At 33.9% G+C, this 144,179-nt stretch overlaps 3 protein-coding genes, 1 long non-coding RNA gene and 1 pseudogene across 13 annotated transcripts; 3 read left to right on the top strand and 2 right to left on the bottom strand.

Annotated features, from left to right (window-relative positions):
* Positions 1–8,689: 8,689 nt before the first annotated feature.
* On the bottom strand, positions 8,690–16,918 carry LOC147079978 (cell cycle checkpoint protein RAD1-like; annotated as a pseudogene). The gene is made up of 4 exons (XR_015070554.1): positions 16,811–16,918; positions 14,291–14,599; positions 10,339–10,536; positions 8,690–8,836 (listed from the first exon to the last, which is right to left on the bottom strand). The product of XR_015070554.1 is annotated as a cell cycle checkpoint protein RAD1-like (transcript).
* Positions 16,919–53,585: 36,667 nt separating this feature from the next.
* Positions 53,586–83,892, top strand: LOC147079977 (tudor domain-containing 6-like). The gene is made up of 12 exons (XM_085946043.1): positions 53,586–53,649; positions 62,138–62,255; positions 65,008–65,134; positions 68,422–68,548; positions 68,670–68,820; positions 71,295–71,429; positions 74,036–74,133; positions 75,079–75,251; positions 76,129–76,237; positions 80,372–80,522; positions 83,129–83,263; positions 83,884–83,892. The coding sequence occupies exons 2-12, from the start codon at positions 62,166–62,168 to the stop codon at positions 83,890–83,892; spliced, it is 1,305 nt and encodes a 434-aa protein (XP_085802169.1). The 5' UTR covers positions 53,586–53,649; positions 62,138–62,165.
* Positions 83,893–85,783: 1,891 nt separating this feature from the next.
* Positions 85,784–89,714, top strand: LOC147079976 (uncharacterized). The gene is made up of 3 exons (XR_015071402.1): positions 85,784–85,890; positions 87,909–88,037; positions 89,196–89,714. It is a non-coding gene; the product is annotated as an uncharacterized LOC147079976 (long non-coding RNA).
* A 5,424-nt stretch (positions 89,715–95,138) lies between these two features.
* On the bottom strand, positions 95,139–134,639 carry LOC147079975 (trypsin-like). Of its 5 annotated transcripts, XM_085953011.1 has the most exons (6): positions 134,521–134,618; positions 121,598–122,241; positions 116,259–116,409; positions 111,220–111,336; positions 98,593–98,736; positions 95,140–96,991 (listed from the first exon to the last, which is right to left on the bottom strand). In XM_085953011.1, exons 4-6 carry the CDS (start codon positions 111,253–111,255, stop codon positions 96,848–96,850), a joined length of 324 nt encoding a protein of 107 aa, XP_085809137.1. In that variant the 5' UTR covers positions 111,256–111,336; positions 116,259–116,409; positions 121,598–122,241; positions 134,521–134,618; the 3' UTR covers positions 95,140–96,847. The 5 variants fall into 5 exon arrangements, 4 of the variants coding, with proteins under 4 accessions (XP_085809069.1, XP_085809137.1, XP_085809230.1 ...); XM_085952943.1 differs by lacking the exon at positions 121,598–122,241 and having other exon boundaries at positions 95,139–96,991; positions 134,429–134,628; XM_085953104.1 differs by lacking the exon at positions 121,598–122,241 and having other exon boundaries at positions 134,521–134,639.
* A 1,456-nt stretch (positions 134,640–136,095) lies between these two features.
* LOC147079974 (uncharacterized) lies at positions 136,096–139,601 on the top strand. 5 transcript variants are annotated; one of them, XM_085947427.1, is made up of 14 exons: positions 136,096–136,221; positions 136,309–136,507; positions 136,614–136,791; positions 136,881–136,982; positions 137,077–137,145; positions 137,240–137,308; positions 137,403–137,471; positions 137,594–137,668; positions 137,762–137,833; positions 137,977–138,059; positions 138,196–138,237; positions 138,389–138,463; positions 138,673–138,714; positions 139,393–139,601. In XM_085947427.1, exons 1-14 carry the CDS (start codon positions 136,190–136,192, stop codon positions 139,435–139,437), a joined length of 1,152 nt encoding a protein of 383 aa, XP_085803553.1. In that variant the 5' UTR covers positions 136,096–136,189; the 3' UTR covers positions 139,438–139,601. The 5 variants fall into 5 exon arrangements, with proteins under 5 accessions (XP_085803553.1, XP_085803543.1, XP_085803518.1 ...); XM_085947417.1 differs by having other exon boundaries at positions 136,098–136,221; positions 138,196–138,463; XM_085947392.1 differs by lacking the exons at positions 138,673–138,714; positions 139,393–139,601 and having other exon boundaries at positions 136,098–136,221; positions 138,196–138,647.
* Positions 139,602–144,179: the final 4,578 nt, after the last annotated feature.

Here is a 144,179-nt window from a genome sequence, read left to right as displayed (position 1 = left end):
AACATTCAATGGGGCGCATGGCATTTTAGGGTTACCATTATCGCATATAAAGTATATTAGTCTATGCATTCATGAATATCTGTAAGAATAAACTATTTATGATTACATTATTATTAAAAGAAGATCAACTAAGAAGTCTCACAGGTGCAGAAAAAAGAGCTATACAAGAAATGCGAATAACCTCAAAGATTAAATTAATAATTGATCAAAAATATAGCTAATCTAGGTAGGTACTACAAATATTACAGAAATCTTAAGATGTTTTAAGTGAATGTGATCGCCACTAATGTGTTGTCTTCCACTCTCTTTTGTCGTTATCCCATTAACTGAAGGAATGTAGCACGTATGTGCCGTTTATAATGCAGTTATTGCACCTAATTCAATTTTATACAGAGAAGGGAATATTCATAATGGTATAGGGAAGTACAAATAATATACGAGGGTGGGTCAATAAGTCCTTAGAAAAGCCGACAGGTGGCGCGACTAGTACTGTAAGCGGTTTGTTTTCATGCAGCGGCACTACCGATTCAGTATGCTGCGAAGTTTCAATCAGATTGGTCGGGTTGTTGTTTTTTATTTTCGTACATTTAAAAAAAAAATTTGCTTGTTTACAAAAATGGAGAAAATTGAGTTTAGAGCTGTTATTAAACATTTTAATATAAAAGGGTTAACAGCAAAGGAAATAAAAAATGAGTTGGATTTAGTTCACGGCATATCTGCTCCTTCACTTGCAACTATTTATAACTGGTTAAATGAATTTAAACGTGGTCGTACATCAACAAAGGATGAACCACGCTCAGGACGTCCTGTAGAGGTGACTACACCAGAAATGATCAATAAAAGCCACGATATGGTGTTAAGTGACCGAAGATTAAAGTTGAGTGAGATAATTGAGGTTACAGGGATCTCAAAAGGTAGCGTCATTTCTATTTTACATGACAAATTGGGCATGAAAAAAGTTTGCTCACAGTCGACAATAAACGCAATAGGGTGGTGGCCTCTAAAGCCCTGTTGTCGCTCATGCAACGCAATCCGGATGAATTTTTTCGTCGCTTTGTGACTGTAGATGAAACATGGATACACCACTATACTCCCGAGACGAAAGAACAGTCAAAGCAGTGGTTTGCGAAAGGCGAACCATGTCCAAAGAAGGCGAAAACCGTAAAATCAGCTGGTAAGGTTATGGCTACTGTATTTTGGGATGCACGTGGAATTATTTTCGTTGACTATTTGGAAAAAGGAAAAACAATAACAGGGGATTATTATGCATCTTTATTGGACCAGCTAAAAAACGAAATTGAAGAAAAACGGCCTCATTTAAACAGGAAAAAAATCCTCTTTCATCAGGACAATGCCCGTGTTCACACATGTTTACGATCAATGGCTAAAATTGAAGAATTGAAGTTCGAATTGGTCGACCACCCACCGTATTCGCCAGATTTAGCCCCCAGTGACTTTTTCCTTTTCCCAAACTTAAAAAAATGGCTAAGTGGACAACGTTTTTTTTCAAATGAAGAAGTCATCGATCGGACAAATGCTTATTTTGAGGACCTTCCGAAAACTTATTTTTCTGACGGTTTAAAAAAAATTGAGAAACGTCTAACCAAGTGTATTGAGCTCCAAGGAGATTATGTTGAGAAATAAAAAAAAAATACAAAAATAAAAACTGTTTTAATGCTTTTTTCTAAGGAATTATTGACCCACCCTCGTACATACACTTAACAAAACCAAGTAATCTTTGTAGGTTGGGTTTGTTTGTTTTAAATGCCTTTTGATGAGACCTGACAGCTGATTACAAAAATTTTGTGGCGGCCTACCTCTAAAATGTGTTAAAATCAAACACCTACTACTTGATGTATAGAATTTCTCATAGTAAACTGTTTTCGTAATGATACAAACATTACAATGCACACCCATATGGTAATTTTAGCCATGTAAATACCCGCCATGTTTACATGTCAATACGCCAGAAACATACATATCATATCACGTGAGCTCAAGCGATGGCAGGAAAGCTCGTGGATGACATTTAATAAAAAAAATTGAGTGTTGCTTTACTTGGTGGGTATTTAAAAGTCTCAGAACCAAACTATCGCCACATCACCATCGTCACATATGATAGTAATGTTTTTTTTAATTTATTTATCTTTAGTTTCTGACATATTCATTAAAATTTGATACATTGAGACATACCTAATATTATTATTTTTTTTATTTTATTTTCAGTTTGTACACCTTCAAGAATGGAAGCGTAGTTGGAGATGCATGTGTCTGATGACTCGGAAGATGTCACCCTGAATCCGGCATTCAACAATGTCAATCGAAGAACGAAAAGGGAGAGAACTTGGGAGATGACGACGGTATACAAATCAAAGGAAGATGCAGAGAACGCAGTAAAAGTATAGAGTATTTGGAGCTTCCACTACAGGAATAAAACGAACCAAGGCACTAAAATATATCCCCATTCACATGGTAATGCAGAAGAGTAGGACCCTGTAAGGTTGTCGAATGACGTTAAATTAGAAGTCAAAGCTCTATTTGATTTAAAAGTAAAGCCGAAACAAATGATGCGGATACTTATGGAAAAAGGATTCCATCTAAAGAAAGCACAATTAGCTAATTACCTGGTACGATTAAAAAAGGATGTGTATGGACCAAGTCAAATCAATCTTAGAGAACTAGAGCAGTGGTGTTTGGACCATGCAACAATACTGAATGCGAGGATTCTAGCAAAAAATATCCATGCGACGCCACGTATAAATTAGTGTGGGAAGGCATGCCTATCTTGATAGTAGGGTGCACGGATTCTGATCGGCACTTTAATGTCACTGGCATGGCAGTCTGCTCTCATGAGCAAACGGCGGATTTTAAATTTATTTTCCAAGCCCCCGGTCACTGGTGTGAGTAATGTTAATGAAGTGATTGACCCGGATTATCGCACCCAGACCGGCAACGTAGAGTCAGCAGCCAAATACCTTTGCAAAACAACACTCAAGATATACAATGAATATCAACAATTTACCAACAGAAATGTTACTTGAAATATTCACCTTTCTCCCGTTTGACTGTATTGTTCAAGTAGAGCAAGTATGTATCCGATGGAAAGAACTCGCCCGATGTCCTCAAATTTAGGATCAGATATATATTAGTTACTCGTGTTCAACTGATATGCTCGTATTTATAAGTACATATCAGAAGTACTTTGATTATTGTATCAGATGTATTGAATTCGATGATTCTTACGTATTATCTAAAGATGTCGAATGGATATTATCCAAATGTCCTAAAATTGTTGAACTTTATTAAGACACATTGAGTCCCTTATGTATTTGAAAGAATTAACTATTATTATCTTTTTTTTTTAACTATAAGTTCAAGTTTAATGTCGATGTTAGTTGTCATCCTTTTTTGAAATACTTGTCATGTAATGTCGGTTTGAGTGACCGAAATTTTGATAAGCTTCATACGTGCCAAAATCTTGCACATTTAATAATTAGGGGTCCTGTATCCCAAGGAAATATCAAAAAATTATTAATTCAGCAAAACACAAATTAAAAACATTGGTTTTGCGCGGTGATGATTTATACGATGATACCGTATTGCAGTATATTTCGGAATGTGACAATATCTCCGAAATCGGATTACAAAGCTGCAGAAAGATGACAAATGTTGGAGTTAAATTTTTATGTAAATTACAAATGATTACAGTCTTTGCAACTTTGTAATAACAACGTATTTACAGCTGAAGGGTTCATAGAATTGTTTTCAAACATGATCAAATTAAGTAATCTTTACTTGGAAATGATTGACGGTGTCGACATGGAAGTATTGGATGTGGTCGCCAAAAAGTTTCCTCATATTAAAAATCTAACGCTTCTATCTTGTTCATTGAAACTTGATAAAAATTCAATGGACATGTTAGTAAAAAAAAATTCAGATGAAGTTTGTGTTGATGTAATGTAGTAAAATTTCTGATTATTATAATGGTTTTAATGATGACGAGGATCATTCTGATGATGATTTTTAGGATATCTTGGCATACTTATGAAACATCAGGATGATTTACAGTAGGTCGAAGAGACAGAAGTTCTGCCTAAGAACTGCCACTCGGATTGATCGAATTTCTTTTGATGCCACCTCGCTTCATGCTCGAGAATAATACCATGCATCGATTTCGATTGATATCGATATCGCAGATAATGTGTTGGGCCCACATGCGCCGAAATACTCTAAAAAAAGTTTGAGTCCTTGATTGATACACGATATAGGGTGGAGGTGATGGCAGATATAGACACGCTGCAGTTGGCGCCTTCGAAGAAAGTATTTGAAAGTGCAGTGCCGCTCTTCACAAAGAAGTGGAATGATAAGGGTCAAATAAATTTTGTTACCTATATTAATTCGCAATGGCTGACAATGCACCAGAATTGGTACGAAGCCGTTGCTGAGCGAACTCCATCCACCAACAATGCACTGGAGGCAATCAATTTAAATATCAAACTAGAAGAAACTTTCCGAGAAAGGTTGCCTGTAGCGCGATTTCTTGAATTGAGCCTTCAGACAACCGAAAAATGGTCAAAAGACTATTTTCTGGGAACAAAAATATACCACTCCAGCACAACAATTGGGCTAAAACACTAGACAGACGCATACCAATGGGCAAAATCGGACATTAGAGTCACAATAAAATCTTCATCGCAGGATATTGTCCAATATTCTAGCGACATATTTAGGTGTGGTCTTATTATGACCACACCTAAAAGTAAATATTCTTTACTTTGAGGAAATATTTCTGACGAACAGCGTAAAAAAATATTTAAATTCTTTTGGGCTATTAAATCATGGGCCCGAGAAGAAGTCGTATGTCCAAGGTCTTGTATGCACTCGAAATATAAGAAAACGAAGGGTTACGTCATCATCTTTATGCAAAAAAAACAGGATGGGCACGACAATTACCTTCTAAACGAAAAAGGAGAAAAATACAAAGAGTGTCGGATTTTTTTCCTTAACGCATTTGGCATAAAAGAAGATATTTATAAACGATGGACAAAACAAACGGACAATTTGGACACTTCCAAATAACTATATAGAAAACAGCACTCCAAGCAGTGTGCATGAAGTATCATTTACCAAGGGACATCGACAAGATAAAATCAAGGACGTCAGGAAATGGCTCAATCCAATACCTTTAGTACCCAGCCACTATTGTAAAGCTTCCTCCAATAGAAAGTATGGTGTTCGGATTCAAGCTCGACAATGTAAACGAAGAAGATTATGAATTACACATAAATAAAAAGGAAGAAGGTCGTATTGCCAAGGGTGAAGCCAAAGAAAGTGCCAACAGCAAAAGAATGGTCATCACCATGGATTTGCTATGTCCGAAGATATTAGCATCATCCGCATATTACAAACAAAAACTTCAACTTCACAACTTTACCATCCATCAGTTAAATGATGCAGATGTAATTCTTTATGCTTGGCATGAAGCGGATGGTAATATAACGGCCAATGAATTCACATCTTGCATTATTAACTATTTAAGAAAATTGTAAAAAGTTGTAGTAAAGTAATTGTAATGATATCGGACGGTTGTAACTATCAAAATAGGAACAAGGTTCTCGGGAATGCATTGAGCGATTTCGCAAAATCCTACAATAAAGTGATAAAACAGTTGTATTAAACAGGTGTTTGGGCATAACCTGATAACTGCTTTTTTGGTCATTTTATGTTAAGAGTAAAAATTGGGTCACTATAGTATTATCTTCCATTTGGTAATAACCCGATATCTATATTTCACTTAAAATGCTCAAAACGCTATTGTAATAATATAATGATATGTGAACAAACACAGTGGTTAGTTTAGTCAAAACATGACCAAAGACCTTATCATAGTTTGATCACTGATAAGTGACCTTATTTTCCAAATTAGTGAAATAATTGACAATCTAAGCATTGTCATATTCTTCTTCAGTTATTTATTTTAACATGTTTTTTTCAATTTTAAATAAAAAAACCAACTGAAATTTATGTGAGCAATTCAAAGCTTAAAATGGCTCTCCTGTAAATTCAACATTTTGCAGTTAACAGGTTATGCCCAAACAAAACAGAGTTGTTTCTAGAAAAATGGCACACAGTGATGGAGGCAGACGCTGTGCATTCAACTTTAGAACATTATTTTAAGCCGCCGATTTTCTCACCTTCCGATTACATTGCGAGAATGCATTTAACTCGGCCTAGACAGCCATACAAAGTCGAACTTGGTTATTACGAAGAAGATGGGACTGACTGAATTCGCTTGTTATAAGCGTTACTCGTTATATCAGAGAATAGGTATTAGGGAATAGGTAAATGAAGATTATTGATACCAGATGAAGGTCTCCCACAGGAGACCACCTCAAACGGCAGACCGAACCATCATATTTCCCAAAATACCACAGCCTACGTCCACTCTACGCGGTTCTCGCAACCCTCTGCCGAGCGAAGCCCACCTCAAAGAATCGTAAATTCAAATTCTTCAGAATCCCGCCAAACACAGACGCGGCCTGTCAAAAATGGTCACTCGCACCGCCACTAGTCGATTCGTCGGTAAAACAGAGAGCGCGTTACATCGCCCGCAAAAGCTCTCTCTCGTATCAGACGTCGACCAACCAGGATCTCTGCTCGCCTCGGACGCGAAGCCAAGCCAGCATCCCCTATTCTCCAGCCAAAAGGACCGTGTCGGCGCCAAGCAAGATACCAAGCTAAAGCATTCCGGACAGCCAGCCAAAAAGACTGCATCGCCAGGACCAACCCACCGCCACGACAATAACCTGTACCCACTTAAAATATACCAGCCTTGACAAAATACCACGTGCGTTTCTGTCTCCCACCCCCGCTTTGGCCTTGACGTTATCACGGCCTGCCATCTCCGCTTAAGAGCGCGCGGAAGGCCGGTGATATTATGAATTATACATAAATAAAAAGCAAGAAGTTCGTATTGCCAAGGGTGAAGCCAAAGAAAGTGCCAACAGCAAATGAATGGTTATCACCATGGATTTTCAAAGTGTTTTGCTATGTCCGAAGATATTAGCGTCATCCGCATTTTACAAACAAAAACTTTAACTTCACAACTTTACCATCTATCAGTTAAATGATGCAGATGTAATTCTTTATGCTTGGCATGAAGCAGAATCTGATTCATGCCGAGCATAAAGTTATATTACCATCTGATGGTAATATAACGGCCAATGAATTCACATCTTACAATTATTGACTATTTAAGAAAATTGTCCCACGAATACAAAGAAATTGTAATGATATCGGATGGTTGCAACTATCAAAATAGGAACAAGGTTCTTGGGAGTGCATTGAGCGATTTCGCAAAATCCTACAATAAAGTGATAAAACAGTTGTATCTAGAAAAATGGCACACAATGATAGAGGCAGACGCTGTGCATTCAACTTGACTTGGACTTGACCAAATAATGAATATATTGTTTAAGGAGACTTATTATTGTTCTAACTAATGTTGCCGTTGTAAATGAGGCAACTTCCTTAACTTGTAATTTCCCCAATAATAAAAAATAAAAAACTTTAGAACATTATTTTAAGCCGCCGATTTTCTCACCTTCCGATTACATTGCGAGAATGCATTTAGCTCGGCCTAGACAGCCATACAAAGTAAATTCTATACATTACGATTTCTTTTACATACTGATAATGATATCTTTTACATACTGGCACAATTCAACTCACCAGATTACAGGATTACTGAAAAACTTATCGATTGTTCAGTATTCCAATATTCATTTGACAAATAATGTCAAGGAATCGATTTTTGTTGATAATGCGATGCCTTCATTTTTCGGATAATAATGAAAACAGAGATTGATGGTACATTATCGGTAGGCTTGACTTACTTAAAAAAAGTATGTCTTTCTGAATGTAAAACAACCTGTAAATACGACAACGCAAATTATCCATTAGAGCTGAACACACAATTATTAAAACATTTGTCAACCCTTGGTTTACATAAATATATATATATATATATATATAACATAAGAAAATATGACAAAAACATATATTATAAACATGTTAGGCACACAAGGTGTTAATTAACTTTAGACTAGTTTCACTGCAAGGAATATATCAGAAGATTGTATGAACCAATTCTCATTAGTGACCTCCCATTTTTCTTGGCGTTATCATATGAACATAAATGAAAGGATCTAGTCATTAAAAATAATATGGACTCTCAGTAAACAAGAAGTCCAGACACTTGAGATGACACACCACGGTATGGAGAGGTGCATGGTGGGCATAGCCCGTAGAGGACAAAAAAACTAAATAAGTGGACAAGGCGACAAACAAGAATGTTTGATGTAAATTTACTAATAATCATAAATGCAGGACAGGAAGAAGAAACATTAGACAAATCTACTTCTTCGAAAGCTAGACATAACAATCAACAAGATAGTTTGCTTAAATAAGCGCCAGTCCAACGCACACAACCGAGATGAATGCGATCAGCTTGTATCATTGTAATGAGCAATATTACTAATCTTATCGCCTAAAGATCCTAACATAACCTTTTGAACCAACATGACATGAGTAGGTACTATACAACCTTGTGATTCCAAAGCAGTGACACAATATCGTCAGTCAGACATTAAATCCACATTTATTTCACAAACTTGCATGAATAGATGCATTAGTCTGCTTCTGCTTCCTCTGTGTCGTCATCGCCGTCCAGAACGAGTGGAATTATGTGGTACTCGATGAACATCTGATGCTGCCCTTCCTTTTCAATCATCTCCTGCACCAGCAACACTCCTCGAGAGTCACACTTCATTGCCACCTGAAAGTAAACAAAAAGCTCAAAGACTAGGATACATTCTAAGATATAATGTACCAAGATATTTCTAAGAAAGAACTCATAATTCCAGGGAAATACCAAAAGTAGAGTAGAATAATGATGAATGTCACAAATACATGACCTATTTTCTTTGACTAATATTTTTAGTCGATTAATCATGCACAAGAACAATGCTGTACGGCACATGCTGTTCATCGTTATTCTCGTATAAAAATTTTATTCGCAAGAAAAACGCTATAAGGCGCATACATGCTACGCTGTTTGTCATTATTCTCCTACAGGAATTATTGCTTATTGATTTTTTAATTAAGGATTATTTTTATAATAAATTATTATTCAATTGTGTACCCTGTATGAATAACTACATCTTTGAAATAAAATAATAATTTTATTTGTTCTATTTATTCCTTAACATTTTGCAAATGTGCCATTCATCGTTGTTCGTTCACACTCTACAATTAACCAAACCGTAACAATTTGGATACGCTATGGATACCTGTTCGTGATAAATTATTTATATTTTATTATATATTTTAATATCAGTGACCTAGTGTTTCTTTAAAATAACTTAAATTATGGATATCTTTATCTAATGGTTGCATTTTGACCGCTTAAAAATACTATACCTTAAAAAAATAGAAAATTATATTTTAATTCCGAGCGTCTAGTGCGAGCGTCTAGTGCGAGCACTAGCGAAATGGTCTATGGTCTCGAACATTGTAGACGAATGCGTTTGCTCGCCCACAATCCAAACGCAAGGCACGCGGCTTCATTTAGCAATGCAATGGGTGGTGTCTAGATGTATCTATAGTCTAAGACCAACACTATTTGCAATTTGTAGTAATGAAAACATACATATGACTGACAAAATTTAGTGTGCACTATTTATGTCAGATTTTAACAGCCTACCTCCACCCTTCGCCACTGAAGTAGATTGAAGTACAATTGCAAACCTGGGAAGCCATCGAGGGCCCTCATGATGACCTGGAGGTGAGAGAACTTATAACGAAGGTTGACGACTTCGCCGACCTCGCAGAAAAAACTGTGGAACGTGTCCGATATCAAGGAAACGAGACAAAATTATCATCAATGTTAATACTAATATATTCTATAGGGCGTCATCAATTTTTCACAAAACTAGATATTATAAACTCCAGAAACATCTCACTCCAGGCTTTTGAAGAATAGTGTTTGATAAAAACTACATTGATACAGTAATATTAATATATAGTTTTTGGTTTTTATGTGTTGCAACTCGGATGCTGTCTTCGAGATCTAGCGATTTCTGTTCTTTGTTTTCAAAGGGAAAAGATATTGTACACAGAGGTAGGTAGATTATTTGCAAAAGGCAGCAGCATCTCAGTCATTTTCACATGACAGATACAACTTTAAAAGTTGGACAGATACATATTTCCAATATATAGTAGACAAATTTTTACCTCATTCCCCGGTTCCTGAATTAGATGAATTAAAATATCTCTTACCTGAGGCCCAACTGTGGTAAAGGTGAAATGCGGATAGTCAGAAGATATTCGCATCTGGATGACCTCGGAAGACTTCTCCAGGTCGCTGAGCACAGCCAGCAGCTGTGGTCCTTTCACCAGCTGAGTGGCTTGCTCTGACACATCCTCGTCCCATTTGAAGTACATCAACTCATTCGCTTCTTGCGTTTTTATTTCAGTCTGTCACCACATCGTCACCGGTCAGAGGTTCCAACCTAAACAAACAAGATTTACTTAGCATGTAGATTGGCATTTATATTCTTTTTTTTGAAAAGGGACTTTCGACTATTTATGCAAAATTTAAAATAAACATTGCTTGCGCCAATATTGTCATAAAACTTTTACCAAACATTCCCGACCATATACCCCTCCAATTGTTAATGTCAAAAGACACATCACCAATAATTGTTTAGTTACAATTCAACCGCCGCCGCGTTTACAGTTTTCAATCATAAACTCATTGCATGTTTTTTCCAGAAAAAACTTTATGGCGACATCTATACCATTGACTGTCCCACCCATGGCCCCCACATCCTAAAGCGGGCCCTCAGGCTAGGATCTTTGGCGGCCCCCCTACCTATCGGTTAAGTCAAAAGCAGTGTCACGCACTATATTAACGTTTTTCAAATTGTGTTTCAGGTCAAATTAAAGGTACTTATACAGTGTATTATTAGCGATTTTTATTACATCTACTTTAATCGTGGAGTTGTCGAGTATCGACACACACTATTAAAAATTACATCGCACAATTATATAAATTAAAATGTTAATGTCCATGAACAGTTGGACTTGAGTATTTGAGTAGAACGTCCGTGTCGAATAGAAAGTAAAATTGTTGTTACCAGAATTTAATATAAATAAGTGAAGTCTGAAAGAAAGATTATTAGGTGAAAATAGACAGCCGAGATTTACAGTGTATAAATTATTTAGTGTATACATACTGCACAAATTAATATATTATTAATATTAACAGATCGCAAGAGTGAATAATAATTTTTATTGTTGCACGGGACCAACTAGTGCGCCAAACGTGGTGAGCGAGGGGTTGTCCACACTGTTATTTGTTCACACTGTTACGCGATTTCAAAGTCCGCGTGAAAGGCAAAAATATTAAAATGGTAAACACTACTGAGGACGTGAATGAAACCAAAAAAACCAAGAAGAAAAGAAACGATGATGAAGAGGAAGTGATTGGAGAAAAGAAGAAAAATGGCAGACTGTGACCTCTGGAAAAAAACCCAGAAGAGACTCTGGGGTCGCTTCAAAGAGAAACGAAAACATCGTCATGATAGCGACGGGAAGTAAAATACCATTAAAGTTGAAAATAGCGCAGATGCTCCATAAGGCAGGAGTTAAAATACAGAAAATTTACAACAAAAATTTAAAGACGTACAACTAAGTAGAAGACGAAAAAGAAGCAGATAAAGTAAAACAAGCTAGAGATCTCGGTTTTGTGATTAAAGAGAATGACTCCTGCTCTTATGGAGTAATAAGAAAAGTCAACATTGATATGGACCTCCAAGAAATGCAAATGGAAATCAAAAGTGATGCAAAAGTGACCAACCTTAAGAGGTTGACAAGAAAAAGTGACACAGGAGAGCTTACGAAGACCTCGTCAGTCAGTATTAAATTTGAGGAGAAAATATTGCCGAGAATAATTCACATATATGGCGTCTCTTTTGCTGTAGAACCGTATGTATTCAGGGTAATGCAATGCTACAAATGCTGGCGATATGGGCATATTGCAGCAGTAAAGTAGAAACGTGCCCCAAGTGCGGTGAAAACCATAAAACTTGCGAAAAAAAATGAGGAAATTACGTGCATCAATTGCAAAGGTAAACCACGCGGCAAACACCCAAAAATGCCCAAAGTGGCAAGAAGAAAAGAATTGCAAAGAAGCAATAATAAAAATGAACATACCTTTCAAGGAAGCAAAAAAAAATATGTTAAGGCCATGCATTAGTTGAGGCACGGTCTAAAAAGATCGTTGCTAGACGATGTGCGGATTGCGGGTCGCGGGTGCAGATGACACCTGTCAAACGAAATATTATTTCTCATATAAATCCAACATATGTCCATTTTATGTTCTGTTTATTATTCTATTAGTAACAATAATAATATATTCATTGACATGTTTTCTTTTTAAAGTAAATGGGTAACGTTTTTAGTCATCTTTACACGATTTTAGAATTAATTGGCCCGTCGCCATCACGCAGCAAAGTGACGTATGTCTAACTCGACGTTTTCTCAATGAATGCGAAGCAAGTACAAAATTTCGTTGCGTGTACAGTTGAAAATTTTTTGGCGTTTCACTGATGCGTCACCTTAAGTAACAGCTATGCTGACATATTAAAACAAAAAAAAAATCGTGGGAAGAGATGAAAGCGAAATAATTCAAAAAATAAAGGAAAACAAAAAAAAAGAAGTGGTGGTAGAAGCTTCAGGCTCAACAATAACAGCTACAGGTAGTAGCGTAAAGCCTACAAAAAATAAGGAAAATTCAAAGGGGAAGACAGAGGTTAATGCGATGGGAGAAATTATGAAAGTCTTGCTGAAAGGGGTAGACTGGCAGCATATCATTAAACAACTAATAATTAAAGCAAATTTAAAAGGAAATTTAGGAGAAATTCTAGGGGAGGTTCTGCAACAAAATGGATAGTAAAAAACAAATTAGGATTTTACAATGGAATGCCAGAAGTGTGAAGCAAAAAAAGAATGATATAGAACTTTACTCGAAAAGACAAAAAATAACAATAGCATTAATCTCAGAGACTTGACTGAGGTCTGAATTAGACTATCTGAAATTCAATGATTACACGATGTATCGAAAATACAGAGGGGGTGGATATGGAGGAGAGCGATTCTGGTGCATAAAACACTGGCGTCTAAAGAAGAAAGAAAGAAAGACGGAAGAGCTAGGCAAAATATAAAGCAATTTAACAGAATAGGAGTGAGGACCTGATCGACGGATCACCTTCTAGAAGAGAAGAGGCGATATGACAGCGAGTCGCAGTCAAAGCCTCGGTAAAATCACAAAAAAAAAATGTCCATGAACGATAATGGCGACTTTTTTTTAAAACTATTAACTCTAATTTATAATGTTTATTAATCTCACTTATTTGATCAATCCACCAGACCGGGCCCTCTCAAAGCCCGGGCCCCCGGGCTAGAGCCTTGTCAGTCCCCCCTTTATGGGGGCTATGGTCCCACCCGTAGATGATAGACTATCCGCATGGGAGGCGAACCTAGCATCTGAGGGCCTCGAAAATTGGGTAAAGCCAGAAGAGCATCATATCCCACCTGGAGCCAGTCTCAGAACAGACTGAGAACCATGGTATGGCGCACCCGAGACATGGTGAAATGGGGGTTCTTTGATGACCAAACCAGCGAGTGAGGTGAAATGCAAAGCATGGAGCACCTATTTTCATGCAAGGCTTGCCCGGTAAGCTACAACTTCGACGACAAGATCCTACAAGCCGAGGAAAATGGTGTTGCCTTTGGTAACTTCTGGAGCGACACATTGTAGCTAGTGAATACCCGACATGACGAAGAAGATAAACTCAATAACAATTGGCAGAAACAAGTGCAGGGTGACTCGTCGCGAAAGCGATAAACATAACAAAAATCAAACCAAGTCTACGAGTGCGTGATCCGGTATCCAGCGGGAGCGCTCCTGTAACCCAGCAGTCAATCATGAAAATTTTAGTGCCTAGAATACATCCCTGTGTTCTCTATTCTCCACAAAACTACAGCTTCCTCAAATAGTTCAATCAAAAATATTGCCAAACATGATTCATTTTTGCCCAAATTTTGGATTGTATACTTTCCGTATAACCTTAATAATTGCACCAATGTAAGATAACTTATTTTCAGTTAAGTATATTGTTTCATATAATGTCGAATGTTTAAAACTTCTATCTTAATAAATGTTCACACATGTAAATAAATTGAAATCTTTCTTGGTTAAATCATATGCCAAAGAATCGGTGAAGAAGACTTACAAAAGGAAGAGAGGTCCCCAATTGCCCTTGTAGTACATCTCGATACTGCAGTCCTCGGACGATCCGAAGATGTTGAGACATTCCGTTAGCACTGTCAGGTTGACTTTGAAATCCACATTGTGCTTCTCGGGCACTCGGTACTGGCTGAAGTTGGCCACAGAGATGTACGCGGAGGCCTGCACGCACTTGCTCTACTCGACCGTGAACTTGAGGCCTTGTTACGAAGCACAGAACGTGGCCCACTGTAGAGGATTAAAAAAAATAATTATTGTAGTGTTAATGGCATAAACCAGCGATTTCCAAACAGGGAGGCGCAAAAAGTATAACACAATTAATGTAGCCACAGGCTTGCAGTTTGCAAATACATAGTTTATAAAACAGCCGCTAGTTATAAACTACATAAAAAACAGTCCTGTAAAAGGTTGTTTGCAAACCTGTCTGAAAATATGGAGACTAATTTTATAATACCTCACTTCAATACTATTGTGAAGCACGCTGGCTATCTCGTGATAAAATGAAATAAAAGGATCAAATCGTAATGTTGAAATTTGAGGCAAATTTGTTATAAATATAAATCAATACAAGGACCACTAATTCTTTCACTGAATTAAAAAGACAAAGTGAAAGTATTCATAAAAAAATGGAGCTTTGGAAAAAATAAGTTCGCCATGTTTCCACTTTTAAATGATTTCTGCACCAGATATATTGAAGCAAACAAAAATCTATTTACCGAGTTCTTGGTTAATTTTCTAATGCACTTTTCACATTATCTCATTAATAGTAAAAATGATATACTTAAATGATAACTCCCGTATATAATTTAGGTACACATTAGTGCACCACACTGCCCTTAACCTCAGCGATAGGTAGGTGGGCCCGCCAAAGATCCTGGCCTGGCTGCCTGCTTCAGGATGTGGGGCCCATGATAGAATCCATTTGTCAACGAAGATGAATTTGGATTGAAATTGATTGTGCTAATGAACAAGCACATTCATCGCATGAAAAACAAATTAATTTAAAAATTCATATAATATAGGTAGTTAGTAAAACATTGTTTATTTTTATAATTATCTTTTTACGTTTTTATTAAGTCGTATTCTTATTTGTCTGGTGGTTTTTTATTTAGTACAAATTTTGCGATCGAGTTTTAACTAACTTCCCGACTAGCTAGACATTTGAAACTTTTAGAATATATCAGAAAACGATGCCAATGCATTCTTTTAATACTTTTAGCCATCTTTAAGTAGAATTGAATTCATTTTCAGTTAATTCTGTTTTGTATGAAAAGTTATTTCGGAAGAAATCCGTAATCCAATCCACTATTATTGGTTGCTAGGGGTCTGGGGCCCTAGCAACTAAATTATTAATATATACGTGCGTTACTATGGAAATCAATATGAAATATCAAAATGACATTTCAGTATTATTTCTATCAAGTACATTTTTTTGATCGTTTAAGATAGTCAAGTCAAGTTTATATGAGTCAACAGAAAATTTAAAAACGTTGTTTATAAAAAGTTCTTTTTATCTTGTAATTATTTCATTTTTGTATAAGTACATTCTTGACTATTTAAAAAGGTGTCTGTATTATTAAGGGGGGAGGTGCGAGATTAGTTTTTTTTTAAAGGGAGGCGTAGTAACATAAAGGGTTGGAAACCATTGAAAAGTATTCTGGCATCAGAGAAATAAATTTATTTTTGTAATGGGATGTAATGGAAAAATGTCTAAAAATATAACCGAATATTTCAAAGCAATGAACATCCTACTTAAAATTGATCCTGATGAAAAATGGATGTAATTTTATTAGTATTTCTTATCTTCTAAAATTGGAATCAAGGCCTGAACAAAAACGAACGATAAGTGCGAGTGAGTAAGCATTCAGCATGCTTATAACTCCGCATAATGCGTTAGAGTAAGGTAGAATTTCTAAAGCTGAATTATATTCTTTGTAAACGTCGCCAGTAAATATGGATTTAACTGATTACATTCATTTAAAAACTGCGAGCTTGTGTTGCTGAAATTTATTGTTTTTGTGTTAAAAATAAAGTTGGTGGTATACATTTTTAGTTATTTTAGTAGAAAATATGGTTAACTATGATGTGTTTAAATTTGGTAGTCGTACTGAGAAGCAACACGATGGTATAATGTTACATAGTTAAGTTCATAATAATAAAATCGAGGTTCTAGTGCATTTTGCTGAACGGCCAACCTTCCATGATAGTCCTAATTCTTCACTAAATACCAAATTTATCTTTAAAATGAGTGTTGAAAACGATGGTTTTCAGATTTTTTATTTTCGACTTTTTTTTACTTTTTGTGTAATGTGACCCCTCATTTAAAAATAACTATTCTCTGATATAACGAGTAACGCTTACAATGGGCAAATTCAGTCAGTCCCATCTTCCTCGTAATAACCAAGTTCGACTGTAATATAATATTGAATATTTACTGACCTCTTGAAAATTGATGGCCTTCAGAACAGAGCAGAGCATCTTCACATTGTCGAGAAGCGCAGTAAAAATGTATTCAGGACCTCCCAGAAATTCATCTTGCGTATCAAACACCATCTCGATGTTTTATAAATTAATTGTCTATTATTATTATCAGTGTTTTATTTAATTCTGAAGCAAATCATCAATTGCACATATAGAATTCGTTACGGTACCGTACTGGCCGTGAAATACTCTAGGCGAGTACAGACGTCAACACTTTGTAATGAAGCGCGGGACACGGACAGTTGTTTTTCTTCGGAACAAGTCGGTAGATTTGGTCTGAGTGTCCTTTGATTTCGGCAGCGATACGCAGGCTATTTTCTAGCGAAGTGATTGCGTCGGGTCTATCGATGATCTCGCACGCGCGTTCAAATATGCTTGCGAATGTTGAATAGAACAGAAGGACAACGTCATCAGATACTGAAAAAAAATGAAACAAATCCAAATTACTTGATAAGTTTTATAAAAAATTTGACAAGATTTTATTTTTAAATTAGCTTCTACACACCTACACACCATTGGGTAATGTATATGTATGCAGTTGGCCGTATCACAATTCACTCCGATATAATATATCGGAAATAGATGACTGCATAGTAAAGATCAAAACTGTAATAAAATGGAAAAACAGAAGAAAATAGGTAGATAAGTAGAGGTCGAATTACAGTACACTCTCAGTAATCCGCTGCTCGATTATCCGACAACTGCTGTAATCAGCCGTTATTTTTACTAGTTGAAAGCAAAATTCAAACTCTATAATTCGCCGGTATTCGATTGTCAAATTCAGTAGTCCGCCACGTACAAGTATACAACGCAGATGAGACGGGTTTATTTTGGAAACTTCTCCTTAGTAAAATGTACGTTCATCGCGAAGAAAGTAATATACCAAGTTGGAAAGTGTCCAAGGACCGCATTACAATAATTATGCCGTGCTCCAATGCAAACTGGACACACAAAATGAAGCTTTTGGTCATAAGGAAAGCTAGGAATCCAAAGTCATTCAAGAATATCTGCCTCACTGAATAACTGGTTGTGTGAAGTGATTTACTGTTTAATATTTAGTTAATAAACTTAGTTTATAAATATGTATAATTTAGTAAATACTTGATTTTGATAATAAATAAAACCGTAATTTGCTAGTAGAAATTTCTCAAAAAAAATCATTTTTACGAAATACCTACCTGTTTTAATTTTTAGCATATTTTGTATGTATGCACTATAATCCGCTGCTTTCACTAATTGGACACTTGTCTGGTTTTTGAGGTGGCGGATTACTGAGAGAGTACTGTACAATAATTTATATAAAATTCTGGTAGGTGCTCATAAGTATCAAGATGTACTTGAGTATCAAATATCTGATAACGACAGTGTATCAGAATATATTTGCTACCTACCTACAAATCAATAATAAATTAATGTTCTTATTGAATCTAATAAAATCGAAACTGTGCAATACTCATAAGAAGAATGCATAAAAATCTCAATTACATCACTTTCTGATAAGACAGCTCACAGTGAACTGTGCTCTGGCGAAATGTAATGTATACAATTTACATGTACCTAATCCTGAACTCTAGAATTTGTAAACAGTGGAATAATTTTGATTGTGGTATTTGCATTAGAAATTCTTATAGAGTCCGTCTTCTTTAAGCTGGCGTGCGGTTCTCCCCCCCCCCCCCCCCGCTTCAGCATCCATCTCGTTCCCTCCCATTGAAAACTTGCAACAGTTGAAGATGATGGCACAATGCTTACCGTGTGATGCCAGTTTATAATATAATACAGATTAGGTACTAGAATTATTTTAAAAACCCAATAGCAATGACATATTAAATGGACAACTCACTTCATACCCGGCGCGCACGAGAAATTGTGTATGAAAGTCATTCACAGATGTATAGGTAGATGTCACGTGACCATATGACGTATCCGTTTCCATTATGCGATACAAGCTTCGAGAATTTATACTAATATAACCTTTATTGTAATGGCGTATTAGTGTCATGACTCATTGCGTTAGAAACAGATTCTCGGTTACTTATGACTTCTCGGAGATTAGACGCAAGTGAGCCCAGCGAATCACAGGCGACTGACTGTCCAATGGTTTCTATCATTCAATTGCATTGAATAAACATTCATCAATATCTTAAAATGGCATTTTATAAATAATAAATAATATTAACACATGAAAAGTGATATCCCATCTTTCTTGGGAGTGTTTAGTAGATTTTTTTACAATTTTTAACTAGGCACATTGGCATTTTGTAACACAACAATAACGGTGGAGTCGAAACCTGACAGTCAGAAATTTTGTATGGGCAGACACAGCAGTGTCGCCAGGCCGCTTGCAAGCAGAATGTTCATTTGAGCGTAGGATACCGATATTAAAATATGAATTTCGCCATCTGGCAGACCAGATCGACACAAAGTGAGTGTCATTTTATTTTCTAGATGCTTTGTCCATATTAATGTCATTGCCCAATAGGCACCTATATTGTATTGAAACAAATTCATTTTAAACAATGGCATGACATCATTGAAATGAATTCCAAACAATATGCTCTATTTATAGATGTGATGCAGCTCAGACTAAAGTTTGCTGTTTTTTTTTACTTATACCCATTGGAATGGTCTCAGCAGAGAAAAGCATTATTTGTACAAAATAAAATAAGAACATTCTCGAAAAAGAGTGACAGAACATGTACCTACATACCTAAACATATTAATTTGCTCCAAACCAATTTGAATGATTTTTGAATAAAAAATATACAAGCAGTCCTACCTACATAGTACATAATTTGTTTCCAGAAAATATGAAAGAATGTTGAATATACAAAAGTAGATAAGAGACTGAAAAAATGAATTCAATTGCATCATCTTTATCTGCACTGGCAGTTTACTCTGAATTTAATATTACTTATACCTATAAAGAATGCCGCAGTTTAAATTTGTCAAACCAGTCTTCGCTTGTTTGAAATTTCATGATATAGGTACCTACCTAAGTGACCATACGTCGCATTTTTGGGTAGCCCATCCCGTTGTCCCCAAGCACAGCTTTGGGAATCCAAAATGTCCTGTTTTCAGAAAGAGAGCAACCCACAGAAACAGTTAGACATATTTGAATGGGCGAATTTAACCAATGGATGTCTTGATTGAAAAAGGATTTATAAATTAAATTATTGTAACCAAGATACAAGAAATAATTAACGCTTATTCACTTATTTCTAACTACTGGGAATGTTTCAACTGAAAGTCGTTGGGTGTAATTGCTCAAACACTTTCCCACCAATAATTTGAATCATAAGAACTTTCATATAATTATTAATACATTCTATGTCCGCCCAGCACTACTGCACTGGTAGAAAGGGTATTTTGTCTTATAAATAACTTGTGGATGATTCAAAAAACACAATTGCAAGTCGCAGTTCTTAAAGCAATGTTAATTACCAGAGTAGGTAGATTTTAAGAAGTTCTGCAAAGAATTTCATTCTTATTTGAAATCAAAACCAGATAAATACTTTTATTTCTCACAAAAATATAAAATCACACAAATTATTAATTTTCACATGTTCATTCCTGTTCTTTTCATTATAATAAATAAAAATTATGAATGCGTGTTTTCTTGAATACACATAGGTATTACCAAAAAATTGCCAAAAAACGATTTGGGTTGGGTAACCCTGGTTCAGACGGCTAACTTATTCTAACAATTATAATACTTCGATATACCTAACACAAACATGATAAACTACCCACGATAGCAGTCTTGTGTATAGATAGATGTGCTGGTTTTAATGGCACCTGTACACGTGCATGGATTTATTGGCACTAATAACTGTTTACAGTGTTATGGAACGGCGGGATCATTCTCATATTTACATTTAAACTGGCTTTATTAGACGATAATATACCTATATATCTGTGTGCGAAAGGAAGAGGGCGATAAGTCTGAAATTTCTTAAAATGAGTTGAGTATGCAAAACTAACCATATTACATATATGCGTAAAGCAGAAAAGGGACCAGTCGAATTAACGCCGCTATGTAAGTAAATTTTGTATATTAACAATATGCGATGATTTATTTTTCGTAATATTTCGAAAGAATAAATGCGTTGAATGTAATCATCTCGCAGGGAATTTTAGTTTTTGTCACGCGCTGAAAGGAAGACAGCGTTGAGTCGCGCCATCACCGTATTGCTTTTGACCATTGGCTATGTTCACACCAGTTCGAATTAAACGTCATTGAGTCATCGCTATTTGCTGTTCCCGTGTTTAGGATGTCAAACGTTATTGTTCTATCTACAGTTCATTTTTGATAGTAATAATATACTTATCTACTTTATAAGCTATAATTCAATTTATTATTACTATGTCTCCTGAAAGAATCGAATTAATCATGAGGCGTGCGAAGGAAATGTCTCAAAATAATACAAGCAAGTAAATGTCATAACATAACCTCAATATTATTGCAATCATTAAAGTGATGATAATTCTTTAAACCAACAATTTCAAGGAATATTTCAATTTACTCATCAGTGCTGCACATATTATCATTAGCATTATTTTATAGTTTCAAATTACATTATCATCTTCCATTAGTACAGTAGTAATGAATTGATATTTGAAGTGATAGTATTACAAGGATGTTTGTGTTATTGCAGGTACTGAATTGGCTACTTAATTATTATGATATTATAATGAATGCTTCTCGGAGAGAAGAACAGTGGAAAGTAGCCCAAGAAATTGAAGCCAAGATGCCATTGAAGGCACCGGGGGGAGACGGGATGCATCCTGAATTCCTCAAGTACAGCTTGAGCGCAATCCTGCACCCTATGTTTCATCTGATGACAAAGGTGTGGGAAGAAGAGCGCTGCACAAGGGACTGGGTGAATGGTGAAATCATCACACTTCTTTAAAAAGGTGACCCTCTAAGCTGCGAAAATTACCGAGGCATTACGCTACTCAGTGTTCCGGTAAAGATTTTGGCAAACATCATTTTGATGAGATTAAGAGACCCAATAATGCACGTCCTCAGGAAATACCATGGTGCTTTTTTATTTGGCAGATATTTTCAAATGATTTAATGAAATCAACCTCCAGCTTCATGGTGCCACTAAAACACTTATTAGTTGTAAAAATACTGTGCCCTTATTTATCGGAAAACTTGATCTTCTTCATAGTAACCTTCTGAAGAGAGAATTGTATCAATTTCCCGAATTATTATCTATAAAAGAAGATATAACACCAGAAGAAATCGAAAGGCTTTAAATTGATGTGAAAATGAAATTTAAAGACATTTAATATAATTGGATGATAAATCCTTTCACTGTAAATTTGGATGAGGTCAATATAATTTATCAATAAGAGTTGTTGGAACTGAAATATGAGAGCAAAAATATTTTCAATATTTCTGGAAGCCAAAAAAGCTTTGGCAAAATAAAAAAAATGCCTGGTTTGTATCCAAAAATGTGGGAAACAATGAAAAATATTTTAATACCCTCTCCCACATCTTATCTTGTTAAATCAGGTTTCAGTGTGGTGAATAACATTATCATGACATAACAAATAAATCACTGAAAGAGACCAATGTTTGTTTTTAACAAAAATTGAACCAGACATAAAATATGTAGTCACACAACATCAGGCTCAAGTTCTCTTCTTTCACCCATATACTGGAATGAAATATTGTGATGTTGGTGGGCGGTAAGGAAATTTTAACCATGAAAAATAAGCAAAAGTGGGCGGTAAGCATAAAAAGGTTGACGACCCCTGCAGTAGAACTTCGATAAATGTAGTGGACTTGGATATAGCAGACAAAATATCTGGTAAAATGTGAAAATTGTTAAAAAAAACGTTGTGTTATACGTGTTTAAATCCAAGTGCCACCTCTTCTAAAAAATGTTCTGCGTATGATAATCATGTCATACCCTCACACTCGAATTTGAGTCATAATGCTGTCCTGCTCGTAGACTGAACGCAGTAATGTACTAAGGTTTGCAACGCTGGTCGCTAATAAGCCAAATCTACACTCGGGACTTTTTCGTACGTCTCACGAATTGAGCACAGGGCATGCACCGTCGGCCCTCAAATCGGTTTGAAAATGGCCGCCATTTTGTAATGAAAGTATTAGCGCACTGCATTCGGACCGGCTTGGATTTCTGTTCAACACCAGCTTCGTATTTTTTCGGTAAGATTCGGGTGGTTCGCGCAGTTGCTTGTCAATAAATATATTTATTTGAGTCTATTGGTAGTCGATGTTAAGAATAGCTGTTGATCATATTGGATGCATATTAGTATTGAAATATTACGATTTTTTGCTAAATGTCGACTGAAATGATGACAATGAATTTTATTGAGGAGTATAAGGCATATTGCGCATTATGGGATATAACCCATAAAGAGTATACGAACAAACTGAAGCGCAGGAATATTATCTATGACTTCACGAAGTGAAAGCTGTGATGAACGAATGCAGGGCTCGAAATGGAACGGAACGCACCGGAGCGCCGTTCCAGCTCGTGAAATTTGTAAAATTATCGCTCTATATCGTGGAAAAAATATGATGACCGTCAGAGCTAGATAGGCCATAGAATAGAAAATCTGACACTTATTTTTATAAAATACACATACGATTTGATGACTATGTAAATATCTTCAGAAAATGTGTCGAGCGTTCCGGTTCGTAAACTTTTCCATTTTGAGCGCTGAAAAACGGTTTCATCTCCTCTGCACATGCACAAAACTTCTCGGTGTAAAACCAGAATTTAAATAGGGTAAATTCACTGGTATCCCGGACAGTTAACTATTTTCTCACCTTATTTTCGATTATCTTTTCCATTTTTAGAAGAAAACAAAATATGTTATGATTTATAAATGTTTACATATATATTCTTTTGGTTTATAAATATTTTAAAAATCTACATTTAGGTAAATTACTATCATATTTCTCATGTTAAGAAAAATGGTTGGTTTTTTTAGTCTCCGGACTAGAGGTGGGAAAACTGGTCGATTTTGAAGACTAAGTATACTTACTACCAGTATAAAAAAATACTTGGTATCTAAACTTGTTCCAAAATACTTACTAGTATTTGAAATATCAGCTTTAATAGAATCGTTAAAAATACGTCGGCTTTTTGAAATGTCCCATTTTCGAGACAGGTACAGCTAGAACTGTGGCGCTAGTCACTCATGTTTCAGTAGTTATCCATTTATACAATCACGCATATAATTTGAATTCAGTTTATGTTTACAAATTACAATTATAACACTAAAAAATCGAGAAACTTGACGTGACGAAACCAGATAAACGCGTAGTCAGTTAACGTTATCAGAACTCCGTTATTCCGGCTTACGACTGACGTCAATTCGATGTAAATGTCTTACTCAACTAAAACTAAAATTAAAACCCGTCGCATACTAAGCATACGCGAGTCGCGACGCCGAAGCGATGATTTCATACGTGGCAAAACTACGAACTAGCTAGCGGTCGGCGAGATCTCATACCATGTGTCGAACCCCTGGACTCGATAAAGTTTCATACTCAACTAAAACCAAAAACCAAAAACTCTTTTAAACCTAAAACCCTAAGGCGAACTCAAAAGTATCCTATAAAACGAACACGTGACCATTTCTGTCCTTCACTATACCAACTTTACAACAGAGGAGAAAGGGAGAACAATGACAGTTGAGTATAATATCACGGCTAGACATACGTGTATCATGATATCTCGCTCGCGCGCATTTAATATCAATAGCGCTGAATAGTGAGTCACGGCGCATATATTAGCGAATGCGTTCGAATTCGAACATCTAATGCGTTTCAAGTTTCTCGAAACAAGTTTATTGGGCAACAAATACTTAGTATGGGTATTTTCATCCGAAACTTAAGTACACAAACTTGTGACAGTATTTCCAACTCACCTCTACTCCGGACACATAATCTTAGTTTCCGGATGTACTATTTTTAGCGGTCGACAGATTATTTCTTATAGAAAAAACATATTTTTTCACGTTTAAACAATTTTAGTTAATACAGTGATGCAATAAAAGCAGAAATAGTTCACAATGAGCACTCAAGCAACTGCTAACTTGAAAAAAAAACATTTTTATTTATTCAATGTGTTTCTTTCATATAGTTTTGTCGAAGTAATTTAGAGTGCAGATTGAACAAAGCAAAATGAAATAAAAAACTGAACTTCATAAATCAAATGGTAAAACTAATAAACATCTCCAGTGAGTTGACCAAATTTTGACATTAATTTTTATTACATCCAAAAAATCTCAAACTGTGTAACTTTTGTTTGTGTTCTATAATATGCAAAGCAGGCTTACAAAAAAAAACATACTTGAGAACTGCTGGCAACTAAATGATTACCATTGATAATTTTAAAAAGGTTCAACACTTCAGTAACCATAATTATATTTCCAAACACACTAAAATAAATTTCAATACTAATCCTAATCCCTTCTCTGACGAAAAATAAATGCTTTCAAGTGCTATTTTCAATCATAAATATAAAAGAGAATTAAGTGTAAAAAATCCATGCTTGAATCAAGCACTCTTCAGTAGTTTTACAGAGAAAAAAATGCTTCAGTGCTATACCCCCAACCCAATAGCCTGGATATGTGACTTAATGTCTAATTTTACAGAGAAAAAAATGCTTCAGTACTATACCCCCAACCCAATAGCCCGGATATGTGACTTAATGTCTAAACACCTACAAACCCGGAACCGGGGTTCAACGTAATACGGGTGTCTGAGTGATTATACGGGTGATAAACATATTTATTTAGGTCTAAGTTTAAACAAAAATTGCATACAAAATCTTTTAGTGATGCTTCACTATAAGATAACATAGACATTGTTCTGCATTTAAGGTGAAACCAACGAACACAGCCAATGTTCTTTAATAAACCATCCTCAACATCACTTTCTAATTCATCAGAACAATTTTGGCAAATCGCCTTTTTCGCTTTCCTTTTTTTTATTTGTCTTCTCTTTTCTAAGGAAGACCTTTCATCTTTTATGAATTGCTGTACTTTTGTCATCCTTCACTTTTTCTTCTATGATCTTCCTCCACGCTTCCGAAGAAATGGCGCTTGGTGCTTTGACAGTGTCTTATTATTCTATTTTTACTCCCAAATTGAGTAGGTTTGGGGTAAAAAAGATGAGATTTTAATGTTAAATTGCTCACACTTGATGAACTGATGCTTGCATTTGACGTACTCGTACCAGCTATTGGAGATATTTGTGTAAATACATAATAATTAATTAGAAAATAGCTTTGTCCGGTCATTCAATATTGAATTTTAGTCGCCGGACAGCAGGATCAAAATTATAAAATCGTGTCCGAAAACTAAAAATATTTACAATTCTATGTTTGTCCTTTTCTAACTTGTATAAAACCAAGCAAGCCTCGATGTGATACTGTACACACACAAATACTCAATGTCTCTTATAAATTCAGTGCCCGGACGCTGCGTCCGACAACTAAAAAAAGATAAAATTTTGTACTTTAGTTGCCGGACATCAAATATTTAACTAAATTTAAAAAAATACATTATTTTTATCATTGAATAATATACAAGAACATATTACTGAATAATATGAAACATCTTTGAAGCGAATAAATGAAATAATCATAGTTTTAACGTACTTTTTGTATCCTTCGTTCACTAATTATTTTTTAAGAAATCGAATATTTTTTTTGTTGAGTCAGCATGTGCACCACAACTAATGTAATACTATAGAATGAATTCCTTTGTGCGTGACAAATATAATTTTATTGGTCAAGGAACAATACAGGCACAATATGTGAGTCATCCTTCGTATGAAACTCTCATACTTTGCTTATTTTCGTTATATTTGTACAAAACTGTCCGTATACTGAAGCTGTCCGGGGACTAATGCAGTTACCCTATATAAGGATTTTGTTTGCGTTTTTATATAACTGACACCGCCGCATTAATCCATTAAAAGATTCTACAGTACCTACTGTTAGGATTTATTAGTTGAGATAATTTTCATACTGCATACTAGTTTTTAATCGGACTATATTTTTTTTTTACCAATATTACCTAATACCAACCGTGTGCTCCGTTTAAATTTCAAAGATTATTTAAAGCAAATTATTTTATTTTATATACTAATAAGTAAATTAAAAAATATATTGCCAATACAAATTCTACCTCCAAAGCTGCATTTAATGTTTAAAAAATTTGGTTCCATTTTACAAAATGATTTTATAAATTATTGTATTACATTCTGCAGGTTGGCTTATTTATGATATTCAATGACTTTTTAGGTTCATCGAAGTCGCCTTTATTTATAGAAACGCTAACCTACTTATGAATCATATAATTACATAATATATGCCGTCAGTTTGTGGATCCATGGATACTGAGATCTTTTATGGATTTTCATCGCGATTTTTAAATTAAAATATCTCAAATTGTCACTATTTAAAAATTAAAATATCTACCTATCACGATAATTTTTGATTTACCCAAAAGTAAGTAAATCCTGGATATTGAAAACGTTAGTTTGAATAGAGATATTTCTGAGATGGAGTTTTATGACAAAATATAGCCATTTTATTCTCAGTGTAGTTAAGTATTATTTTCATAGCAACCGTAGGTAACTTGAATGTTTTGACTTGCCCCAGTCACTAAATACATTAATGTTACACACAGAAATATCAATATTTAATACATATTATTATATAATACCTAATACAGATTATCTAAAAATGAGGCTTCGTTTAGTTTAGAGCTTGTCCAGATGACGCGTGTCTCGCTTAAAGTGGACGTGGACAGCTCAATGAGGTCACATGTACCTCAACCACGCGCGAAAAGTGACACACTGTGATTACATATTATGGACGGCTCAATGAGGTCACATATAATACTAATGTGCGCGAGTTTTTACGTGTGAGTCCAAAAGCCTTACAGATATATATATAAGTACTTAGGTACTCAATGTTGAAAACAGTTATTAATAAAATGCAGAATTTACAATCGTATATTATTATTGAAGTAGATTTATACAATTTCGTATCAGTGTAATTGTATTACTTCAGTCCACCAATATTGCATTTCTATTAAGGACACCTAGCGACATCAAACATTCAAAAGAATAATAAATAATGTACTTTTTACATAATTCGATTGAATTTTAATTTACGGTAAGTATAATCTTAAACATGTGCGTTCGTTGAATTCTCTTTTATTTACATAGGTACTTATCAGAATCAGACAATAAAATTTTATTTTCTACGTGGTCATTCAACACTTTTACTCGTATACCTACTAATGCAAACTTGGAATATTACAATATGTGTTTCTGGTTAGAGTCCAACTGAACCTGTTGTTTTATTTTTCGTATAGGCAGGCACTACGCAGGAATGTCGAGATGCAATATGAGAAATAAACTAGGTAAAAAACCATGAATGATTGTTTCCAGTCAGGAGTGACGCCAACAATCGCTGACTCATATTTGTGCAAGTTTGCACAGGAGTTACGTTGGATAGGTACGTTAAAATATTCTGAAAGAAATCTGAAACTAAGAATACTCCGACAAGTGAACACGACAGACGTGAAATATAAATAGAGAACATAATATAAACATACAAACGCAGTGAAAATACTATTATATATCTATAGTACACCGAGTTTGCTAAGGAGACCCCATTTTAAGAATTTATAAAACAGCGCCCAACTAAACTCACCATCACGCAAGTGGAATATATCAACACCCGAAGCAATTTGGTTGATCAAAGTTATCGCCCTCCCAATTGGCATTACCAGTGGCAGGTTGCTTCTGCACCTTGGGAGAATAAACAACTGATGATCACAACAGGGACACACAGGTCAACACTGCCCAGAATGGCAGAGTTCCCATCTATACCTCGTATCTATAAGTAAGTCGAAAAAAATACGTAGCTTAATAAAAAATCTCTTCTAAATTGCAGACTCCAGTATGTAAGCATACCTAAGAGAAAGTCAGTTGGACAAAGCCACGGATAGTAATAAGGGAGGCATAGTAAAGTTTGGAAAACAAACAAAATGGCATCCATTTTGTATGAAAACAAGTCGAAATGGCGACTGAACCAATCTCAATATTGACGGTTGAATTTACCAATTTCACCATGCTTCATGAGATAATTCCAAATACGGTATTAAGGCCCCTTCTATGTATAGTCCAAATCGTACAAAACCAACATACCCAGACAGTGAATAGGTAGTAAGAAAAATGTAGGAATATGTGACAATCAACAAAAGTAAGAAAATCTACTTACACAAAATAGCGGATCAGTTCTTTGCCGAACCAATTTCTAGACAGCCGTCTAACGATGATTTCTGAACCATTTTTGGGGTTGGCCGACCTATTAAATTGATATGATTAGGGAATAAATCGTCTGCTCGTTCACTAGGCAAGTATTGCTTTTATGGTAGAAAAGATAATTTGTTGTTAACACGACTAACTAATTCGAGGCGCACAGAAAGACTGATTTTTCAGGACACCACTAGTCCTTTTCCACTGCAAACATGGCATTCTGTGTGGAGGGGATAGACTGCGTTGCGTGCGAATAGGGTGACCATTTTAAAATGTTTTGTGTACTAGGAGTTCTTTTAGCGTTAGTAAAAAACTATTATACAGTTAAGTATTTGACTTCCTTAATATTGATTAAATATTATGGTATAAAAAATATCGTATCCGGAAACTTGTACGTATGCAGTTTGACGTATCACACGCACTTCACCGTGCAATGTTGTATCGGAAATATATGACCGTCCAAACTCTTTTGGTCGTATAGTACTTACATAAAATTCATGTCTAAATAAAACAAGCTTCTTGTCGGCTTACACTTCAGTTTACAGGAAGCCAGCAGCAAACAAATTTTGAAAATAGCCGATATACTGGATTATTTGTTAGGTTGGGTTTTCGTCATTCATGAATTTTGCCAAAATCAACTATGAAAATTAAATTAATATTAAATTAATATAGATGTAGGCTTGGTATAGACTAGCAAATAGACTTGCTTTCGTAGTCCAAAAGGCGATGGGCTTCCGGGGGCTCCAGGTTCGACTCGGTGAGGTCACAACATATTTATGTGATTCTCTCAAAGCCTGAGTGTTTGTGATTGTTTTTTTTTATTACTAATAATTACACTGTCATTGGGCCGCATAGCCTCTTGTAGTGTTAAAAAGAATTATAAAGAATATTATTTTCAAAAAATTCCGGTCAACATGAGAGTCAATAGCTTTTTTTAGCTATTCCGGCCAAAATATATTTTATAGGGTGTTTAAATGTTTACATCTACGATGAGAATTGATTTTTTCATTGGAAATTAAATAAAGAGTTTCCGTTTATCGGTGTTTTATTCTAAAAATCCGTGTTAGTGTGTCGGAATTTTGGACAAGATCATCAAATCCGCAACGTTCCTGGCCAAACCGAGACAGTAGTTGACAAACTTACTAGAAAATCTCCATCGAGATTAATATATTCCCAAATAACAATACGTAATGGTCACCATAGTTTTCAAAAATATTAATTATACTAGTGTGAGTTTGTAAGTAATCTGTGTGCAGCGAAAAATTAATGCATGGCAACACGTTAATTTTTCCTAGAAGTTCAACAGAAAAATAACTTGCAATCACTCCTATGCATCTGTTATTTTATTTCATTGCCAATAGAATGTTCCAGTATATAACTGTTAAAATAATAAGCTCTGTTCTGTTACCAGGCTACCTAGTTGTTCACCAGGGGTGGAGATATACTATTAGATGAAATGAAAGCTTTGAATATTTAAATATTTTTTATAATATTTAGCTATTATTGACTTTTATAAATAATACTAATAGGTACCTACCAGATATATTGGAGAGACCCTTCATACAGATAAATGAGTAAACCTATCGTCACCTCAATACTACGGTTACATGTAAATTGTACGTAAAACATTTCACCGTGGCACAGTTCGCTGTGTGCTTACTTATCGGAAAGAGATGACCGTATACAATACGGTCTCCAATTTTATTAGATTCAATATGAACATTAATTCAATTTTCATAGTTGATTGGCAAAATTCATGAATTCAATAATGAAAATCTAACTTAACAAATAATTCAGTATATCGGCTATTTTGAAAATTTGTTTGCTGCCTGCTTCCTGTAAACTGCAAAGTGTAAACCGACATGAACCGTGTTTTATTTAGACATGCATATTATCTCAGTTCTATACGACCCAAAGAGGTTGGACGGTCTTTAATATATGGCCATATAATATTTCCGATACCATTAAAAATAATGGTTGCAAAAGAAATAATGAGCCCGTACGATCGAACGTCATTAACGTAGAATATTAAATTGGCTACTAGTTTTTCATTCGGATATACATACACTTGTAACTGTAATAGTTCTTTTCGTACGGTATGACATCTTATGGTGAAGTGTGATACGACGAACTGCATGTGTACAAGTTTCCGGACACGCAGTAGTACTAGGTACTAGATAACTCTGATTTTGGTCGCTGGTAAAATGATTTTTAAACTTTATTACGTAAAATAAATCTGTGCTATAATTATTATTTAAAATAAAAAAAGAAAAGTGTGCTAATTGGGAACAATTAAATAATGCTCAATTGTATAAATAAATACTGTATATACTTAAGTATATTAATTTATTTATTTAATGCATTTATGGTTTTAAAGTTATCTAATAGTTTCAAACACAAAATTAATATAGTTCCCATTAACTTTCGACTTAAGTACTTACCTAGCTTTATTATTTTGTAGAGAAGGAAATGTAGAATCATATTATTCATTAAACATCTCAAAAACAGTGAAAACCAGGTTATCTAGTTGTAGTAGGTATTTGGTGACGATAGTATGAAGATGAGCCCCAACGAATGGCAAAGAACCGAGTATTTCTTCGTAGTAGGTAGGTACTTATTATAGCGCCTGCAGTTGGCTGTTTTGTGTGAAGACCACGATTGTCGATTAGGCATTTTTACATAGGTACATAGGTACATACGCAATAATATAAAATTTCCATTCCGTTGTACTCAAATTACGCCACTCCAAGTGAGTCAACGATATTTTTGGCGTCGATGCTGACTGGAAACAATCATTTACTGTTTTTTACCTAGGTACGTTATTTCTCATGTTCAATCCTGTTTAATTTTAGTTTCTTGCATTTCAATATTCGTATACTTACAGAAAAATAAAAAAAACACTCGACGGGTTCAGTTGGACTTCTAACCAAAAACACATTTTGCAATATTCGAAGTTTATATTAGTCGGTATTCGAGTTGTTGTTGAATGACTAACGTAGAAAATAAAATTGTATTCTCTGATTCAGATAAGTACATATGTAAATAAAAGAAAATTCAACGAACGCACATGTTTAAGATTATACTTACCGTAAATTAAAATTCAATCGAATTATGTAAAAATATATTATTTATTATTCTTTTGAATGTTTGATGTCGCTAGGTGTCCTCAATAGAAATGTAATATTGGAGGACTGAAGTAATACAATTAGACTGATACGAAATTGTATAAATCTACTTCAATAATTCAGACTCGGATTCAGATTCATACTCAGATTCATACTCAGACACAGACTCAGAGATAAAAGAAGACACATAAAATCAATCAACAGAGAAGCCAGAGCCATAGTCAATGCCACACCTAGTCCACCAATGGTATCCGTCACAACAGACGAAACCGAATTCTTAATTAAGCGACTTAGAAATCGCAAAGCTCCTGGCATAGACGGGATAAGTAACCTTACCCTCAAAAAGCTCACAGACACTGGCGTAGAGTACCTAACCAACATACTCAACGCCTGCTTAGAACAGCAGTACTTCCCTGACTCATGGAAAAATGCTGATATTATCCTCCTGCCAAAACCTGGCAAGAATTTAAAACTCCTCCAAAACTACAGGCCAAATAGCTTACTCCCCACAATGAGTAAAATACTAGAAAGAGCCATAAAATCAAGACTTCAAATCACCATTGATGAGAAAAAACTCATACCAGACGAACAGCATGGTTTTAGAAAAGGCCACTCCACGAACCACCAGCTGCTACATACCACAGAGTACATCAAAGATGCACTCAATCGTCGACTATTCACCACAGGGCTGTTCCTGGAGATAGCGAAGGCCTTCGACAAGGTATGGATCGAGGGACTGATCGTCAAACTCTCCAGAGCAGAAATAGAACTGCCGATGATCAAGATCCTAAACTCCTTCCTAACCAGAAGATAATTTGCAGTCAAATACCACGGAATTAAATCTTCCATCAGACCCACCAAAGCTGGAGTCCCCCAAGGATCGGTACTAGCCCCCATCCTATATAATCTAAACACCAACGACATACCTATCCCAACCAACACCTACGCAAGATCCTGCATAGTCGCACAATACGCAGACGACACCGCCATACTAGCCAGATCTATTCAACTCAACCAGGCCACTAAATTAGTTCAACTAGCAGCCAATGAAATAGTTAAATGGTGCGACAAGTGGCGCATCAAATTAAATGCTGGCAAAAGCGAGGCAATCATTTTCAGACATAGAAGCGATAATCTTAGCAAGCATAGAAATCAACTCGTCATGGGCAAAAAACTAATTCCGTGGTCAGACACGGTTAAATACCTAGGGCTATATTTAGATAAGAATCTTACATTCTTCAACCACGCCAACGCAAAAGACAGAGAAGCTAGAATAGCAAAAGCAAGGCTAAACCCAAAGCTATGCAGACGCAGTAAAGTCTCAATGAGAGGCAAACTGCTATTACATACAGCTATAATCAGACCGATCATGACATACGCGTGTCCCATATGGGCCCACGGTAGCCGAAATCTCATCAAGAAACTTCAAACGGTACAAAACGTAGTCTTAAGATCAATCACAGGCGCTCCGAGATACGTCTGTAACACAATACTGCACAGAGACCTAGAAATAGAAATGCTAGAAGAGCACATCGGAAAGCTAGCCACAAAATTCTACGCGTCAATGGATAACCATCCAAACGCACTAATTAAAAATCTTAATGACTACGACGAAAATACCATCATGGACCATGACAGACCCAGGTCCTTCCTTAGGAGAATAAAGGCAGGATCCAACAAACTCAAACAGCCACGACCAAAATAACAAATCTAACTGCCATCTTTGATTACAGATCCAAAGCTGCCCCTCTCTGTTCACAGTCCCAAACTGCCGCAACCCATCTACCAAAATCCGCCCTCAAAACCCAGAGCAGAGCGTTAGAGGGTTCCCGCAACACACATAGACGGAAGACCTGAGGGGAGCAGCCAAAGACCCTGGACGGATGGCAATCCTAGACCCCTAATAAACACTAACCTGTTCATTTTGAAAATAAAGCTTACAGATACAAATCACAGCGGCAGGGTTTTTGGCCGGGAGTGTCTCACAAACACTCCCGGAGTTTTTCACCCCACCGCGGCTCAAATTTTGATGCGCAAATGGGCTTAATATGTCCCGATACGTATGGTTATCGTTTCTTCTTCATTCATCGGACTGCTTGGACTGGTGTGGTGGACGCTTTGCAACTAGTATGACAGGCCTCTCGAAATGGCGTGCCGGCGAGCCTGCTAAAATTGGCATGGACGATGAGCTGACACGGCGGACTCTCAATGATGAACTCCGCCCCGTGCATGATTCCTAGATGTCCGAAACATCACCCTGAAGCTACACTCAAACTCCTCCTCCTCCGACGTCCTCAAAACAAGATGGCAAATTGCCGGATTTCAACGGATGGTGATCGGCGGGTGTGCGGATGGTGATGGCGGTGGTCCTCCACTCCTGGCATCGAGCTAGCTGAGGATTCGGAGGCCTACACCCCCCTACCTATCGCTAAGGATAAAGGCAGTGTGACGCTCCACAGTAGCGTTTTCCAAATGGTGTACGCGCTAAAATTAATTAACTGGTATATTTTTAGTGTTGTTTTTATATTGTAATACATACATTTGAAATATGGAATTGTCGAATATCGGATACAGAAATAAAAATTGTATCGTACAAAGAAATAATTTTAAATAATAACATTATTGAAGGATAATAGCGCGTTTTTTTACTATTGGAGAGAATTTTTGATGTGTATTCATATCACTTATCTGGTCGACTCGCCACGTCGGGCCCACAGGCAAGAGCCCTGTCAGCCCCCCTTTGTGGGGGCCATGAGGTAGGTACTTACTCAAAACTACAATATTTGGAATTGTGTTAGTGTTAGTTTTATCTTTCCACGATCTCATCTAAAATTAAAAACAACTGTGGTGTGTAAATTATGATAGAGCGTGTAAAAAACGTTAAATACAATGACGTGAGAGACAGACTTCCCTAGTATACACGTAGCCTTAAATTATATGAAAATAATTACAAGATAAAAAGGACTTTTAGTATTACTTATTGTATTAATAAAAACTTTTTATTGTACTTGATAGAAATAGGTACTGAATAAATATAGAATACTGAAATGTCATTTTTATATTTCATATTGATTTCCATAGTAACGCTAACGCATGTATATATTAATAATTTAGTTGCTAGGACCCCCTTTTGCAACCGCCAATGAACAGACGAGTTATCATACAAAACAGAATTAACTGAAAATGAATTCAATTCTGCTTAAAAATAGCTAAAAGAATGCATTGTCGTCGTGTTCCGATATATGCACTGATATAATATGAGCTGCACTATTATGTAAATATCAACATTACGATGATCAGCTGCTAACTCGTTCGATTCAAACATCTCCTGTTTTCCTAGTACGACTCAGCAGTTAAGACATATCTACAAACAGACCTACAAACTTATCTGGAGAATGAGATGAGGGAGCCACTGTCGAAAACTACCCAATCACGACTCGTAACTGGCAAAATCTGACATTCGGATTACGTTTTTCAATATGGCGTCATATGGTAGGTAGTTCGTAGTTGTTTATCACAGGGATAATATTCACAGGGGGGCCTCCAAACCTGTCAGGGTTTCAGACATACGTGTACCTAAAAACACTGCTGTTTTTGAGAACGTGTTTCGTGGAAATGCTATAATTTTCAGTAGATGTTGACTAATAAAATAGGTTGGTAGCTGCCCAACAAATTTGCATTCAATTTGAGACTAAAAATAAAGAGTGATGGCATTCTTAGTCTGCTTAAGGGCGGCACTTTGCCTAGGGACAATACTGGCTGAAGTGCGTGGATGGAAGTGGTATTTAAGTGTATTTTAATCCTAATAGTTTTTTTCTAGTATATTTTTCTAATCTATAACCAAATTTTCATGGGCTTTTCCAAAGTACTCTTATATAAGTACCTACAGCGTGAGCCAACCTGGCGATTTTGTGAACGACACTATAATTAATTAAAAAATATACTTATTTTCAATTATACAGATATATAAATGCCATTTTTATCTATGGAAAATAGTACCTATCACTTATGTGGGATCTCGTTCTAGAATCGCAGCAATTTATAATATATTATAGTTACGTGCATAGCCCCCACAAAGGGGAGGGCTGACAGGGCTCCAGCCTGGAGGCCCGGGCTCAGGAAGGGCCCGGCGTGGCGAGTCGACCAGATAAGTGATAAAAATACACATCACAAATTCTCTCTAATAGTAAATAATTTCAAGATAAAAATAACTTTTTATATACCACGTTTTAAAATTTTCTGTTGAATCATATAAACTTGACAATTCTATGTATTAATAATTTAGTACAAATAAGGCAATTGTCAACAAATCATTTGATTTTTGCTATTTTGCAACAAACAAATATAGAATACTGAAATGTCATTTTGATTTCCATAGTAACGCAAGTATATATTAATGATTTCGTTTCTATGACCCCGGACCTAGCAACCAATAATAGTGGATTAGATTACGGATTTCTTCCGAAATAACTTTTCATACAAAACAGAATTAACTGAAAATGAATTCAATTATACTTCAAGATGGCTAAAAGTATTAAAAGAATGCATCGGCATCGTGTTCTAATATATTCTAAAAGTTTCAAATGTCTAGATAGTCGGGAAGTTAGTTAAAAATCGATTGCAAGATTAATATTGGATATACAACCACCGGACAAACAAGAATACGAGCTAAGAAAAACGTGGTAAAAGGGCGCTATTTTCGTTCAGTAATGTTATTATTTAAAATTATGTGGTCGTACGATATAATTTTTAATTGTGTATCGATACCCGACAATTACATAATTCAAATTGGTGCATTAAAATGTAAAAAAAAACAATGCTCATTAATTTTACCGAGTATACCATTTGGAAAATGCTACTATAGAGCTTCACACTGCCTTTATCTTTAGCTATAGGTAGGGGGACCCGCCAAAGATCCTAGCCTGGGGGACCGCTTCAGGATGTGGGATCATGGGTACGTGCATTGGTTTATTTTGTCAATGTTCTGCAGTCTGTAAGTCCGGAGAAAGTACAGTCAATTTTAAGAACATTGCTTTCATTACAATTAAACGATTTTACAAAAAATCAAAACTGTACCTACAAAAACTTAGTTTTAACTATTTATATTTCATTAAATATCATACTTTAATTTAAATATTAAATTAAATAATATTATTTTACATTTACATTGTTTTTTCGCCCAAGTCAGTTTCTAATAAGATCATAATACCTATGGGCCTCCACAGAGTGAAGGTTTGTGCTAACAGATTTTCTTTTTACGAGAAATGGATGTCAGCCACTTGCTCAACCTATTAGGACCATCATACTCTGACTTGTACACAGATTGAAAAACAATATGACGTGTGATTGCCAAACCCAGGATTCGAGCCTGGGATCCGCGACGCTTCAGCCGCGCGGCCATCGTGGGCATTTACATTTACCAGAAATTTAAGCCCATATAAACACTACCAGGTGACACCATGATTTTTCATAGCTACTATCGTCTCGGATAAACAAATCACAAAATAAGCTGTGTAGATAATAAATATCCTATTATACCTACAAACGAATTCTAGCGGTGCTCACCTAGTATCAAGTTATGAAGGCGAAGAGTGGGAGCCACGACACCTAGCTTGCCTAGCACCAAAACTTTTCATATATGCTAAGTATCGTCTCATGTTGACCAATCACTGAAGAAGCTGCGTTTATCACATTATATTATGTAGCTTGTAGATTAATCCTAGGCGAGCACGGTGCGCATCAAGTACCAAGTTACGGAGATGAAGACGACTACTTTCTGGCCTAGCATCATGCTTGATTGCTGTATGTATATAATATCGTTTCAAGTACTTAAATGAATCATGAAATAAACTGCGTCTATCATATTATGCAAACAAGTTCGAGGTGCGCGCGAGGTGTAATCCAATACCAAGTTAAGGAGGTGAGGAGTGGTACCACAACCACTTCCCAGTACTACCATGACTATTAGGTATAATTTATTGTTTATTACCGTCTCATGTAGACGAATGTCAAAAGAGACTACGTCTCTCATATTATGTACCTATACGACAAAAATCTCAGCACCTTGACTCGTGACGTTCGTACACAAAATTCTGCCCCTAGGCAGCGCCAAAATGCCGCCCCATTTTTTTATATCGTATTTTTTACCATCTTTTCATGACTCAAATATCTGAGAAATGTGTTGAATGGGATACATTACTAACAAAATATATACCACTCTATGCTAATTTACAATATTGCGAGTCCACGGTTTCAGATAAGTACCTACATTTAAAAATGAGTAACTGGCAAATATATTTGAATAAATTAATTAGGTGGGTACATACTTACCTATAATTCAGATATAATTCGCAAATCTGCACGTGTCATTGCTGGTAATCAAGGACGTGACGTCCAAAGACAACGGAAGTAAACTCTACATCGCGAAACCGACATTAAAATTACAGTCCTGTTTAAACCTTTTATGTTAATTAATACATTCCGTTTCCAACCAGTCAGCTGATTTTTTTAATGGATAGAATATATTTCAGTTATAACTAAGTTTAGGTACATATTTTTATATAATATACATAATGATTCTTCTCGATTTGCCGCCCTTCGAGTAACTACCGCCCCAAGCGACGCTCAATCTACCTACCCACATGGGACATCACTTCTAATAATGTAGAATGTTTTGTAATATTTATGTACCTACTTGATTTCCGAGAATTGCTACACTTCGGTAACACGAGTAACTCAAAGTACATACTGCATAGCAACGGCTCGTTGAAAATATAAAGGTATGATCAGGATAACAGAAAACGTGAAGAGGTAAATTTATTTAACTTTTACTCTGTCACATGTTACAATGAAATTGCCAGATATGCATAATAGCAATGATTTATAATATTCACAATATTAATGAGTATTTAGTGAATTTCATCCATCATTCATGAATCATCGAATGATTTCAAAGAATAGGTATTAGATATTTCTTTGGGCTTGAAAGCTCAATTGTTATTTTAACGATTTGAGTCGGATGAATCTTGTCATAAATGATAGGTATTAAGAATATTTGTACGACCTCTTTTTCGCCACTCAATAGAGTAGGTACCTACCTACACCCGTTCAATTAAAAATCCTATTTTATAATATGAATCATTTTAGCATTTATTATTGAACATTAGGATAACCATTTACGCAGTGACGTCCCGTGGGGGTAGGCAGATTGAGCGTCGCTTGGGGGCGGCAGTCACTCGAAGGGCGGCAAATCGTGAAGAATAACATGGTTTAATATATAGAAATAGGCACCTAAACTTTGCAATAACGAAAATATCTTTCCACTAAAAACATTAGCTCAGTGCAACAAAATGTATTAATTTAACGTAAAAGGTTCAACAGTTGTCAGGTGTATCTTTTAAGGACCTCAGACTCTGATGATTTGTGTAAGTGTCTAACTTAGTTATATTATATTTATGCCAGGGCTCGAAATGGAACGGAACGCACCGGAGCGCCGTTCCGGCTCGTGAAATTTGAAAAATTATCGCTCTGTCTCGTGGAAAAAATATGTTGACTCGTTATACACATTTATATTTTTATAAAAATCGATGTTTTTTAAAATATATATAAAAATAATAAAACGATGAATTAGTCAAAAATCTACACCACGTAAAATCTAAAACTTGATAAACTAAATTTTAATGATAATTATGACCATAAAATATAATGCAATAATAAGATTTGACCCTGCAATGAATTCACATTTTATTACATTTTTTTACAATTGCCAGTTTATCTTTAAGTTTAAAAAAAATAAAAAATCTTTTTAATGTTTTCCTTTTCGGATACATATTTATTAAATAATTCAGTTGAAATTGTAAATTATCAAAAAAAAATCTCAAATTTCAAGCTTCGTATATTTCCGCTAGGTTCTCTGCTGGCATGCGTCTCCCCCTTAAAAGACGCATTGCCATCGTGTTCTGATATATTCTAAAAGTTTCAAATGTCTAGCTAGTCGGGAAGTTGGTTAAAAATCGATTGCAAGATTTGTACTGGACAAGCAAGAAAACGAGATAATAAAAACGTGGTAATAAGTAGAATTAGATAAACTGTAGAATTTATAAAGTGCAAGTATGCCGAATGACCTAACTAGAGTTTATAAAATAGTATCTATCTAAACTCAATTTCACGCAAGTGTATCAATATCCGAAGCGATTAAATACTAAATAATAGCGACCATTTAAATACAATAAAATCACTTTCGACACCAATGTATTATTATGACACTTTTTATAAGGACGCCTTCATTTATTTGTTTGTATCTAACTGTCCTTATGTAACGCAAACATACCGCAGCGCACACAGACACACACATACATAACATTCCAATGAGATTATTCTAATTCAAGTACCTAAGTACTTGTTATAATATTATGAAAAAAATTGTATTTGGGTCCGATTAATAAAATTTCCAAACATGTGTACCCGAGAGCATTCTTTGCAGTTTGAGTGCATGGATGTAGGTCTAAGGCTGCAGACACACGGCATTGCAGTGGACGTGCGTCGACGCAGGTCTTATTTGATTCCAATTAGGTACATCCGATTACAATCACCAGTTGGATTTGTTTTATTTTATTGGTGATTCTAATCGGATGTAATTGGAATCAAATAAGACCTGCGTTGATGCACGTCCACTGCAATGCCGTGTGTCTGCAAGTGCAGCCTTACTTGTTTCCAAATGCATCTAATTAGAATGTCCAATAGGATAAATAAATACATTATCTTATCTATGGGGTATTGTTATTTCAAACCCAGCGTAGAACAAAAATAAAAAAGTTTCACAATCCTTGGATATAATAATTATGTCACGTCATCTGTAATTTGATAGTTCAACAGTTTACCTACTTTCTAAAATGATTTTACAAGCAAAGCTAACCTAGTATTTTGGATTGCAAGGGTTTCTTATGTAAAATGATATTGTTTATTACTGTTCCAAAAGCTATGCATACCTATTAATAGTTAATGTGCACTCACTTGATATTGATGCTCACGTTTGATTTTGTATCCCAAAATCACTGCTCTTATGTAGGATTTGTTCGTGGGTTTGAAACGAACAATAGTATCATTCGCCAGTTTCCTGGAACAGATAATAACACAATTAACTTTATATTTGGGTTTAGTCATATCTAGTTAGGACAGCTAAAGGTTATTTTTCTGTAGGTTGAATTAGGTTTTGGCTCGATCAGAAAAACGATATGGAGTACTTATAGCTTTACCATAAATATATAATTTATGTATATTCTAAAATATAGCTCCCTAAATAGTCATTACATTAAAAAATATAAAAACAATTCGATACCAATAAGAAAGGTTTCTTTTATTATAAGATTTCTTCACAATTATCTCCTATATAATATCTCCTATATATTATTATCCTAAGAGATTTTGGAAAATACACCAAGAGCTCATTTAAGCGACATTTTATTATTATTTTTACATCTTCACTTCGAAATGTGCGCTACCGATTCATTTACCGATTGAATTGAACACATTTCAGAAATTTTCCATGATTTTACATGTACGTGACGTTTATATCCGATATTTTCTTACACATCGTATGCACATGACAAACGTATTCGATTATTTTTATTCAAATATCGTAATGTAGGCATTGGCGCACTTTTTTCCGGTGAAAAAACCATAATCCTGGTACAATTCACTACGTATAATATCTGTTGACAGGAGCGTGCGCCACTGTCCGCCATTTCATAGATAACATGATATTCCAAATTTGATTTTTTTAAATACTTCTTTGTGGCTGTTACGCACTATTTTTTTATTGAATAATTACCTAGGCTACTAATTTCCATAGATCACAATATAGTCATATTAAACTAACAAAGTTGCCATCGCAAACAATGAAAGAAATTAATACGAATTGTTATAGTTATCAAAATGAGTCATCTTGTATAATATCTACCTATTTTTATCGTCCCTATCATCATCAATCTTGACCTATTCACTGCTGGATGAAGGCCTCCTCAGCCTTATTCGACTCCTTACTTACACGTGAATTGTTATATTTATCAAAATCAGTGATATTATATTATTATCTACCTATCTATATATAATGCCATTATTATCACGAGCCTCAATAAATCCACCGCTGGATGAAGGCCTCTCTACGTTGATTGTATTCTTGACAGTATTGAATTTCTAATGTTATTTATCTACATATTCATATCGTCATCATAATCATCATCATCATTAACCAGGATCAATCCACTGCTGGATGAAGATTCCGCTACCTGATTCTACTACTATTAGTTCAACGAATTTGTGATATTATACATATTTCTATCCATCTTATCAACATCGACTTGAACCAATCCACTGTTGGATAATGGCGTCCCTAGCCCGAATCTACTCCTTTCTGTCATATGAATTGCTTTATTTATCAAAATCGGTGATACTATATTTATCTACATATTCATAATGTCATCATCATCATCATCATCAACCAGGATCAATCATCTGCCTAATAAAGACCTCCATAGACTGATTCTACTCCTTTTTGTCATATGAATTTCTGTATTTATCAAAATCGGTTATATTATATTTATCTACATATTCATATCATCATCATCATCATCACATCGACCTGAACCAATCCACTGCTTAATAAAGACCTCCCTAGCCGGATTCTACTCCTTTCTGTCATATGAATTGCTGTATTTATCAAAATCGGTGATATTATATTTATCTACATATTCATATCGTCATCATCATCATCATCGACCTGAACCAATCCACTGCTTAATAAAGACCTCCCTAGCCGGATTCTACTCCTTTCTGTCATATGAATTGCTGTATTTATCAAAATCGGTGATATTATATTTATTTACATATTCATATCGTCATCATCATCATCATCATCGACCTGAACCAATCCACTACTTAAAGACCTCCTTAGCCTGATTCTACTCCTTTCTGTGATATGAATTTCTGTATTTATCAAAATCGGTGATATTACATTTATCTACATATTCATATCGTCATCATCATCAACCAGGATCAATTCACTGCTGGATGAAGAGTTCCGCAACCTGATTCTACTACTATATTATACCTATTTCTATCGTCCTTATCATCATTGACCTGAACCCATCTACTGCTGGATAAAGGCCTCCCATGCCTGATACTACTCCTTTCTGTCATTTGAATTGCTGTATTTATCAATATCGGTGATATTATATTATATCTATTTATATTTCCATTATCATTATGAGCCTGAATCAATCCACCGGTGGATAAAGGCCTCTCTAAGTTGTTTGAATTTCTGTCGGTCATATGAATTGCTATATTTATCAAAATTGCTGATATTATATTTACCCATTCATAATATCGTCATTATCATCATCAACCAAGATTAATACACTGCTGGATGAAGGTTATCCCAACCTAATTCTACTCTTCTTGGTCATATAAACTGCAATATTTTTTTAAATTTGTGATTTTATATACCTACCCATTTATATCGTCATTATCGTCATCAACCTGTATCAATCCACTGCTGGATGAAGGCCTTTTTAAGCTGATTCCACATCTTTAGGTCTTATAAATTCCTATTCTTATCAGATATAATATGTATTGCTTCATTATTTATCAACATTTGTCTCGATATGAATGTCCTGCACCGGGAAACTATATTGTTTAAGGTTAATTTTTAAAACAAAATATGATTTTTAAAATATTATTCTATGGCTCCAAGCATTTATTTTTTATAGACAATGAATCAAAATAATTTTTAAATTTATTTTTTATGCTGCTAACCTTTTTCTATTATGTAAATGGGACCCGAAAGAGATTAATATTCGCGTTATATTGGATCGCTATTTATGATAATCACGATTGAGATGTATAATTTTTTATCATATTTAAATGCACATACCTACACATATATTGTATTAAAATTAAAATGACAGTGGTAGCAATCGGCGATTGCCAGCTGTTCTTCTAGGCCTAGCAGCCTGAAATGGTGTCAGACGATATTGAGAAGGCCAGACTTCAGAAAAGACTACGCACATGACTCCAAATTTGTATTGGCAGTGACGACATGCAAATCGTAAAACTGACAAATCAACTAAATTTTTAACTATCTGACGTGAATGAAAATCCATCCCGAAGGGAAAACTATGGCGCCGTCTATAGACACTTTACAATTATTATAATAAAATCCAACACCAAGTCATTATGACGAAAAGCTGTCTGCAAGACCTAGCGAGACAGACTGGCGAGAGCCAGCTGGCTCAGCTAGTAATTTATAATATTGCAGGCAAAATCTGTCAGTCAAACAAAGAACCAAAATGGTGTCGAATATGGCGTGTCGAGCAGCTGAAATGGTGGATTGCTTTGAGAGAAAGATCCTTAGGCGGATATACGGACCCATGAATGATGGTGGGTAGTGGAGAATTAGGTACAACACGGAACTATACCGCTTATACCAAGATTCAAAACTCTCCAACTTCATAAAACTCCAGAGGCTAAACTGGGCAGGCCATGTCCAGCGCATGCCTGAGTCACGGATACCGAAGAAGATCCTCAAAGGAAACCCAAGGGGAAAAGGCCAGATGGAAAGCTACGCACACGATGGAGTGACAACATTACAAAAGATGCCAACCAGCTGCTAAAAATCATGAACTGGAAAAGACGTGCGGAGGACCGTTCCGGCTGGAGGACGGCGGTGGAGGAGGCCACGGCTCGACTTGAGCTGTAGCGCCATCGAAGAAGAAGAATATGACATGTCGTGATCCTAATAAAAAATATTTTTAAATAAAAAATACTTACACTAAAATTTCTCTAGTCTATTTATTAACTATTGTTCTCATAAAGTAGATAGGTACACCAGAAAGAGTTATAATAGGAAAACTAATTTAAAGTATTTTATTTCTCGCCTTTTTAGCGAGTACCTACCTACCGTTGCGAGGCGGAAACCTCCAAGATAGCAAAGTTCGAAAATTCGAAAAGAGCACCCCAAAATACATAAAAGTGCAAAATATCAAAATAACCACAAAACTTTCTTGATAATACTACATTAATAAAATATAGTTTTAACCCTTACCACCATGATCAAGTCTGAACTATTATATTTTGTTAACTGTCAATTCATGGTGAAACTGCATTGTATTGTTGTTTAATATACTTAATCAATAAATTAGGACCGGTTTCGTCCGCCTCAGAGGGACATTTTCAACTGTATACATTTTTTTAAAACAAAAACTAAATTTTTTTCAGCAATACAATTAATAGGTGCGACGTAATTTCGCATGCGTTGCCAGTCGGAGAGCTCAATTATTCTTAACGGCCCACGTGCTCGTCGTAGGTCAAACTTGAGTTTTTATTGTATTTTCAAACCATGATCCTGGACACTCCTTAAACGTTGTAGACAATCTATTTATATAATTTTGAAGCCTTATTATCCCTCATATTTATTTTAAACATTTGATGACTGCATAAAGTATTTTTGTTACATAAAATAGTATTCTTTTAAACCTCTCGCTCTAATGTTTTAGAATATAGTCATATTTCGGTACATAACTGTGCAGTGGTGTTAAGATTTTTTACGTTTATTAATTTTTAAACGCATTTATGAAACTATTAGTATAATTTATTACGAGATAATTTTAGTAAAATATTCACGATAAAAAATTATATTGATAATCTCTGTGATCCCAAATTTGACAAGAATTAGGCATTTTATTATTCAAAAAATCGACAAGATTAACACTTTAATTATAGTTTGTCAATTTATGGCTACGGCCGTATGTTGTAGCTTAACCACTAGGGAATGATAAAAGAAATGGCGTATTTCAAAAAAATACTACCTTATTCTTAGGTCAATAATTATTATAAAGCAATCATTATTCATAAGATGTTTATCACACTTGAATGGTCAAAGACATAGCTTATAATAAATATCTTTAGAATCATCTTCAAATGTGTTAATAATAAAATGCCTAATTCTTGTCAAATTTGGGATCACAGAGATTATCAATATAATTTTTTATCGTGAATATTTTACTAAAATTATCCCGTAATAAATTATACTTATGGTTTCATAAATGCGTTTAAAAATTAATAAACGTAAAAAATCTTAACACCACTGCACAGTTATGTACCGAAATATGACTATATTCTAAAACATTAGAGCGAGAGGTTTAAAAGAATACTATTTTATGTAACAAAAATACTTTACGCAGCCATCAAATGTTTAAAATAACTATAAAGGATAATAAGGCTTCAAAATTATATAAATACATTATCTACAACGTTTAAGGAGTGTCCAGGATCATGGTTTGAAAATACAATAAAAACTCAATTTTGACCTTCGACGAGCATGTCCCCCCTTAAATCGTGTAAAGATGACTAAAAAACTTTACGTATGTACTTAAAAAAGAAAACATGTCAATGAATATACTATTATTATTAGTAATATAACAATAACCATACCATTAAATGGACGCATGTTGGATTTTTATGACAAATTATGGTACTGTTCGGTTATGAGGAATACAGCGGAAAATACATTTTTAAAATAGCCGATATACTGGATTATTTGTTAGGTTAACCTAACCAAACCTAACCTAACCTAACCCAAACCAACAAACATAACCGAACAGTACCCAAATTATATTTCGTTCAGCACGCGTCATTTGCACAATCCGCGCATCGCCTAGCCACGATCTTTTTAGATTTAGAGATCATGCCTCAACTGAAGTATAGCCTTGATAGAATCCTTATCAGGTCTATATTTTGATGGCGTAAGTAAATATAATAATCGGTAAGACAGCAGAGCATTAAGACTGCGCCCCTGGTGAACTCCATGCAGTGTTGCCAACTAGAATTTTCAAAATTCAGTAGATTTTTTGATTTTTTCTTCAAAATATCAGTAGATCCACAAAAATGTATGAAATTTAACGACTGTGTTTGGTGAAAGCGTGCATATTGACACAATCTCACAAGTGTCTTTTAAAAATCATGTAAAAAGTTCATCACAATTATCATAATTTCTTCTTTTCCTGACCAAAATTTCAGTAGATATGGCAACACTGACTCCATGTCTGCCGACTGCATAGCGACAAACAACATAACACATAAGTGCTGTGCATAACAATCCAACGTGAAGAAAGGTTTGATTTTTGCTTATCGGTGTGATTTATTGCTAATTTTTGATCCCTACACACTAATACCGTTAGAGAATGTCTATTTTTAGCTCGTCTCGGCGTGGTCGACGGCGAGCATGAAACAATATAATTATTCTCTTCACATCGCCCCACTCTTCATTCCAATAAAGTAATAAATGAAACTAAAATAATTACTTAGGTAGGTAGGTAGGTGTTCGATTTTGAAAATAATGAACATTAATAGGTACAATGCAAGTTACGTACTAGTAGCTAATGCAGTAGGTAATAAATAATTTTTGGGCATTGTTTTGTATATTATAGATAAACTTATAAAATGAATACTTAAGTATTAGGTAAGTATACCTAATTCGTACTTATGCTATTTTTTAATAAGTAAGTAAGTATGAACAAATGATGTTTTTATACAATAAATACTATGTACTTACTTATAATAATATAGGTAGGGAAGTAGGTAGGTACCTATACAAATAATCAAAAGGAGTTGAGGTGGGCTGTTAACATTCGACATTAAAATAGTGCAAGCTAAACTTACGTGGCTTGGACCATATTGTGATCTGGATGCCGCCAAAGAGTGCGACACTTCGTACTCTTGTGGCACAGCCTCAAGGGTTCCGTAGTATTGGCCAGCCCTCCCTAACCTGCAGCGGTGCTACAAAAGCGATCTACGTACTACAGGTCTATAATGGCGGGAGGCGCAGGAGTTGGCGATGGATCGAGGGAAGTGGCGCGAACTTGTGCTTGTCCTATGCCCAAATGCTGGGTCGTGACAGGGTGAAAGAAAGAAAGAAGAAACTTTGTCAGTCTAACCTATTTGTTTTCATTGAATTCAAAATCAAATTAAATTTATTTAGTACCTACCTACCTATACTTAATGAACAAATTATAAATTTAAAGCGTTCAAGACACGGCATTATGTGTTAACAATTCTTCAAATTAAAATACAGGGTAGGTAATGTGAGTAAGTATCTAAATAATACAATAATAAAATAAGTGAAATAAAAGTACATGGAAACACACAGAGTGAACTAGGTTGATAGACCCTATCTTAAAAACTTATTAAATAACGTCCACCTAAATTCACCTCACATAAGTGGAGTAAGTACCTAGATACCTATATCAATATTCGGAGCGATTTGATTAAACATAGTTATTGCCCTCCCAATCGGCATTACTTTCTATTAGGTATGCTTACATACTGTAGTTTAAAATATAGAAGGGATCTTTATTTAGCTACATATTTTCTCCGACTTATACGCGGCGTAAAAGTGAACTCTTCCTTTCTTGGTGGTGTTGGCTCTGATAATTACCTTAGGAATCGAGGGGATCCGTTGTTTGTTCTCCCAAGATGCAGAACTAACCTGCCATTAGTGATGCGAATTGGGAGGACAATAACCATGTTTAATAAAATCGCTTCGGATATTGATATATTCCACCTGCGTGAAGATGAGTATAGGACTATAGGTGGACGTTGTTTTATATATTCTTAAAATAGGGTCTGCTTAACTCATCCGGTGTACTTCCACGTACTTATCTAATTAATATTTTTTGTATTTAAGTACACCTTTCAACTGTTTAATAACTTAACACTGGTCTATCTCTTTTTTATGTAATATTGTTTTAATAATATTTCTTTGTTTCTAAATGTCATGTTGAGAACGTCTTAAATTAATAATATGTAATATTGTTCACTTTATGTAAAAAATAAATAAAATTTGAATTTGAAATTACTAATGGCAGGTTAGTTCTGCACATTGGGAGAACAAACAACAGATGCTGTCGATTCTTATACCTATATTATTTATTACCATTCAATAATATCTATAATATTACATATACATATTACCAATCCGAACATATTGATTTCCACAGTAACGCACGCATGGACCCCACATCCTGAAGCGGGCCCCCGGGCTAGGATGTTTGGCGCCCCCCCTACCTATCGCTAAGGGTAAAGGCAGTGTGTTTTCAGTGGCAGCGTTTTCCAAATGGCGTACCTACGCGGTAAAATTAAAGTGTATTTTTAGCGATTTTTTGTAGTTTTAATATGTAAGTACCTATATCATATCCATTAGAATTATGGAGTTGTCATGTATTGGCAAACAGTTAAAAATTGCATCGTAAAACCAGTTTTTTTTAATTATTAACAACATTGAAGCAAAATAGCACCGCAGGCGACTTTTTTACTATTAGAGCAAATTTGTGAGCTGTGTTTATTTCACTTATCTGGCCGACTTGTCACGCCGGGCCCTTCTGATCCCGAGCCCTTACAAACAAGAATAGGAGCTAATAAAAACATGGTAATAATGATCGTTCCTACTACGTGTACCTACATAGAGGTAGCTACTTACATAATATTTAAATAATTACAAGATAAAAAGAACTTTTTATAAATACTTACAACGGTTTTAAATTTTCTGTTGAATCATATAAACTTGACTTGACTAGCTTAAACGATCAAAAAAATTGTAAGTACTTACTTGATAGAAATAATAATGAAATGTGATTTTGACATGTCATATTGATTTCCATAGTAACGTACGTATATCTATATTAATAATTTAGTTGCTAGGACCCCAGACCCCTAGCAACCAATAATGGTGTCAAATAACTTTTCATACAAAGGAGAATTATCTGAAAATGAATTAATTCTAGTTAAAGATGGCTAAAAGTTTTTTAAAAAATGCATTGGCACCGTGTTCTGATATATTCTAAAAGTTTCAAATGTCTAGCTAGTCGGGAAGTTAGTTAAAAATCGATTGCAAGATTTGTACCGGACAATGAACCACCGGACAAATAAGAATAGGTACGAGCTAAGAAAAACGTCGTAAAATAAGGAAACTGCCTAAGTAATACAAATTCGACATGAAAATTAATTTAAAAACAGATCATTAATAATTATTAAAAACACGGAATTCAAATTTTCATTCCATATTTTAATGTAGGTACCTACTTACCTACGTAAGAATTCAAAATAGCAAAATTGTGACGTCATCAAACATGCAAAAATATTGAAAATCATGTCTTCAGTGTTCGATTTTTGAATTATTATTATTGTTATGTTTTTGTCCGTTGCGATTTAAAAAAAAATGGTACCTGCGTTGTGTCATTGCGTCTCGACCCAACTTTGACCTCGGTGAGACGCCAAAAATTCCGTTATAACGACGCGAATGCAATTTTATTGAAGGGTGACCATGCGATGTCTTCAGACAGACATAATATTACAATCAATTTAATACGTCGTATCATTCGATATTATTATATTATATACACATTAAAGATATTTATTATTTATTATCTGTATTACGTATATTGTTTTCTATTCTGTGTCATGATTTCACAATAATTACAAGCAGTATAATTCGGTTCGCTGTTGATGACAAAATTTGTGTTGGTGTCTGGTGTCGCTGTTTTTGATACTAGTAATAATTTTGTTTTCTTGAGGTTCATTTTTAAACCATAAGAATTACTGACGTCATTAACCTTTTCTACCAGTTGATGTAAACTCTTTAAACTATCAGCAATCAGTACAGTATCATCGGCATATCGTATATTGTTAATATGTTTGCCATTAACCATAATACCCACCGATTCACCTTCTAAGGCTTCCTTGGATTGTTTGTTAAAGGGACGCTCTAAGGAATTGCCCTTGAGAATTGAAAATATGATTTTTTTACATGTGGTCTGGAATTGTTGCTCTACTGGTAATATTCAAAGGTCGCCGACAATGCTTTGGTCTAAAGTAAATAATGATCTCTTAATTAAATTTAAATCATAACACTATATTGGAACCAATATGATGGATAGCCACAATATAAACTTAATAATAATATATTAATAACGTTTTAACCTGAAATTGTCCGAGAGCTAAACATACGAAGGATGTTGAAATACATATCTACCTACATTTTTATTTCATGTGCTATCCAAAAAACATTGTTAATGAATAGTATTTATTTTGAATGTGTAAGACTTATTACATAATTATTAAAAAAAATAGGTACATATTGTTTAATTCTAATGCATATTTAAAAAAGAAGTGGAATATAGTGATGTCTGTTTATTATAAAAAGAAAGTGACTTTTTATTAACAGAAATGAAAATATAATTAGTTATATTTTCATTTCTTTTAAAATGGAATTCTACCAAGTAAATGCTAACTCAATTAATGACTTTTTATTACTTACCCGATTAGTTTAATTAATTTAGTCTGACACTTTTACTAACAAGTAACGTAACTTTACTTTCAGTTGGTAGGTACAATAATTATTGTATTTTGTTGGTAAGTAAAGCCAATGCAAGAAATAATTTATACTTATAAAAAATGATTATTAACGTGGTCACCTACAGATTATATTTTTTATTCAAAGCTAGCGGATCGCTGAGAACAAGACAAAAGGTGCAGACAGTATCGAATCACCCAGGGCTGTCGAAGACGTCTTACTTGTTTTTATGATAAATTGTTTTTAATTGTGTGCAATTTGGCGGAAAAATATAATATATACAGTTGCTTAGCATTCGGTTATCCCATGAGCTGGGTTTTGTTTACTCTTCTGCCGACATCCTACAGTTTTATCTGATATTATAAAAGTCACATAGTACAACAGTGTTTAAATCTAATATGTAATTGCACCGGTTTAATTAAAAACTATAACGAAATTAACATTTTAATGATTTACAGATTTTCTTATGTTATAATAGCAATTTTAATGAGACAAGATACATATTACGATATATCCAAAATACACATCGTCAGATAATATGTGAAATATTTTGATAAGCAAAAAAATAAGAACAATACAAAAATAACATACTCGTAACATAATCAGCTAGTCTTTTCATAATTATTTTAGATGAATGTTGTATGCCGTTTGACGCTTGGAAGCATGTAATTATTCCATCTTTACAGTAAGTTATTTTTAACTTTCAATTTGTAACTCTTTAAAACGTACCATTAGATTAATATTATTTTGACAGCCCTGTATTATATTTCGGCAGGCATCAGGTTACGTCGCATACATGTTATGTTTGAAGGCAATAATAATAATAATGATAATGTTTATTCATTCGACCGAGAATTGTAATTAATAATTATTGCGTTTCTTAAAATAAATCCCCGATGGTTAGAGATTTTTGAGGTTAGACTGAATTAAAATGACGTCCTTTCAACGCTGAGATTACTCTCTGAATGAACTATGAATGACCTTGTCCTGTTCAGCTCAGTCTTAACCCTTTATTTAAGAACTAACAAGAAGGACTGAATGAGAGAATTTATTAAAAAATAATTATAATTTAGTATAATAAATATTTAGTCATAGATTGAGACAACCAGATTGATTGACAAAATAACAAACTCCGGAAAGCGATTGTAACAATACCATAATACAAATGTACCTACCTACAAAATGTGTTTGCGGGTGTATGATCAAATTCAATCTCACCTTAGTAATTAACCACCTCCAAATTAAGTTTGGAAAGAGATATTTTTAATAAGAAACTGTTATTAATTGTTAATTAATTTTAAAAGAAATTAAGTAATTAAACACGTATTGAAAAAACGACATTTGAATTTTCGAGGCGCAGGATTCGAACCCACTACTCAAGGTTTTAGAAGAAAATATTCCTCCACTTAGCGTGTCCACATTGTCAACTGATACATATAAGTATATATACTTATATATATATAAGAAAGCATTCTTTTGAGAGATGAATGAAACAAAATATTGAGTAGATCGGTATTAAGGGTTAGTAATAAAACATTAGTAAACATAATGAAGTGTTTTAGAATAAATATCATGTGTCAAGTATAAAAAGTGACATTATTAACAATTTGGATATCAACGCTTGGTTACCCCTCTGAAATATGTAAAAAAGTTGTACCAACCTAATTATTGACATCAACTAAAAAACTATAATGTACAATAATAATAACATTAAATAAAATCTATGCATTGTTTTAATTAGATTTAATTTAATATTTTTTAGAATAAATTTATTTTAGGTTAACTGTTGTTTTTATAAAAAAAAGGATCATTTTTGACACCGGAAGTATTACATTTTCTCCCATCATGAGAGATTAGAAGTCAATTAGTGTGTTTGAGGTTTTCAGATGGAAGGTAGTGTTGTGACATATTTACAATCTGATGATAACCAAAGACAAAACCGGTGAGTAACTATTTATATTTTATTATTTACAATTATTACATATATTGTCGAGTTTTTTTCAGTACAGTAATCAATTGATGATGAAATAAATTAGGTGAACATATTCAGTTCCAAAGAAAAACCATCATAAAAGTTTTAGATACCTACACAGATTGACTGCGTTACATTATTATTGAGGTTAGGTTAAATGCAGAATACGCATTGAGGGGGATCAAATTATATGGCAGGGTTTTCCAAACTATGTACCGCGGAACACCAGTGTTCCGCCGAACCTGAATATGTGTTCCGCGACCATTTGGAAAGGTTTTATACACTGCAACACATTTAAAGATCTTCTACTAAGTAGAACTACACTAAGTATAACTAAAATAATTAAAGAATTTACTTCATATTGAAAGGCGAGTGATGATCATGAGTGTGAATCTCCACTGATGTTTATGATATCGAGTATCTAGATAGGTCATGGCGTAGCTGACAGGCCTCTAGCCTGAGGGCCTGGGCTTTTACGGGCTTTGCGTGAGAGATCGATCAGCCAAGTGAGATAAACACACATCACAAACATGCATTAATAGTAAAAAAATGTCGCCTGCGGCGTTGTTTCACTTCAAGCATACTAACATTTAATAATATGTGGTTTTGCCATACTTTCAATTTTTTATTATTGTCGATATTTGACATGCCCATAATTGTGCATATCAACATAAAAGTACCCGGGTGTATTAAAAATCGCCAAAAACACCCTCAATTTTACCTCGAACGCCATTTGGAATATGCAACTGTAGATCGTTACATTGCCTTTAACGTTAGAGGGCCCGCCAAGGTCCTAGCCTGGGGGCCCGCTTCGGGATGTGGGGGCCATGGTCTAGGTACAGACGGAGGACCATCTTTTCTCACACCGTGCGCATGAAAAAGATGTGGTATATTGTTTTTAACTGACCGGCTGACATGTCTTGTCAGTTTAACGACAGTTGCCAAAATTGGCAGAATGGTTAGCTGCGCTAATAAATAGACTACAAAATAAACTGAGTGTTCCGTTAAAATTTCCAGGTTCGCTAAGTGTTCCATTGCAAAAAAGTTTAGGAAACCCTGCTATATAGTCTATGCCAACATAGAACCTAGCTGAAAAATACGAAGCTTGCAATTCGAGAATTTTTTTTTGATAATTTACAATTTCAACTGTATTAATTTATAAATATGTATCTGAAAACGTTAAAAAGATTTTTGAGTCAAAGAAAACTTACAATTATTGTAAAGAAAATATGAATCTGTCACATATTTGGTACATAGGTTACATTGTTACTTAGACTATAGATACATCTAGACGCCACCCATTGTATTGCTAAATGTAGCTGCGTGCCGTGCGTTTGGTTTGTGGGCGAGCGAACGCATTTGTACACAAATGCTTGAGACCATAGACCGTTTCGCTAGTGCTCATCCAAAGTGCTCGCACTACACGGTCGCAATTAAAATATGATTTTCTATTTTTTTTACGTCATATAGTATTTTTAAGCGGTCAAAATGCAACAATTAAGTAAAGATATCCATAATTTAAGTTATTTTAAAGAAACACTAGGTCACTGATATTAAAATATATAATAATATACAAATAAATAATCACGAACATGTATCAACTTACCTATGAAACGTAATACCATCTTCTTGCTTATCAGTATGACCACCACATTTTAATACAACACACAGAACCATCTTTTCTACTTAATTAACTAAAAATATTGACCACTGACTTTATGTTTAACACAAAAAATATCAATTTTAGCAACACGCGCCCGCAGGTTATCTTTCTAATCTACGGCCTGGTCTAAAATTGAGAAACAGAAATCTACTGATGTTTTGTCGAATCTATTGAAAATTTTTCCACATTCTACTGAAATTTCAAATTTTGACTTGTCAATACTGTTTCTAGTTAATTCTCCGAAATGTGTGCCTTATATTACACTGTAGAACACACTGGCATTAATTAAAAATGAAATTAGTTGAAAATAGTCAATTTCAATATATGAGGCATTAGAAAAAGCGACAAGTCCACAATTCAATATTTTCGGGAAACAACGTTTTTATGTTTCAAGCTTCAATTATTTGTTTTAACGTGAGATTATTTTTTCCGTTGAATTCTATGTCGAAATTATTAGTTTCAGACGATAAACTCTTAAATGTAATAAATATAGGCAGAATAAAATTGGACGTAGCGCTATTTGGACCCCACTTTTTAATTTACTCCGCATAAGGCACATATTTCCGTGGCAGTATCATGAGTTTACCAGATGCTACAGCATGGGAGACGCCCTTTACAATATTGAACGATCCCTTATTGGTTGACTTAAACACAAGGGAAATCAACCAAGCTTTAAATAATATGAAACAGGGACTTGGCGCTTTTTGTAATAAATCGAGACTTAAAATATTTTTTTTTGTAGGGTTATGTCGCGTTTTGGAATTTATAGATCAATACATATTGTGTAAAATTATAGAAAGAATACGTGCATATTTTTTTCTCGACTTTGACCGAATGTGGACTTATCGTTTTTTGGAATTAGACGCCTCATATAATTTTCTCACAGAATGTATTCTTGTTAGTTTATATTTTGTTGGTTTTGTCACTCAAACATCATCATCATCATCAGGGGCGCGACAATCAGGTGTGGGTCCTGGCCTCCTCCAACAGCTCTCTCCACCTGTCCCTATCCAGTGTGGCCGCTTTCCAATTTGGTACCCCCAGAATACGGCAGTCACTGGCAGCTTCATCTAACCAGCGAATCTTTGGCCTCCCTCTTCTTCTACGTCCTATTGGATTGCTGGACATCACTCTCTTTGCCGGTTCATTGTCATTCATACGGTGCACATGACCTAGCCATCGCAATCTCCCAATCTTAATTGATTGAACTGCGCTGCAATCTTCGTACAGCCCGTAGAGCTCAGCATTATATCTTCTTCTCCAATTGTTGCCAACCCTGATCGATCCATATATATCTACGGCGGAGAATTTTTCTTTCAAAGATGTTCAGGGCTCGTTCATTTCGCAGAGTTAATGTCCAGGTTTCCGATGCGTAGGTGAGCACTGGCTTTACAAGTGTCTTGTAAAGAGTGCTTTTAGTTCGACGAGATAGTAAGCGGGACTTAAAATGTCTTAACAGACCAAAGTAGCATTTATTCGCAGACATGATTCTCTTGTTGATTTCTTCTGTAATATCATTATGTCGAGTTACAAGAGATCCAAGGTATATGAAACTGTCGACCGTATCAAACTTGTATGCACTAATATCTAACTTTGGTGCGACTTCTCGTGGTGTGACATAGACAGGCATGTATTTAGTTTTTGCCTCGTTTATTTGTAAACCCATGCTTTTGGCAGAGGCTTCTAGTGCTGTAAATGCCTTTTTCAGCGCCAATTCTGATATGGCAATGATGTCGATATCATCGGCATACGCCAGCAGCTGCACAGGCTTAGTAAATATCGTGCCGCTGCCATGGGCATCAATCTTTGCATCCCGTATCGCCTTTTCTAGCGCAATATTGACAAGAAGGCATGCCAGAGTGTCACCTTGCCTTAGGCCATTCAGCGATACAAATGGCTCAGATATTTCCGCTTGAAGCTTTTCCCGGCATTGTACTGGTGTCATTGTCATCTCTACAAGTTTAATTATTTTCGTCGGAATTTCAAATTCTCGCATTGCTTCGTATAGCCGGTATCGATTAATGCTATCATAAGCTGCCTAAAAATCGATGAACAGGTGATACGTGTTAATATTGAATTCAGTGGTCTTTTCTAGAATCTGCCTTAGAGTGAATATTTGAGTTACACATGATCTCCCTCGTCGAAAGCCTCCTTGGTAGTGCCCGAGTATTCCTTCTACAATGGGTTCCAGCCGCTGGAATATCAGAATCGACAACAGTTTATATGTAGAGTTAAGGAGTGTCACTCCTCTGTAGTTACTACATTCTAGTTGGTCTCCTTTCTTGTGCAGGGGACAAATCAGCCCATCCTTCCACTCAAACAAGTAATTATTATTTCTGCGATGTCCAGATGGAATTTGTGGAAATGATAAGTGTAAATTTGATATACAAACAATTGAGGACTTTACACATAAAGAGGCCTATACACACCTGAAATTTTTGAATCTCAATGGCAAAGTAATGATACACAAATCAAAGGGGTTTTAGAGAGAAATTTGATTTACCTACCAATTTAACTTGAAAGTCAATCTAAACGCTGGTAACAAAGCGAACGCAATACATACTTTAACCAGCGACCCCGGCAAGTGTGAATTTGTTTTATCGCGATTGATTTTTAATAATATATTTTTGTTTCGTACTTATTTTGACATGTGCCACGAAACATAATGAGTGGAATCACGCCCATACATTTAGATTATTTGACAATTATCGAGAAATTTTACATATCAATCAATTTACCAATCAAAATTTATTTGTTTTTTTCAGTTTCATAATACAGTCGAACATGGTTATTACGAGGAAAATGGGACCGACTCAATTTGTTCATTATAAGCGTCACTTGATATATCAGAGAATAGGTATTTTTAAATGAGCGGTCACATAACACAAAAAGTCACAATTCAAACAAAAATACACAATTAGAATTTTTCCCCGAACAAGCATGGCATTCATAAACTGGCTTCACAAACCTTGGATTTTTACATTCAATTTGAACCATATGTGTGGATACTTTTTCAATATTGTCAGCGAAAACATCAATTAGGTAGGTAATTAGACACTTAACTGGTGTCATAAACGTAATCCGATACCGGCGGCATCCTGTCTGGTCGGATTTTATTGCTTAGGGTCGAAATGTTTTTAAACGATTGATACATTAACAGTTTTAAGAAAATTTTTGACGATATTTTAGCTCGGTATACCCGATACGAAGCTCATTATAAAAGTGAATAAATGTATGGAGAAAATCATAAACTAAAATGTCTATGAATGTTTCCTCGTTACATCCGAGATCTCGCTATATCCATGATTGTAATAACCGAGTTCGACTGTATGTCCAAATCGTATCCTCCGTAATTAACGAGAGGGTTACCGAGGTATAAGGTGCAAAGCTCACAAAAAGCAAACGGCATGTGCATTAATTTTCTGACCAGTGACCACTCTATCAAAATGCACTGTAGGTAATCAAATACTGTAAAACCCACTATAGTAAAATTTTTACAGTATGTCACTTGCCGAAACGAATGTTATACCTCTCGTTCACGATGAGAGCATCTATAAGTAATACAAAAAGTGACAATGACATTCATATTTGCAAAGTGACAAAGCTATGTTGTGGGTAGGTTAAGTAGTACGGGGCGAAATGTGGATGAACGATAACACCATCCAAATTGTTTGTTTATATTTTTTCTTATTGGTCCTATCTTTCAGCCAGTGGCGGTTCTACGACTTTCTAGGTAGTGGGGTTTAGCTGTTAATTAAATATACATACCTACCTATCTACTTTCTCATATTATACATTATGTACCTAGCAGTGGCGCTCCCAGGATTTATTATTGGGGGGGGGGGGGGGGGGGGCCAAGGAGGAGAATGTAAGTTAGTCCCATAGGCTCTTTTTCTTCTTCATATAAATATTTTTACATATTTTCACAATACACGGCTATATATTTGTACAGTTTCTCCTGGTTTTTATTAAATTGGAGGCATAGTGGCGGTAACCGTTGAGCGTGTCATCAGCGACTGGCGAATTGGATGTGAACAGTGACCATGCTGGACATGTGTACCTAGTATGCTAAAAGATTACTTAAACAATATTGGCTGTGCTACCCGCTTGGTCTAGAGCAGTGTTTCCCAAAGTGTGGTACGCGTACCACCTGGGGTACGGGAAGAGTTTGGTGGGGGTATGCGCTGCACCGGGTTATGGCTATGCCTGGTGCAACAAGCGTTAATACAATATCCATGCTAGAAGGTTTATTGCATGCGGAAGAAGAGCAATTGTTGGAATTATTAGCTTCAGACGGATTCTTGCAAAATAAATATAAGGAGTGTACTTAATCATCATTTAGGTTGCAAATGCAACATGTGTATCCAGTTTTAACAGAGACATTCCTTAAATACATCTTGCCTTTTCTAACTTCATATCTATGTGAAGTAGCTTTTTCAGCATTTGTAGACATTACGTAAAAAAAGGAACAGTCTTTTGGGTGTGGAACCGCACCTCAGGTTAAAATTAATAACCAATGAATGTTATTTTTTATAATATAACTTTTATTTGTATTTTATTATGAATGAATTTTATTTTTCGTTTATTATTATTTTGTTTATGTACTACAAAAGGAATATATAAATATATTTTGATTGTTATTAAAGTACTTATATGCATTTTTCTTTGACGAGGAGTACTCAGTGTTACGAAAATTATAGAAGGGGTACACAGATGTCGAAAGTTTGGGGAACACTGGTCTAGAGAGCTACAATATTTATGCCGAATTCCACCGAAAAAAATGTTCTTTTGATTTACACCACCACCGTAGTGGGTGTAGTCGTTATTTTTGCCGAATGTTTATCGTAGATTTTTGGTTTTTCAATATTGAGGTTCCAACATATTAATCGAAAATGGACAAAAAAGTATTATTGCATTTAAATTATACACAACCTACTCAATACAACACAGCCTAATATCTCGTTTATCGGTCTTTTGTCTATTGCACTCGGTGTACCTACACCATGGCCCCCACATCCTGAAACGGGCCCTCAGGCTAGGGCAGTGGTCGGCAAACTGCGGCTCTTTGGCCCCTTGAGTGCGCCTCTGCCACAGATGCTCTCTGCCATATTTGACATGGCTACACAAAGAAAATGGAAGAGGATAACCATAAATGTAATGTTGAATAGACCGAGACTTTGCGTTTATTCAAAATTTAAATGGCTTACCGACCTGTATTTATGTGTCGGGAAAAATTGGCGCATTGAAATTTAGAAAGATACAACTAAAAACTCATAATTTTGCGCTAAATATTCTGTCGATGATGCGAGGAAAAGCAGCTGAGGAGAAGAGTCAATAAAAATAAAGTTCTGTATTTAATTAGGTACTGAATAAAATCTGTCAACAATGTTAATATTGCAAGTTTTGTGGTTAGTAAAAAGATTTCCAAGAGAGGAAATCAAGAGTAAATTAAGAAATCGATTTATTGATGAGAACCTGGAATCGTGCTTAAATTTAAATCAACAACATACGAACCTGACTTACTATATGAAGTATAATAGCGCCGCAGGCGACTTTTTTTACTATTAAAGCTAATTTATGATGTGTGTTTATCTCACTTATCTGGTCAGCCCGACACGCCAGGCCCCCCACAGCCCAGGTTAGAGCCCTGTCAACCCTCCCCAGCCATGACCTATACCACTCCGGAATTCGGGTGGACACCGAGAATTTCATTAGGGAACGGGTTTCTAAAAAAACTTGACATTAGTGTTTCGAAATTTTTGTGTTAGAAATTAAAATCTAAGAAATTTTACTAAAAAGGGTGCTGGAGGATTACAAAACATTTTTTGCCGTGTTGTTTGTCTAAGCCCAAGGTTGGCTTGGCTTCAATGTGTAAAATCATTCTGATGATTTTCATATTTTGGGGGGGGCCAAGGCCCCCTGGCCCCCCCCTGGGTGCGCCACTGTACCTAGCTACTAATGATAATATGATTTTATTAATGAGGAAATGAGTAATAATAATATGAATACATAGGTCGTTACTTAATCACATCTAAAAAGCATGGTTAAAAATAAACTGAAATTATAAAAATAATTATTATAGACTTACCATTATCAGTTTTGAACAACGACATTTTTACTCACCTAGGGGTCATTTGATTCGCTCCCCAGTATGCGTATATTAACGCTAATGCATTCACATCATTTGTAGAATGAGATTTTTACCCCAGCGACGGGATGGGACTGAGTCAGCCAAAAATAGACACTATAGCTTTCTTAATTTCTACATAGGTGTCACCGTGATAGGGTGTATTTAATTTAATTAATCATTTTAATACCGCGTAATAATCGTTATGTCATTACATAATTTACAATAATTGCTTTATTTATTTGTATAATAATAATAAATATCTCTATAAAATTGAGACGGGCTTAGAAATAATATAAATTAAAATAAATGAAATAGTTTATTTAATCAAGTAATTCCTAAGTAGATATATTACGACAATAATAAAAATATCGGTCGAGTATTTTTGACATGATAACGATGTGGGGATGGTCCCTACAAACCCTCAAGGTAGAGCCGCCCCTGCTTTCAGCAATCCGTTCTTAGAGCTGTTTCACACGAGACACCTGTCTCAAGATGCTGCATTTACACATAAATGAATGGGCGCCTTTATATATGCAGCGTTTCGAGACACTGATGTCTTTACACCTGTGTCTCGTGTGAAACGGTTCTTAGTGATCGGTTTCCAGAATGAAATGTGAAAAAAATGCTTATATAATTCAAATTGTTATACCTATATTATTTTTCAGGAAATAGCTCAGATAAGACAAAATCAAAATGTCTCTCCGGCATTTTAATGACAGGATTGGAAAACTCAAAACAACATGCGACAGAGCAAAAGCTTCGCTGGCGTTGCTTTTGGAAAACGTAAGATTAATTTTGTTTTTAATTTATTATTACTAGACAATCCTAGCAAACTCGCAAAGTTCACATTGAATTTACACTCACCATGACTAGTAAACAGTGTGAGTGTCTGGGTGTTGTCCCGGTGGGAGGCAAATTCGCTGAAGATGGAGATATTGAACTCTGAATAGAACTTTAACTTCATGGAAAGTTCAACTTTTTCATGTGAGACGCCCATTTCCAATTGCCGATATATATCGACAATTCAATATTTAGATAACACTCAAACAATCACTACAAACCACCTACAGGATATCCTTGACTTCTGTACAAAATTGGTTCTTGAAAATGTGTGCGAATGTTCAATGTTCGAAAGTAGCGCAATAAAAAAAGTTCAAAAAGTGTATTTTAAAATGATTTTGACAATGAGGAAATAAATTCATTTGCAGCATCTCTATCTGTACTGGCAGGTTCTCCAGTAAATTTAAAATTATGTAAAGAATTACTCAGTTTAAATTTGTCGAACCAGCCTTTACTTGATTGAAATTCCATGTCTTTGAATATATACTTTTTATAATCTTGTTTTTCAACATTGATCATATTGTCGATCGGCTCGAGTCGTACTCGATTGAAGCAAAAGATTCACCTTATAGAACGCCTAATTATCTCCATCTTTGTCTTCGTCGTAGGAAATCTATGAGTCCCTAATCTGTTTTTGTCAATATCAACACTTTCTTCGTTTCTTTTTCATGTTTATAAATTTACAACGCATCGGTACGCATCCTAATAGATTTACTTGCACCAATAGTGTGTATTTTAAACTATCGTGAAAATAACTGTTTAGACTGGCTGTCTCTCCTATCTCATACTTGCTATGTTGTCATCGAATGGTGCTATTTGACAGATTCAGGACAGGTTCGGACAAGTTTGTAAATAATCGATAGACGTCAAAATATTCTGTGCGGTGTAGTTCATATTTTTTTTGGCAGGTCCGCCACTATCGTTTTACTGCGCATGCTCACCGCCATGCAAGTACCAATTATTACTTGAAAATTCAAAAGCTTCAGAACTTTTTTGATACATGCATGCGATCTAGCAACTTGTACGATAATACGTGTTTACGTCAGCAGTAAATCCATGCACGTGTAAATGGGGTATTATTCAAGATTATCGACAAAAATCAAAATTTTTAATAAATGTACGAAAGTAGAATGTACAAAAGTCGAGGACTGCCTTTACTTTATGGTACAGATTGAATTTGCACGTCCCACTGGGGCCCTGGGATGGAAATTCGCCCCAAAGGCGGAGACTGAATCTTGATTCCATGTGAACTTTTCCGTATGAGTCACCCGTTAATTATATATTGAGATATCAAATATTTGTAATAAACCGCGTTTTTGTGTTTCAAACACAAGATGTAATAGCCACAAATATTAGCAAAATTAAAATGTACAAATCGACATATTAAGATTGGGTGGAGTTAATAAATGTTAAAATATCCAGCACTATGTCAATAAATTGTAGCATTGAGGCGTACATGCACACCTCTATTAACCTCTTTTGTGAATCAAAAATTCATATTTTAAATTATTCAAGATTTTCTAAGCTACAACATACGGCCGTAGCTATACATTGACAAACGATAAATGAAGTAGGGAGTAAGATCATGGTAACGCGCGTGTTTAAACATGTACCGTTTTTAAAAAAAAATATTTTTTTCCGGTTAGGTATATGTTCAAACACGCGCGTTAACATGATCTTACTCCTTACTTCAATTTTAGTTTGTCAGTTTATGGCTACGGCCGTATATTGTAGCTTAACCACTGGGGAATGACAAAAGAAATGGCGTATTTCAAAAAAACACTACCTTATTTTTAGGTCAATAATTATTATAAAGCAATCATTATTCGTAGGATGTTTATCACATTTGAATGGTCAAAGACATAGCTTATAATCAGTGTCTTTAGAATTATCTTCAAATGTGTTAATCGTGCCCATTTTTTGATTTTTCATTCCATTTTCCCATTTTCATTCATTTCTTGTCAAATTTGAGATCACAAAGATTATAAAATATAATTTTCTATCGTAAATATGTCACTATATTATAATGTTAATATTAATTTTACTAATGCTTTTGCAAATGCATTTAAAAATTAATAAACCTAAAAAATCTTAACACCACTGCATATGGATGTACTGAAATATGACTATATTCTAAAACATTAGAGCGAGAGGTTTAAAAGAATACTATTTTATGTAATAAAAATACTTTATGCAGTCATCAACTGTTTAAAATCTTATCCTCAAATCTTAATGAATAATCATAAGAAAAGTTGCAACATTATTTGGAACACCCGAACGTTGCAGCACAAAATTAATTATGTTGCATCGCAGGCAAAACTTCCGTCCCACATTCCACGCCAAATTAATGCGTTAAATTTGCGTGCGTCACACGCCAAAAATACACTGATCTGTTTTCCCAAATGCGCCTGAAGAAGTATAACTAAATATTGAACATACGTAATTTGGAATAACTCGAAAAAAGGAATCAAATGGGATATGAACCTACATTCATTGCAATACGGAAGATCACATTTACTGAATAAGCTACTGGCTCAAACTATCCAAGCAGATATTCCATACATATACATCTGAGGGTTATTTCAAATTCATTTTTGGCCCAAACATTTAAACATTTTCTATGATTTTTTTATAGATGTTTTTTATATTTCTGAGTTTAGTCGGAATTATTAATTTTGTTAAATTTTTTTTTCAGGCCGATAAGTTGGTTGACTCAATAAATCTAAATGGAGATGCTCCCAAGACAAGAATGGAGTTGCTCCAAGTACTTGACAGGTTAACGTATCCAGTCATCGAGTTAAATATCTGCATAGATATGTTAGGTAACACCAAACGAATTAAAAAAAAACAATATTTAATAAAGTTATCTGTGTTCATGATGTTAGGGAGTATTATGTAAGCACGTTTCGGGATGGGAATTACGGTTTTATTAATTTTTACTGACTAAAGACTTTGCTGGTCTATTGTTTGGGCCCTGCATCAGTTGAGGTACGGTCTTGTGTTAGAGAAGGTTCAAAGGAAATTTTTGAGACTCCTTTACTTGAGGCTGTATAAATACTATCCGTCTTTCTCGTAGGTATGCTTAACTATATATCTTGGAAATAAGAGCATCAGTTGCTTGTTCTTCCAAAGTGCAGAATTAAACCGATATTGGAAATGCTGATTGAGATCGTAATAACTGTATTCGGCGATTATTTTCATGTATTTTCTTTGCTTTTTCATGTCATGTTTTGAATTTCTTGAATTTATAATTTGTAATATTTACTATATTTAAAATATATAAATTTGAATTGAATGGAAATCTATACTATAAAATGGTGTTCAATTTCATCACTCACTATACAATTTTAGAGAGACTGTTCCCTGTTGATGCTCATATGCGTGATAACTGTCGCTTTATTACGTCTTTATACGAGGGTTGTCCAAGAATTCAAGACCTTTATTCATTTTTGGTGATGCGGATGTTAGTTCTCAAAAGATGGTAGCACTGCCGTATAGCGTAGACTTCCCTCTCCAGAACGAGTGATGAGCAGGGTCGGTAGCTGCTATAGTATGACCTTTGTGTCCGTTTGAGATGGACGCTCTGCTGTCGAATCCCGCCGCCTGCGTTCAATCATTTGGTTTCTCACCCAAGAGGGAGTCCACCCTGTTGAAATCCGTCGTCGTCACATCCAATTATGGTAGTGTGATGAATCAGCGGAATGTTACGAAGTGGTATACTGAGTTTTTGACTGGTAGAACGATGTGTTGCTGATGAGGAGGAGAGAGGAAGGAGGTCCTGGAATTGATGACGTTCTGTTGAAGAAAATCAATGATTAAGTTCATGAAGATTGCCGTCTGACAGTCCGTGAGCTCGCAATTTTGATCTCAGACGTCAGTAAGTCTACCATACAAACGATTTTGAGGGGAAACTTGGGTTTTGTAAAGGTGTGCTCGTTGGGTACCCAAAGTGCTAATGGAAGCTCACAAACAAAATCGTGTGAAAAGCGGTTAGGTCTTTTTGAACCTTTTGGACTCATTCAAATGAGATGTCCTCCGTCATCCTGCTCAGACACCCGACCTGGCGCCGAATTATTTCCATATTTTTCTTCACCTGAAGCAACATTTGGCCGGAAAACGCTTCGAGATCTACGATGACGTGGAGGAAGAGGTGAAAACATTTTTGAGGACGGCTGCGGCGGAGTTCTACGACAAGGGAATTAAGGTCCTGTGCCACGACTCACCAAGTGCATCGATCGCAACGGGGTCGATGTCGAAAATAGTGGGGATGTGTAGTTAAAATTCTTCTTCCTCATTATATCTTCTTTTATTCGTATGGTCCCTATACCATTCATCCGATTGCGATGAAACTTTCGTCAGTGGTTGTGCCAACATCCACGAAGTGGAACTTTGGATAATTTATGGTTTATAGATTATAGAATAATATTTGTTTATATATTATAGTTTGGTTTAGACAGGGCTTAATGAATTTATAAAGATATACTAACAATATGTGTAATATATTCTTAATCCAATTAAAACAAATAAGTATGAATGAGAAAGTATCAGTGTTGCCATCTTTTTCTATGGTGATTATAGTACAAAGACGTAAAAATTATAGTATTTCTGAAAAAAATATAGTACAGGAACATTTTTCATCTTGAATCCCTTAAAATTATAGTATTTTGGCATATTTGGTGTAAAATTATAGTATTTTACATTTTTCGCCAAATCAAAATTATAGTATTGTACTATAACTATAGTACGGTTGGCATCACTGACACCTAGTAAAAAAATTTGACTATACAGACCTACAAACTTATCTGTAGAATGTCCAAAAATGGAACTATGAACTAAAATTTCATTCGAATGTCAGATTTTGTCCAGTTATGAGTCTTGATTGGGTAGTTTTTGACATTGGCTCCCCCATCCCATTCTTCAGATAAGTTTGTAGGTCTGTACATAAGTAATGTCTCAACCTAGAATTAAAACAAAAAAACTCACTCAATATAATATACAAGCGGCCCTCGACTTTCGCACGTAATTGGTTCCTAAAAATGTGTTCGAATATTGAATGTTCAATCGATTGAGTGAACAATCAGGTGTTTTCTTTATATACTTGTCAAGAGATTGATACCACACTTTTACGTATTCGAGACGGTGACGGGGAGCGGAAGAGAGAGGATCGACTGCATGGGAGCGCACAGTTTTTGCATTATAAACAAAAACGAAATGTATGAGATAGCGAATTGTGCGAAAGTAGAACGGTCGAAAGTCGAGAACCGCTTGTATCACGTGCATACTTTTGAGGACTCTTCATTACCGGTTATTAATGCAACTTCTTATGGGTTTCGGAATTTACTACACCAGCGCATCTATTCTATACACAAGGCTGCTTTCGGCCGCTATCTAGGGTAGGAAAGTATCCAAGTATTACACTAAAACCTCGTCAGTAAGAACACTGGTAATTCGAAATTTTCGCGTAAAAAATGTCACTTGAACATTATTTTCATATAAAAGCCATCGACACACAGAGCAGTATGTCATCAGAGGCACAACTGCACTCCACTCAAAGGAAAAACAACAACTCACATGTTTCAGGGCTGTAGATATTTAATTGTTGATTGTTTATTGGATTTTCACATATTCTTACTAGAAAACCAATGATGTCAAACAATTGTGTTGACAAATTGAGAAAATAAAAAATATTTCGTATTTTTCTATAATTCTAACTATTTGGTAACTGGGAATTTTTTCCTACCCTACATAGCTGCCGTAAAGGTCGAAAGCAGTCTTGTATATAGAATAGATGCGCAGATGAGTTTATATATAAACCTTGGACAATAATGTGAACCCAATATTACAATATAATATGGAACGCTGTTCCAAAACTATCGAATTGTTTACGACACAATTCAATGCTTGCACGTCGATTATCCACACCCACACATATACCTTTCCCATGTGGATGCAGTTAACCTACCCTCTGCTATACAATCCACTTGCTCACTTTATAACAATTGTAACCATATAATTTATCTCTCAAAATAAAAACGTTGGCAAATTTTTCTGTAGGTACAAGAGTTTCATGTCGTACCCGCTCATGTGAAATACTTTTATCTGTTTGCAGATACACCAGACTGTAAAATACCCCACCAGCCTTCGCTAGGCCTCCATAAACAAATTATCGCATTCATTAAATACGTCAAAAGTCCTTCTCATTTCTACGTGACCCGTGAATGTTCAGAGTTTCAAACGTAAGCATATATTTTACGACATTTATTATCGCAGTTAAATTTTTTAATTAAATTATTGACATCACTGAACAATTCCCACATAAGAAGGTCTCTACATGACATTAAATTGTTTTATTTTCAGGTTACAACTGGATATGTCGACGCATTATAATGCTTACACAAACAGAATACTATATTGCACTAAGGAAAGGATAACGTCAAACCACTTGATATACATTGCGTGTAATCATGCAGGCTTGTGGCAGAGAGGAAAGCTGATGGACATGTTAAAGGTGAGACTTCATTTTTAATCTTCTTCTTTTAATATGCTTGCCTCTTATTTCAATTTATTTCAAGTATTTATTTTAAAAATCAATGATAGATTGCAAATATAACTAGGTTTGTTAATTCGATCTCTGCTATTTTGAACTCTTTCTTATCTTTGACAATCACAGTAATGATTTATGTTACATATTAATGTTTTGAGAAAATCAAATAAAACAATTGTCATGTGCTAAATAATTTTTTTTTTTAGTAAGTTTTTATTAACATTTGAATTCCTATTTTCCATATGAATTTTGAGTTGTCGGTCTTTGTTCATCTGGAAGGAACTGACAATTGCACCGATATCGTCGGCCGTTTTAATTTTACAATAATATATGGGTGGGAATTAATCGCACATTGCAATAATCAAAATTCACAAAAAAAATAACTTTAACTCTTGGAAAATAGTTTTCACATATTACATTAAATGATTTCACAAATAAATAGATGAAATCACATAAAATAGTTTGTTTCACAAAACAAAAATCGTACATCACTCATTGTAAATATAGATTCAATCAATTTTGACAACTGCACATATTGGTAAAATTGTTTTCACCGATAAATAATATATCGCACAAAGAAAAGATAGAAACTCACAAATGTCAAAGTAATAATTGTGGCGGCAATACAATTTATCAGTAGGCAATCGCAAAAATGATGCTTACGTGTCAATATAATTAATGTTTAACGCAGTAATATAAATAGGTATATATTCGTGCTGCTATCGTTCATATATTATTTCATGTAAATCTACAACCAAATAACACCACCTAGGTATATCTTTTTCGGTTCATCAATATAAGTTTTGGTAAATGTGCCGCAGATGCCGTCATGAGATTTTATAACTTTCTTTTTTGAACCAAACCTAATCTAACTTACCCGACCGTCCCTAACCTATACCAACCTAATATTACCTAATATAATCTTAGTTTGTGATAATGATGCATCAAAATGTATGAGCATTTCAAATTTTAAACAATTATCGAAAAACCTATGCGCCGACAGAAGAATATATTTATTATAATTGTCTACATGGAATAAACTGTTTTCGTAAAAAAGAATCATAAAAGCTCATGACGGCACCTGCTGCACAATTACCTAAGTTTTAATTAAGGTGATTCATCAGTTAAATGGCAAATAATTTTCAACCATAGGCGCGACGAAATTTTGCACTCGCTCCCATTCGGAGAGAGAATGTAGAGCTGGAAACACGTCATTTTGCTTCGTGATGGCGACGGCCTTAATAATTCTTAAATCGTGTAAAGATGACTTAAAACGTTATCCATTTACTTAAATGGACACAAGTTGGATTTATAAGACAAATTATATTTGGTTTGACATGCCTCATTTTCACCCGCAATCCGCGCATCGTCTAGCGACGATCTTTTTAGATTGTGTCTCAACTGAGGTATGGCCTTAACGTCACTTTTTAAATAGGTACTTATAGCATTATTTGAATCTGAAAGTAGGTACCTAATACATACTTGTGTTTTGCCAAAATATTGTTTAAAATCATTAAACCTATTAGTATTCGTTTACGGTTAATTAGTTACAATAGTATATTGATACATGAAGACTACTTTTTCCTTAGTGCGAATCGATCATTTGAGAGTTGCAGTTGATTTTTGAATATCATCCATTTCCCATGTGACGAACATCTTTTTAAATGTTGTCAGCACTTTGTGAAAACAGTCTATTCAATTGTGTGAATATATATTCCCCATAATATATTACCGATGCAGGGAAACTGCACAAAAATATTAAATTAAAATATACAGTCTTGCCATAGAAAAAAAAATATTTGTCTCAAACATAGGGAATTTTACGAAGATCCTCACTGTATTCACAACTTGAAACTGCCCAAATATAACGTAATATGTATATGGTTACGGTGGTGAGGCTTCAATTTTAGAATTGTTTTTGATACAAAAGGTTTGTTACAAATTGAAATATTCAATATTAATATTGCATGCATGTATTATACATAAATTGAAATTTAAATTTCTAAATTCGGCGTACTTATTTCAATTTTTTTCTAAATTTAAGACCCTGAGATTTATTTTTGATACAAAAAAGTTAATAATAAATGGAATTATTCGTTATTCCGTAATACAAAATGAATTTTATTCGTCTCGAGCAAGAAGACGGCATTTGTATCCACTTAAATCGAAATTTGAATTTTATAAACTTTCACTGAATTGGTAAAACACCTGCAAACTTTCTAGCACCAAAACCATTGATGCACATATCAACTAGGTGCAATATCTTGGAAGTTCAGCGTGGTTCCAGCCGGATAGCTGGTGTCCATTGCACGGACTGTTCAACACAGAATTTGAAAATTTAGATTTCGAATGAATTGTCTCTGTAACCAAAATAATGTTTCTTAATAATGGTGGGTGATTGGATGTAAAAGTCACTAGTTCTTTTATAAATTTTTCAGTTTGACGATACCCATATTGAAGTCTTTCTCATAGATACAGGATACACTGTGAGGCTGCACTTAGGAGATATTCAACCGCTGAAAGAGATATACTACACCCTGCCGCCTCAGGCCTACCGTTGTCAATTGAATTTGGTAATCATCCTTTTTTTTACTGTAACAATCGACTTAAGAATATCGTCGTTTTCAGGGAGTATCATTGGAGCAGGATATCGCTGATCTATCTTGTAAAACTCACACATAAATCCCATTTTGTTTTTATCATGTTATTATCGAATATCTACAACTGTGTAAAGCAATGGTTTCCTAACAAAGCGGTGCCGTTATGTGGCGGCCGTAACATGATGTGTTGCGGCAGATGTAAGAAAACGGCTGTAAGAACGATAAACAAAGATGTAAACTTAAAAAAGACGGACAACTGTCAGTGAGCGTATTGCGGTGGAGAATGGTCGATCTAGACATAACATTATTACTATATTTGGAAGATGAGGAGTCATCAGATGACGAAAACTGTCGTTTGGAGGAGGACGAGATATTTATAGATCGTGCTACAGAGGGTGCATTTCAAATTTTATTGCGTCGCCGTCTGCACTTCAACAGGAAAAATTCTTAAGACCAGTATTTTTTGATTATGTACTGAATCACATAAACGATGGCTTTTCTATATAGTGTTTGCTATTCAAATTATATAAAGCATCATTATTTCTTCATCATTGTTTACATTCATTTTTTATTTTAAAATGGTCACTATTACATGGGAAAAAACGTTTCACTGATAACGGCCTTTCTCCGTCGAGGAGAATGGTGAAGGCCGTATCACTAGCAGGCCAGAAGCGGGATGGAATGAGAGAAACGCACATTGTATGCTGTTGAGGCTGGTGTATTTTATCGTTGATACAGGGTATTGTCGTCGGCGGTGGGTTGGTAAGTAATGGCGATTTGGCGGGCTGCAGATGTGGTGTCGGGGGCTGGGCTGCTAATGCTTGGCATCCGAGGCGAGAGTCAGTGCTTACGGCTTGGCGATCTGCCGATGTGGTCTTTTTGGCGGGAGATTCTGGCTTGGCTTCGCGTCCGAGGCGAGCAGAGGCGATGCTCGCTGTCCGGCGTCCGATGTGAGAGAGATTTAACGGTCGATGCTGTTCGTTTGGCGTCTTTTCGCGGCCATCCAACTGTCAGGCGGCGTCATCGTGCTCTCTGTTTTACCGACGGATTCTAGTGGCGGTGCGAGCGGCCGTTTTCGGCAGTCTGCGTTTTGGCGGGAGCGTGGACGAATTCGAATTTTTAGGAGGCGGGCTCCGCTCGGCCGAGGGTTGCGAGAACCGCGAGGAGTGGACGTAGGCTGTGGTGTTATGGGAAAGATGATGGTTCGGTCCGCCCTTTGAGGTGGTTTCCTGTGGGAGATCTTCATCCGGTATCACCACAACTTTGTTCCGCTATGACGGCCGTCATTCAAATGGCGGCACCATGATTTCACATTATGCTCACAACCAATGCTCTCTGAGAAACCAATGCTATCTGATTTGCACAGACAACGTTTTAGTGACGTCAACCACCACTACATAACGGCACCGCTTTCTTAGGAAACCCTAGCTTAAGATTCTTGTATCCGTAATAAGTCTAATCGTTTCAAAAATCAATCACTAAAACCTCATAAATACCAGGAATCATTGTAGTTTTGTATGGAGTTTATTTTTTTCCAGTTTTTATTTATAAATTCCATATAAAGTGAAAGTTTGACGGTTTTTAAAAGTCAAATCACTCAATATTTTCAATATTCACCGGATGCTGGGCGTGCGATAGTATGACCAGTGCTCGAAATGGAAAATTTCACGAACAGGAACGCTGTATAATTTTCCAAAACTAAGTACTTATGCTAATCCTTTCTTTACGTACGTACGTACTTTTGATATAAAAATGCAACAATAAACTTTAAACTTCTTACGTGGATCTATATTGGGCAGGTTGGTAAGGATTGTCAGCGCCGCAGGCGAAATAATCTTGTTTTAACAAAGTATACCGTCAAAAATTGTATTATTCTTTATTCTTACTTTATCTACCACTATAACCAGTGCATGATACCTCTACCACCACTCGTCACTGATTATAACTTATATTACTGTCTCATTTGGGATAGATAAGTTTGTAATTAATTAGTCATAACAAACAACATATCCACATAAGTACCTTATAGATTCAAATTAAAAAATTATTTACGTACTTATAGAAAATTTTACAAATTCCATTTCAATACGAGCACAGAATATCAAACATCAAGAAATAGTATTAAAATAGTGTTTAAAAAATAAAGAAATAGTATTAGAAAAAACAGTAAGTGCCTACCTATACCAAGAATTTATAAAATAACGTTCACATAAACTCGTTCTCACGCAGGTGGAATATACGATTATCCGAAACGATTTGGTTGAACATAGTTATTTCCTGCCCAATTATCATTAGCAATTATTGCACCTTGGCAGAACAAACAACTTAGATTATCAAGAAAGTTATAAAATAATATATAATAAAATCAATACTAAGTACCAATAATGGCAGAGTTCTCATTTGTACTGGGTAGATATAAGTTGGAAAAAGTACGTAGCCTAAATACCTAGTTCTTTTTTTAACTTTCAGAATACAGTATGTAAGCATACAAAAAAATGCACCATAATAATATGTCAAATTAGAACTGAGTTGATGATATGTAAGCATTTAATTTATTCATTAAAAAATAATCATTTCAGGTCCAGCCTTTACCAAAAGACAATGGAGAATGGTCAAAGAAGGCCATTGAATATATGAAGAATATCAGCTCTTCATGCAAAATTATCGTTACTAATTAGTAAGTAAATCATTATATTATGTAAGTAATCATTATATTATGATCGACATTCTACCTTGCGGTGTCCATAATACTCGCCATTCACTTCTTGGTTACATGTAAATTGTACGTAAAACATTTCACCGTTGCGCAGTTTGCTGTGAGCTTTCATTTTGGTGTGTACTAAACGGTCATCAATTTTATTTGATTTAATATGAACACTAATTTAATTTTCATAGCTGATTTTGGCAAAATTCAAGAATGAAAACCTAACCTAACAAATAATGCAGTATATCGGCTATTTTCAAATTTTTTTTGCCGCTGACTTCCTGTAAACCGACAAGAACCGTGTTTAAGCAAAGATGGTCGAAATAGCGGTTTGCTAAATTTTTCAAACAGAGATTTTGAGATTTTCTTGTTCTTAAAGTAGGTACATTCTGCAGTAATATTTTGTTTTGTTACACCAAAGAAGTATAGCTTCTAACGCGTGTACATAAGTACACACACCGATTTTTTTATCACTGATCATTGGGATTCACTCTACATGGAAATTTGGTGCACCACCAATGACATTATTAATGGATAACGCACTCAGTACAGTAGCTAGCAAGTAAACTCGCTCATAGCGACATTCGCACGTGCATAGGTAGACGTCACGCAATATCCATTATGCGATATCACGCATCGGGAATTTATAGCAATATCACCTTTATTGTAATGGCGTTAGAACAGATCATGCCATTCGGCAGACCCGACAAAAAAGTGAGCGTCATTTTTTTTTCCAGATGCTTTGTCCATATTAATGTCATTGTGCACCGCTCATAAAGAAGTTTAACTTTAATACATGCTTCATTCAGTTTTTTGGCTCTCCTGTCTGTGAAGGTAGTAATTTTGTAGATAGGTTGTATTGCAAGAATGCCCCTGATAACGTAACAAGTGTGAATAATTGATTCATGTTTATTTCAGTGAGAAGGACTCTTATGAAGTATTATTACTAATTGATTTTACATCAGTCAATGTTCAACTGCTCAAGCATGATCTGGCCGTTATGAAGGAGATCTGTGACCGGGATGAACACATGACTATAGAAATGACCGGAGAATGCAGTAAAGCGACACGTAACCAATCGGAACCATATAGTATGTACAATAAACACATCGTCGCTATGGAATTGGTTTGTCGAATATCCGTTTTTGTCGAAATCGACCTTTCAATGCAAAATAATTTTTTGTATCTAAATGGACCAGAACTATCATTTTCTTTAAATTGCTTTGTAATGAAAACAGCACTCTTATACTGTAAAACCGACAATTTAAATGCCTCTTTGTATTTAAATATAGGATAATGATATTTGTTTTTCGTCTCCTGAACATTTGACTTTTGGTCTATTCGACAAACCAATCCTACAGCGACGACATGTTTAATAATAAAAAAACTTTTCTCAATGAATTTTGACTGTTTCATATAATGAACTATTTTGTATTATTTCATTATCATTGAATGGTGATTCCAAAACAATTTTTTCTACTGGTAACTGTATAAAAATCAATATCCTCTGCATTGATAGCATGGTTTTGTACATAAAGAAAATAGCGATTTGTTTTGACATTTTGCTTAATTAAATAAATAAAAAGCTAAATTACTTGCAAATTATTTTTTTTTGAGTGATTGTTCACCGTGTCATGACCGTGAATGACTATTTTTCCAATGAACAAATATTACACGATTTAAATACAATATCTTTTAGAACAACCTCAGAAACATAATACATATTCATTAGAATTTTTTATTGGGAAAATATCTGTATGGGACTTGAACACCAATCGCAGCCTGGGCAGTGTGCTTTACCAATTAGACTAACACTGCAATCACTAATAATGTAAAAATTTACAATACATCCACCAGTATAAGTTGTCCGTTTTGTGAGGGCGCCACATGCTAATGTTTGACATATCATTCAATACTTACTATGCTGTGATGAGTTTAGTTTAAAATGATTTCTTTATATTTTTTTAGTTATGCCGAAATTCACCTGTAAGATAGGAGAAGCCTATGATTGCGTAATCCTGTATGTGGACAGCCCGTCGAAGTTTTACATTGCATTAAAAAAGAATCATCATAAAATGTAAGACATTTTAAAACACTATGCCATGTATACGGTCACCTGTATTACGGACTAATTATATGGGGGAGTTTATTGTTGATAGTTCATAAGGATGTTGTTTTGATTTAATTTTGATTGTAATGTGATTTTGATACAGATGTAACAATGTGCCTACTAATTATCCACTCAATATGCCAATCGATCCAATTTTGCATGACAACCAATAAAATAAAAACCCTTGCAGGGTTTATTTCAGTGGTGGCGAACCTATGGCACATGAATGTTTTATTTTGAAGAGAAAAATATACCGATAATAATAATCTCCTATATATTATTATCCTACAGCTGTGCCCGCTTTTGCGAACGATTGTGTGCCTTATTCGTCATGTCCAATAGGTTTAAATGAAAAATGCAGTAGAGAAATGTTCTTTATTCAAGTAAAAAAGTATAGAATTTGATAAATTTTGTTGCGTTTTAGGGTAAAATACATTCGCACAAATGAGGTAGGTAGATATCTATCGATGATCTGACTGCAGTAATCATTATTATTTAATTTACAACATTCTGCTCTGTTTATGAGAATGTTATTTATTATGTAATTTTGCATTGAACTACCTACATACAATCTTTCATATTTTTTTGTTTTTTCGTTTATGGATTCGAATTGTTAGGTTTTACTTTACAGGAATCTACATTATCATCCGCCAGAGTCTATAGTCACAGGTATGTTATCTACGGTCACACCAGTACGATACTAATACGCTACCTATATTTTTTTGACTATTTCCGATTGGAGTGGAGTTTGTATTAACAGATTTTTTTGTTTTTACGATAAATGGATGTTAGCCACTCGCTTAACCTATTAGGTCCATACTGTGACTCCAAACACAAATTCAAAAATAATATAATATCGTGGCTCGGCATGTAATACCGCGTTAGCGACCATTTTACCCAAATGTATGACGTGTTGACGCCATTCGATTCAAAATATAAGTCTCCACGTATGTGCATTCATAGAAAGCTCGATATTTGTTTAAATTAAAGTTTTAATAGACATTTTGTAACACCGCGTATGTGATTTGCAAGGCTTTCTCCTGCACAATTTTCTGAGAATCTCCTTCAAAATGTGGATAATGTTGACATGATAATTGCTTTGACTAGCAGAATCTTATTAATTGCATTTTTCGAAATTTATCTGATCCGTAATCAGCTGTCACATGTCATTGGCTGTCACAATAACAACCATAGACTAAAATACTTTTATTAGAACTTTTATATTCAAAGACAACGTAAACATAATTATTTTTAGGGAGGTAAATTATTAAAAATTACATTTACTATAGGTAACAATTACACAACGTTTATATTATTTTATTTTATATTGTAAATATTTTATTATATAATATAAGTAAAATGCATGCGTGCGTATAAGCAAATAAAATAGTGAATTTCATATCCTAATCACACTATGAGTCGTCTACGTCGTATTATCCATTATTTCCACTCGCGTGGTTATATAGAATAATTAATATGTGTCACTATGCTTATTAGGATTTCACTACTGGATGAAGGTTATAAATCAATAATCCTCTAGGTCATATGAACTGCTATAATATCTGTCAAAATTGATGCTATTAATAACTACCCATTTATATCGTCATTATCATAATGAACCAGGATCAATCCACTGCTCGATGAAGGCCTCTCAAAACTAATTCCATTCCTATTTTATATATACATTGCAGCATTTATCAAATATTTTAATATAATATTTTCATTTCATCGTTATCATCATTAGACCAGATCAATCCACTGCTAGATGAAGGCCACTCTAAGCTAATTCCACTCTTTTTGGTCCTATGAACAATTGCCATATTACATAATCTACCTATTTATAATGCCATTATCATAATCAGTTTGGATCAATACACTGCTAGACGAAGCCTTTCCATCCTAATTACTTCCTCTCAGATCTATGTGTTTCCTCTTTTATAAACATTTGTTTCGATATGAACGTCCCGCAGCGGGAAGCATTATATTATCATTAATTATTAACATATATTATCATAAATTTTAATTCAAATTTTGATTTTTTAAATATTATTCTATGGCTGCAAGCATTTTTTTAGACATTGAAACAAAATAATTTAATTGTTTAAATTTATTTTTTATATGGTTAACCCTCTTCTATTACCTCAAAGGGATATGCGCGAGATTAGTATTTACATTATATTGAATTGCAATCAAATTGTCAGCTATTCTGCTAGGTCTAGCAGCCTGGGATGGTGTCAGATGACATCCTGAAGGCCAAAATCCAGAATTATGCATATGACGCCAAATTTATATCGACAGTAATGACTTGCAAATTGCAAAAGTGACAAATCAGCGACATGTCAAACGGCACCGTCTCTGCATATTTCACAATTTTATTAAAATCCAACATCATGTCATTAGGACGCCAAGCTGTCTGCAAGACCTAGCGAGACAGACTGGCGAGAGCCAGTCTGTCACAGCTAGTGATAATAAATGATAAATCGCATTGTATAAAGAATAGCAGGCAAATACTCTCCCAGAATAAGCATTACGTTTAATGTAAATATGATTGCATATGTCCTTAAGCTTTATACTTCACATACATATTATCGCACTAACCTCATCAGGCAGCGCCACGAATATCAGATTTTGATCGATTTACAATGCTTGAGATCACTGTAACGAGAGAATGCCTGATCTGATCGGAGTAATTCTGGTGTCAATTTGTGTGTACCGAGTGTGTAAATAACCAAACTAAGTAATACAGTTACAAACAATTTCATTTCTACCCACAAAAATGGCTGTACCAAATAAGAAACAAAAACTTGGTGGAGCTTGTATTGGTAGGTACTTCTGACAGTTTGAAAATTGGTGGACCGAAATTTATGGCGTAATTGAAAAACGTGCTAACGCTATATTATGTATGCTATGTTTTGTGATTGATATCTAGAATATAATCATTTTTTAATAGAATTCTGAAAAACTATTTTTTCTCCACGGCAAACTGCTCGGCACGACAGACAGTCGAAAAATAATATTTGGGAAATTTTGGCACGCATACGTAAAAAGGTTTGCCAACCCTGGTCTATTCCAACATAACTCAGAGAAATCACAAAAAATTGTTATAAAAATTCCATTATGTATTCTATGTGTTGAGTATGAAACGTTAAAAATAACATTTTTAACATGGATCTCACCGGGCACTTAATCAGATAACCTGTTGAGCTGTCATTCATTATGGCAACGTCAAACAGAGCACGCACGAGTTTGAACGAAGGGTGGAACACAGGTACAAAGATTTGCTTTTTAGATATCCACCGTTTTGTGGACAGACTACATCCGTAACACATTGGGGCTATCTCGGATGTCGGAAATATAACAAAACAGTGTTATTGGGTGTCATGGATTTATAGAGTTGCATAGTTGGAATATATCTCCAGAATTAAAAGACTGAAATGTAAATTGTCAGTAAGATGTGTGCTTCATATTTTGTAGCTAGATGTCTCTAGTAGAACTACAGTAGCCCTCTGCTTTGCCTTAATAACACGGATTTGAGTGTTATTTAAAATTTGAAATAGTTCGAGTTAACAGCCAATTAAATAAGGTATACCAGTGATTCATTCATTTTATCCACTCCTGAATAATGCAGCAAACAAGGAACATCAAAATAATGGGTAGTGCGTTATATTCTGGGTGTTGTTGTAAGAAGGTATGATTCTTGGGTGTGGAGAAATATGGGATAAACTTAAACACATGTTAAAGAATTTGCTATTTTTATATTTACGTGCCTTTCATAATATGCATTAAGCTTGTCACTTAAAGACGCAACGTGCAATACATAGAATTGTCAAGTTTATATGATTCAACAAAAAATTTAGAAATGTGGCATATAAAAAGTTCTTTTTATCTTGCAATTATTATCTTAGTAATTTGTTAAAATGTGCTAAAATAAGCAACATGTCAGTAAGAAATTTCTGTAAATTGCTTGGGACAGGAAGACGTATTATAATGTGCTGGTCACCAATTTTTTTATGGAATACAACAACGGCAATGAAATGTAAACAAAATATAAAGTGATGGTGAATATCCTGTACATTTAATTAAATTTCTCTCATTTTTTAGGTTATCAATGATAAAAAATTTGGAGACCGTTTGCACCACGGACAACAGAAACTATTTATCAAAGAGAGAGGTACTCGATTGTGAAGGCAGTTACTATGCATGTTATGTCAACGATGTATGGATGCGGGGGATCATTTCTAATCCACTAAATGTGAGTGCAGTTCCTAACAAATTTATTTTTAATTGATTAACAATATCGTATATTATTTTAAGTGAAAATTGGTGTAAGTGTATATAATGGAAATGGACGAATATGTTTTTCCTGTGTTTCCTAATCAAGCTGATTGCTTAGCGCTGAGTAGCGTCTATGCTGACTGTACGCAATGCGCGTCGGCCTTCTATGCCAACGCACCTTCACTGCTTCATTGCCAATGAGCGTTGCTGTGTCACGTTGAGCGTTCGTTACGATGAGTACAGTCAAAATGAGCCGTTGTCGTTTTTTTCCATAAATAATACACGGCAACAATTTTGAAAAGCATTTTGCCAACAGTACTTTGTGGCGATCCGCACGAGACTATGACGAGTCTGAGCTGAGCAGCTACACATCGTCGTCAGCGCCGACAGTCAGCGTGACTGGAAAATCAGCCTGATGTTAGCATATTTTTCATTATAATAATATTATTACTGTGTTTAGTTAAAATTTGTGATTTCATTTTTGTTTACTTAAATGATTTATTTTAGATAAAATTCCTATGCTTATGAGTGGCGATTTCAATGTCAATCTTGATTCTGCAGAAGCTTAGTCACTGATTGAATGTTTACACAATTTTTAATTGAAACTTATTGACAGTCCAGCAGCATCAACCGACCATGAAATCTGTGATTACTATTAACACCAAATCTACTCCTCCATACAGAATGCCCCAATTTCTCATTGTGAAACCTAAAATAACCAAATATTTTTTTACAAAACATCAGCTATATCATAAAGTCACAACGTTTAACCCCGAAAATACAAATTACAAAGGTAAGCGAACACGACAAGTTGCGATATATCTTCAATAATAATTATACCTGAAGCATTTGGGTAGCAAACACCAAACAATGCTACGCGCCAAATTTTTTGAAAGAACAGTAAAGAAGGGCAGTCTCTCGCTCTCTCCCGCATCTTCCTACATTTTCCTACCCTTGCGTTATGTTAGTTTTTGAATACTCTAAAATCAGTTTGAAATTCCCCATCGATCTGTGAAGGCTACTCGCCCACCGTGCAGCATGGTCTATGCTATACAATGTATATAGTTCTTGCATTTTTATATAACGGCATGCCAATCAGTTAAGACGATGAATTATTCGTTCCTTACGAACGTATACCTAGTGTTACGGTGTTAATAATACATAATTTGTAACCCCAACCACGTGATAGTGAAATGAAAAGTGCAGTCCAAGCTGTGCCCAAGGTTAATCAACTTCCCTTTGACGTTGAATATCTCACAACAATCGAATACTTCTTAGAGCTAAATGTTGGCTATAATAGTCAGAACTTACCACCCATGTTTAATTCTGTATTTCAAATAAATAAACGAGTCTGCGCGGACCACTTGTCAACCTAATTACTGTATTCTAAATATCATATGCTGACATATAAATACAAAATTAATTCACCTAAGACTCTCTCTCGCACAAACTTAAACAAAAACAATGGCTCCATTCTACAGGACCCTTAAATCTTCGTCCTCTACAATCCTCGGAGTTACACTATTTACACAGCACTTATTAGAAGGGCCTTATGTTATGTCATACTTATATAGATACGTGGGTATACACATTATGTAGCTGATTTACGTGCATATAACATATGAAGAAATATAAATATGTGGTTTATTCAACATACATAATTTTGAAAAACACTTCTGAGAAAATACGTTAGAACCAATAGAAAAAATCTTTTTGAAAAAAGTAAGATACCCACCCCGGCAGGGAATCAAACCCTACATCTCCTGGGTTTACAGCGCGTCCGTGCATTACCTCTATGCTACAAGGTTACATACTAATTGTGACAAATTTTAACTATTGGCCTTTTTAATACCTACTCATTAGCGCTCTTCTAAATCAAGCTAATTTGGCAATCGGTTTTTGTTTATTAAATCAAAGTAGATACCCATTACTTCAATAAGTAACCGATGTCGTGGATTTCTCCAATATCATTTCGGATACGCCAAAATTTTATTGAGTGTGAATTATATGCAAATGCTAATCAAAATGAATAATTTGCATGCATTTAGTATGTATAGATTAGATTTGTTAATAATGAACACAGAGAATGTCTTGCCTTATAAATAATAAATTAAGAAAAATGCGAGTGACTGTATCCGTGGTGCGTGGATTTATTCAAATAAACCACAGAAAGCAACCATTAAATAATCTTAAGTTTTTTATTACAATATATTGTGCAGTCAATTGAAAAAATACATGGAAAATTGGTATTTTAAAAATGACTGCACTTTCGATCGTGAATAGCGATTGCGTTGTCATGTTATTTATTGTTTTGCTATATTGTCAACTATGCAACGAGTTCATAATTTATAAAATGGGTTATCACTCGGTGTTCACCGCATATAGATATTGTGTCTACGACACGTGTTTCGTTATACTATGAGTACCGAAAATTACATTCGCGTTTGTCTGGGTTATAATAATTAGGTACTGTTAATATTGGGTATAACGAGAGTATAAAATTCGTAATTCGAAACTTTTGTTGTTCGTAATTCGAATTTATCACAAATAATCATGAGTATGATTGATTTGTTCTATTTACAGGGTGGACCAGACTATATTGAAATGTTCCTTATTGATGTGGGCTGCAATATCCGGATGCATTTCAGCAAAATAAAATTCTTAAATAAGCAGTTCTACGACTTGGAACCTCAAGCATATGCTTGTCACCTATATCAGGTAAATGTTAATTTTTATATCACTATTTTCTTCCACCATAATATCATAAAATGGGATGAAATGAAATAATTATTATAGTTTTGAGGTTTATATAATATCGAGCCTGTTTTAGCAAAAAGGCAATAAAAGCCTTTCTTGGTGAGACTGCTCATTGTTGTGTAAGAATTCCACATGTAGGCTCTTACTATGCCGCCATCACAGTAGCCAAGGTGTGATTGGCAAGACTTTTGGCGCATCTCTCGCAGAGACACAGCAAAAGAACAGACTTTTTAGTTTTTTTATAGGCTATATTTATGTAAATTTTATTGAAGTTATACTTCTTTTGGCGCATTTGGGAAAAGAGATCAGAGTGTATTTTTGGCGTGTGACAAGGTTGCGCGCGCCGATGTAACGGATTTTGCGTATGACAGAAGTTGCAACACAATTATTTATCATGATTATTTGGCGCGTTTCTTGAAATTATTCATTCTTATAACTATTATAACATTCTACACTGTTAACTTATATTCATAAAACTTTATTTATATTGTAGTGTATATTTATTTTTTATTGTAAAGATCGTGTATCAAGATTTGAGGCTATAATTATGTATGTATTATTGAAGTTATACTTCTTTTTAGATCTTTTAGATCAGTGTATTTTTAGCGTGTGACAAAGTTGCACGCGCGGATGTAACGCATTTGGCGTGTGATGGAAGTTGCAACACAATTTATTATGATGATTATTTTGCGCGTTTGTTGAAGTTATTCATTCTTATAACTATTATAACATTCTACACTGTTAATTTATATTCATAAAACTTTATTTATACTGTAGTGTTATACTGTAGTGGATACTTTTTCATTATTGTCGGCGAAAACACCAATTAGGTAGGTTAGACACTTAACTAGTGTCATAGATGTAATCCGACCCCGGCGGCATTCTGTCCGATCGGATTTTATTGCTTAGGGTCGAAATGTTTTTAAATGATCGACACATTTAACATCGAACAGTTTTAAGAAAATTTTTGATGACTAAAATGTCAACGAATGTTTCCTCATTACATCCGAGATCTTGTTATGTCCGAGATCGTAATAACCGAGTTCGACTGTATTAGCATTATCTGGAATTTGTGTTGATGGATGATTAGTGCAACATGTGAGGGCACTTTTGATATTAGATTTATTTCAGTCGATTGTATAAAGATGTTAATTTAGTTGTGCGTGACTGCGTAATGTGCGTGTGCTCTCTCCCGAGGCTTTCGATAGACTGGTTGAAAAAGTGCCGCTACAGGACTTCCCTCATAGTGGAATACCTAATGAAATGGGATTATTGTGTTTATATGTAATATAATAACCCTTAGCTTATTCAATGAGCATAGTAAATTGATGGTAAAATTATAAATAAAGCCCATACCATGAATAAATCCTGCGCTGGTGACATTACCAATGAGGAGGTTTTAAGACAAGAGAATTTATAGCTATTATATTTTCTGCAATGCGAAGTATGATTTACCCTAATGCATGCAAAGATATAGGGCAACAGAAGGGTAGGTGGGCGATTGTCTCGTGTGCGCAGCTTCCGTGAGTGGCTCAATCTCCAAGGCGTTGGGGATCTAATTCGAATGGTCCAGTACATTTAGTCGTGCTGCAAGTCGGTTAGTTAAGCTACAATTATATTATGATCACGTCACATACTGTCATATGGCTGATACGGTGACAAATTTAGTCTATGGTTTTGCCATCCCGCAGAATATTTTAAATGATCACTATATCTATAAATTCAATGATGGAGAGTGTCAACTCTAATGTATTAGTATTTTGAATTATTATTCATTGTTCATGCTAATTTCAATTAATTTTAACAGTTTTTACGTGTGCGTACATTCAAATTACTTGCGATATCGCATCGATAGATAATATTTTGAACAGAACCCAACCTGTAGACCATAGATAATAGATAGTAACTTAATAGAAAACCACTAAAATTAAAGAACACACGATTTTGGCATGAGTCGAAAGTGCATAGGCATTTAGAAAATGATAAATCAACGTTCTTTGAGTCAGTCATATGGGTGTCGATGGAGCGCGGTACACGTGAGGTAACCTCGTTGTTGATTTTGGCAAATTTTGCTAATTGAGTTCAAAATGTGCTATGGGTTGGAGCACCAAGAAAATGCAAAGAAAATTGACATTACACACTTTTTTTCTATAGTGGCAGCTTACTGTGATACATATCACGTGACTGCACATAACTTGATGATAATGTATTTGAACCTTTGGTAGCCAACCTTCGATAGAAGACAGCACCAAAAAAAAGAACAATATAAATGCATTGTGCATAATGTACATATAGATAGATATATATAATGATAAATTAAACATTTTTATCTTACTTAATGGTATGAATTAGTGAAAATTATTAGAGTTGAGTAAATTTATTATATCTTTTTTATGGCTATATCGCTATACAAGAATCACGTCTTTTTGCCAAAATATGGAATATATTATGTTAACACACTGTACATCGAATTTAAACAAACAGGTACAACCGCCGGCATTGACTGTAACAGAGAAGTGGCCCCTAGAAAGCAAGATCTTCATGCGTCGAGCCGAAAATAAAATTGGCAGCATAACTGTCGCCTCAATGTAAGGATGGTCATACACTAATTATTTGTAATTTTTATATTGATGCAATCAGTTCGGCAATAATTATATTTTATTCTTAATGTAAAACAAAATTTTATGAATATTTGTAGATATTGATACCGAGAAGAATGGTGGAACTCACATGTGGACTGGCAGATTCTTCTTGAGCATCGCTTCGATTGGGAGTGTGACATCATGGGGCTTAATTTATTTAAAACACATCTTTTCGATTTAACAATTTCCCTGCGCAGGGACGTTTAATTACATTAATTTTTCAGACATCGGTTGGATTACATCATTAATTACACTTACACAGGAGTCTTAGATTTAGTCATTATATGGGAGCACGTGTTTGGACACATAAGCCAAATTGACGCGAAAGCGTTTTATCGAGGACGCGACGCGTGGTTTTGAGGTGGTTATAGGGATTATTATTGAGCCGATTACACAAAAGGGATTCACTGATTTATAATAATGAAACGAGCGCGACTTTACAGTTTACATCGTAAAGAATCCGGGCCGCACCAATGGTGCCGCCCTAGATGCCAGCTTCCACTTTGGCGGGAGAATAGGTACTGTCTTACAATTATCTAAAATCACAGATTTTGGGGATCGGTGCACTTTTTTGCTCGGAAGGTGCGGTACGCGCGGGGTGCCGGCGGGTTATTTGTCACGGCTGTGAACTGTAAATTTTTGGACGCGCCTCGGCTGGAGGGGTCTTTCTTAGAAGTTATCGGTCAAGCCAGGACACCATCTCGCACGGCAGAAGAACCAAACTTTCGGTCGGGGCCCTCCTCACTTTGATTAAATTGTGGATTTGGAATTTGAAATTGTCGCGCTGGGGTCTTTTTTTCGTCTGGTAACAATATCTACAGTATATTTGTTTCATATTCAGATATTTTATAATAAAAAAAAAATATGTTTTACATAATTATATTATATAGATATATATATATAGAAATTTTGTTTTTTATTCATTTCAAAAAAAGAAAAATTATATATAAATTATTACAATGTTCTGAAACTATTTACTATTGAGTATAGAAATGGTATAGAATCAATAGGGGGTATTCTGGGGGTACCAAATTGGAAAGCGGCCACACTGGATAGGGACAGGTGGAGGGAGCTGTTGGAGGAGGCCAGGACCCACACCGGGTTGTCGCGCCCCTGATGATGATGATAGAATCATTAGGTGCATATTATTTTCGCCAGTATCCGTGGTGACGCATAGTGATGCTATGCGCATTAATTTTTTTCTTTGTGACTGTAATAAGTAAAATTACAAAAATGTGATTTACGCTTGCTCTCGTGAGTGAAGCATTAATGAATATTGATTATCCCAGCAAGAGATTAATTGTGATCATTTTAAATTTAGTACACAAAAATTAGTGTTTTAAGAAACCATATTATATTGTGTATTTGACAGGGTACGTTTTAGTCACCACGGAGGATTCCAGATCACGTAGGTTCTCAAGTTTGGCCTTGATCTTTTCTATGCCTCATGATATTACTATGGCAGTATTTGACAGGCCGCAGATTTTAACGATACGTTGAATGTGGGGCAAGCTCTTAACTACAATCGCTGTAATACCGATAATTTGTAGCTTAATATTTCATAATTATACAAACAGATGTCAGTGTACTTAACCGGATGTATGCCATAAGTGCGTTTACGCGCTCTACAAATCTGTACTTGCAAGTCCGGCCGTAGAAAATGAGCGTGTATACATGCTGCACTTTACACTCACTACATTAGCCCCGGCAGTTGTTTTAAATATATTATACACAATGTACTCCCATCTCTAGTAATTATGGTGACATTCTTAACCGGTTTTCATGTCTACTTTCAATATATTTCTAAGGTTTTATTTTTTCATAGAAATTCGTGGCCCGCCGTGTACCGTCATTCTAATACTCCCGGCATTTAAAGGGTTTTTAGATTATGCAAACCAATTGACAGTGGTTAATAATTGTACGTTAAAGTTGTACGAGATAACTCACTTTTTCACCTTTTTTAGGGATGACCAGTCTCTTGGAGTATACCTTATGAGTGACGGTATATATTTTAACATTGGAATTGTTCGAGAACACTTGGCAGCACTAATATATTAATTTTGATGATCCTTACGACTTGCAGTCACCAATAGGTGAGTAATTATCAAAATACTGTATTGACCGAAATACTCAGTCTCATTAGTATCGCTTGAATTATTACTCTATGTATTATCATGTTATATTCTTCTAGTGTCGTGGGTCCCTGGTTCGAATCCTGGGTCTGGCAAGTACACATATTGTTTTTCAATTTGTGCATGAATCAGAGTATGGATCCAATAGGTTGAGCAAGTGGCTGATATACATTTCTCGTAAAAACTAAATCTGTTAATACAAACCTCCATTCTGATCATATTAGGATTGGACATGGTCAGAAAAAAAATATTCTTGTTCCCATAAAATGTCATCCTACTATACAGATTATTATCAATACTACTTACTACATTTCTTAAACCTTTTTTAATAAACACTGGACTAATTTTCTTCCACTCGGTCACGATCCATTCACTTGTACGTATGCAGTTCGCCGTATCACACTTCACCATGAAATATTGTCTCGGAAATATATGGCCATATGTTAAAGACCGTCCAACCTCTTTAGGTCGTATAGTACTGACATAAAATTCATGTCTAAATAAAACACGGTTCTTGTCGATTTACACTTTACAGGAAGCCAGCAGCAAACGAATTTTGAAAATGGCCGATATACTGGATTATTTGTTAGGTTAGGTTAGGTTTTCATTCTTGAATTCATGAATTTTGCCAAAATCAGCTAAAAAATTGAATTAATATTCATATTGAATCTAATAAAATTGGAGACCGTATAGTATACGGTCTTCTCTTTCTAATTTGAAAGCTCACGGCGAACTGTGCTACAGTAAAATGTTTTACGTACAATTTACATGTAACCAAAACAAGGATTTATAGTTAATTTATATTTCCCGTAAGTGGTCAATGGACGATTTCCAGGTAAAAGCCCAATGTATTTTTGGTCACCGTGTACTTTTGAATAAAAACGAAACATGCTGTCACCTCGAAGGTCGAAGCCGTACTAATTACCTGGCAGCCGATGTGCGCGTATTCGTAAAATACTTAAAATGAACCAAAATTCAACCTAGTCTCATAATATTGTGAGTGACCATGACGTGTCTATCCATTTTTACCCCTCTCCAACAGGCTTTGTTTGGCAGTGTACTACTTTATTTTCAAATCATAGGAAATTGATTTTCCAGCTATACTATTTATTATTCCAGGGTGACTCCGGTGGACCACTCTTATTCCAGGGCTAAGACTAGATTCAGATCAGTGAAGATGTCAACAAGATTTTTTCCAAATACAGGACGCGCAAGTCTCTGACACAAGGACAGATTTTGTATTGTGCTAAAAAATTGTATTGTGCTAAGTAATTTGTTGTCGCTTTTGTTGGAGTTGACTTTGGGGATATATTATGTAAGCAAGGCCCTCTATTGTCAGGATTCCTTTATATTCCTTTATATTTCAAATGCAATGTGGTAAAATGTTTGTAGTAGTGCAGGATCCCATAGACTTTTCGTATACATAATATGCGGAACGCATTCTGACAATTGGAATAAGTTCTAGGGATCATCAAGATATATAATGTCGACGTTGCCAGGCGATATTAGTGGTAAATTTTTTTTTATTGAGGTTTTAGTTTTTTTCTTATAACCCACCAAAAATTGTTCTGAGTTCTTCAATAAAACCAAGACCGAATCAGGGATTGATTGAAAATGCAATTATTGTACCACGCCATATTTGGTGGGTTATAAGAAAAAAATTAAAACCTCAATAAAAATGGACCACTAATATCGCCTGGCAACGTCGACATTATATATCTTGGTGATCCCTAGAACATATTCCAATTGTCGGAATGCGTTCCGCATATTATGTATACGAAAAGTCTATGGGCTCCTGCACTATAGTGAATGATGATTGTTCCATATTCAAAAACGGTAATATGAGGCGAGGCTATTAGTTTCAAAGTCAGTGACTCTTTGTTTTTTTGATATTTTTCTAGTTTCTGAAGTATTTTTCCATCATATGGTATATTCATAGAATATCCTACTCCGTTTTTTAATAAAATAGAATTAAACGGGAGGTTGATTGCAATGTCGTGTATATTCATTGAATAGTTTTTTTTTAAATTAAGTTAACTGCAAACTGACTTTGAAATTAATAGTCTTATATTGTGTAATTACTGTTACAGTTGATTATTATTTAATTACAGTACGTTAATATTAATATTACTATTATTATAATAAATTGCTATATTATATCATAAAACCATTATTTGTCTTTTAATAATTCTCCCCTCAAGCTTTTAGTGAAATTTGTGTAAATAGAGTTTTAATGAAAACAACTCGTTTATGTATGTAGCCACCGAGTTTGACATTATTATACATTCTGTCCTTTCACAAACAGTAATTAATAGCTACTTTGTACATATTGTAATAATATGTATGTTTTAGTACCAGTACTGATCAATGAAAGCAGTAATTCAGAACACCTCCTAAACATTATAATATATTAGAAAAAATATCGGTGACGCCGAACTACGAATGCTACATTCTCAAATCTTGTGTTAATTATTGAATAAAAAAAATAGTTTAAGTAAGCACCTGATTATAAACACTGACGTATATCTGAAATTGAAGAAAATCTGATAGATGTAGCCTACATATCGTCACCGTTCAGGCAAAAGTCACCAACCCTAAAAACATAGTTTTGAGATATCGCAATTTGAAATTTTGAAAATGCAGGAAAAATCAGATTTTAATGTTTTTAAGGTTTTATCTACATTAAATTATTTTCTCATGTCTTCTTAATAATTTCTTTAATGTAATTTTACTTTTTGATGGTAATTAAAACATCTGGAAGGTTTTGAAGGAGGCAAGGTAGCTCAATTATGGTTTGGTGACTTTTGCTTGTTAATAATCTGAACAATGTTAGCCAAAAGAATGATCAGTAAAACTCACCATCCATAGTATAGTGACTTTTGCTTGTATATTTATAACGAAGGATTTATTTTTTTATATAGTCAATAATGTCTATTCACCTATAATGACTTTTGCTTGTTAAGATTTTATCGAAAGTCATTTAGTGAAAAACAAATAATTCGGATTTAAGCAAAATTTTACTAACTAATGTACCGTGGTGAGTTTTGCATCTTAAAGAACATAATTTTACGCTTCGGGTGACATACTCAACTCAAAACTGCCATTTTCAGGGTTGGTGACTTTTGCCTGAACGGTGACGATATTATATACTATACTACGTTAAGCTCACAGAGATGAGGCGCCCGGTTCCAAAAATCGTTATTTACATTTTTTTGAAAAAATCATATGATCAAAATCGAATGTGTTGCTTCCGAAGAATCGATCCATATATTTATATCATTCCTTAAACTGCTATTTACCTCCATTTGTACTGTTCAAAAACGTATCCAGTTCCGAAATCCGTCGTATGCTTGACAATCATGGTTCCAAAAACCGTTATTTGATCGTCCATTTCCGAAAACCGTTTTATTATATACAAGTTGTGAAGCGTTAAGATGATACAGTTCCAGAATCTGCCATATTCATCTTGTTCTTACAAAACAAGACGTAATGACTTAATAATAATAAATTTGTATTGTATATCGTCGTTGAAACTAGAAAATTGTGTAACTCCGTTTTAATCGAAAATTGACTTTGAATGCCATCTAGTGGCCGTTGATAATATCTATCCGTCTTGCAAATTTTGTAATTCCAGAAAAATTGTATCATTGTTAAATCATGGATGATTTCACTCCAAAACCATACATTTGTATAGGAAACCATAATGTTTTTTGTCTCTCCTGTAAAGTAGTGTTTTTGGAGTTACACAATTTTCTAGTTTCAACGACGATATACGGTTGTATCCTACAGCTGAATACTTGTTAACTTATATGTTACTGTTATTGCACTATCTTTATAGTTATAACACTCATAACAAATAGTTTTAATGGTTTAAGTTCGAGATTGTTGCAGACGTCGGTAGATTCCATTCATACGTTAAACATTTTTAAGTGTTTTTGTGTGAATCACTTGTTATTTTACTACGTTTTTATTAGCCCGTATTCTTGTTTGTCCAAGATTTGTATTGAACGATTGAAGATTTTTAACTAACTTCCCGACTAGCTAGACATTTAAACTTTTAGAATATATCAGAACATGATTACACTGCATTCTTTTAATACTCTTAGAATTGAATTCATTTTCAGTTAATTCTGTTTTGCATGGAAAAATATTATTGTTGGTTGCTAAAGGGGTCCTAGCAACGAAAATTTTAATAAACACGTGCGTTACTATGGAAATCAATATGAAATGTTAAAATGACATTTCAGTATTCTATATTTATTCAGTATTTCTATCAAGTACAAAAATAAATAAATACATAGGCCAAGTTTGTATGATTGAATAGAATTTAAAAACGTGGTGTATAAGAAGTTCTTTTTATCTTGTAATTATTTTTACTTATGATTTATAGAGCTAACAGTTTCATTTTGATCAATAAAAGGAAATATAAAAAGTTCTTTTTATCTTATAATTATTTGTATAATGAACACAGAGATTGAAACAATGCGTCCCATTGATTCCCATTACTGTAGAAATAAGTCTACCAAATTGTGCCTGTCTTGTGATCTAAGTATTGTGAAACTTTGGAATGAGTATAATAAATTAGCAATTTCTGCCAATTTAAAAGTCAAATACAAATATTTTAGAAACATTTTCATTATTGATTATAATATAGCATTTAAGTCACCGGGAACCGACATGTGCTCTGAATGTAGGTAGGTATATCATCAAAAGAACGCGCGAAGGGGCTGTCAACAACAAAACAGAAAAGGTAATAAAGACTCATTTATAACCACATCTCTGCGAGCAGAAGCTAAACAAAGGGTATGCGAGAGGGGCAAATAAGAAATCAGCTTGTTTCTTATATTACACATATTTATTTTTTATTTACATTTGGGCTATTATAAATATTTAGCTACCGTATCTATTTTATTTGATAACAGTCCCACAAACTTGTTGTTAGAGCGAAGACAGTGGAAACAACGACAGCATATTGAATAGGTGCCTATGTTATTCAGTTGCGAGTTTAGGTAAGGCAGCTTGTGGCTCCCATCAATATAGGTATGTAGAGGTAAGTTTGTGCCACTGCGCCTGTGCTCAATTATTGGCAAAGCATTTACAACCGCAGAAATTATCTTTTCTGTGAGCATATTTTCAGACCCCAACGAATGCACAAAATTTTTAAATTATGTTTGTAAAAAAACGACGCGGCATGGGTTCTGCCCACAGATGAAATAATTAATAAATATAATTCAGATAGGCAATACCTCAATACACCACATTTTGTTGTGCGGGGCTTTGAATGTTTGAGTGTCCTTCGAAAATGAAACACATTAAAATGTTTAGGACTTTCACGGTTGTTTTTTATCGTAATAGATTTTTGGTCACTTCCTCAACGTCAAGAAAACCATCACGCGGTGCCCAATCTACTGATATCCTTCCAATTGATGATGCTATTGTGTTTAAATTCATTAAAAAACTAAGGAACACTCGATCTTTAGGACCAGATAATCTCCCAACATTTTTTTTTAAGGGGTGTATTGACTTTGTCAAAGGCCCGCTTTCATAAATATTTAATCTTGTGATGGAGACGGGTATCTTTCCAGAATTGTGGAAGATGTCAAAGGTTACTCCAATCCATAAGAGTGGTACCGAGTCATCAGTGGAGAACTATAGGCCGGTGGCTGTTCTCTCGGCACCCGCAAAAATTCTTGAGATGATCATTCATAACATGACTTATCCAAAAATTGAGTCATTTATAATGTATGAGCAGCATGGATTTAAAGTTGGCCGATCAACGGAAACGAACCTGATGGTATTTGTAGATTATGTGTCGTCAGCACTAGATAGAGGCCATCAGGTTGACTGTTCCTACAATGATTTCTCAAAAGCGTTTGACAGAGTCGATCACGGCATCCTGTTGGAAAAACTCCAAACAAAGTTATTCGGGAGCTATTTTAGGAATCATCAACAATACGTATCGTATGGCGTCTATCAGTCACAGACGTTATTGTCAATATTGTAATATTGAATAAGCATCAGTGCACAAATCGTGAGCAATTATTAATTGTCAGATGAAGGACAAGCTTAGAATGACGTATTCTTGACATGTGAGTTTATTTCATATTTTTCCACACTCGAGATCGGTTGCCTGTTACTTCACACCCGTTAGGTATTTCGGTTCCCATTAATTCTGTGTTCCCTGGTTCTGCCATTATACATAGGCATTCTACCAAAGAAATTGAATAGTTTGAAGAGGTCTTTTATGTTAAAATAAAAGAGAAACAATACATTTTAAACGAAAACACAATCTATTGATCATCATCATTATTATCATATCGATTTATATTCAGCATTGTTGCCACTAAATGGTATTGCCACTCATGGGCTCCACATTCTGAAGTGGGCACCCAGGCTAGGATCTTTGGCGGGCCCCTCTACCTATCGCTAGGGATAAAGGCAGTGTGACGCTCTACAGTAGTGTTTTCCAAATGGTGTACGCGGTAAAATTAATGTGTATATTTAGTGTTTTTGTATATTTTAAAACATCCATTTGAATTATGGAGTTGTCGAATATCGATACAATTAAAAATTATATCGTACAATTACATAATTTTAAATAATAACATTATTGAAGGAAAATAGCGCTTTTTTGCTATTAACGCAAATTTGTGTTGTGTGTTTATCTCACTTATCTGGTCGACTCGCCACGCCGGGTCAAGGCTAGAGTCCTGTCAGCCCCCCCTTGTGGGGGCCATGTAATGCCACTACAATTATTACTTTGACATAAGTGAATTTCTACCATTTTTTTTGTGCGATATATTATTCACCGGTGAAAATATTTTTACCAATGTGTGTAGTTGTCAAAATTCAGTTAACTTTAGTTATATTTTAAAATGAGCGATACATGATTTTTGTTTTGTGAAACAAACTATTTTATGTGATTTCATTTATTTATTTGTGGAATCATTTAAGTAATATATTATGTGAAAACTACTTTCCAATTGTTAAAGTTTTTTTTGTGAATTTTGATTGTTGCAATGTTTAATTAATTCCCACCCATATTTAAATAAAACTTTCAGAAATAATAGAAAAGTGTTTAATATTTTTTAAACATCATAAAATTTTATCAACAAAAAATGCCTCCATGCAGGGAAACATCACTTTTACACATGTAAAGCCTCACCTCTTTTTTTTGCATTTGTAACCAATGACATTATTAATGGACAATGCACTCAATACAGTAGCTAGCAAGTAAATTCGCGCATAGCGACATTCGCACAAGTATAGGTAGACATCACGCAATTTCCATTATGTGATATCACGTATCGTGATATTATAGCAATATCACTTTATTGTAATGGCGTTAGAATAATATTTCTAGTGTCAATGTTCATTTGAGCGAACCCGTTCGAATCGAACCATTCGGCAAACCCGACAAAAAACATCATGAATTTATAGCAATATCACCTTTATTGTAATGGCGTTAGAACAGATTATGTCATTCGGCAGACCCGACAAAAAAGTGAGTGTCATTTTTTTTCCAGATGCTTCGTCCATATTAACGTCATTGATTTTAACACATACATTATTTTAATCTTGATGGGTAATGTAATATGTAAATTGTCTTCGCTGTTGCTGGAGAAGATGAGACATCGGTAACAAAGGACCACAAATAATGGAAAAATAACAAAGAAATCTTTAAATACTAACTTACAACTAGGGTTACGTTGTTTATGAGTAATAAAAGGAATTGAATTGGGCTCACATTAGAAGCCTGAAAAATATTTTTTTTTGTTCATTTCACCATCTTTCAATGAAGATTATAATATAAGAGAAACCGATCGGTCCAATCGACTTCTCCCTTATGCTTACTTATTTATTTTAAAAAGGTGTTGTAGGTATTTTTGACAAATTATTAATTCAGTTCAACAGTTAGATTAAAAATGAACTACATGTTCATCAATGAAGTTATAATAAAAATACAAATTAAAATTTAATGTTTCTACGGAGTGCATTGACCAACTGAGTAGTTGTCTCTATCGGTGCTCGATAATATACCACGACATATCTAGGACCCCTTACACATAATTATTTAGAAAAAATAATATGGCATTACAATAAAGTTATTGGCCAATGTGCAGTACATAGTGAAATACGAAATAGCTATATGTACCATTATAAAAAGTAAACATGAGATAGATAAACAAAAAAATCGGTGTGTGTACTTGTGTACGCGCGTTAGAAGTTATACTTCTTTGGCGTAACAAAACAAAAAATTTGTTTTGTCATACAGCGGTTATAATCGATTCAGAAGTGTCCATGATAAATTAATAAAAAATCAAATTTTATTGGCGTATAAGGTATTAAGGTATTCATTTCAGTCTCAAGGGTATTTTATCGAAATAGGTACCGTCAGCAATAATATGTATGCGAATAAATAATATTATTGCAGAATGTACCTACTTTAGAAGAAAAAAATCTCAAAACCTGTGTTTGAAAAATTTAGCAAACCGCTATTTCGACCATCTTTGATTAAACAGATGACTATAACTATTTTCCTAAAACATAATCAGAGACAAGACATAATCTCTATAGGTACTATAAAATCTCTATTTTGACCTGAGTAGCACACGTGAGAATATCACGGATTCACAATAAATATTATTATGTCAATAGACACTAATGAAACACAGAATGATATTAATTTCAAATCTTCCATATACTAAGTTATTTGGTTTTTTACCAGGACTATCATGGTGACTTAATTATCAGGTATGCTTTGCCTTTTCTTAAATGTGACGATGAATCCATTCCACAAATGATGACACTCTTGAGAAGACTCCTGGAAATGGCACTGCGGCGCACGGCTTTTCACTCCATGATACAATCCCAATTTGAAAGCCCTGGAATAACAGTGGTCCACCGGAGTCACCCTGGAATAATAAATAGTATAGCTGGAAAATCAATTTCCTATGATTTGAAAATAAAGTAGTACACTGCCAAACAACGCCTGTTGGAGAGGGGTAAAAAATAAATAGACACGTCATGGTCAGACATAATAATATTAGGAGACTAGGTTGAATTTTGGTTTATTTTAAATATTTTACGAATATGCGCACATCGGCGGCAACGGTAATTAGTATGGCCTCGACCTTCGAGGTGACAGCATGTTTCGTTTTTACTCAAAAGTACATCGTAACCAAAAATACAAACTTGACATACAATACAAATTGAAACTTACTTGTTGGTACCTACCTACCTATCGTATTTTTTTTTATTTAATTACAGATGTTGAAAAAACAAATTTAGGTCATGGCATACTACTTTCTGGCCAATCTAAAGAACTCATACTCACAAAGACGCAGACATTAATAATAAGATAAATGTAGCGAAAAGGGTTGCAGAAGCCCTGAAGCTGATTTCCCGTACTGTTGAAAAAAATTGCGGCGAATTTACAAAAAATGGGGGGAGAGTCTGCTTTTTCTTCGCCCAAAAGGAAATGGAAAGCGATTAATACCAAAATCAACATAGATGATTTCGAAGAAGGTATTATTAGAAGAAAGATCGACAATCTCCATTTATAGAAAAAAAAACATTTACCTACTCTGGCGAGATTGCATAAACAAATAAAAATTTACATAAATTTCAACGAGGGAGTCTCATTGTTACGTGGGATTATAAAATCGGTGGGTTTTCGATGGAGGAAGATGGAAACAAACAAACAACTCTTGATGGAAAAACTGGATATCGTCACAAAGCGTTTTTATCAGTAAATGCTTATTAATTTTGAATCAATGTGTTTTAGCTAAAAACATTAAAAATCTAGTAACGTTTTGGGACGTTCTCTACCCCATCCGCACGCACATCATCAACCAACCGAATCATTGTTTTGTTTTTACTGTAACTATGTCAGCGCTCGAAATGGAAAAGTTTACGAACCGGAGCGCTCGACAAATTTTCTAAAGATTTTTTTCATAGTCATCAAATCGTATGTGTATTTCATGAAAATAAGTGTATCAGATTTTCTATTATATGACCTATCTAACTCAGACGCTCAACATATGTTTTCCACGAGACGGAGCGATAATGTTACAAATTTCACGAGCCGGAAAGGCGCTCCGGTGCGTTCCGTTCCATTTCGAGCCCTGAACTATGTACCTATTTATACTTACATTTATCTTTTTTCATATGTTGTATTAACTTACCTACTAAAGTAGCATTTTTTATTTACTAATATGGTACCGATATATATTATATCTAAGTAGTGGGAATATTTTCATTCATATTAAATTAAGTATATTTAAATAATGCTTTTAACTACTAGTAGACATATTTACCTTATAAGAAGGTAATAATTGTATTTTCCATTTTACATCACAACAGCTGAGTATGAAACAAAACACTGCTAGTAAAAGAATAAGACCGCAGTCAGTTGATTGTTATATGCATACAATACAATTATCTCTCCGCAAACATACAGTTTAGTTTTTTTTGGTAGAACTAAGTAGAAAATTGTTACAAATATTTGTCTTACGTTGCATTGTCCTTTCCCTCCTTCCATGATACCAGCGCAAATGTTGCTATCGATTATTTTTCCTTCGTAAATTGTTGTACAATATGCCTCAGAGATAATTTCGATATCAACTTTTTGTAAAGATATCTGCACAACACCGTCTGTCTGTCAAACATATAAAAAATACATTTATTACAGTTTTATCAAAGGTGACATCTGTTAGTAATAATTGTTACTATTTTATAAAGACATTTTGTAAGTATAGTTAGTATTTCATAGGTGTCTAAAGAGGTGAGAAATAATATTATGTACTATAGATCTACCATCATAAATTGGCATTTCAGCGAGGGCGCTAGTATGACATTGAGAATATTACCATAACTAACAAAAAAATGGTAATTTATATTTTTTTATTGGTAGTAGATTTCTGTACAAATATTATGCAATCCATAATTCGAAAAACATGTTGTAAAATTAAATGGCATTTGTAACAAATTTATCCTCGATAGACAATTTTAGTTTCAAATTCGACCGGCTGCCAACTTACGATGGTAGATCTTTAGTATTTTATTTATTTACCACAAGGTATAGGCAGGGTTGGCGAACCTTTTTATATACGCGTGCCAAAAATTCCCAAATATTATTTTTCAACTCTCTGACGTGCTGAGCTTTGTTTCACGAGGAAAAAAAGTTTTTAAAAATTCTATTTCAAAAATGATGATGTTCTAGATACCACTCAAAGAAAATAGCAGACATAATTATAGCTTTATCACTTTTTTCAATTACGCCATACATTTCGGTCCACCAATTTTGAAACTGACTGCCAAAAATTAATACTACTAGCTTCACCAAGTTTTTGTTTCTTATTTGGTGAAGTCATTTTTTGTGGCTCGAAATCAAATTATTGTTTGTTAATGTATTAATTGGTTTGGTTCTCATTGCACACATTGACACGAGAATTGCTCCGATCAGATGAGCCATTTTCTCGTTACAGTGGTTTCAAGCATTGTAAATCGATCAAGATTAGAGGTTTGCGGCGCGGCACTCCCCGCCGCCTGATGAGGTTAGTGTGATAATATTATATGTGACGCATACAGTCGAAGGACCGACCTAACCAATTATAATATACATATTTAAATTAATGTTTATTCTTGAATTGTATTTTCCTGCTATTTTTATACAATGCGATCTGTCATTCATTATTATTAAAGGTATTTTTTCTTTTCAACCGCGTGCCATAGGTTCGCTACCCCTGATATAGGATAATATGTAAATCTCTTATATTATTATCTTAAAACATTTTGGAAAACACACTAATTTCATATTTAAACGACACTTTGTTGATATTTTAAGAGCATACTTCAATGAAACGGCAAATAATTTTCAGCAATACGTGAGAAGTAATTTAGCACGCGTTGCCATTCGGAGATCGATAGTCGACCTCTGAGTACGTCAATTTGTTTTGTGATGGCGTCGAAGGAATTAATTCTTAAATCGTGTAAAGATGACTAAAAACGTTACACATTTACTCTAAAAACAAAACATGTCAATGAATGTATTATTATTATTACTTAAATGACAATAAACATAACATTAAATGGACGCATGTTGAATTTTTATGACAAATTATGTTTTGTTCGTCACGCATCATTTGCACAATCTGCGCGTCGCGTAGTCACGATCGTTTTAGACCATGCCTCAGCTGAAGTACAGCCTTAAGGCTATACCTCAGTTGAGGCATGGTCTAAAAATATTGTGGCTAGGCGATGCGCGGATTGCGGGTGCAAATGACGCATGCCGACCGAAATATAATTTGTTATATAAATCCAACATGCGTCCATTTAATGTTCTGTTTATTGTTCTATTGGTAACAATAATATTATACATATTCATTGATATGTTTCAAGTAAATGCGTAACGTTTTTAGTCAACTTTAAACGATTTAAGAATTAATACCTCCGTCGCCATCACGAAACAAATTTACGTATTCACACCTTGACGTTCGTTCTCCGAATGCCAGCGAGTCCAAAATTTCGTCGCGCCTATAGTTGAAAATTATTTGTCGTTTCACTGATGTATCGTCTTAACATTTTCAGTTCGATTTTGTCATATTTCGAGAGATTTCAATTTGAATCGAGCATATTGAAGAAATTCACATTTTCAGAGAGTTTTTCTTATAGTCTAGAGACGTTTTCTATCTGTCACCATAATATTATTCATGCCTTTTCGTCCATCTACCACAAATTAATTATAATGTCTTTTAATACTTTCTATGTAAACGAAACGATATATCGATATTCTAACATTGACACCTCGTATCTGCAATTCAATATTTTTGATAGGGGTAGTTAAAATGTTATACAAAAACTATTAATGATATTAAATAAAAACAAAAATACTATTATATTATTTTTGCAATACGCGTATTTTACAACGTTTTTATTTGCTCGTATTCTTGTTTGTCCGGTGGTTGTTTGTCCAGTACAAATCTTGCAATCGAATTTTAACTAACTTCCCGACTAGCTAGACATTTGAAACTCTTAGAATATCTATACCAGAACACGATGCCAATGCATTATTTTAATACTTTGAGCCATCTTTAAGCAGAATTGAGTTCATTTTCAGTTAATTTTGTTTTGTATGGAAAGTTATTTCGGAAAAATCCGTAAAAAGTAAGACTATTATTGGTTTCTAAGGGGGTGGTCCTAGAAACTAATTATTAATATATACGTGCGTTACTATGGAAATCAAAATGAAATGTCAAAATGTCATTTCAGTATTCTATATTTGTTTGTTTGTTTGTTTTTTATTTACTTCATATCAAGTACAAGTTTGAGCATATTGAGCATAATAATTCAACAGAAAATTTAAATACGTTGCATAAAAAGTTCTTTTTATCTTGTAATTATTTGTTTTTATTTAATACTAGCAAATAAAATACGCGTAGTGCAAAAATAATATAATGGTATTTTTGTTTATATAATACCATTTAATATTTTTTGTATAACATTTTAACCACCCCCTATCAAAAATATTGAATTGCAGATACAAGGTGTCATTGTTAGAACATCGATATCACAAATAAAAATTATTATTCTACAAAACTTTTTAAATCTAAAATCGGCACATTGTGACATTGGTGTATGTGTGAGTTTTAACAATACATAAATGCATATTTCCTCACTAATTACGACGAAAATATAATCTGAAAACACGACACTGGAACTTATCTGTCAAACAAATGTTATACTGATTGTCATTTGTTTTCTTTCCGAAACGATTATAAATGATTACAATACTTTAGATTATGACGTGTCTGTATTTTATTTTCAAAATAACAATTTGCGGAAATTGGAGATAACACCGAAAAATAATCTGGCATTGCCATTAGCATAAATAATAATCATATTTCAATAAATGAGTTTTCTATTCTACTGATAATAATAATAAAGGAGAATTTTAATACTACTATCAATAAATTTAATAATTTTAGACAAATTACCTTAAATATATACAATATATATCAGTAGCGAGGGGTGGAGGTAGGCTGTTAGGATTCGACATAAAAAATGCACGATAAACTTTTCAGACATACTTATTTGTTTTCGTTGAACTAATAATACAATTTGCTGATGGTACTGGTTAGTTTTTAAAATTCAAATACACCCTGCCTAAACCAAACCATGATAGTTTTGGAATGCATTGGGCGATCCGACAAAAATAGTGCACACTTTTTCAGTCATACTTATTTGTTGGTTCATTTTTTTAGATTCATTAAGCCCTGCCTAAACAAAAACTATAATAGATAAAAAATATTATTCTATTTATAAAATATTCAAAGATATAAATATGATTCAATTGCATACTTTTAGATATTTTATAGATAGACGAGTATTTTTTTACTATTATCTATTATGGCCTCGGTTTCGCAGGGTTTACTTAAATTTTAAAAACTCACCAACACCATCTGTAAATTGTAGTATTATTTCAATGAAAACAAATACGTATGACTGTCAAAGTTTAATGTGCACTATTCATGGCGGATCTTTACAGCCTACCTCCACCCTCCAGACACTGATAATATATAATGTATATATAATATTATGTACAACATATTTCCATATAAAATAGATTGTTATCCTGTGGGTCTATTCTATACTTATCGACCAACAACCAACGTATTATAATTGTTACAATAAGTGATAATACTTTGATACAAACCTACCCTAAGTTTGATAATATCTATCACTTTATCACTTTAGCGGTCGATACTTAGTACAGAATAGACCTACTGATACAGTATTCTATTATTTTTACATTCAGATAGGCATCTACCTAAATGAAATTCATGTGACGTTTAATACAAGTAATTAATTCATGATATTTATATTTATTATTAATAATTAAATTGCAATACATAATGTTTCTTCTTATTTAATATTGTAAATAATGGCATACGCATGTTGTTTACTATTTTACAACGTTTTTATTAGCTCGTATTCTTGTTTGTCCGGTGGTTGTTTGTCCAGAACAAATCTTGCAATCGATTTTTAACTAACTTCCCGGCTAGCTAGACATTTGAAATTTTTTGAATATATCAGAACACGGTGCCAATGCATTCTTTTAATACTTTTAGCAATCTTTAAGCAGAATTGAATTCATTTTCAGTTAATTCTGTTTTGTATAAAAAGTTATTTCAGAAAAATCTGTAAAAAGTAAAAGACTATTATTGGTTGCTAGTCTGGAGTCCTAGCAACTAAATTATTATATACGTGCGTTACTATGGAAATCAAAATTAAATGTCAAAATGACATTTCAGTATTCTATATTTGTTTGTTTGTTTTTTTATTTACTTCATATGGAGTACAAGTTTGAGCATATTGAGCATAATAGGTAATTCAAAAGAAAATTTTAAAACGTTGTATTTATATAAAAAGTTCTTTTTATCTTGTAATTATTATGCTTATAGACAAATATGATAGTCAATTATGAACATTTTACAAGACGTAGGTACCTACTTACTATTATTAATTTAATTTAAAACGCAAATTTTTATACTTAGTACTTTTTCCACTTTTATTAATTATATTTAGACCGGTTTCGTTCGCCTCAGAAGGACATTTTGAACTAAATTCTTCGAAAATGAATTCAATTCTACTTAAATATGGCTAAACGTAATAAAAGAATGCATTGTCGTCGTGTTCTGATAATTATATTATAAAAGTTTCAAATGTCTAGCTAGTCGGGAAGTTAGTTAAAAATCGATTGCAAGATTTGTACCGGACAAAGAACCACCGGACAAAATAAGAATACGAGCTAAGAAAATGTTGTAAAAAATATGTAAAGCAATAAACATTAAATTAATTACAATAACTTATTTTAATATATCACCAAACACAGAACCCGCTCTGGTATATTTTACATTTGTCATTTTTCAACTTGGATAAACATGTATTTAGTTGAGGACAATTAGTATCTTTCACCATTAGATATAAAAAGTTAATTTCCCATCAGTCGTGAAAATGATAAGTTTTCGTCTTCTTCTGGGCACTCACTGTCATTTATCCTCGTAATGTGCAAAGAGTCTACTGTGTGATACTACACTCTGGTTTAAAGCGCGGGAATTAACATGTTCTCTTTCTCTCACTCATATGCAGTGCTTTTAATGATATAACAGGATTCATGAAGTGATACGAAAGGTCACGCGGGTTTCCTCATGATTAATGAAAATGACGTCACGTCAGCTGGTCAAGGAAATATAAATTGGAGTGGGTAATGCTCCCCATCTAAATGTCAATGAAATCATATTATATTACAACTGAACGATTTTTACATTTTAACGACTTAATTCCTATAGGCCTTTGGGTTCGACCAAAAATCCCGCGATCGACGCCTGTTCCACCCGATTAACAGTGTGTACCGGGCATACAGATGTATTATTTTCGACCGATATTATAATTTACTGACATGTAATATGTACGTGTTTTAAATTGGTTAAATGTTTAACACAACACATAACCCAATATCACCATTTATTAATAAACACGTAATGTAAATCATATTTATGATTTTTCATCATTACCTACATTTATACATGGACAACTTTACTGTCGCAGAAGCTGTTCTAAAACTCATTCTACGGTCGGAATAGGAAATAAAAATTCAGACAGTTATATAATCAGTACTCTTTTCAGTGGCGCACCCAGGATTTAATATTGGGGGGGAAGGGGGGCAAGGAGGATAATGTTAATTAGTCCCATTGGATCTTTTTCTTCTTCACAGCCTAATTTCTCGTTTATCGGCCTTTTGTCTATTGCACTCGGTGTACCTACATCATGGTCCCCACATCGTGAAATGGGCCCTCAGGCTAGGATATTTGGCGCCCCCCCTACCTACCGCCAAGATTAAAGGCAGTGTGAAACACTACATCAACGTTTTTCAAATTGTGTTTTAGTTCAAATGAAGGGTACTCATACAGTGAATTATTGGCGATTTTTAATACATAATGGAACTGTTGAGTATCGACACATAATAATCAAAAAATATATTGCACAATTATATAATTGAAAATGTTCATGAAGTATAATAGCGCCGCAGGCGACTTTTCTTGCTATTAAAGCTAATTTATGATGTGTGTTTATCTCACTTATCTGGTCATCCGACACGCCGGGCCCCCCACAGCCCGAGCCCCCAGGCTAGAGCCCTGTCAGCCCTCCCCAGCCATGACCTACACCACTCCGGAATTCAGGTGAACACCGAGAATTTTTTGACAGTTCCATTAGGGATTGGGTTTCTAAAAAAACCTGACATTAGTGTTTCGAAATTTTTGTGTTAGAAATTAAAATCTAAGAAATTTTTCTAAAAACGGTGTTGGAGAATTACAAATTATTTTTTGCCGTGTTTTTATTTGTCTAAGCCCAAAGGTATAGTTTATCGGCTTTCAATTTCAATGTTTAAAATCATTCTGATAATTTTGGGGGGTGCCAGGGCCCCTTGCCCCCCCTGGGTGCGCCACTATTCTATTTCACGGAAGAAATGTGTCCTAACTTTTTTTGTTAAGTTAAACTACGTAAAAATTATACATTTTCGAGGACCAATATGTAATTTTTTCAACTCATTTTTACAATACGTTATGTTAAATTTATTGTTTTTCCTTTGGTGCAAGTAATGCAATGACCATGATGGAATTTGAATTTAAATTCTAATGGATTGAAGTTTTCTACTATTCCATTTGAGTCGTTTTTTGTGACCCGGGTTTCGCCTTTCGGCATCTTCAAGAGTTGTGTACAATCACCAAAGGTAAACACACACTGACAACGAACACTCTTAACTCTAGCTTATAATAAATCAATACAATAAATTAGATAAAAACTTCATTACCTATCTATCAAGTCAAGGGTCAACAATAAAAAAATACAACAAAAAAATATGAATAGTTGAAGTGTTAGTAAAAAACCTAATTAGTAAAAACCCCTATCTTATTAATAATAATACACTCGATAAGCTTATTATAATAAATCGTCAAAGCCTAGTAATAGATCTACTTATAAACAAAAAATACTACACTCAAGAGGTGTAAATCATCAATTCTAGGAATAATGGTAACGTATTGGAAATTAATGGAGTTAACCAATGAGATATTAGTCTTTAGAAATCATTGTCTAAACAACCAAAACTCAATAATACTTCTACATGGCACCTACTTATTCAAATATATTACAGACCAACAAACTTATTTGTAGAATGGCTAAAAATAGAACTACGGACTACCATTGGACGCCATTTTGAAAATATCATTCGAATGTCAGATGTTGTCCAGTTACGAGTCTTGATTGGGTAGTTTTCGACAGTGGCACCCCATCCCATTCTTCAGATAAGTTTTTAGGTCTGTACAATACAAATAATCTTGCACTCTTAAGTGTCTTCAATATTTCAAAAAATAATAATTTAATTAATAAGATAATTTATTTTAAGATGGTTTTCTGTATGCATTCTGTAACGACTGTCACAACAAAACGCCCTGCCGCGCAGAAATCAGCTGTGTGTCCGTGAAATAGACTTTTAGAGGTCGGGAAAATGTAACCTGAGCAGGAATTTACTATTTTTATTTCGCGGAAAATTTGTGCTGGAAAGAGAGTGAAATCTCATTTCCGCATTGCATTTATGGCACTGCATGGCAACCTTTTTTGCGTCACACTTTTCGAAGAATAAAATTATCATTTTCAAAACATTAACATATTTCGCGCATTATATTAAAATAAATAAAAATTACTAGATGGCAGTAGCGTTGGGTGGAGGTAGGCTGTTAAGATCCGCCATAAATAGTGCACATTAAACTTTGTTAGTCACACGTATTTGTTTTCATTGAACTAAGACTACAATTTACAGATGGTGTTGGATAGTTTTTTAAAAATCAATTAAACCCTGCCTCAACCAAACCATAATAGTTTTGGTATACTTTGGGCGATACAACAAAATTGTGCACACTTTTTCATTCATACTTATTTGTTTTCTTTTGATTAAGAATACATATTACACATATTGTTGATTATTTTTTAAAATTCAATAATCCATGCCTAACCAACCTATAACAGATAAAAATATTATTCTATCTATAAAATATCCAAAGTTATGTATGATTTAATTGCATAATAGATTTTTTGCCGACCATATCCGATCCTAATAGGATTATATGGGCCTCCACAGAGTAGAGGTTTGTATTAACAGATTATGTTTTTTACGAGAAACGGATTTCAGCCACTTGCTCAACCTATTAGGTCCATACCCTGACTGACACACAAATTGAAAAATAATATGTGTACTTGCCAGACCCAGGATTCGAACCTGAGACCCACAGCGTGATAGTCCAACGCTTAAGCCGCGCGGCCACCGTGGGTCGCATAATAGATAGTCGAGTATTTTTTGACTATTATTTATTATGGCTTGGTTTCGAAGGGTTTAATTGAATTTTAAAAATTAACCAAAAATTGTAAATAATTTTATTGTACTCTTATATTTCAATGAAAATAAATACGTATGACTGACAAAGTTTAGTGTGCACTATTTGTGGATGATCTTAAAAGCCTACCCTTCGCCACTGCCAGAAAGTAATGTTTTTGGCAATTCTACCACGTTTTTAGTGTGTCTGAAGTGGTAGCAGCATAAAGATTAATAATTTATACGTTGGCACATTGAAAGATGGCGATTGTAAATTCTTTTTTATAATTATTGTCGTTTTTTTAGACTTGTTTTGACATTATGTTATAATGTACGTATAGTATAATGTTGCATTTGATTTTTTTTGAGGTATTCGATTAACACGATACACTCTCAGTCTATAATCCAACATTCGTATTCAAATGAGGTTTGTAGAATAATATTCCATTAAAAATGTGAAGTAACAAACATCTAACGAAAACATAAAATATATTTAGTTAATCAATCAAAATAAAGTACTTAACTCCCAATAAACAAGAATCAAAAATAAAAAATAAATCTATTAGTATCGCGCTAATTTTTAAACATTTAGAAGTGGAAAAAAATTTAGAGAAAAATAATTACAAGATAAAAAGAACTGTTTATATACAACGCTTTTAAATTTTCTGTTGAATCATAATTAGTAGTATGTTAGTTTTGAGTAATTTGACTTTGAAATTGTTAAAACGTTTGAAATAATTCGTCTAGCATGTGAGTTTGTTAAATAATCGTAAAAACGATGACTTTAAAAAAAGACTGTTTATTTATTAAGAACGTTTCCAGATGGTAAAGTTTGAAATAAGGAACATTTTGATGCTAACTCAATATGTCATTTTTTCGAATTAGTGTTTTCTGCCAGAACAGTGACGAATATAAACTTGACTTGACTAGCTTAAATGATCAAAAAAATTATACTTGAAATAATACTGAAATATCATTTTGACATTCATATTAATTTCCATAGTAACGCTCTTATATATTAATAATTTAGTTGCTAGGACCATCCGCTTAGAAACCAATAATGGCGTCGAAATAAATATTTTCATACAAAACAGAATTAACTGAAAATGAATTCAATTCTACTTAAAGATGGCTAAATATATTTAAAAAATGCATTGGCATCGTGTTCTGATATATTCTAAAAGTTTCAAATGCCTAGATAGTCAGGAAGTTAGTTAAAAATCGATTGCAAGATTTGTACCGGACACAGAACCACTGGACAAATAAGATTACGAGCTAAGAAAAACGTTGTAAAATAGGTTGCTACGAACAAATTACCTTTATAACAGAAAAAAATATACCTACTTACTTTTGAAAAACACACACATTGGAAAAAAATCGAAAAAAAAGTTGGACCGAGTGTGTATGACCAAATTGTGATTTTTCTACAATAAAGAATCTAACATTCTTAAAACATATATAATTTTGAAAAAAGTAAGGCACCTGGCTGGAATCGAACCTGCATCTCTTGGGCTTACGCCCCGTCCGCGCATTATCCTCTATGCTACAAGGCGACGTACTAATTGTGACAAATTTTAACTATTGGTCTTTTTAATACCTGCTCATCAACACTCATCGAAATCAAGCTACTTTGGCAATCGGTTTTTGTTTATTAAATCAAAGTAGGTAACTACTACTTCAATCACTAACCGGCGTCACGGTTTTCACCAATATTTTTTATGATGTAACTTACTTGAAATTGCCAATAATTATATTATATTATATTATTCCAGCTGGGTGGCTAAATTTTTTCAAAAAGATTTTTTCTATTGGTTATAATATATTTTCTCAGAAGTGTTTTTCAAAATTATGTATGTTCAATAATTAGAAATTAGAATGGTACATTCTTAAATCTTGTGAATTATTTGTTGAATAAAAGAAATAGTTAATTATTACAACCTTTTGTTTACATATTCAGAATTGAATAATAAAAAAATATTATTGTAAATCAGAATTTATAATTTATAAAGGACATTGAATATTGCAGCATACTGGTTGTGAATTTCTGATAAACGGCATCACGGATAGTGAAACGGGTACTTTGTGTATTTTCTAATATCCGACTATAATCGCGACGCAGCAATATCTCGTATCTGCAATAACGGTTATACGTACTTCCTGTGTAAACTTTTTTAAAAAAGGAGAATCAAAATGCCACTCAGTTTTTCCGATAAGTACAGTCAGTGGAGGGTCGGTTCGTATTGGTTCGCATAATCCGGTGGGAAAAATTTCAAAAGATTCCCGAACCGTTTCTTTTTTACCACGTTTTTATTAGCTCGTATTCTTGTTTGTCCAGTACAAATCTTTTCTTGTTTGTCCAATACAAATCTTGCAATCGATTTTTAACTAAATTCCCGATTAGCTAGACATTTGAAACTTTTAGAATATATCAGAACACGACGACAATGCATTCTTTTAATACTTTTAGCCAAGCGGCTCTCGTGGTGCAGTGGGTAAGACGCTGGCCTTCCGCCCGAGAGTTCTGGGTTCGATTCCCAGTCATGACAAAAACATTTATGTGTTTTTATCAAAGCCTGGGTGTTTGTGATTGTTCAAAATTACTAACAACCACCTTGTACGAAAAAGCAAGGACATGGTTATTAATAATTCAAAAAAAAATAAATACTTTTAGCCATTTTTAAGCAGAATTGAATTCATTTTCATATAATTCTGTTTTGTATGGAAAGTTATTATTGTTGGTTGCTACGGGGGTCCTTAAATTATTAATATATACGTGCGTTACTATGGAAATCATTATGAAATGTCAAATTAACATTTCAGTATTCTATAATATTTATTCAGTATTTTTATCAAGTACAATAAAAGTTTTTATTAATACGTATAATTGTCAAGTTTATATGATTCAATAGAAAATTTAAAAACGTAGTAGTAGAGAAAAAGTTCTTTTTATCTTGTAATTATCTTATTATTTTTTCCATATGATAAAAATAATTAGTATTTTTTTTTATTAAATCATCTATAAACACACCGCGTGAACTTCAATAGTTTTGGCAGAAATATATCACATAGTTGGAGCCACGCCGAGCGAAAGAAATCGATGCGATCGGCTTCATGTAAAAGCAGTCAGTGTGCATTGGATTTACTTATAATTTTTTTTAATATTTCATTTATTATTTTATCTCAAATTGAGAAATTTCTTTTATTGATACACCCGTGGTTTAGTTAGAGGCTTAAAGCATCTGGCTAGAATATTTTTAGTCAAGTTACAGATGTCTTAAAAAATAGTTTTGAATTATTTTGATATAAAATTATTTTTTGGGATTTAATATACTTGGCCAGTTCGTGTAAGAGTTTGCAATAAGCCCATTGTCATCAAAATGTCACTTCGGTGAAAAGTGAGGGTTACGATAATAACTGGCCTGCACAGTGACGATAATATAAACACCACGGAGTACTCGTAATTACTTGTACAAAACGTCACACCAACTTCATTTAAATGTTTCACTATATACAAAAATTATTTTGACAGCTCAAATGATTCGATATTTGAAAGTAAAAATATTACTCCTGAAAAACCTACTCAAAGAAACTCTTGATACTTGGTATTTCAAAAGAAACTTTGGTAGGTACGAAATTAGAAAAAAAAATCTGTGAAATAATAATTAAGTACCATAAAAATAATACCCAAGAAAATCTGAATGCATTACTTACCGCATTGAGTCCCCACCCTAGTAATATAGTAGGCATTCCTGTCTCGAGGTGAAGGTCTGGTGGAGGCAATATTACTGCACTTACAATCTCTCCATCTATCGTTATTGGAGTCGCAACCTAAAAGACCATAATATCAATATATGTATATATTATTTTGGGTAGATAACAAATAATAATATATCACCGAATAAATCTTTTGTTTTGTCGTTATTGACCATCGTTCATTGTTATATAATGTGTATTGATATGAAAGGGTTTATGTCGGAGGGTTTGTTACACTATAATTAAATTAATATAAGTATACTTGGTACTTTTCAGACGAGATATTATAAAGGCGCGTTTACACCATACCGCGCCGCGGTTTGCCGTTGGCAAATTTTAAATTAATTTGTTATTGGTAAGGTATTATTGGACGGATAATTTATGTACCTATTGTTATATTATATCTGTCGCTTTGAATTTTGTTTGATAAATATTCTTTTTAAAAATGTATTCAGTTGAAAACGTCCATCTGAGACGGACGAAACCGGTCCTAATTTATTGATTAAAAATAGAATAGGTACTACAAAAAAAATACGTTTTATTTAATCAAACAACAATTATTTTAATCTATATTTTCCCACACTCGATATTTAAACTGATCCAGAAGACAACCTACTTCTCATTATTTTTATGTTCCCTGGTTATGCCAGATGTGTATTGCGTTGTCTCGCAAAATGCCGACCTAATGGCCGCATCAACGTAGACGAACATGGCAACTTATAGCGCCGTTTCTTAGGCCCGTTTCAGACGGGACACCGGTGTCCTGCTCGATATAATATAGGAGGCCTTTGTGTTCGAATAAAGGGGCTTATGTATTATGTTTATGAACGCCCCAGAGCTAATGAGTCAACGCATAATTTTGCGTTATAAAACAAGTGTATCGGCGGCTGGAGAATGTAGCGGCCGACGGAAAAGTGTACTGGACACGTGTTGACTCATTATCTCTGGGCGTTCATAAACATAATACAAAGGACCCTTTATTAGAATACAAAGGCTTACTATAGTATATCGAGCGCGACACCGGTGTCCCGTCTGAAATTGCCCTTAGCATCGCAAAAGTGCGTTGCAAGAGTTATTGAGTTGCAAATATGAAACCATTTTGAACAGGGTAGTGAAATATGTTCTGAAGATACCAATTACTTTCTTATGTCAAATTCTTTTCATATTTGATAAACATATAGTATGTAGATACTTAAGTAAGATTATATACAAATAACATTTACTAATACTAATATCTATACAATTTAGATGTTAGTTTTATTAAAGACTAAAAAATCGCATTGCATGTTTACGTAAGTACATTTTTTTAAAACAATCGGCAAAAATCACAATTATTCACCGTAACTTTTGATTAGGTAACGGTTTTTATTTACAACAAAAACATGTTAATATTAATTGTTACATATAAATAATATAGCACATAAGCGTGAATTTCTATACTTTTGACAGAGTGCCGCCAAGCGAGAGAAAACGACCCAATAGGCTTCATGTAACAATAGTTAAATTCACCCCATGAAATTCATGCGCAGTACAAGAAATCGCAATCTGCGCAATTTAAAGGTTAAGTTGTTACACTATATAGCAGCGGTTTCCAAACTGGGAGGCCCGGACTGTCGCTGAGGGAGGCGCGAAAAATTTAACACAATTATTGTGGCCTCAGGTTTGCAGTTTTCAAGTGCATAGTTCATAAAACGGCCGCTAATTATTATAGACTACATAAAAACGGTAACCGGACAAAACAGAACATGATAAAACAGAACAGCCAGAAGTAAAATAAAACATTAATTTTTGTGGAATCTATTTAGGTTAGGTTAGGTTAGGTCATTATTTCGTTGTACCTAGTCACCCAATCATTTTGAACATATTATATTGATTAAGATGAGATATCCTAAGCTTGCCAGCAACATCGAGTTAAGTTTATTTGAGGTTTACTAGAAGTTCGTATCATTGAACCTGAACTGAACGAATCAAATGGCATCGTTGGATTTATTTGATTTGGAACCGTTTGGTAGAATGTCCACGGAAACGCTTTTCTGACAACTAATTAGTGTTGCCAGTACTTAAAATTAATTCATAATATATTAGTCTCTAAAACAGAAACATATTTGAAACGTCAACTTGTTATGAAATTCTAACCTCCTATCATGGTCTACAATAATACAAATTTAACAAACTGTCGTATTCATTCATTTTAAATATACAAAATATAAAGAATGCTTCATAAATAGGTAACCATTTAGTTAATTTATAAGATTTATAGGTATGACTAGTTTTTAAAAATTACTTTTGATTAGAGCTTTTCATAATTATTGACCACTTGTTCATGTCGACAGTATGATATTGTGACTTAGACGACAATCGAACATATTAAATTCGTTAGGTAATATAAAGATCATTCCGGGTTGATTTAACACAGTTTGTAGTTTAGAATCTCCGTTACAAAATATAAATAAAATGAAAATAAATTCTTTGTCTGACATAATAATTATAGTAATGATATTAAATCGAACTTGCATAGAAAATAGTGCTGGATTTTGAGATAATAACACCAAAAGCGGCGTCTTGTTCGCGTTTGGTTACTTATGAATAATAGGTATTGATTATTAATCTATAATACATATAATTCAAGTGAACTCCTATGGTGTAAATATCTAACATATTAATATGAACACCTCACGATATATAAATGCCGAATAATGCTTATCAACACTTTGACAGATTGCCATTAGTCTATGGATCGTCCGAATTGGTTTGACGTTTCATGTCAAACCATTTCTGATGGTCCGAGAACGGTTTGATTTTCAATGATACACTGAACCAAACGTCAAATCTCAAACCATTTCCGGTCAACTACAATTTGTATGTATATTGTCTATGGTTTAATTTGATTTGTTTCGTTCATGTTGAAAGAAACGAACCTCTGAATGCTTACTAGCAATTAGTAATGCAGAAATTAGGTATATATATTCATTTATTATGGCGTATTGAAAATTTGTGCTATTAAAAATCTATCAACATAATAGAGATAAGACGATTTCAATATTAAATTTATATTTTTCCTGAAAGTTCATAGTTATATTTATCGTTGTTCTGTTTTGTCACTGTTCTGTTTTTGTCATGTTCTGTTTTGTCATGGAACCAAAAAAAACAGTCCTATAAAAAATAGGTTGTTTGCAAACCTGTCTGAAGATATGGAGACTAATTTTATTTCAACTCACTTACATACTATTGTGAAGTGCGCTAACTACCTATCTAATGAAAAAATGATAAAAAATGTTCAAATTTTTATATTTTGTTAAAATTGACTGAATAAATCAATGCAGGTCCATTTAGTAGAAAAAGAGCACTAATAGATAATATAATAGAGCTAATAAATAAGCACATCAATTGCATGAAAAACAAATAAATTTAAAAATAATTTTCTTAATTAAGTTGTTTATTAATTTTTTGTATTAGTACATTATTTGTAGACGTAAAAATGTGTCTGTATTTTTTAATGGAATAAAAGGAGGGGGGAGGCGACAAAATTAGATTTTTTTAAAAAGGGAGGCGTAGTAACATAAAGTTTTGAAACCACTGCTATATAGTATCAGTCAATATATAATAAAAATAATAATATACCAGTTAGTAGGTGTGCGTTATGTGGTACAATTTAGTTCGTGTATGAATTATTCACATTGGGACATTACAGTCGAATGCCGGCTGCGACTATTTGGGTATAGGTACATTAATACGATTTATATAGGGTTTTGTTGATACCCGTTTCGCGCTTAAAACCACGGTAAAGATATTTAAAAATAAAAAAAAATATGGAATGTTTTATAACGATAATTATAATATTTAAGCTCACACGCAATGCAGGCAAAATTTTACAAGAAATTTGCAAAGTTATGAGTGTGGTCATATGGGGAAAAAAATGAATAACATTTTGTAATGGAGTATTGGATGCGCTCTTGAAGCGGGCCCCTAGGCCATGATCTTTGGCACCCCCCCTACCCATCGCTACAGTTAAAGGCGGTGGGACCTTTTACATCGTTTTTAAATGTTGTTTTACGTAAAATTAAGGGTAGTATAAGGTGTATTTTTACTGATTTTTTTGTATTGTTCAATAAATCCACTTGAATTATGGAGTTGTCTAATATCGACATACAGTAATAAAAACTCTACAAATAAAATAGCGCCGCAGGCGACTTTTTTCTCATTAGGGCAAATTTGTGATTTGTGTATATTTCACTTATCTGGTCGACCCGTCGCGCCTGCCCCCCAGAGCTCGGGTCTCCAGGCTAGAGCCTTGTCAGGCCCTAATATCTGATAAAGCCTTTAAGAAAATTTGTTGTATTATTAGTGTTGTTGTTAGTCTCCATTATGCATTGTTTTAAATTATATTTCGATGTCGCACAATCCATAGCAAGGTAGGGTGATTACTCATTACTGATTATAAATAATACCATATTATTTTTTATCAACAATAATAATTATAAATGGTAGTATTTCTTATTGTGGATTTAAAAAAACATGATTAAACTATGTTAATTTAAAAAAATAATTCGCTATTTTATGGATGACAGATTAAAATTCAAATGTTATTGTCCATTGACCCAATAGTTGGAAAGAATTACCAATAAACATTTTTCGGTACAGTTCGGTTATGAGGAATACAGCGGCAAACACATTTCGAAAATAGCCGATATACTGGATTATTTGTTAAGTTAACCTAACCTAACCTAACCCAACCTAAACTAACCTAAACTAACCTAAACTAACCTAAACTAACCTAAACTAACCTAAACTAACCCAAACTAACAAATAATCCAGTATATCGTGTATTTTAAAATGTGTTTTCCGCTGTATTCCTCATAACCGAACAGTACCCATTTTTCTCCTTCCCGTAAAACAATTGCTGTTATTGTGCAAAAAAATTCTCAGGAAACGGACAATGTCCTCACTGGGTTGCAGAAGCAATAAAAGAAAGTGTCTTTGTAATGGCAAAGTCTGACCTTGACCAATGCAATATCATTGTGGGCGTAGATGTCGGAAAAGACGGCGTAGTCTTCTTGGCAAATGACCTTGCTAATCTTCACAATGGTAGGTCCGGAGACAGACGTGTTTCTGACGCCATACTGCACTGTTGCGTACGGCTCCTTCAAACTGTAAAAAATGCCACATTCATTAGTTAATAATTACAAGATAAAAAGAACTTTTTATATACCAAATTTTAAAAATTTTCTGTTAAATCATATAAACTTGACAATTCTATGTATTAATAAATACTTTTTTTGTAGTTGATTGAAATACTGAATAAACATAGAATACTGAAATGTAATTTTGACATTTAATATTGATTTCCATAGTAATGCACGTATATATTAATAATTTAGTTGCTAGGACCCCCTTAACAACCAATAATAGTGTTTTACTTTTTACGATTTTTTCCGAAATAACTTTCCATACAAAACAGAATTAACTGAAAATTAATTCAATTCTCCTTAAAGATGGCCAAAAAGTATTAAAATAATGCATTGTCGTCGTGTTCTAATATATTCTAAAAGTTTTAGATGTATCGCTAGCCGGGAAGTTTGTTAAAAATCTTCAATCGTCCAATACAAATCTTGGACAAACAAAAAAAAATGTACTGGACACACAAGAAAAAATGTGTACTGGACAAACAAGAATACGATCTAATAAAAACGTGGTAATAAAGATGCGCTTCGTTTAAGAACACTTGATATTGTTATTGATATAACGTGGAATCTGAAAATAATATGTTAAAATAAACATAATATCATAAATGTTGAAACAGATTATTTAGAATCGATTGAAAAAGCTATGATATGTCCAATTATAGTGAAGTTAGGTTATTATTATATTGAAGAAAAAAAATGTACTCTATAACGTGATAAAATATCAATAAATTATAGATTATATAATAATATAGTATACATGTATATATTATTATAGTCAGGTAAATTGAAATGCTTTGGATATAAACTAATGTAAGTTCGATTTGGATACGTAAAAAAAATTGAAACCTAAAATAATATTCATTGAAAAAATAAAAAACAAAAAAAATATTTTAGAAAATAGTGCGTCTGTGCAAGTCTTGCGCTGTGTTACAGACAGGTGAATCAATACATGTGGCGAAGGCTCCATACAAGGTGATTATTTAAAGCTTACCTTCTTAAGGTAACTATTTTTTGATTATTTTATATTCTACTAGCTGAAGTACCCGGCATCGCACATGGTCGCTTCGAGGTTATATTTATCTTAGATATTTAAAAAATAATAAGAAGTAATTATTTTTTTAATATTAAAATATCTGTGTAATACAATACGGCAATATGAAAATAATTTTAATAGGAGTAAAGGTCAAACAAAATACCACTAAATTAAAATCGAATCCAAAATATGCAAACGTTATTAATATTATTAATATGTAGTAAAAAAAAAAAATCAAAATTGCATGGAACAAATAACCAACAAACATTGTATTTTATGTAATACTAATTTAGAAACCTTCGCAGGTGTGCGCACGACAACTGACAAAAGTTTCATCGCAATCGGATGAATGGTATATGAACGCATACGAATAGAAGAAGAAGATGATTATCTAATTCAGAAACTTTGTGGGCATGCGCACGACAACTCACCAAAGTTCCATTGTGAATAGAAGAAGATAAAATAGAAGAAGAAGAAGACGATGGTTATTCTAATTCAGAAACCTTCGCGGGGCTTGGCACAATTATTGACGAAAGTTCTATTGCAATCGGATGAATGGAATAGAAATAAAAGAATGAAAAAAAAGAATAGAAAAATATAAAATAAAATAAGAAGATGGTTGTCCTAATTCAGAAACCTTTGCGGGTGTTACCACAACAACTGACGAAGGTTTCATCGCAATCGGATGAATAGTGTAGGAACCATACGAATAAAAGAAGATATAATGAAGAGGAAGAAGAAGATGGTTGTACTAATTCAGAAACCATCGCAGGTTTTGGCACAACCACTAATGAAAGTTTAATCGCAATCGGATGAATGGTATAGGGACCATACAAATAAAAGAAGATAAAATGATATCGAAGAAGAAGAAGAATAGGGTTGTACTTATTCAGAAACCTTTGCGGGTGTTACCACAACAACTGACGAAGGTTTCATCGCAATCGGATGAATGGTATAGGAACCATACGAATAAAAGACGATATAATGAAGAAGAAGTAGAAGGAGATGGTTTTTCTAATTTAGAAACCTTTACGGGTGTGCGTAAAATAACTGACGAAAGTTTCGTCGCAATCAGATGAATGGTATTGCAACCATACGAATAAAAGAAAATATAATGATGAAGAAGAAGAAGATGATGATTTTTCTAATTCAGAAACCTTTACGGATATGCATACAACCACTTACCAAAATTGCATCGCAATCGGATGAATGGTATAGGAACGCATACGGGACAGATAGAAAGACAGACAGACAGACAGACATTCATTTTTATATATAAGATATAGCCTATACTCTTCGCGGAAGTGCAAGCAATAAGTTAACAAAGTTTTATCGCAATCGGGTGAACAGTATGGCAGCGCATATAATACGAACAAACAAACAAACAAATATTAATTTTTATATTTCAGATAGAAGATAAAAATAATTTAATTTACCAACGACAGATCGTCGGTAATTTTCCACAAAAACGTATCTCATTTTTTGTCAGTTTTGAGTCGTTTGATTCAATGAATTCAGAATTTGAATACGCACATATTCCACTAACACGTATCTCAAAACATTCGTTATAGCATAATAGATTTATGCAATAACAAAAGACTTTTATAAATATTAGAAACTCGTATCGTGAGTTACGTGTTTGTAAGTATGCAGAATACTGAACTGCGACAGATGATTATAATGAAGCACCACTTTCTCGTAAGTCAAGATACGTGTTTACTGCCGTAATATTGTGGAATGATTCACAGTAAAGTTGCAACGCATTCTCGTATCTCTGATAATATGATTGATCGGTCAAAAGTATAATGCGATAGATTGAAGAGACATAACATTTTTTTCATGAAAATATGTGTAACTATTCTAAATGGATATTTCATAGAAGAAAATTTATTTCTGGGTTAAAAACTGAGAGAATAAACTTGTTATTTGCCTCTCCTGAAAAGTTGTATGTTTGTGATACGTTTTTTAGAAAATGAACGACGAGATATCGTATAACATGTTGGAATGTATTTTACAGATAACAAAACAATCTGCAAAGGTTTTAAAAAATATATACCACAGCGCGACATCTATCTTGACGTAAATAAAATAAATGTCGGATTATTTCTCAAGAAATTGTGATATTTCTTCGTATGTAATTTACGTCACGTAACCTCGGCCAGTCTATCAAATTGTATGTTTATGTTTATGAACATATTTATGTTAGGCTCCTATTGCAGAATTTAAAACCTTCGCGCTGTCATGACTGCACTGCACTTTGTCCAAAACAATTAATTAGATAACTTTAAAAAAAAAATCTATGGCGTTTAATCGCATATTAATAAATATAGATTGTTTTTAAAAATTAAAACAAATTTTATCTAATATTTTTGATGTATAAAAATGTTTTGAAAAATACGTAATTGAAACTTATCGCTCAATTTTTATGTCGTCAGTGAATTTTTAAAGTTTCATTGAAATGGTGTGTCATTGTCATTAGTGTGTACATATTCATTAGTAGTAATATCGTATTATCTTCTTTATTCCCGTAAATATACCTGACAAGTGTGCTCTTTTTCTCAGATCTCCACATCCAATATCTTTCCAAAAGTAACCCTTCGCCACTGATATAATATAGGTAAATACATCTTATAATAATTAATACACTAAATATTACTTACAAAATGACGACGAAATTTCTTACCTGCATTCATTTTAAATTTTGTAACCTATTCTATTAGTTGTAAAATACTAAACTCTTTTTCGACCTTTGTTCTTGTTAAAATGATGTTTATGATAATAATAATAAAATTGTGACACATTTTTTTTTGAAAAGCTAGTTTCTAGATACTTTTTCAATTTTGAAAAAATCGACATTTTATTCTGCCATCTAGCTTATTTTCATACCCTATCTGGCATTTATTATTTTGGGAATGGCAGTTGGAAAGACTGACTGTGAACCGGTGGAAATTTATTTAGTTATTTTTTAATTTAAATTCGTGGAATTATATGGCCAGAGCACATATCTATTTTCATATTAATACTATCGACCTAAGGTACTTACTTGATGGAATTTGAAATACAATTCTTAATTTAAATTTAATTAAAAATTGAAGATGACGAAAGGCGAAACCCGGGTCGTAAAAAATGACTCAAACACAATAGTACAAAACTAGGATCCATTAGCATTAGAATATCTATTTTTATTTATTCCCTACCAACATAGTAATTATTTAAGTCCAATTAGGAGTTAGGCATATTTTACTGAACGCTATCCACACTATAGCTAGTTTATAGGAAGTTATTTCTGTGTTTCTCTTAGTGCAACTGTCTTGCAGCGCTAGTTTTTTACGACACGGTTTACGGGATGTATCGGATGGTGTAAGGAACGCATGTTTAGATAACATTGGCTATGACTGTTTATATTTTTTAAAGATAAATATAATATATTAAATATTAGTCGCTTACTTAACCAAATAGAATTATGCTTTCCAATTAATATACATCGAAAAATAACATGTGAATTTTCCAGACCCGGGATTTGAACAAAAGACGAATGACTTTACAAATGGACACGATACAACTCGTCTACTGTGGGTACAATAAATGATTAGAACGAAAGAACATAATATGATGAAATTTAATATTCACTTAGGCACTGATTATTTTTTTATAATGTATCTACAGTTTATTATATTAAAGCTAATTTCTGATTATATTAATACAACATTTTCACAATAAGATAATATATTATATTAAATTAAATTAAATTTAAATATTATTTTTGTACAAAAACTGATGTTTTTTATTTGGAGTAAATGCGACGCTAATATATGCGATATATTTCAATGCAATTATTAATATAAGGATCGGACATATCGGAAATATATATTTCGTTACAATTCATAAAGTAAATAACCATATTCCACCTAAGGGGAGCATGTGGGTTTTCACATAGTGGAGATTGAATTATAAAAACATTTTTACGTGGAGTAGCTTCAGCCATTCACCTAACCGAACTGCGTCGGATCAAATACATAAAGACAGACGGTCTACCAATTAGACTATCGGATAGGTGCAACGATTACATACCCAATATTTTATAGTAGGCATTATAATAAAGGTATCCTTAGTTACTTACGTTGTAACTTCATTAATTTATCATCATTAGCCAGGGTCGATCCACTGCTGGATGAAGGCCTCCACTATGTATATCCACTCTTCTCGGTCCCTAGTTCTTTGCTGCCACGTACATCCATCGAACTTTATGAGCTCGTCTAGCCAGAGGGGTTTAGAGCGTTCCCGTAGGCATTTAGTGCCTCTTGGGTACCACTGTATAGCGGAATCTGTCCAGCGATTGTCCACTCGCCGAGCGACATGTCCAGTCCATTGTCATTTATTTCACCTACGTAGCGACTTCTATTACATCGCGTACTCTTGTCTTCTTTCTTATCCATCGGAATCTTTTTTGATTTTTATGCGTAATGCCCAACATGTACCTTTCTATGGCACATTGCGCTACCCATATTTTACAACGTTTTTATTAGCTCGTATTATTATTTGTCCGGTAGATGTTTATCCGGTACAAATCTTGCAATCGATTTTTAACTAACCTCCCGACTAGCTAGACATTTGAAACTTTTGCAACAATGCATTCTTTTAATACTTTTAGGCGTCTTAAAGTAGAATTGAATTTATTTTCTGTCAATTCTGTTTTGTATGAAAAGTTATTTTGGAAGAAATCCGTAATCCAATCCACTATTATTGGTTGCTAACTGGGTCATCCTAGCAACAAAATTATTAAAATATACGTGCGTTACTATGAAAATCAAAATGACATTTCAGTATTTCTATATTTGTTTGTTTGTTTGTTTTTTATTTACTTCATATCAAGTAGAAGTTTGAGCATATTGAGCATAATAATTCAACAAAAAATTTAAAAACGTTGTATATAAAAAGTTCTTTTTATCTTGTAATTAATTTGGATTTGTTTTACATTAAGGGTCCATGTTTATATGCATACGTGAGCATCGGAAGCACACATTGGTTGAACACAAGAGGGCCCCCAGGCTAGGATCTTTGACGGGCTCCCTACCTGTCCCTAAAGATAAAGGCAGTGTGACGCTCTGCAATAGCGTTTTCCAAATGGCGTACGCGGTAAAATTAATGTGTACTTTTTACTATTCGAGAGAATTTGTGATGTGTGTTTAAATCACTTATCTGGTCGATTCGCCGCGCCAGCTCCCCCTTTGTGGGGGCCATGTATACCACCCATCAACGCCACTTACGGATGGTATAATAATTTGCACTATTAGCGTCGTTTTATTTGTCGGTATTGTGTGTAAAAAAATATTGTAAAAAATGCACTTGCTAATATAATCTTCAGTCAAAGTAAACCTCAAACCATCGGTTAGTATCAAGTCTTCACCACTAGTAGATACTGTTTCAAATAAATTTTATTATATTATTTTTAACAAGTTATTTTAACTCTTTATTGAAAAATATTTTTCCATTAAAAATTTTCCCCAGGCAGAGAGAGATATCGATGTTATCATAACCTTCGATTTTATACGGCCTTGAACGTTGTGCAACGATATTGAAATGCAGCTGCGTAAAATAAAATCCAGGATGCGGTATAATGCAATTACGTAATGGCTCTGATTGATTTTGCAATCCATCATTCAAATCAGAAGGTTGCGCTAAATATTAAAATATTATGGAAAATATTTCTACGGTGACCATATCATTTTCCTGGACGGGTACGTAGTAATATTCAATTCTATTAAATTTTTTTTAACGAATTGTGGATATTATAAATTATAAGTTCAATACGTTCACAACATGACATGAAATATAAATATAAAGAAAAAGTGGTACAGTTCGGTTATGCGGAATACAGCGGAAAACACATTTTGAGAATAGCCGATATACCTACTGAATTATTTGTTAGGTTAACCTTACCAAACCTAACCTAACCTAAACTAACCTAAACTAACCTGAACTAACAAATAATCCAGTATATCGGGTATTTTCAAAATGTGTTTTCCGCTGTATTCCTCATAACCGAACTGTACCGAAAAAGTAATAAAAATGAATATATAAAAAGAGAACATAATAATATAAACATACAATTATTCATGTTATTGAAGTTCAAAGAAGTACATACACCGAGTTCGCTAAGGAGACCCTATTTTAAGAATATATAAAATAGCGTCCACCTAAACTCACCCTCACGCAAGTGGAATATTCAACACCCGAAGCAATTTGGTTGAACATAGTTATCGCCTCTCAATTTTGGAATTACCAGTGCGTCTTTTAAGAAACAACACCGCGTAAGTCCCCATTTTGCGATTTTGAGTTTTGAATAACATTCGGTAGATAAAAAAATCCTACACCGTGTTCCTTCTATGGAAAAATTCTTTTTGAATGAAAAAATGTTTTTTTAACTAAACACAAAAAAAAAGTTAAAAGGTATCAATTTTCAATTTTTTGAGACGTTTTTTGTTTCCCCTGAAAATTTTAATTAATTGACTTCCGCGGTGTTGTTTCTTAAGCGACGCACTGGCAGGTTGGTTCTGCATCTTGGGAGAATAAACAACTAATGCTCTCTATTTCTAAGATAGTTATCAGGGACATACAGGTCAACACTGCCTATAATGGCATAGTTCTCATTTATACCTCGTATAAGTTGAAAAAAATACGTAGCTAAATAAAGATTTCTTCTAAATTGCAGACTGCAGTATGTAAGCATACCTAAGAGATAATCTGTAGTCTGAAAGAATGTAGTTTAATAAGTTATTTGGAGATCGCAATAAGATTTTTGAATAATAAAATGCATATCTGGTTACAATGGAATCTATATTTATAATTATAAAATAAAAATATGTATAACTCTAAATATATAAATCTTTTTTAATAAAATCGAAGGTTTCAATTTTGTAATGCTGACGTGGCGTGGCGTCCATAATTCATTCGACCACCGACGACGCAGCAATCGTTTAGAAGAGGATTCTTTTCCTCGACCGAGTGAGTAAGGGTATAGGACGATTTGGCGCTGGGTCAACTGGACGCCACGCAATTCGAAAATAAATAGACGTTAGGTACTTATAGGTACTTTATAAAAATATTTTATATTATTATATTATGATTTAATAGTTTGTGAAAATTTTAATCTGCACACGTAAATAATGATTTAATTGTGCATATGTTTAAGTTCCAACGAAAAAAGAGTTTTTTATTTTTATATAAAGCCTTAGGCATGGTAATTCTCAATCCGCAATAAAAAAAAACGTTATGCTAAGAGTAATTAAAAATATCGGTACTGTTCGGTTATACGGAATACAGCCGAAAACGCATTTTGAAAATAGCCGATAAACTGGATTATTTGTTAGTTTGGGTTAGGTTAGGTTAGGTTAACCTAACAAATAATCCAGTTTATCGGCTATTTTCAAAATGCGTTTTCGGCTGTATTCCGTATAACCTAACAGTGCCAAAATATTAAGTAGTAGATAGAAACTGATTAAAATCCCTCGTCTTTGTTCTGTATACGTGTCTACGACGGTGCGGCGTCCGATTGGGTGATTATTTTTTGATTTTGTTATATTATGGTCACCCTAGTTTATTTTGAAAAGCGGCAATGGAAAAGTTTATGTTTGATTAAAATCAAATCCATCAACGAATATTAATTTGTGTGGAGTACCAGTGAGTTATTATGATACACCGATATCGATTTTATCTTAATTTTGTTTTTAATAAAAAAGATTTCAGTGGAAATAAAATACGCCACAGGCAAAACATTCGAATTCATTATCTACAACCTACACAGTTTGAATATTTTAATTAATTAATACCGCCTATATACTGTTTGATATTATATAATATTTTGTTTCATTTATACAATACGAGGTGATTCATTTATTTACACGCATAAGTAGGTATATTGTATTTCTATCATCATGATCATCTATAATATTGCAGTTTTTTTTACAACGTTTTTATTAGGTCATATTCTTGTTTGTCCAGTACAAATCTTGCAATCGATTTTTAACTAACTTCCTGACTATCTAGACATTTGAAACTTTTAGAATATAACAGAACACGATGCCAATGCATTTTTTTTAAATACTTTTAGCCATCTTTAAGCAGAATTGAATTCATTTTCAGTTAATTCTGTTTTGTATGGAAAGTTATTTCAGAAAAATCCGTAAAAAGTAAAAGACTATTATTGGTTGCTAAGGGGGTGGTCTTGCAACAAAATTATTAATATATACGTGCGTTACTATGGAAATCAAAATGAAATGTCATTAAGACATTTCAGTATTCTATATTTGTTGTTTGTTTATTTTTTATATACTTCATATCAAGTACAAGTCTGAGCATATTGAGCATAATAATTCAACAAAAAATTTTAAAACGTTGTATATAAAAAGTTCTTTTTATCTTGTAATTTTTTCCCACCAATTTTAGGGCGGATTTGTGTACTGTCTAGTCAGGCATGGCCATCCCGCGGCTCAAATGAAGATTTTTTGCGCCTCATTGCGTCGGTTTTCAGCTTTCTATATTTTGCATTTTGGTATTCATACAATAAAAATAAATCTCGTAAATTTACCACATTTATATTATACTTTATGAAATTACAACTTTCTTGTTGTGCTGCGTGCTGGTACCTGTTTTTATGCTTATGCCGGCTCCACACACTCCGTACTTAAGGGGATCACAAATATGCCAACAGAGAAAAACATCGATTTTTATAAAAAATATAAATGTGTATAACTTGAAATCATTTTTATTTATATGAAATTTTATTTAAGTATGTTCCCAATATTTAAGCTGGAACTGATATAAATAAAAAGGATTTAAAGTTATACACATTTATATTTTTATAAAAATCGATGTTTTTTAAAAAAGATACGAAAAATATTAAAACTATGAATTAGCCAAAAATCTAAACGTTGAAAATTTGAAAACTTAATAAACTAAATTTTAAAATTAAATATAACCATAAAAATAATGTAATAATAACGTAACCTATGTACCAAATATGTGACAAATCACATTTTTTTTACAATTGTAAGTTTATCTTTGACTTAAAAAAATATATATTTTTAATGTTTTCAGATACATATTTATTAATTAATACAGCTGAAATTTTAATTATCAAAAAAATCTCAAATTGGAAGCTTCGTATTTTTCCGCTAGGTTGTTGGCATATAATTATGATCCCCCTTAATAGTGACCGTAAAAATTTTTTTAAAATAATGTTCTAATGAAGTCACAAAATTAATTAAAGAATTCGATAACAGATTCGCATTTATGCAAAAGTATGAGGAAAAGTTCAAAATATTCTTAACTCCATTTAACGTGGAGGAATCAGCGCCTCGAAATTTACAAATGGAGCTAATAGAACTGCAATCAAGCATAGAGTTAAAGTGAATGTTCGAAGGGAATAAGCTTGACTTGTATCAGTAGTATATCCTCGAAGATAAATTTTCAATATTAAAACGACTGTCAATGTACATTACAGTAGCATTTGGGACTACATATCGCTGCGAATCGTTCTTTTCGAAATTAAATTAAAAAACGAAGTTTCGTAGCAGGTTGCTCGATGAAAACACGACCAATCAACTGCGATGCGCGTCGGCTAAATTACCAGTCAATATGAAAAAGATATCAAACCATATACAAAAACAAATGTCACATTAATTATAAGGTAATAAAATATTTTGAATAAGTGAGTTCTTTGTTTTATTTTTTTATATGAGTGGCCCACCTAAGCTCACTAATATTTTTTTAGGCCCACCCAACGATTTGGGTCGGGCACCCCAGCGGGTCTATTCTATCCACAAGCCTGCTTTCGGTCCTCTACGACAGCTGAATAGGGTAGAAAAGTATCGACTTGTTAACACTTATTGTAACAATTACAATAAGTTAACCGTCTGAACTGTCAAAACTGTCTATCTCGGTCTAAAATTTATCACACCCACGAGAGGTGCTGTTAAAACATAGTACTATTGTAACAATTATAACTAAATTATTGTAATTGTTACAATACGTGTTAATAATTCGATACTTTCCTACCCTATTTAGCTGCCGTAACGGACCGAAAGCAGCCTTGTGTATAGAATAGACCCGCTGCTAGAGTTGCTATTTTATCAGGCTGACGACATCTAAAGCATTGAATACGTTTGTACACTATTTTAGCAGATCGTACCAAAGGTACAAATCAAGTGTTTTTACCGTTATAATATCAATGGGGCTTGTAAATCGACGAATTATTATAAAGATGATATTTTGACCGAATCAAGCACCGCTTTAGTACAATTAAAATTGTGTGCACGAAAATGCCGAAATAGGCACGCGGTCTGGTTTTTTTTATCACGTCGCTATTTCTCGTAAGTTGTCATCTATTGTTGGCCTGCTTCATTCAGTTCTATGAGAAAGCCAATTCCTTATCCTTCTTTTTTATTTAATACCTCTATGGTTCGGTAGAATACATCACCTAGCACGTAGCCACTAAGCAAGGCACCTACCTATGTGGCCTTAGCCTTAGCGAAATCGCCGTCAAGAGTCGTAAAAAGTTAAATAAAATATATTTGACATAAGGCTATGTGGTAATATAATCAGTAATCACTTTGATTTTAATTAATCCTGTCGTCAGTTCAGTTTTATTTACGGCGTAATTATATCCGTTCGTAGGTCCAGATTACAGAGGCTTCAACTTTTTACATCGGTGGGCAATTTCCTTCAATCGCGATGCTATCGCGAACTGGAGACGATCTTTCATTTGACCTTGACCTTTCCGTTCGCAGGCTCAGGATTGTGTCAAGATAATTGCATCATTAATTTTCCGTGCCACCGAATACCAGTTGCATAGCGGCACGTGTCAAACAAGGGCTGCAATCCCGTACTGAACATTCAGTCCCGAGATTTGTATTTACGATCTCGAATTCGCGATATTAGAGTTGATATTTTTTTCAAAAAAACTATATTTTTCAGCGGCTTCAATGCGAATTCATACTATAGGAAGAATTTATATGTTTTGATTTGTATTACTTAGAAGAAAACCAATGTTTTAATAATTTTTTACTGTAAACGAGCGTATCCAATTTTAAATAAAATTAAAGAAATAATTATTAAAGTGAAAGTAAAATTTAAATAAAAGTTGTTGTATTTTACCACGTTTTTATTAGCTCGTATTCTTGTTTGTCCAATAAAAATCTTCAAATCGATTTTTAACTAACTTCCCGACTAGCTAGACATTTGAAACTTTTAGATATCATACCAGAACACGATGACAATGCATTCCATTTTAATACTTTTAGCCATCTTTAAGCAGAATTGAATTCATTTTCAGTTAATTCTGTTTTGTATAGAAAGTTATTTCGGAAAAAAATCGTAAAAAGTAAAACAATATTATTGGTTGCTAAGGGGGTCCTAGTAACTAAATTATTAATATATACGTGCGTTAATATGGAAATCAATATGAAATGTCAAAATGACATTTCAGTATTCTATATTTATTCAGTTTTAAATAAAAATACTGGACCTCAAATGCTGCAGAATATTAAAGCTGTTTTGCAAAATCAGATTCCTCAGATGTTTAAATTTTTTCTACTTCAGAAATAGTTTCATTTACATACGCAATAATAACATCTGTAGAAGTGGAAAAAAGTTTTTCTAATCTAACATCATATCATTATCAAATCTATATCTTAAGATCAATTCCTTATCTAAGATCAAATCGTCAATGATTCACTTTTGAAAATTTGAAGCATTATTTTGTTATTTATTGTAATAAAGCGTTTTCTGCTTGTGAATAAATAATAAAAAAAATACACTGTTGAAATATATATGATTTACTGTAATAGATACTTATTTAAATTTTTAGCACCTATTTTTGTTTTTTAGTACATATTTATAAAATTTTAATAACATATTTTCCAATTATATCTACATATTTTAGGTACTTATTATTCATTTTTTAGCATCTAAAATCCTAAGCCTAGTCATCCCCTTAAACTACTACTGAAGACTAAAAGAATCAAAGTAAACGATTCTGGTCATTAACGTCTGGATCTATTCATACGAAATTCATAAACAGAAAGACATCGATGAACGTTGATAAAATAGTAACTCTACCTACATTGTAATAAGGGTGATGATACAAATCTATTTTAATCTTTTTGTTGTCTTATTCTTATACGAGGGAATATATTATTATTGGAATGAGTAATTTCGTTATCTAATCGTCTCAGATGAAAATCACGTGAAAGCTAATTCTGGCATATTTTATCGGGATTTTAAGCCCTGACATATGCAGTTCAAGGTAATGAATCTGGAATAGTCATAGAGTTATTCTGTGATAAATATATAATATACGTATTATATATCCTTGAACTTTATTAGTTATTAACTGAAGTGTTATTTGTTCCCATTTACAGAAAGCTCTCTGCTTCTCGGTCATGGAAATAATTGTAGATTTTCCGAGAAATAGAAATAGAATCAGAAATATGCATGAATAATATTACCAACAATAACTGCATGCAAATAATATGAAATTCCTCCCGGAGAAATTCCACAATCGAGATTCTGTTATTCGAGAACCGACTAAAAATGAATTTTGATATTGAAGTTTACTTTAGAGTCAATATTTTTTCGTATTTTACTATCTAGTATTTGGTGACATTATATTATAAAACAGCATGCGACCTTCTTTCACGACTCATGTGTTTTGAGCTTTTGGCTTATATGATATACTTTGGTTTCTCTGGATACTTCGTGTATTGCAGTACCTTAAAATTTACTACTTACAATAAAATTTTCGAGAGTGGTATAATATGGGATAAATTTAAACAGGTGTAATAACATATACTTTATATTATTTTAAATATAATAATATAAATAGATAATTACAAGATAAAAATAACTTTTTATATACCACGTTTTTAAATTTTCTATTAAATCATATAAACTTGACAATGCTATGTATTAATAAAAACTTTTTATTGTACTTGATAGAAATACTGAATAAATATTATAGAATATTCAAATGTCATTTTGACATTTCATATTTATTTCCATAGTAACGCACGTATATATTAATAATTTAGTTGCTATGACCCCCTTAGCAACCAACATTAATAACTTTCCATACAAAACAGAATTAACTGAAAATGAATTCAATTCTGCTTAAAAATGGCTAAAAGTATTAAAATAATGTATTGTCGTCGTGTTCTACATATTCTAAAAGTTTCAAATGTCTAGCTAGTTGGGAAGTTAGTTAAAAATCTTCAATCATCCAATACAAATCTTGGATAAACAAGAAAAATAAATGTACTGGACACCCAAGAAAAAAATTGTACCGGATAAACAAGAATACTAGCGAATAAAAACGTGGTAAAATAAAATAAATAATCTAAACGTAAAACATAAATAACTTAAATAATCAATTTATACCTATACTTATATTATTAAGTCCTAAGCCAAAGTTGGATTCTATGGCAACTGGTTTGAGCGTTTTTATCTTATTAATAAGGTTTGTGGTCGACAACTCGACACTTTGCGATAGTGGAACCTCCGTCGTCACATATAATCGCGGCATTTGGGTGAGCATAATGCCTCTAGCGACAGAATGTGAAAAGTGCAATTTAATACATTTTAGATACTTACTCACAATTTACTAAAAACATTAAAACGAAAAATATTTATTGGTATATTTTTTTAAGTATAAAATATACGTTAGTTAAATAAATTCAACTTATTATTACATGTTATTATCTTATGGTAATTTTTATCATTAAATTACAGTTTAATCAGTTTTCCTGAAAGCTATAGAAAGATTTTTTAAATATTTCACAAACGTATTTTTTGTACTGAACGAGACCGCACCAAATCTGATTCTATATAGATACAAAGTATTTTAAGTTAATATAATGTTTTTAGATACCTATGTATTGATTTTTTCGGACGCCAACGATAACCGAGCGGTAATGTGTCGGCTTATAATATCAAGGATCCCGGGTCTGGTAAATTCACATATTGTTTTTCCATGTGTATTTGTATGGTCCTAATAAATTGAGCAAGTGACTAAAATCCATTTCTTGTAAAAAATCTGTCAAGACAACCTCCACTTTGTGGATTCCCACAATAAATAAATGATCCTCTAAGCATCGAATATGGTGAAGTATATATTATGTATTATATGTAAATCAACTATATTAATTATTATTACTAGCCAGTTGGCAACAGAAAGCTTGGTGTCCTAACCAAATAGTGGTTAATTATTAAAAAATATGTGAAAGAAATCTAGATGAGAGATGATGGCATGATTTTTAATTTGTGACGGACTTTCATTCTCCCTAATGGATTTGAAGCTGATTTATCACTTTTTCAACGACTGTCTTTCAGGTGAAAAATCTGGTAGTTTTCTTCAAAATATCAGTAGGTAGGTGGCTAAAATGTATGAACATCAATCATTTTATGTACTGAATTGAATTATGTGAATTAAATGTTATGTATTATTATTTGTGTTATTGTTAAATAAGTTCTTTCATTCATAAAAATATTATGTAAACTTCAATAAACAGATTATCTCACTTTTTTATGGAATATAGTCTAAGTCAGTGGTCGGCAACCGGCGGCTCAAATATACTTTTTTGAGGACCATAAGTAGTTAAGCATATTAACATAAAATTCGGGCCGTATATTAAATTATTTCAAAATAATAATAATTTGTATATGAATAGAATATACATCGGTTTTTATGTTGCAAATTTTTAACTGTAGTTTGTCAACAAGCACAAAATACTATTTGGAATTGATCATGGTGATGTACTCTGCGTGGCTATTAGTTTCAAAAGTGGTAACTTAATTCTGATTGTTCTACTTTTGTATCATATGTAATTACTTACCATAATAATTAAAAATATCAAATCCAGCTCCGTGTGTTGGTAAATTAGAAATAAACCGGAGGTTGATTGCAAAGACATTTATATGCATCGGCCGCCATTTTTTATATTTTACGACTAAACGCTATTAACGTTAACTAAATGTGCTTCAATATGTACACCCACGATGGCTGCGCAGCTTAAGCGTTGACCTATTGCGTCGTGGGTCTCAGGTTCGAATCCTGGGTCTGACAAGAACACATATTGTTTTTCAATTTGTGCATGAGTCAGAGTATGGACCTAATAGGTTGAGCAAGTGGCTGACATCCATTTCTCATAAAAACAAAATCTGTCAATACAAACCTCCACTCTGTGGATGCCCATATGATCCTATTAGGATCGCACATGGTCGAAAAAAAAAGAAAAAATATGCTTGACAGTTATTTGAGATTATTTCCAAATGGCAGAATATGAACGCTATCGACTTTGAAGCTAATATCCTCATGATTAATCTTTTAAAGCGTAAATTAGTAGTAAAAAGTGTTAAATTGTACTTTTCATATTTGTTCTTTCCGAATATACAATGGCGATTGGAGATAACCAAATTGACTCCTGACTACAACACTAGTCAGTTTTTGACGGGACACGATGGATTTGCTGCGAAAATCTACGGGCTTAGACTTGTTACCAGGCCAACATGCACAAAACAATAGGGTGCAAACCACATCCTTTGGGAATGTTTGAGAATGTGCTCCGAGAGGGAAGAGATGCTTAAGTCGCTCCAACCAGCTGTTGTCCGACCAGGTTGACACAGAGATCAATAATTATATTGCATTTAAAAAAAAAAGTGGCGTCTTATTGCGAATGTGATCACAAAGTTTTGTTTGTCTTTCAGTAAGCTCAGTCAAAGTCAGTGGCAAAGAGTGAATGTAGGCTGTTGAGATCCGACATAAATAGTGCAATTTAAACTGTGTCAGTCATTATGTATTTTTTGGTTTTATTGAATTAGGCGTACAGTTTATAGATATTATTGATTAGTTTGTAAAAATAAATCAAACCCTGCCTAAACTAAACCATAATAGTTATGGTATGCTTTGGGTGATCCGACAAAATTGTGAACAATTTTTTATTCATACTTTTATTTGTTTTCGTTGAATTTAAGATACATATTATTACAGATGGTGTTAGTTATTTTTAAATCACTCAGCCCTGCATATCCAAACTATCGCTAAAAATATTCTTCTATCTTTAATATCTAAAATTATGTATTGTTTATTGGCATAATTTTAGATACTTATTTTATAGATAAATAATTATTTTTGACTATTATCTACTATGGCTTAGATTAGGCTGGGTTTAATTGAATTTTAAAAAATAACAAACACTTTCTACACATTGCAGTCTTAGTTTAATGACAACAAATACTTTCGACTGATAAAGCTTAGTATCCATTATTTATGTCGGATCTTACCAGCCTACCTCCACCCTTCGCCACTGGTCAAAGCTCACTCCAAGCCTTGGGTATCTGATCCTGAAACTTTAACTGCTGATGCTTCACATCCAAACGTATTAAGGATTAACGGATTAAGACCGAGTGTTGGGTGAGTTGGTTTGGAGGGGTCCATTTTTGTGTTGCACTTTTCATATACTGTCCCTCAGTGGCTATGCGCCTTTAAGAGCGCTGGAACGGTGAACACCTACCCACTCAATTTATGCGAAAAGACTTTTTTTTTTAAATAAGTATTTCATTAATTAAAAGTGTTCGATCTATTACCGTAGTCATTAATTCAAATTGTAATAAGTATGTGTTTTTAACCGACTATTTTAAATATAATATACAATAATTCACGCGTCTTGCTGGCATCGTCCGTGTGGTTTTGCTTTGCCAAATGCAATGCTATTTGAGTTCTTCGATCGCACAAGCAATCATGCCTTGTAATGAGAATGAGTGCTACAGCAATAATATTCGTCTGTAGGTGATAGCGTGAGATGGCAATACTTCTTCGAGCGCTACTCAATGTCGCCAAGGCGCGTTCCATACTCGAACCGTATAAACGTATAACAAAAAAAAAACTTTGTCTACGAACATTTTCACACACGGTTTATACGTCTGAGTTGCGCGAGCCGCTCAGTAGGCCTATTCTTAACAATTATCACTTTAGCACATTTACGATGTTACCATTGGTCCAAGTTAACACATTTGTTATTCTCGCACACTGTCAATATTATCACTTTAGCGGCAGCTAACTTTCATATCCGGTTTAAACGGCTAACTCCGGCGTGAAGTACGTACGTTATTTGCTGGTATATTATCTATGATTTTCTGACTTCGGTTAAAATCGGCCATGTTCGTGCAGCGTTGTCTCTGGTATTAATACCCGAACGCCGCGAGCTTCGTTTATTCAATGCAGTGTTGCCAACCGTACTATAATTATAGTATTTGTACTATAAATTTAGTCTGCGTACTATGTACGATATAAAACAGGTATAGTACGCCCAAAATACTATAATTTTGAGAAATCGGAAAAAACGTTGCCAATAGAAGAAAATAATCCGTGAGAAGCAAAAAAAAAATAACCCCAATGTCTAAAAAAAGGTGACGTTAATTACTTAACACAGCGATTTCCAAACTGGGTGGCGCGGAGTGTTGCAAAGGGAGGCGCGAAAAGTTTAACACAATTAATGTAGCCTCAGGTTTGCAGTTTGCAAATGCATAGTTTATAAAACGGCCGCTAGTTATAAACTACACAAAAAAACGGTCCTATAAAAGGTTGTTTGCAAACCTTTCTGCAAATATGGAGACTAATTTTATAATCCTTCACTTCTATACTATTGTGAAGCGCAATGGCAATCTTGTAAAAAATTGAATGAAAGGGTCAAATTAATCATAATGTTGAAATTTGAGACAAATTTGTTTAGGAATTTTGTTGTTAAACTTGTCTATTTGGCAGAAATTAAAAAAAAATGTGTGAATAAATCAATCCAAGGACCACTAATGCATTCACTGATTTAAAACGACAAAGTGAAGGCATTCATAAAAAATTGGAGCTTAGGATATCAAAATGACAAAAAAGAAAAAGTTTGCTATGTCTCCACTTTTAAATGATTTCTACGCTAGATATATTGAAGCAAACAAAAATCTATTTACTGAGTTCTTGGTTAGTTTGCTAATGCACTTTCCACATTATTTTATTAATAGCAAAAAAATGTCGGTTTCGGAACTATTAAATATTTTGTTTATGTGGTTGAAAAATCCTGACCCAGGGGTCCGCGTCAGGATGTGGGGTCCATAATACAATCCATTTGTCAATGAACGAAGATAAATTTGGATTGACTACTAACTATTGAAATTGATTGTGCTAATAAACAAGCGTATTCATCAAAAATTAATGTAATATAAGTAGTAAAACCTTGTTTATGTTTGTATTCATAAGTAGGTACATTATTGACTATTTAAAAAGGTGTCTGTATTATTTAATGAAACAAGGGAGGGGGAGGCGCCTCGTTTAGATTTTTTTAAAGGGAGGCGTAGAACATAAAGTTTGGAAACCACTGACTTAACATTTGAATTTTGTCTAAACAAACGAGACGTTAATCATAGATATTTTGTCTAAAAAAACAAGACGTTAATTACCCCACGTTTACTTTTTAGAAAATGCTGAAAATTATTGGTCACTCAACGCGTACTATATTTTTTGCCGAAATACTATAATTTTGAAGGCACTGTACTATAATTCCACTTTCAAAATATGGCAACACTGATTCAATGTCAAACGTCAAACGCGACTTAATAATACTTCAGATATAACCGTCAATAATCAATCGTAACCAAACATATTATAATTGTCATGTCTAATTCGGGAACAGCGGTGATACCACGGTAAGAATATATAATTTAAATATTTGTTTATTACAGTGAATGTGCCAATAAATAACTTATAATGGTATCTTTTATATTGTATTTCAGTGTTGTAGTAACTCGCGGGCCGCGGATTACGACCGCACAAAAAGACCTTCTCGTGCAGTTAATGTACGAGAACCAAAACTTAGCTCTCGGGAGATTTTATGGTCCACTCGGGGGTGAAAGCATGGCGCGAGACTGGAAACGTGTATCCCGGCAATTAGATTCTATAGGCCCATCGAAATCAATTGACCAGTGGAAAACTGTAATTATAAATACTTAATAATAGTAAGCTAAAGTTTAATGTCTTAGCACTTATCAATGTTTACTGGGTAATGTTAATCTTGACACGTTTTATTGTGATTTCCCAGGTGTGGAAGGAGATGAAGCAAAAAGCGCGGAAGAAGAATGGTGACCGGGTCCGCGCTTTAAGTTCAACGGGGAACTGCCACCACGCTGTGGAACTGGATGATAATTCAATCAAAATATTATCCATAATCGGAAACAGTTCCTCAGCGGGGTGGTCCAACCACGAGCTTTGTTTGTCAAGTAATGAATAACAATAAAGGTGCAAATATTAATTGAAAATTATTTTTTATTTATATGTATTTAAATGTATTGATTTATTTTTATTACAGCCACAGACACATATGTATGTCCGCCATTGGAGTTCGTCGATGACGAACGAATGGCGGATACATTGTCTTCGGCTGAGGTCACCCCTTCGCCACCACCTAGAGGTAACATAGCGACATATTGTTTTGGTATAATAAATAGTGTAGTATGTTTGCAATTACTGTTTTATGTAATGTCGTCGAATTATTTTTATTACAGTTACAAATGGATGTCCACTGCCGGACTACTTTCGGTTAGCCGAAGACGTCCCTTCGCCACCACCTAGAGGTAACATAGCAATATTTTGTTTTGGTATAATAAATAGTGTCGTATGTTTGCAATTATTGTTTTATGTAATGTCGTCGAATTATTTTTATTACAGTTACAAATGGATGTCCACTGCCGGACTACTTTCGGTTAGCCGAAGACGTCCCTTCGCCACCACCTAGAGGTAACATAGCAATATTTTGTTTTGGTATAATAAATAGTGTCGTATGTTTGCAATTATTGTTATATGTAATGTCGTCGAATTATTTTTATTACAGTTACAAATGGATGTCCACTGCCGGACTACTTTCGGTTAGCCGAGGACGTCCCTACGCCACCACCTAGAGGTAACATAGCAATATTTTGTTTTGGTATAATAAATAGTGCAGTATGTTGACAATTATTTTATTATGTCATCGATTCATTTTGATTACAGTTACACAATGTCAATGATTTATTTCTATTGCAGCCCGTAACACACCAACACGTGAGGAGGTTCTCACACGTCACTCGGTGGTGCCTAGCTTTGAGGGCACACCTAGAGGTAATAGTTAAATATTGTTTGTGTATAGTAATATATATTAGAATTTATTTCCAGCCAGCAATATTAAACATTATCCGTCTATTTGTATTGCAGTCTATGATAATCACTCGGCCGGTGAAAGTCTGACCCGGCAGGCGACAGAGACGCCTTTACGGCCCACTAGAGGTAAGACATTTGACATAAAACAAAAATCATTCAAAATTCGTCAGTTAGGTTCCACTTAAAAAAACAGTCAGAACATCTTCGGTTTAGGGTTTTTTTTTGTATTTTGGCACATATAAAATGAAATGTGAAAATTTTTATTACAGCAGCGAGATTTAGGCCAGCATCGATGCCGCTCGGTTTGGCCGATACTCACAAACTTATATCGGAGGGTAACCGGATGATGAAGGTACTATTATCATACATTCATTATATAATATGTATATATTTTAACTGTGGTATCAAAATACCTTTCACGTAGGCATCGTGAACGTTTGACTGCATACATACTCGCTTTATACTAATATTATATTATATGTTTATAGTCCATGGAGGGGGCAATGACGTCAATGGCTACAGCAATGACGGTATGTAAACAAACAATAATAGTATATTTGAAAGTCGAAGAAGGCACCACTGCGATATCAAATGAAAGTATATCGGAAGAAAACTATGCAGTATATTTGTTAAAAAGCAGTCCAACAAGATTCATAATATGTTTTATAATTGTTTTTATAGTCACTGTCAACTACTGCGGCAACCATGATGGCGGCATCGGCAACCACGACGACGGCATTGGTGTCCGCTTTGACGGTATGCATAATATCAATATGTATATTATATTACCTTTTCTGTTTTCAAACTTCACCAAATATATCCCAACGAAGGATGTTGAAGAAAATATTTAGCCAAAACAAAAGAACTCGACTGATTGTTATACAGACTATGATTTTGATTTTTTATAGAGGTGTCCTCACTCAATTTCAAGAAAACTTTATTAATATGCCGATTTATTTTTATAGGGCATTGAGAAGTCACTGACGCGGAATTCCCCAATGTATGTGGTAAGTGTTTGTCAAAAGAAACAAGTATAAAAGCATTACTAACAATTTGTTATTGTTAAAATAATACTATATAATCTAGCCACCCCAAAAACCAGACAAATGTCCAATCAGTGAAATCAGCGCATTATAGTGCATACATAGAAAATATGGTAAAAATTCAAACAGGTATTTCATAAAAACAGTTTTTATTGAGAAATTTGTATATTTATAATCAAAATCAAGAATATATTAAATTATACATATTTATATAAGTACTAAGTTTATTGGAATGAAGTGACACAAACACTTTCTTTCTTTGAGTGGCATTGCAATGCATGCCGGGTACTCACTAGTTATATGTAAAATAACCATAAAGCTAACAAAACCACCACATAGCGTATAGCACTGTTTGTGACGTAAGCAATCTGACGTCTCACGTCATTCAAAATGGCTGCTACATCTGTCACTTCAATAATGGATTCCGTACAGCAATATGCAGCAGACATTTGTTGCTGGATTGATGGATTCAATATTTTAATTATTATGATAGCTTGAAGCGATCAATCGGATCAATTAGAAATGTCAAGAAGCGTTACCGGCAAAAACTGTATGTATTGCCATATGGAAATGTATACAGGGGAATACTCCTTTCGTACAGTAGAATTATGTAATCACATAATCACCTGAAATGTTTATTAGATCAATCAATACCAAGAGGAAACAGAGAATGATGAAGGACAATGACAATCTGCTCATTCAGTGCTGACACCGCGACTGGCCATTAGATATAATTAACATGATATTTAAATATTAATTTACAGGTCAGCAGTGATTGTGTTATTAATTTGAATATGTTTTCAACTGAAATCAGGATTTAAATAAATTTGATGAATTGAATAAATATGTAAGTACTGTTGTTTCATTTATTATCCTGCTCCCTCCTCCTATCCTCCTTTAATGTATACGAAATACGGGTTAATGTTAAACCAAACGAAAATGTTTGTTACTGTCAATGCCAGTGGCGAAGGGTGGGGGTAGGCTGTTAAGATCCGCCATAAATAGTGCACACTAAACTTTAAGTTAAAACTCTTTCGTTATGCAATCGTTCCATTTCCAATTTGACCAGTGATTCGTTAAATAATAAATGTCATCTCATAAGCAACAATAACGACCTCGACACGTTCGCTACCATTCGAATTTGAATAAAAATGGGGGCCCTGAAAAGGGCCTTTTGTACGACGATAGATGGATTATTGCATGTAATCATAGACGATACGATTTTTTTTCACGTCTTCTCAGTCTTCTTGGGCAAGAGCACCGCCTGGATATTGGGCAGCACTCCACCCTGGGCGATGGTGACGCCGGAGAGCAGCTTGTTCAGCTCCTCGTTGCGGATGGCGAGCTGCAAATGACGAGGGATGATCCTGGTCTTCTTGTTGTCCAACATTAGCTGCATCTCCTTCGTATATCATATATACGTTTGAATACAGGCTAAATTATTTGGCACATACATGTGGAACGGTGTGGAATGAATTATTGAGCGCTGAAAACGAGCCTGTCCATTAGATACTGGTATAGTGATTGTGTTAATCGTCACCAAAATAGATGTCAACAATTCGTTGACGAGTAGCATATGCCTCCCTTAATCTATTTTGATTCCGCGTCTCATTATACACGAATTCCGATAGGACAGGCTCATCAACAGGTTCTAGATTCGGTATCCTGAAAAAGAAAGAAAAAGATATGTGTTAGCACATGACAGACTCAGTCCAATGTCACATCTATTTAAGTAATGTTTTCATTTACTTGAAACTTCAATAATTACCTATAATGTTGCATCATGTTATGCAGAATACAACACGCATATATTATCTTGGTTGCCTTCTCAGGTTTATAATGGAGGGCTCTATCCCCTCGAAGGCATCTAAATTTTGCTTTCAACACACCGTTCAGTCTCTCTATGACATTCCTTGTTGAGCAGTGGGCAGCCGTATAGCGAGCTTCAGGTGAATCTACCTCGGCACGTAGAATCGGAATGAGCATATATTTTTCTACCGCATACCCTGAATCACCTGAAATGTTTTTTGGATCAATCAATAACAAGAGGAAATGAACAATGACAATCTGTTAATTTTAATATGTTTTCGACTGAAATCAGGATTTAAATAAATTTGAAATGTTTGTTAAGATCCGCCATAAATAGTGCACACTAGTAAAGTTCGACATACCCAAGAGAACAAAATTTCCAACTCTTTCGTTGTGCAATCGTTCCATTTCCACTTTGACCATCGATAGATTAAATATAAATTGGTCATGAACACTGCCTGGGAATCTTGCACTCACTGCCAGAATGTTCATGTCCATATCACATACCTGCATAAAAATAAATGTCGTGTTAATGAATTGTTTGTTTGAGTTATTCGTAATGAAAGTATGGTACTGTTCGGTTAAAGCGGATACAGCGGAAAACGCATTTTGAAAATAGCCGATAAACTGGATTATTTGTTAGGTTAACCTAACCTAACCGAATCCAACCTAAACTAACAAATAATCCAGTTTATCGGCTATTTTCAAAATGCGTTTTCCGCTTTAACCGAACAGTACCGAAAGTATTAAACATAGTAAAATTAATGATTTGTTACCAATTGCACATTTACAGTAAAATTTCCACGGTAATTTTTAAATGATTCTGTCTCCAAGGGTGGCGGGAAAATGCGCACATGAGTGCAGTCAATGCATCCGATGATGCCTGGTAAATGAGCCTTTTCTTGGAATCTGAAATAAAAACAAAGTTTTACCGACACATAATATTGCAGTTCAATCATTATTTGCTTTTTTACTCATGTTGTTGGTACTCTAGTTATATGTAAAATTGTATAAATTGGTCAGAGGGTATCAACACGACACTAAAAATAATGCATTGGTTGGTAAGTACCTACCTCCTTTGAATTCTGTCACGAGAGTCAGCACTGTTCGGAAACTTCAGGTAAGTACTGCCAAGCACTGATATTATAGCATCGGATACATTTCCAATGCATCTGCTCACTGATGGCTGGCTCATTGTGCAGAAGAAGTCTTGGCCAACCCCTTTTTGGTAACCTCCCTCTGCGTAAAAACGCAAAGTAGCCAAAACCTAAAATTCAAGTAAAGGAAACAAGTTTTTTCAATAACATAATATTCAAATCTTGTTAATCTGTCGTGGTGAATGCTTAAAGATGAAGTAGGTAGGTATTTACATGTGCTGTTGTCAAACTGAGTAAATGTATCTTACCCATGATGTTACCTATCTTCCGCTGTCATAAAGTAGGGTTAAGTATAGCTACTAAATGTCGAAGTAATTTGTGACTTTAATTACCTGAATTTGGACAGGAATTCCTTTGGGTATGCCTCTCATCAACACGGAGTCCAATTTGGTCACTATCTCGATCACCATTTCTTTCGAGAGTCTGTATAATTGTCGAAAGAACGTGTCCGTTACATCAAAAGGATTCTGACTATCGCGTATCCTCCTTCGCTCTATATTCAGCGCGCGTATCTCTTGTACATGCTGTCTTCTTACTTCCTCGGCGTGCAAATGAACCGCAAGAATAAATGCCATTGCGGTAGAATGTAGAAAAAAGATAAAAAAATATTACGAACAGTTATTTGACATCCGCGAAACGAACATCTATGATTCTAACCATAGAATCCGTAGAACCGAACCACAAATTGTGGTTTGAAACTTTGCATATTATCTTGCATCTCAATTTTCAATATGTAAAATTGACATATTTTCTCTCGTTCTCGCAGTAGCACGGCACATCGAGGTGCCGCTAACTTTGACAGGGATATGGGTTAACTTTCTTACGCAAATGACCGCGAGAATAGCAAATGTGTTAATTTTGATAATTTTATCATAATTAGCCGTTTTAACCTTTTAACACATCCGTTTGGATACGTTAGAATAGCCCCGCAGGCCTCGTAAGACGCCCAGTAAAACCTCCCGAAAACGGATTCATATTATTAATAATTATTGTTAATTAATAATTACATATTACAGCTTGGATATTTTTTATAATGCTGATATTGCCTCAGCATTATTTAACATTATAATAAAAAAAAATCTTATTGAATCATTTACGAAAACGGTTTTACTATTAAACTTAATTATTTGCACTATTCCGATGACATCAGTGGAAAGTAAAAGATGTTTTTCCATACCTAAAACATGACACTCCTTAAACGTTGTAGATAATCTATTTATATAATTTTGAAGCCTTATTATCCTTTATAGTTATTTTAAACATTTGATGACTGCATAAAGTATTTTTGTTACATAAAATAGTATTCTTTTAAACCTCTAGCTCTAATGTTTTAGAATATAGTCATATTTCGGTACATAGCTGTGCAGTGGTGTTAGCATTTTTTACGTTTATTAATTTTTAAATGCATTTATGAAACCATTAGTATAATTTATTACGAGATAATTTTTGTAAAATATTCACGATAAAAAATTATATTGATAATCTCTGTTATCCCAAATTTGACAAGAATTAGGCATTTTATTATTCAAAAAATTGGCAAGATTAACACATTTGAAGATGATTCTAAAGATACTTATTATAAGCTATGTTTTTGACCATTCAAGTGTGATAAACATCTTATGAATAATGATAGCTTTATAATAATTATTGACCTAAGAATAAGGTAGTGTTTTTTTGAAATACGCCATTTCTTTTGTCATTCCCCAGTGGTTAAGCTACAACATACGGCCGTAGCCATAAATTGACAAACTATAATTAAAGTAGTTTGTCAATTTATGGCTACGGCCGTATGTTGTAGCTTAACCACTGGGGAATGAGAAAAGGAATGGCGTATTTAAAAAAAACACTACCTTATTCTTAGGTCAATAATTATTATAAAGCAATCATTATTCATAAGATGTTTATCACACTTGAATGGTCAAAGACATAGCTTATAATAAGTATCTTTAGAATCATCTTCAAATGTGTTAATCTTGCCGATTTTTTGAATAATAAAATGCCTAATTCTTGTCAAATTTGGGATCACAGAGATTATCAATATAATTTTTTATCGTGAATATTTTACAAAAATCATCTCGTAATAAATTATACTAATGGTTTCATGAATGCGTTTAAAAATTAATAAACGTAAAAAATCTTACCACTGCACAGTTATGTACCGAAATATGACTATATTCTAAAACATTAGAGCGAGAGGTTTAAAACAATACTATTTTATGTAACAAAAAACTTTATGCAGTCATCAAATGTTTAAAATAACTATAAAGGATAATACGGCTTCAAAATTATATAAATAGACTAGCTGACCCGGCAAACGTTGTTCTGCCATATAAATTATTTCTAGTGAAAATTTTGGTTCCCTACTGACAATGCATGTAGCAACAAAATAAAATTAATATTTATAGTAAATAGTTTTTCTATTAATTCATTATAAAATATTATTATAATTACATTATTTTCTCA

This window comes from Rhyacophila brunnea, unplaced genomic scaffold, assembly GCF_057557595.1.
Source record: "Rhyacophila brunnea isolate RB1 unplaced genomic scaffold, BYU_Rbru_1.0 scaffold_1, whole genome shotgun sequence".
NCBI lineage: Eukaryota > Metazoa > Arthropoda > Insecta > Trichoptera > Rhyacophilidae > Rhyacophila > Rhyacophila brunnea.
The sequence above is the reverse complement of the archived record's forward strand: the minus strand, read 5'-3'. Positions and strand labels throughout refer to the sequence as shown.

Excerpts from the sequence above, each read along its gene's own strand:
- LOC147079977 (XM_085946043.1), top strand. The coding sequence starts at position 62,166 with ATGTCTCTCCGGCATTTTAATGACAGGATTGGAAAACTCAAAACAACA. Across the intron at positions 75,252-76,128 it reads TAACCAATCGGAACCATATA|TTATGCCGAAATTCACCTGT; the intron begins GTATGTACAATA and ends ATATTTTTTTAG. Across the intron at positions 80,523-83,128 it reads TCATTTCTAATCCACTAAAT|GGTGGACCAGACTATATTGA; the intron begins GTGAGTGCAGTT and ends TTCTATTTACAG.
- LOC147079975 (XM_085953104.1), bottom strand. The coding sequence starts at position 111,255 with ATGCCTACTATATTACTAGGGTGGGGACTCAATGCG. Across the intron at positions 98,737-111,219 it reads TAGGGTGGGGACTCAATGCG|ACAGACGGTGTTGTGCAGAT; the intron begins GTAAGTAATGCA and ends TATGTTTGACAG. Across the intron at positions 96,992-98,592 it reads GAGGGAAAGGACAATGCAAC|GGTGACTCCGGTGGACCACT; the intron begins GTAAGACAAATA and ends TTATTATTCCAG.
- LOC147079974 (XM_085947392.1), top strand. The coding sequence starts at position 136,190 with ATGTCTAATTCGGGAACAGCGGTGATACCACG. Across the intron at positions 137,669-137,761 it reads CTTTGAGGGCACACCTAGAG|TCTATGATAATCACTCGGCC; the intron begins GTAATAGTTAAA and ends TTTGTATTGCAG. Across the intron at positions 137,834-137,976 it reads GCCTTTACGGCCCACTAGAG|CAGCGAGATTTAGGCCAGCA; the intron begins GTAAGACATTTG and ends TTTTTATTACAG.